At 46.0% G+C, this 144,179-nt stretch overlaps 3 protein-coding genes and 1 pseudogene across 3 annotated transcripts in view; 2 read left to right on the plus strand and 2 right to left on the minus strand.

Moving 5' to 3' along the window:
• Positions 1–3,052, plus strand: part of SF3A1 (splicing factor 3a subunit 1) — a 73,513-nt gene extending 70,461 nt beyond the window's left edge. Inside the window, exons 12-16 of the mRNA XM_085858634.1 lie at positions 160–358; positions 478–623; positions 740–841; positions 947–1,018; positions 1,665–3,052. Of these exons, the coding sequence (XP_085714760.1) occupies positions 160–358; positions 478–623; positions 740–841; positions 947–1,018; positions 1,665–1,766 (621 nt within the window). The 3' untranslated portion in view covers positions 1,767–3,052. The remainder of the gene's footprint in view (positions 1–159; positions 359–477; positions 624–739; positions 842–946; positions 1,019–1,664) is intronic.
• A 6,841-nt stretch (positions 3,053–9,893) lies between these two features.
• On the minus strand, positions 9,894–103,786 carry LOC147010882 (TBC1 domain family member 10A-like). Its single transcript, XM_085858640.1, has 9 exons — positions 103,324–103,786; positions 86,823–86,922; positions 61,957–62,064; positions 61,153–61,259; positions 46,219–46,333; positions 46,058–46,123; positions 25,593–25,782; positions 24,534–24,688; positions 9,894–12,552 (listed from the first exon to the last, which is right to left on the minus strand). The coding sequence occupies exons 1-9, from the start codon at positions 103,545–103,547 to the stop codon at positions 11,959–11,961; spliced, it is 1,659 nt and encodes a 552-aa protein (XP_085714766.1). The 5' UTR covers positions 103,548–103,786; the 3' UTR covers positions 9,894–11,958.
• Positions 32,234–34,288, minus strand: LOC147010883 (uncharacterized; annotated as a pseudogene).
• A 22,436-nt stretch (positions 103,787–126,222) lies between the features above and the next one.
• The window catches only part of LOC147010884 (ataxin-2-like), a 269,821-nt gene continuing 251,864 nt past the window's right edge, over positions 126,223–144,179 (plus strand). The window contains exon 1 of the mRNA XM_085858770.1: positions 126,223–126,242. The gene's annotated coding sequence lies outside the window, so the exon portion shown is untranslated. The remainder of the gene's footprint in view (positions 126,243–144,179) is intronic.

The following is a 144,179-nucleotide window of genomic DNA, read 5'->3' on the forward strand; positions in this document are numbered from 1 at the left end:
CACACACACACACACACACACGGAGGTGGATACTTTGAGATCTGCGAGGATGCCTTTCCACCTTCTGAAACCCACATATAGATATAACAACCAACAACTCTCCCTCTCTCTCTCGTTCATAATTTTGTTTTTTTAATGCTATGACCCTCAAACTCCCAGGCTACTTTGCCAGTGTCGCGTCCACCAATGATGCAGAGCGTTCCACTACTACCACGGCCATCTATGCCCCCAGTTATCCGCCTAGCACCTGGGCCGATTATCGCAACACCCTTGCCGCCACCTATGCTTTCTACGCCCTCTCGCATCTCTGTCATGCCCATGCCACCTCCTGGAATGTCTGTCCGCCCACCACCTATGGGTATGTGTGGGCACAGTGCCAGTTGTTCTCATACCACATGCTTTAATCCGTCACATCGTTGACTTGTCATAGTACGAGTTGAGTATTGTGATGTGCAATTTGTTTTGTACCTTTGGTAGTGTTTGTGGCTGGGCAGCCAGGACCTGGTATGCCTGCCATCCCTGGCACTCGACCACCACTTCCTTCAGAGGATGAACCTGCTGCAAAGAAACTCAAGTCTGAAGATAACCTGATACCAGAAGAGGAGTTCCTACGTCAGGCCAAGGTAAACACAAGGAGCCACTCCAGGTGGTCTCCCTCTTTGAGAGCCAGCTTTGAGCTAAAAAAAATATATATATATATTGATGTGTTTTGATTTTCCACCATCCCCTTGCCGTGTAGGGCCCAGTCACTTTCAAGGTACAGGTGCCAACCATGCAGGACAAGTCTGAATGGAAGTTGACTGGACAGACCCTGACGTTCACCCTGCCTCTCACCGATCAGGTCTGTGACCATAGACCTGTTTATGCAGGAATTTGTCAAGTTTTAATTTCTGCTCGTTCTAACTTTCCCACACTACCAATTTATTTTTCATTTTGACCTCTGCAGGTGTCTGTCATCAAGGCAAAAATCCACGAAGCAACTGGGATGCCAGCTGGAAAGCAGAAGCTACAATATGAGGTAAGGAAATGTTTTCCCATTTGCCACTGGCACGCCTTTGCTCACTGCCTCAGTGGCGGTGCATTCATGGTGCACCGCACCATGGTCATCAAAGGGGATGACCAATAAGCAATGCTGCTTGCACATGTTCTTGCACACTGTCTCGCGTCGTGAGAACTCGTTCGAGAACAAAACACACTGTTGTCTTCCTGAGATTCCTTTATCTAAAGTGGGCATACATTGGGCAACATGCACAGAGCAAGTCTATTGAGCTTATGTGTAGGATCTGAACACAAGTCTGCCTGCGTTCATTGGCATACCTTACGATGACCTCTCTACGCCATGAAACATCATACAGCCGAGCTACACCCCTTGTACCTTTACCCCAATAGCCAATGGTGTTTGCCCTTTGTCCAAAGGGTGGACATGTCATGTTGATATAAAATTGTTCCCTGGCACATATTTGATTGTGAATATTTGTCTACGAGGTGTGTAATAGACACCTTTTTTGGTCAGCAGCTTACTGGATGTTTGATCCTTTGTTAAAGTCCTTTTTGTTCTTTCTTTTGTTACTGGGTTTTTAAACCTGACCTGTTTGAGATATGTGTAATAATGTGAGCAAAACCAAGCTTGTCACTTCTTTTTGTTTCGGTTCATTTTCCCACAGGGCATTTTCATCAAGGATTCAAACTCTTTGGCATTCTACAACATGAACCAAGGTTCGTTGGTACATTTGGCTCTGAAGGAGCGAGGTGGACGCAAGAAGTGAGGCAGTCTGGGTGGTGCTCCGTATTTCAATTCAGTTGGCCCTGCTCTGCGGTTATTTCAGGCTTTGCCCTATGGCTCGATCGAAGCATATTTACCAGCACAATCATTCTTGTGAAAAAAAAAGAAACAAGGGCAGTGGTTTGATGAGTCTATTGTGAAATAAAGTAAGGTGCTCGTGTTTGGATAGGAATTTTTTTTTGTTTTCTGAAATTCGAGCTTTGATTGGGGGAGAGAGAGATGTATCCATATTAAAAATGTCTCCTAAAAGGTACAGTGTATGTTGTGGGTGAGGTAGTTCCACAGTTGACCTAAATAAAGTTTATTCTCCCTTCCTCTCTCACAAGGCATCAATAATGATGATCAACTTTTTTCTTAACCAGCCTCATCAGTTTCCAAACGGATGGGAGATGCTATTGTAATTGGTCTCAGTGCAAGTCTATTTTAATATAGATCGTTCATATGAACTGTACTCTATACACCCTGACAAGGTTCTCCATTTGATGCTGTCTTGTTTTCTGTTTTTAGCTTGTCTGGAATTTAAATTCCAGTTAAGGTATTATCATCGCGCACCGTCCGTCTCATATTTTGACTTCTCTGGCCAAATCTCTGGGCCCATCCGGCTCAAATTTGGCAGCAATGTTCCTCTCCTGACTGGTAACAGGGAGAATTGCAAAGCTCGTTTGACACGTGACTACGTCAAAATGGCCTACTTAGTAAATTCCTTCAAAAGTCTTCTTCTCAAACCCCCCCCCCCCCCCCAAAGTCAGAATGCCACCAAATTTGGGTTACAAAATTAGGCCAGGGCCCAGATAAGTTACATGTTGAGTAGTCCTTTTTATTTTTTTATTTATGCAATCACACTGCTAATTCCTTGTTATGTGCAGTTGTTGTTGGCATGGAAAATCATCCTAACATCACAGCTGATGCCTTTAGAGAAAAAATATTTCCCAATATATGCAGAAATTCCTACAAATTATCAACTATGGTTAACTCAGTTGTACTTGAGCCTATCTCTGGGAATCATTCTGGTGAACTTCTTGCATTCTGCCCAAACAACCATCATTCTGGTGCAAATGCGTTCCCACCGTTGGTTCTTTCCTCCTTCCCATTTTCTTGTTTATATTCCAAATGTACCATTATTACTTTAATTTGATTAATACCCACTGCAGTCATTGAAAATTTTTGTGCTGCATTTGTATTTTCTTTGTTAATTTTTTTTTAAGCTTCATGCAAGCTTCCCAAGTTTTCTTTTAAATAAAAATGGTGGAAATGTTCACCAAACCATAACTTTTAAATTTGTTTTTTTTTGTTCACAAAGTGGAGACTCCTGGAACAGCGAGAACACAGAACAGACTAGAATGAACAGTGGAAATGGAGGAGGGACATGGAAGATCAGGGGTAGGGAGACAGAGGGGGATGAACAAGGTCAAACAGCAGGAAGAGGAAAACATGGGATGAAACAGAAATGGAACAAAAACAAGGCAGAGGGGGTAAAAGCACTAACATGGAAAAGAAGGGGTAGGCTTGGTGCAGGTTGAGGGTAGAAAAGATCATGAGTATTGATGGGGATGACCTAAGATAGTGGGAAGCAACCATCTTGAAGCCCCGGAAAGAAGAATGGGATTGAACAGACTGAGAAAGTTGGTTCAGTAGGTGAGAGAAAAGAGTAACAAATAAGTGGAGGTGAACAGAGCAAGGAAAATGTAGAAGGTGCAAACCTGAAAGGATGCGGTAGAAGACAGAGGCCACCAAGCTGTCTGCGATGTGAGAGGAACAGGATTTACCAGTGTATCCAGAAATTGTCATGAATTAACAATGGTTAATTCAGCTGTACTTGAGCCCATCTCCAACAGGCCCAGAAACTCCGTTTAATTGTGGGAGATTCCAATGATTTTGAGGGCTTTGTTTTTCCATGGCATCAGGAAGTGCAAGGTCAAAGGGGAGAGTAGTACTCCCTTGAGCTGTGGATGAAGGCCTTGTGAGTAAATAATAGTTCATATTTGCCAAAGAAAGTCATTGCATGACAGAGGATGTCCAGTTGGTGGCATACTTTGGAAGCCAACTTGGATTATGGTTTGACCAATAAAGATTATGGCTGATGGTGAGTCTCATTAGTCAATCGTTTGAGTGACTTCTTCAAGAGGTCTGTTGAAGTAGATGGGAGGGTATGCCACAGAGTGCTCTTGGAGACAGAGTAAGTTTGAGGGTTGAAAGATATTGCAAGTATTGGATTAGCTGCCAATTTGATCAAATGTCTGTAGAGAGGGAAGAGGCTGCTGCCTGTTTATCTGAAGGATGAAAGATGCTATGGCAGAGGGTTGAGTCATCCATCAGCAAACAAATGAGCAGGATTTTCTGGGAAATTGGAAAGATAGTTGATGACTGAGGAACAGGAGTGAGCATAAAACAATTCCTTGGGGGCACTCAAACAGGGAAAGGAGGTGAGAGCATTCGTTGAGAGCTACGTGCTGACTGAGTGGAGGAACACTGTAAACTACGAGAAGATGTAGTCTTGGACACCGTCGGCAGATAATTTGGAGAGCAATGTGGGAGTCAGACTTTGTAAAATGTTTGAGATGTGTCCAGTGACGACCCTGGTCTCATGTCTGAGATTGAGGGCCTCCATGCGTTGAAGCAGCATGTCCAGGGTGAAGTGACGGGGTATGAATCCATTCCAAACTAATTATACAAACTGAGATTAGGTGGTTGGAGAAAAGGAAGAATTGCATGTCAATTGCAATGACAGATACATGACTGCTTACAGTTGGAAGAAAGCTAATGGGCCTGTATTTAAGAGAATGTTTTTGCAGCAGGTTTGTGTACTGCAGTGATATTTGCTGATTTCTTTAGGTAGTGGACAAAAAATAAATGGAAACGCCAACCAATGTCACTTTTAGTAGTGTGTTGGGCCACCACGTGCATCCAGGACAGCATGGATATTATGTGGCATGGAATAAATAAGGGTCTGGAACTGTTCTGCAAGATTGCGGTACCATTCTTCCACAAGGAAATTCTCCAATTCACATCGGTTGGATGCATGCGGAAACTGCTGTCTTAGGTGCCTCTCCAGACAGTCACACAAATACTCTGGGATTAATGTCTGGCGAGTGGGAGGGCCATGGAATATGGGTAACTTCGTTCATGTGCTCCTCAAACCACATGGTGTCAACATGTTTCCTGTGGACTAGCATTGTCATCCTGAAAGGCTCTCCTCCCAGCAGGAAAGAAATGCTGCATCATGGAATGCAGATGATCACTCAGGATGGTAACATGGCATGCTGCATCAACCCTGTCTTTCAATGGAATGAGTGGAGTCAGGTCATTCCAGGAAAAGTTCCCCACACCATTGTGGAACCACCAGAACCTTTTGCAGTTGGAACCAGGCACTGGGCTATAGAGCTCCCTGGGCTGTCACCACAGGTGCACACATCCATTCATCAAGAACATGGTCAGGGACGACTCAGACCATATGTACCTCCATGTACCTGAGCGGCCGGATTTTTCAGGGAGTCTAGGGTGGGGAGCCGAAAATCCAAGGGGGTCAGAGTTAAGGGTTGAGGAGTTATTCACTGCAGATTACTGTAATTAGAACTGTAACCACTTCAGTTACCGACAATCCTTACTGCAGTACATAAACCGCAATAATGTAAACTGTAGTGATTCTAAAATTAATTTAAACGCCTTTCGTAAATTTGGCCCAAACTGTTCAGCTTGGTGGAGATATGCGTTCTATTAAGTGCCGTTCTAGTTCAGGTATTTCTCTGAAATAAACTCATGGAGTGGGTCCCGGTATCTGTCCGTACATGCGTCTGTTAACATTTGACTAAAACATCTGACAAACCACCCGACTGACATGGACCAAATTTGATACGATGATGCATCAGGACAGTGAGGTCTCATAGGATTGTGCTCCCCATGCAAATCTGCCCAATTTAAGAGGGTAAAAGCTGAGTTTTGCCCCAAAGATTGGTATTTATCAAAAATCTTCTCAGAAACCAACAACCGGATCTAGACCAAACTTGCCATGTGGCATCGAGACCATTCCCTTACCTTAAGTTGTGCTCCCCATGGCCGTATCTTCCCTGGAAAGGGGACCATGATCTCCCTCCCATAATCCCTCATTTACTAAAATATATTGTAGTGTCGATGACTCGACTAACGTCGAGCTCGTTGCGGCAGGTGGTGAAAATCCTGCGATGTTCCGAACGGCTTAAACGCCTGTGGAAACTTTCCGAATTATGGCAGATCGGTGCGCGCGAGAACTGAGGAGACACACAAGATCCTTAGTTTTTTAAACCAGCAAGTTGATTCCCAAAACCACAAACAATAACTCAGTAACCCAGAGATGATTTACCGACGGCAAGATACGACGGTGGGTCGTGGTGGGGAAGAAATGGGGACACGGTATCGATAACAAATAATTTTGGACAGTGTGAATAAAAAACTATGGCACCACACACCAGATTCAATCACGAACGGGAAAGGGAAAGGGATAAAACTGGGGGACTCATCCCTGGTGGTAGCGGGGGTGAGCAGGGGATGGAAGGAATGATGAGCAAGATGATGATGAGACGAAGCACAACAGGCAGGTTGAAGAATAGGGTAAGGTAGATGATGGGGAAATGAAGCAGCAGGCAGACAGGGTGAAAACAGGCAGAGACAAGCAGGCAGGATGACCTCCTCACCTGAGACTCTTTCTCTCCATTCTGTTCAGACCTCTTGATCCTCTCTCTTGAACCGAAACCTGCCCAGTCCGGCTCCTCTCTCTTCTCTCGGGGCAACGAAAAACTCTACCCCCTTCCAGACGATCTGAGCTCTGCCCCTTGGGAGTCTCTAACTCTGACCATCTCTTACCAACTTTCCCGGCACCCCCGCGACAGGTTGACACAGAGGTTATATGCATCATTTCCTTAACCATAATCCCTATTACCACGCACCACCCCCTGTATGGTGCACATTCCGACAAGACAATACTTAGCTAACGTTTCCCCACTTATTACATTGATATTGGCTAACTACCCATATACGGACCTTGCTACTCTATACATTCCTATCTGCTCCATGGGAATATCTCAACCCCCCCCCCCCCCAGGGAACCACAGCTCCTGCAAGGTTCAATGCAGGGGCAACAGCTCCAGCCTTAACACTTACAGACACACTTAATTAACCTCAACAAAATAAATCAGGAGGGGCTGTGGGAAGCGAGCCACAGCTAACTTACCTATCCTCCTTCCCGTACTACCCCCTTAGTTGAATGGCTCCAAAAACACAACAAACAGGCCTACCTTATCCACAATTCAATTTATCAAACAAGCAATTCCCTCCAATTCACCATGTCCCCCAGAGGATGTCACCTGCTCCAGCTGTCAGCTGAGCCCAAATACCAAATTTAGAATTTACCTATCCAATTTCATGGGCTACCTGCTCTCCATGCCACATAGCAAGTCACATGGGACCGAGTGGAACATTCCCACATTCATACACAACAACCATTTAATTCCCTGCAAGGCCATGGCTTTATCTTTTACACTGCAGGGGTGGCCCTAAACTTATCGGGGAGGTCCTGCACAAACAAGGTGGTGGGGGCGCTTCAGGCTGTGATGCCCACAGTCCAGGTGCTGTCACCGACCTCTGACTTCTTTGCCCCCCCCCCCCTTCAACTTCTCAGCCCCCAGCACCCAAGCAGCTCCTTTGCTGCACATCCCACCAGTGAGGGTCTCCACAACACAGGCTCTCCTGGCCTCCAGCCCTCTAAGCCTCCCCCAGGTTCCCAAGGGTCTCCCACCCAATGGTAGCCTCCACCGACCCTCCTCCGACAGGCCCCCCAAACTCCAGACACCACCGGCTGCGAGGGGTGAGTTACCTTGGGAGGGGTCACAGTCATCGCTCCTCATGAGCCTCATCCGTACCTGCGAACACACACACACCTTCCCACCTACAAAACCTTAAACGTCACTCCCTCCACCACTGCCACACAATTCTCCACCACCTGCAATTCACTCAATGGTGCACCTAACCTGTTATGGCCTGTGTACACACGAATAATCACAAACTCAAACAAAACACAACTTTTTATTTACAATACACACATCACATTTTAACCCTTTCCATCCGATCCACATGTTTTGCCCGTCACCACACCAATTTCCCATCTCACCTGCATACCTCCAACAGCAAAGCATAGCAAGTCCTGACAATGGGGAAAGGTAAATTTAACCACAAATCCAATTACCACTGTGGAGTACGTTCAATACCAGCAGCGCCTGCTGCAGACATTCTTCGCATGAAACTCATTCCAATTAAACCCAGGACGACTCTTTCCAAACCGAGAGCCCAAAAATCATGGTGGACCATCTGTGCAAGGTGATGTGGGCATCTCAGGGCCTTTCCCAATCACTCCATAATGCTCCACAGATGCTGCAGTGGTGTCCGTGGGCTGGACTCAAATCTGATCCAGGTGGATTGACCCGCACCCATAGACCAGCACCGCATGGCAGGTCACCACGTGCTGGCCGTCTCAGAGCCTCGGGGAGAGGCTGGCAGGAGGCCGCATGCCCGGGCAGTCACTTCATCAGGCCCTTACTGGCCCTCAGTGGTGCCGCCACCAGAGCGTGACCCACAACACCTTGCCATAAACATAACAATATTTTCCTCATAAACTACATGACCGATCTGGACCACATTTGGTACGATACATCAAAACAGTGAGGTCTCATGAGGTTGTGCTCCCCACCTGGATCCACCCCCATAAGAATCTGAAAATGGGGGTTTTGCCTCAAATTCAGGTAATTTCTTTTAAAATCTCAGAAACCGACGGCCAGATGCAGACCAAACCCTTCACGAAACACAAGGACCATGCTGTCAAGTTAAGTTGTGCCCCCCATGAACAGGGGTGCCGAGAGGGGGGAGGTGGGGTTACTACTCTGGGGCCAAGACCAAATCGCAGCCAATAATTCTTTCTTCAATTTCTTGTATCACAAAATGATTCTTTGTGGCGATAAAACACGTAAGGGGTTGGGGGGGAGCGAAGGGAGGTTGGCTCCTTCCAAGCCACTCAGGGCGATTCCCTGGCATGTCATTGCCATGGGTAGTAACACCCTCCCTCATTGCCATGGGTAGTAACACCCTCCCTCGTAAAATAAACGACTGTGGGAACAATTTACATAATCATGGTAATGATGTCATGAAGTAAGCAAACACAGGAGTGTTGGCCCTACCCCATCCCGATGAAATGCGTTAAGAAATGAATCCGCCGCCGACAAGTGAATAACCACCCCATTCCCCTTAAACTCGCTACGTGTGTGACAAGAAAATACAGAAACCTCCATGTAGGTTGTTTTAAAAAAAATAAAATTTGAAGGGGGCCCGGATGAAGGGAGCCATCCTGGCTCTCGGCCATCATGCCCATGACGGTTCCACTTCAGGAAGGGGGGGGCATGGCTCCTCCCCCTTATCCCTCTTTTTCACTCTGTCGGGGAAATAATGGTCAGTCCCCCGCAGGGCTCGTTATTAAATATAATGCTTTCTTCATAACAGGCACACAAAAGACATAAAACACAAGGCAACGAGCACACGATACGAACAACAATTGACGACAAAAAAGACAAACCGGGGACGGTGTGCTGCACTTTGGAAGCAGGTCACTCAGAGAGACGAAAAGCTGCCACGACTGGTCACCAGAAACCGGAAAAAGAGCAACAAGTGCAGCAACAACCGGTAAACTTTCTTTTCAGAGGCTCGAATATTTCCTTTGCTACAAGGAGCCTGTAGCCTGCAAACAAGAATGAATCATTAGTATAGGTCTACACAAGCCCTTAACAACTTAACAGTTGTTCACAAGTAAAATAGATTAGCATTGTGCTGGTATCGTAGTGCCTGTCCCAAGAAAGTGCCCAAAATTGTCAATTTAGCAGCCATTTTGTTTCTGCGAATTAGATGGGTCAAAAACTCAAAATTCGGCTTTGGGAACAGGGCTAGTCGAATTCAGCATACCTTAATTATGTTAAAAAGTCATGTTCCCAACTTTTACTAAAAAATGCTTCTCGAGCCTTATACAGGGTCCTTTTCGAGAAATAATTTTAGCCTATAATGTTGAGATTTAGATTCCACAAAATGTAGATGCACGGGATGTCGGGGGCACGAGGCCAACGGGAGATTTATTCTGCAAGTCATTTTTCACAAATCGTTGAAAATGCGATTACAAGACCAAGTTGTGACTTTACAAGTTAAAATTATAGTGAATGCTAAACTTTTGTCCAGGTGTTACAAATGCATGTTATAATGCACACACGTGCACCCGAGGCAAAAGAGACGGTGACTTGAATCAGAGGTCTGCGCTATGCAAATGGTAAGCGGATTTCTTTTGCATAAAAATCTATACAGTACATGAATGTCAACCTTGCATTATTGTACAAATTCGATTTTTTTTTTTTTCAGTTACAACAGTTACTAATAAAAGCAACGATTGTAACTTACTTTTATGAAGAATCCAGACTCGAAAAATATTTCTCTAAAAAAACTTTGTTGAGCATTGTAGTATTCTCAGGATAGAAATACTACGATGACCAAGACATGTCACTAACTTCAAGAGAATTTTTTTTTCTTCCAAAACAGTTGAACGAGGCATTTGCAGCTTCTTGATAATCGAGCAATAGATGGAAAGAGACCCAACTAATGCGAAATTGTTGTTGCGAAGGCAGCATCCACCCGGTTTCATTCGGTGCAACCCGTTCAGGTTTATTCATCTCCTTTCCAGGTGTAGGAAAAGCAGACGTTTAGTCAGGACGTACGACAGGACAATTTTCAAGAGGAACCAGGTGTTCTGCAAAGCCACTAGCAATTGGCACAGCCAGATTATAAAAGGTCCCTTCCCAAAGTATAACATACTCCACGGTGCAATTCCCCGTCCGCAGAGCATCAAGATGATTGCAATCGCATCCCATTCCTTAGGGAAAAAAAAAAAATCCAGACGAGACAAACTCAAAAGCTACCTTGCCATCTCTCAAGGATCCAGACTAGAAAAATCACAAACCGACAAATTAATTTTGTTATCCCATTAGCTTAGAGACTGCACGGCATCCGTCGTCATATTGCAGGCACATATAAACTCAGCTACGAGATTCAGTCGTCGTCACGAGGAAAATTGGTCAAATAAGCAGAACACAGCGAGAACTTTTATTTAATCTCCACCAACACTCGAGTACCAGTTTTTGTGCTGGAAAGAAAACATTAACATACTTGCACTGCAGTATTATCGGAGGCATTTGCATATAGTTAAACTTTTACATTTGTACATAGCATGTGATACATTTTACTGTTGGTCCGTACACGGCAAACAGAAAAAATTCATTCTTAGTGCGTAGTTTTCAGGTAAATGTAGGCCTATGCAGTGTTTCCGGCGGATTGACGAGATGCTCAGTTCGGCAAGCCATTTTGTACCTCGACTCGCCTCTTGCGCCACCATTGTGTAACCAAGCTGTACGATTGTTTGAATACCTTGCTTGCCCTTGGCAACATTGTCACGAAGTTTGATCATCGTTCGTGCAAACTCGACGCGCCGTCAGACTGAACATTTTCAGACGATCTTCTTCAAAATACACAGGTGCCATATAACAGCGATGACCATGACTTTCAAAAAGCTTTGCCGTCACCTCAACCTGAACATTTTGTCTGTTATGCAGAAGAGGTGCACATGAAGAGAGGGCTTGTTGTTGGGGTTGTTTTTAAAACGATACAAAATGAAAAAGAACATTAATGCACCGATTAGAAAAGTATAAATTTTGCATCAATGTCTTGAGAACCAATGTAAAACAAAGGTTCTTTTTTTTTTTTTAAAGGACCATTTTCCTTTGCAACATTTGTCGGAACATTTTCTGGTGCACAATGAGTCTGGAGGGCATGTAGAGGAAGAGAAGATGCAAGGGTGGCTGGGCAGGTCGAGATAAATGTTTTAAAAGTGCCATGCAGTGCTTGGCTAGATTTGTAATGCCTGGTTTTAACTAGCGTTGGGTTAAGATAAATCGGTGAACAGGAAATAAACCAAAACTTAACTTGCTGTGTCATAGCAAAAAAAATTTAAAAACAAAACAAAAACGTAGTCACGGAGGCAGGCATCACTCGCAGCCTCGACCAGCGGAATGGTTGCGAACTCCGAGGAGAGAGAGATTTCAACATATCAGGTCCAGTTGATTGGGTCAGAGGTAAGTCTCTTGGAATGAAAGTTCGGAAAGCAAGCTGCTTGTGGAAAACCTCAATGGAGAAATTTTGTCAAGCGCACCAGATGACGTGTCCAAGTCGTCATCCGTCTCTCCGGCCGTGCCACCACCAGCGACTGGCACGTTTTCTTCGGAGGTCTTTCCATTTTCCTGAGGATTGCTGAGACCATTTTGGAACTCATCTGGTTTTGATCCAGCCTTACTCATTCTCGAACTCCAATGCCTCTGGCGTTTCTTTTCCGCCTTCTCTTCGTGCTTTTGCTGTTTTTCCAGCTCTTTCTCCGCTTTCTTTCGCCGTTTTTCCTCTTCCTTCATCTCTCGGCGAGAGCGGTTGCTCACGGGCGAAGCAACACCACCTTTGATTTCTTCATCTTCTCTGTCCGTTTGAACGATGCTGGGGGGTGTGGGAACGAGAGGCACCTGACATCCAGCATCTTCATAGATGTTGCGAAGGCCGTACAGACGCCTCCGCGTTGAAGTCGGATGCATTTCGCCCTTGGTTTCTCGCCACATGCGGATCTGCCTTTGGCGGTCTGACTCGATCTGGCCTTCTGTCACTTCAATCTCCAACACCTGCAGCACAACATGCCATTCAATGCGTTGTTTATTCTACGAAAACTACCTGAAAAACAAAACGAACATACATCCTTCATTTACTCCAGACACTCCTCGTATGAACCGTCCGATCAAAGCATTGCGACCAAGTGGGATAAATTCTGACCAAAGCTGACGTTTTGTCAGCAAGAGGCCCGGATTATGAACACGTGTAGCGCTTTGGAGGGAGGGAAAAAATCAAGTCAGCTAGCTTTTGGCCAAATTACCAATCGACTCCATGTTGAGCACTCTTCCTCAGGTGGACTTTAATCATGAAGGCAACCTCACGACACTGTGGGATCACAGGTTAAAATCCCATATGGCATACGCTGTTGATTTGTCCCTTGTCTACCAACAGCCTTGTAATTAGTATAAAAGTACAATGGCATCTAATGTCCTTGGCCTGCATGTGACAACCTTTTCTACACATATATGAATCAAGACCCAGTGACGCCTCTCACCTGTAATTGGAGGGAACTAGCAGCAATACCCGTGGCTTCGCCAACGGTACTTCAACAACAAAACGTATGCACAGCATCACATTTCAGTAACACGGATGACACGATACATCAGATGTATTTTTCAAGTTGCTAACTCCTTCAATCCTTATTCCCATTTGTCATAATTTCAGTAGAGCGATTGTAAACAAATAGAAAAAAGGTTTTGTCCATACCATCTCGGGATAAACAACATTGCGAGTTAGCGCTCTAGTACCATGTGGCATCACTCTCCCGAACAAAAATTCATTCTGGTTGGCAAAGATACGCAGACAGAGTGGAGAGTGGGTCTCCAAGCCGACTCATGGTGACGTACAGCTGTCCGTGTGTGAAAACACTGGTGGGAAGTAGTACTTCACACCGCCGCAGACTCTGGCCCCGTCTTTTGTTGATAGTCATCGCGGTGTCACATGGTGGAAGAAGAATTTTAGGAATGAGGAGGATAGGTAACGAGTGCTCACCACCGATCATCCACGCTTCGAGAAGACCATCAGTCACCTTGGTTAAGATGTAACAAATTCCATTGCAGTGGTCATTGTGAGGATTGAGATTTCACAACAGCATGATTGGAGCATTAACCTCCAGTGACGTCTCGTGCGGTGGCACACCTGAAAGATTGATGGAGTTAAACACAGGTGGACAAAGGGAAAATAGACTTCGATCGGCCAATGATTCGACACTTCTGACAATGAAAGGTTCACTGGGCAGATGAGGAATGATCTGACTGTTGAGAAGATCAACCACATTATTTGTAGTGCTTAAAACTGCACGCGAAGCCAACCACTCCAAATGAGTATGACCGGACGGTTCTTCAACTCCAGCATACACATGGTTGATGGCATTGTCTTCTGAATTCTCACAAACGTCAGGTGGTAATTTGATTACATCTCAGGTAAGCACCCCTCCCACCACAGCGTGAAGAAACCATTTGTGCTTCGTCAAAATTGTAAAGTGTTACGGAGAAACAGCGTCAAGAAAACATTAGCTCTTCTTCTTATTCTTCTTATTCTTCGTCTTCCTCTGCAGAAAGTGGTGAACAAAGCAAACGGAAATGAAGGATTTTTTTCTTCAAGTATTTCAAGAAAGTAAATCAATCACCTTTCCAAAAGGTGTCATTTTTAGATCACCTGGACTTTCATCCGGTGAGCTTATGCAATTGAGCAGTGTCCGGAGGCGAGTGAGTCTGAGTCAGCAAACCCTGAGTCATTATCGCTTGAACCAAACAAATTATTTTGATGAAAATTGGCCACAAGCTTCATATCGGATGGCGAAAGAAGGTGCATTAACCGCATTAAAATCTGCACTCATTTAAGGGGTCCGGGGGGGAGGGGGGATGACCTCCCAGAATAGTTATTTCCTCTCTTCTCCGAAACTACACACACAATATCGATGAAACTTGACCACAGCCTTTATCATGCATAATGTACCAAAGTTTGTTCACGGGATAAAAAAAACAACAAAAAAAAAAAATCAGAGTTTCAGGGGGTTTGACGAACTGTTACTCCTGATCTAGGGGAGCTTCAGGACCTACGGTCCATTTTTATTGCAAGACAGCAGGAACCGTTTACAATAAAGCATGATGGAAGCACTCACTCGGCTCCTTTTATATACAGAGGATAACCAATCGGCTCTTACCTATTCATTTACCCCAGGTGGCTGGGATTTCAATAGCTCAACTCCCATACTCTTAGAGCCAAATAAAGCTGCATAAAACAACAAAGAAAAGATACACAAGGGAATCCCTTTGCTGTTTCAAACCCGACCTGATATTCTCACGTATGCACTACTTGTGAATGTCTGCAGCTGTAGAATAATTTGGGTAGGGTTTGAGCCAAATGGTTTACCTCATGTATCCATTTTGGCTAAAAGAGTATGGGAGTGTGTGTGAAAAAAATAAATAAATATATATATATACATATACATATATATATATATACATATACATATATATATATATATACATATACATATATATATATACATATAAATATATATATATATATATATATATATATATATATATATATATATATATATACATATACACATATACATATATATATACATATATATATATATATATATATATATATATACACACACGATACCCGTGCACATGCACGGGATAGCAGTACAACATAGGTGGTAGCAGACGACAGAACGTACACGGGGAATGACAAAAATACGCATTGTGCAAAATGCAAGTGGTACGATGGAACGCCAAGACTTCCCAAACATTGCCGGCATGTCCGCTAAGTGCCACAGCAATTTCATAGGGATCGTGTGACGGCGAGCCGAGTTTTTAGTGTGCAAGCTTGGTATTATATTATATATATATACACATATACACATATATATAGTACCTCCTCCTGGAATGGTGATCGTGAGCCCTTATGCCACACCAGCACTTGCTGCAGGGGGACTGACCATCAAGGAGTGCCTACCACACATCCACCTTGTTTAAGTACCCATTACCAGTTAATATAACTAATAAGAACCAAGTTGCATCCAGGATCATAAATATCAACATAGTGTGCAAGTGAATGTATGTATACAAGTTGCTTCATGAATCTTAATCACTTGGAAAAATAAATAAATAAATAAATAAATAAACGTCAGTTCCTGACATACATGGAAACAGTGCACCATATACAAACTATCCTCATTTTACACAAAATTGTGGAGTAAATGGAAAAAAACAGTGGGGATAAAGAGTCAGGGGAAAGTGGGTGTGAGTAAAATGGAGAATGTACAGGGCATAAGGAAGGGTCAATAATTACATTTTAAAGCACTTGTACATTCATCACTTCTTATACTGTGACAAGTAGCTGGTGGTAACAAGATTTGCACATACATTCATCATATCACAAAGGATGAGCTCTTATCCAGCAGATTGACATAACAGAAAGAGCTCAGATGAACTTTTCACGCTTTGTGTAACTGTAGGCAACCATTCAAGATCCTTAATGATTGCAAAGCTTTGGGTTTGTTTTCCTCAAGTAGTCTGAAAGCAATACATATATATATATATATATATATATATATATATATATATATATATATATATATATATATATATATATATATATATATATATATATATATATATATATATCGAAATAAATCCTATCAATTGTGGGTGATACATCAAGTTGGGCTTTAAGGATGTAAATGTGTGAGGCCGTCCTGCTGCCAATACCGAACGTGGGATGCTTCTTGTAGTTTTGGTATTGTGCCATTTATTGTACACTGCTTATTACAACACATCAACTAGAAAAAGCAATGAGAGATTGCAGACCTTCATTAGGACTTGTATATGTGTATTTGTGAGGTGTTTGTGTGTAGACAATGCATTGGTGATACAGGTTTATGTTTGTATAAATGAAATGGGCATACGTCTATAAAGTGCAAACAATAGGAATGTGAGGTTTATGTTCATTGTGGACAAATAGACGTTTTTGCTTTTATTGTATAGATTAATGTTCCAATCATTTATATATATATATATATATATATATATATATATATATGTACTCATGTTCCTATTGTATGCACTTTATCAACATATGCACACTCGAATAGTACGTACCTCATCGAAGAAAAAAAAGTGTTCCAAATAGTACGTAATTTATAGATGTACTCGCATTATAGTACAGTAAACCCTCAAATATCACAGGGGTTATGTACTTGAGAAAATGATGCGATAGTTAAAACCATGATCTTGGAAACCGAGGGCCAATGGGAAGAGGGGGGTTCAGTTCCTGGACTTCGAGAAAAGAAAGATGAAGATCGACGGCAGCCAGAAATAAACACATTACGATTGAAATAAACATAAATATAAATAAAGCAAGTTAACATTGAAATAAACATGAAAATACGATGTAAATTAAACAAAAACACAAGAGTTTTACCTTTTTAGTTTATTCCAAAACAGCGAGGTGGGTGAGGGTAAACATATTAAGTACTCGTTCATACTGTACTCTGCCGAAAATAAGAAAAAGTGCAAGATTTAGCTCGAAGATGATGACAATGATGCTGTTGGAGGGGGGAAAGGGTGGAGGTTAGAAAGATGTGGATGTAAAACTTGCGATGGCTGTTGGATCGTCGTGAGCACAACAAAGACACCTGCTGCACTGCCACACACAGGGCCTTCAGAAAGTATTCACACCCCTCGACTTGTTATATTTTGTTGTGTTATAGCCTGAATTTAAAATGGATTAAATTTAAAAAAATTGTCGCCAATCTACACAAAATACCCCATAATGACAAAATGAAAACGGGGTTTTTAGAGGAGGAGGAGGAGATTGGGACCATACTCTGCAGAGCGTTGGTGTTGCCTAAGCAGTCTCCTTGGCTATTGGGCACAATCCTGGACGGGTCGCCACTCCGACACAGTATACCAGCATGCTGGCACTCATTTTGCCGACCTCGGAAGGATGACAGGCTGAGTTAACCCCACCTGGTATTAATTCAACAGATAAGCGGGATTTGAACTCAGGATCCTATTTTCCAAAGCCCACCACCCTAACCATTAATCCAACACCAGGCATGGTTTTTAAAAGTTTTTACAAATTAGTTTAAAATTAAAATCTGAAATGTCTTGCATCAATAAGTATTCAACCCCTTTGCTATGACAATCCAACTTGAGCTCAGGTGCATCCAATTTCCTTTGATCATCCTTGAGATGTCTCCACAACTTGATTGGAGTCCACATATGGGCAATTCAATTGATTGGACATGATTTAGAAAGAAATACACCTTTCTATATAAGGTCCCACAGTTGACAGTGCATGTCAGAGCAGAAACTCTGCAATGAAGTCCAAGGACCTGTCCGTAGAACTCCGACATAGAATTGTGAGGCGGCATAGATCTGGGGAAGGGTAGAAAACAATTTTTAGTGTTGAATGTGCTCAAGAGCACAGTGAGCTCCATCATTAAGAAATGGAAAGAATATGGAACTACCCAGAATCTTCATAGAGCTGGCCGTCCGACCAAACTGAGCAACTGGGTAAGAAGGAGGCGACCAATAATCCAATAACCACTCGGACAGAACTCCAGAAATCCTTGGCCGAGATGGGAGAACCTGCCAGAAGGACAACAATCTCTGCAGCACTTCACAAATCTAGGCTTTATGGGAGTGTGGCCACTCCTGTGAAAAAGGCATCTGACAGCACGCCTGGTGTTTACAAAACGGCATGTGAAAGACTAAGAGAATGGGACAAAAGATTCTGTGGTTTGTTTAAATAAAAATTGAACTCTTTGGCCTGAATACAATGCTACATCTGGCACAAACCGAGCACAGTTCGTCACCCATCTAACACCATCCCCACCGTGAAGCATGGTGGTAGCAGTTTCATGTTATGGAGATGCTTTTCAGTGGCAGGGACTGGAAGACTTGTAAGGATAGAGGGAACAATGAATGGAGTCAAATACAGGGAAATCATTGAGGAGAACCTGCTTCAGAGTGCAAAAGACCTTAGACTGTGGTCAAGATTTACATTTCAACAGGACAATGACCCCAAACATACAGCCAGAGCAACACTGGAATGGCTTCAGAACAAGAACGTGAATCTCCTTGAGTGACCCAGCCAAAGCCCAGACTTGAATCCCATTGAGAATCTGTGGAAAGACTTGAAGATTGCTGTTCACCGACTCTCCATTCAACTTGACAGAGCTTGGGCAAATCTGCACGGAAGAATGGGAGAGAATCCCCAAAACCAGACGTGCAAAGGTGATCCAGACATACCGAAGAAGAATCGAAGCTGTAATCACTGCCAAAGGTGATTCTACAAAGTATTGACTCTGGGGGTTGAATACTCACTGATGCAAGACACTTCAGCTTTAAACTTTTAATTGGTTTATAAAAATTTCTAAAAATATGTTTTCACTTTGTCGTTATGGGGTATTTTGTGTAGATTGGTGACAAAATAATCAAATTTAATCAATTATAAATTCAGACTGTAACACAACAAAATGTGACAAAAGTTGAGGGGTGTGAATACTTTCTGAAGGCACTGTAGAAGAAGGGTAAAATGATCCTTAGCCACCTTGATCCAGATCAGATCTCCCCTGCTTGGACAGGAAGGTATGAGCTGGCATCACCTTCCAAAATTGTCCCGCCTCTTCGGCATTAAAAACCTACTTCGGCATAAATTCCTTCACCTCGATTAGGTCCATAAGCCATGGTTGAACTGGAGCATTCGGCCCCGGGTGCTTTGTGGAAACGTTGGTAAATCCGCAATGATTTCTCCCATACACCATCCATCCATTGGGATCATACTCTGTGCAGAGCGTTGGTGCTGCCTAAGCAGTCTCCTGGGCTATTGGGAACAATCATGGATGGGTCACCACTCCAACACAGGATACCAACAAGCTGGTACTCATTTTGCGAAGCTCGGAAAGATGACAGGCTGAGTCAACCCCACCTGATATTAATTCAACAGCCAAGCAGGATTTGAACTCAGGACCATAGGATCCCAAGCCCACCACTCTAACCATCAAACCAACACCAGGCATGTGCAAAGGTGATCCAGACATACCCAGGAAGGCAGATGGGCCAGGCAGATTCCTGGCCCATACACCGGTCCACTCAAAAGCATTTTTTTTGTTTAGTCCTCGATCCAAACATCAAGCGTTGTTTTTTTTTTCCATCCTTTCAATGATCATGGGACTGGAATGAGCCTTTTGCGCTTTGCTGGTAGGAACCCTTGCACGGATACTTGACACATTTACACAGTTGAATCATTGATCCAGTAATGGCGGCCAACACATTGTGCACCTTCACTTCTTGCAGACGTCTCTCGCAACTCGATTTCTTCGCACTATGCGATTACCTTGATCTGCCTTTTGGCACGATTAATTTTGTCAATCGTTTTACATTTGGGTGCCATAATGAACTGTTGCGTGTCGACTCGATCTTGTACGACACAATCTCTGCATGTCATTTCCTGGTCAATGACGATTCATTATTAGGCCTATATTTATCTTCGTTCCCGTATGCTGGTCTGATTTTACTACAATTCAAAGTGCGCGAGAAAGAAGAAAAAGCTCGTAATGAGAGGCAGTTGTACACGTGGACGCAAACAATGACTCTTCTCAGCTCAAAACCCACGAATGGCCGAAATTAAATTCGGCAATAATGAAATTGGAACACAATTGGTGGAAACCTGTGATATTGGAGGGTTTAATGTAATGTAGTACGTCCTTAGAGGGACTTGGTTGAAAAAATATTATAACATGGAATACTGGCTACCACCAGGTGGTGCTTGTGGCTTATGTTAGCACATTATGTGTGGACAGACAGACAGACAGACAGACAGACAGACAGACAGAAAGACAGAGACAAACAAACAAACAAATGGACGCAGATGCAATACCATTTTCCATGGAAAGGATAATCAGTGGTGAAACTGGTACGATGGTTAAACGATTGTACAGCGATGGAATTCCTTGCATTTGTCGCACTTTTAAACGCATATATTTAAACAGTATAATGAAGAATGAGTTTTTTCTCATGGAGACTCATGTCGATCTGCATTAGTGGATAGGTGAAACATAGATGAAAATGTTGATCAAGGTATGCTAACCACCATGGGAAGCAAGAAGAAGCTGACGGATATCAACTCTCCGTTGGAGAAAAAGAAGAGGAAAAAAAAAAGGTGGCTTTACAACAAAGGGTTAACACCAAAAATGTCAACTTCTCCTTTCTTCCCACGGTTAGCATACCTCTGGTTTTGTCCAATAAAATGTGTTCTTGAATTAAAAAAAAAATTTAAACCACAATGACATGTTGGATGAAATCACACTACCAACTGCGTTTTGGTTTATTCTTTGAACTTGCATTATTATGTTTATCTTTAATCGGTGGAATGTGCATAAGCATTTGATGCATTTCATGTTGAAAGGTCAGGTCAGGTATGGGAGCATGCGCCGGAGCAGCGCGATGCTGCGTCCACTTTCCGCCGGTACTCCAGGGGTCTCCATCTGGCCATACCCCAGACAGATGTCTGGCCCATCCCCATCTCCTTGAGATGCTAATCAACCTGCTGTCACCACGAGGCACGTGGTCGGCCCATTGGCCACCTCCCCTCAAGAGACTCCTTCGCTGAGAGAATCTGGTGAGAAGAATCAGCGTCAGGAAAACGACCCACATGTCCCTACAGCCGTAGCTGATGCTCAAGAAATATGCATGTAACAAATCTCATTTGAGTCTCTCTCAGCAACCGCTCATTGGACACAAAGTCCAACGAAAGATAGCCAAGGATTCTCCAAATAGTCCTGGTCTCAAAGGAATTAAGTCTCCATCTCACATCCCTGGTCAGAGTCCAAGTCTCACATCCAAAGAGCAAGACTGGAAGCACCAAGGACATGAAGACTCAGACTTTCATCCTCTCACACAGGTACCGGCAGCACCACACCCCATGATCCAGTGAATCCGGGACTCCCCAGGCCCGATCCAGATATCTGTTGACCTCTGGCTCACAGCCAGCAGAGACATGAACATCACTGCTAAGGTGAGTGAATTTCTCCGTGACCTCAACATCCTCAACACAAGCAGGCACAGACAGGACAACAGCATCCAAGATGTCATTCAAAGCCTGGATCTTAGTTTTGACCCAGGAAACCCGTAATCCCAGCAGCTCCAACTCTTCATTCAGCACCTCGAGGGCACCCAAAAAGGATATCTAGAGTCTCCGCAAAGATGACTGCATCATCTGCGAAATCAATGTCAGAGACCTTGACATTCCCAAACGATGCACCACAGCTTGATCTCTCCGACATCCTCCCCAGAATCCAGTCCAAACAAGTGCTGAAAAGTGTGGGGGCCAGTACACACCCCTGACGAACTCCAGTAACAACTGGAAATAACTCCGAGATGGTACCACCACATCTCACAGCACTCTCAATACCAGAGTAGAGTTCAGACATCAGATCGATCAGTTTTGGTGGAACCCCACAAAGACCAAGAATCCTCCAGAGGACATCCCAATTCACTGAATCGAACGCTTTACAGAGATAAACATAGGCTGATAGCAGCCCCTGCCGAAACTCTCATCTGTGCTCGGTGAGGTTCTGAAGAGCAAGGATACGGTCAATCGTTTACCTCTTTTGTGTAAAGCCTGACTGCTGTGGATGCTGGTTCTCAAGCAGATGGTGGCGAACCCTATCAAGAATTATCCGAGCAAAGACCTTGCCCGGCATTGAGAGCAGCGTCACCCCTCGGTAGTTGTTGCAGTCTTGGTGATCACCCTTCCCTTTCCAGAGAGGGTCAGCAAGGCCCCTCTTCCAGTCAGTTGGGATGATGCCTGTGTTCCAGGCAAAGCACAGAACTGCATGCAACGACATGGGTGCAGCATTTCCACCAGCCTTGAGAAGTTCAGCATGGATGCCACAGATCCCAGGAGCCTTACCCCATTTCAACCGGTTCACTGGTTGTTTCCACAAACGAAGGTGGACCACAGTTGATTGGAGGGTCAGCAATAGGGATTGTAACACCCCTGACATACAACTCAACAGCTGGGGGATCAGCCCAGAACAGCCGTTCAAAGTCACTGGCCTAGCGGGCCTTCACTTCGGACTCCTCTGTCAAGAGCTCACCCACCCTCTGCTCCAAATGCAATACACCGAGGGATGGGCTTGGAGGAACGCAATGCGTGAATTCCCCTGCAATAAGGACGAGAATCACTTGACCACAGGTGATGCTCTACCCCCTCACAGATTCCTCACACATTGGCCTCCTTGTCCATCCTAAGTACACGTACAGCTTTCCGCCTCAGCTCCCTGAACAGCTCAGCTCTGCCATTCAGCCTTGCCCATGGTATCCAGTGTCCCTTGAGAGACAAAATTCTTCTTTGCCCTATGGTGAGTTACAAGACATCCACCGGCAACATCAAGGACAGTGGTCTTGAAGGCACTCAACAACTCCTCAGGATCCCCCAAAGCACCCAGACTCCCCAAATCTCCACTCAGCCTGTTCGCAAACTCCTCAGCTACCCTCTCATCCTTGAGCTTGCCAACATCCAGCCTATGCTGGGATGGTACCATTCTTCTGGATTTAGGCAGCAACTTCACAGTTGCTACAACAAGCCTGTGGTCAGTATTGAGGAACTGAGCACTCCAGCAGACCCTGCAGTTCTGGATCATCCTCCAGCAACCATCAATGAGCACTTGGTCAATCTTCATTGCCACACCCCCAGCGTTGGAATACCAAGTCCAGAGATGAGCCTGTGGGTGCTGAAACCATGAACCAGCCACTCAAAGTCCAGACTTCTTGCAAAGCCAAGGAACTGAGCGCTATTCTGGTTCACAGTTCCAGGCCCATGGGGACCAACGCATGTCTCATAACCATCCTCATCAGTTCCAGTCAATGCATTGAAATCCCCCAAGACTAGAAGAGTATCTCACCTGGGGCACTGATCAACCAAATACTCGAGCGTGGCATAGAATGCATCCTTCACAGTGAGATCACTCACTTCAGTTGGAGCAAATACAGACGAGGGAAATGACACCCAAGGAGTGACGAATCCTTCATCTCATAATACGCTCATTGACCGGTGTTACCTCAATTATCATTGGAGTCAGCTAATTGGATGCAGCTACAGCAACTCCTTGGGCTTGGTAACCATCAGAACGACCAGACCAGTAGTCGGTGTAACCACCCGCTGTGATCTCGCCACTATCCAGTCTCCGAACCTCAGAGTGCTGCAATACCGATGTCCAAACGCTTGAACTCAGATGATAACAAAGACAGGTGATCATCCTCTCTCAGGGATAGGACATTCCAGGCACCCACCCGAAGGGACCACCTCAGGTTAACCCAAGGAGACCGCCGTCTGGTGGACGACACCTCAGCATCTCTCCGACACACTCTTCCTCAATCTGACCCAGGAATGTTACCCCGTGGTTTCCCTCCCATCATCAAAGATTGTGGGTTCCGAAGGTTTTTCCCCAATCCCGTCATCTGGTGAGCTGCCCTGTGAAGGGAAGCTGCACAGGAGGTACTCCCACGGAGTGGGTTTTCAGATTTTAGAATGTTTTGTGGAATTAAGTATTTTACAGTGACCGGAGTGCAAATCCTGCCACCAACCTCCTAATAAAAAGTAACCCAACTGCAGGAGGACGTCCGCAGACACAGTTGGGCACTAGATATGGATGGCCGTTGGCTCACAAGGAGCTCCTCCGCCCTTTGACATGTTTTGTTCTTTATCCTGCTGGGTGTCCATATCATATACCCTCTTCACCAAGAAACTTGGTGGGGAGACAGTGTATTCACCAACAACCCCACCATGGAACAGTTTAGTATAGGTTTACATGGTACCTGCAGCAAGTCACAGATCTAAATCTGACCTGACCTGACATGTTGAAGGACAATGACAATATTCTGCAGTTTACCTTTCCCAACATAAATGCTCTAACCAATATGACTTATTGGATGATATGTACTCAAGGGAGAATAATCCACACCTGTTCCATCAGCCAGGCCTCTTGTATGCTCCGTGATGAGATGCTACGTAGAAGCTCGATGGTCTCGTAAAATCCTGGCGCACGCTTCCGCGCTTCAGATGAGCCGAGCATCAACCGCAGAAGCACAAGCGCCACACGGAACATGACCTTCACCCCTGCAGTCACATGTATTAAACACCAAGAGTTTCCTGTCATATTGATCGAGGATGCGTCGCAAAACATGGTGACATCGATGCTTCTGAAAACGCATCGGGCAGCTCCAGGCACACAAGACCAGGGCACACCACCAATGGGCGTCATATCGGGTGGTCACGTATGGCATTCAGGAACGTAGGGCCGAGTTACCGTCAAAATTAGGCCGGAAGATTCTGTTTGATTTCTCTGGCAAGCCAGGGAAATGCAGCGTTTGGTTTGTGCTGTTATTTCACCAATGTGGCTACTGGATAAAGGCTTCACATTTAAATCATTTTCCCCCACAATCAATCCAGGGAGAATTGCTTGATTTTTGTTGAAAAGGTCTTTTGTGCATAAAACTCTGTTTGCTCAAATAAATAAAAATTGGATACTTAAAGTTACATGAATAGGAGGAAATAAATTTGAGTCGGGTGGGGAAAACAGGCCGCATCGTATAAACATGGACTTTTGGGTATGAGCGAAGCAACAATTCAAATATTTAAACCACCCCGTCAAAGACCATTTTGTGCACAAATGCCAACACAATAAATATGAAGATCAAGGGAAACAGTTTTACACCAAAATGTATTTTGGCTAAATTACAAATCATGATTGGACATTTTACGTACACACAACATGCAGTGCCAAATGTATGGTTGTTGCTCAACTCCATTCTTTGCGCCATTTGTAATGTCCTTTTGAACCGAGCAGAATGTTCTTTGCTAATCGAACGGAATGAGCTTTTGGACTCGATTTGGAATTTATCAATCGACACCATTGGAGTTTGCTGGCCAGACCAGTGCACTCGAGGATGTTAGAGAGAGACTGTGGAGGCACTGTGGGTGACAGCACCATGGTACACGAGGATGCTTCGATCTCATTCACCTTCGCAAAAGAACACGTCCCACATACGCAGCACACAAGCCCAGGGCAGTGTGCGAGAGAACACGCACATGAACCACTCGGTCATGTACAACACCGGGTCCACCTTCTGTTTCTTGAGGTGCCGAGCGACCGCGGGCGACACCTTTTGGAGCAGCACCACCAGAGTCTCTCCATCAAGCTGCAACGCTTCCTGTGCCAAAATAATAAAATTATATCAGGCATGTCAAACATTCATCCACTTGAGTTTATTGGAATAATGAATGCAAACCAAACAGCCCCCCCCCCCCTTCAACACCCTCCTCCCCCAAGCCTGCTTAAACGCTTGCTACTTTACCTACAATTTGTTGCTAGCACCTGACATTCAAAGTCACATATAATTTTACAAGAGCTTATCCTTATCCATTGGTCATATTAATCCAAAATGTTGTTCGTCTTTCGGCTGCTCCCGTGAGGGGTCGCCACAGCGGATCATCCGTTATGATCCGCATTTGGATTTGGCACAGGTTTTACGCCGGATGCCCTTCCTGACGCAACCCTGGTCACCTCTTACGACACAGGGATAAGGATTGGCTTTCGCCATGATTCCGGGCTGCCCTACACCCTCTCATAGCGCGGCCCAGCGCAGAGCTCCCGTCCTCAAGCGATCCTCCAACCCAAGCCTCCGGGTAGCCGGATTACAGGTGCACGCCACTACGCCCGGTATATTAATCCAAAATAAGGAATGCAAAAACTGTGCATTTCTTTGAGGATTGCAGAAATTTATTCACACAGGAGTAAAAGAGAAATTAGGCTGGAGTGCCTTCGAGTGCAAAACACTCCGAGCATCCGGCCGAAAAGATGCGAGTGATTTACTTAGATATCATGGCAAGAGGAAAGGTTTTTATTTTTATTTTTGGTAAAACGTGCTGGACTAAAAATGCACGGCTCATTATGGTTTTGTTCTCTCCACTACCTCGTTTAAAAACGTAATGTTAACATTGTGTGGGATTTTAAATAAAAAATAAAAGTCAATAGACCAGGATAGGGTAGGAGTGTGGGATCAAAGAGAGCCAGGGCATAAATAATGAAAAAAAGGGGAGGGAGGGATGTAGGGGGGGGAGAGGAAGTGTTGGTGGTTCAAATAAGTTTGAAATAGGTGTTTCCAAAACACAAGATGTAATGGTGTTAATAAAAAAAGTGTTTCACACATTGTGTTAATAAAATTAATTACTGGTGCAGTTCTGAACACTATGGAAATGCAGAGGGAGTAACCAAACCCATAAGAAACAGTATCTATCTCTGACAACATGAACAAACTACAAATTCATACCCTGACTTCCTTTGCCAGAGTGGTGACTCATCCACAATTGTAACCATAGCCAAGAAACAGTTTTGGCAGAACCGACACTGGATACAGCATGGTACATGAAGATGATGATGAGGTGGTTCTGGGGGGTGGAGGTTTATTGCAAACGAGCAAATACAACTCGTCGCTTCGCTGACGGTGTGAATTGGAGGGGGGGTGGAGAAAGAGAAAGGGAGGGAGAGGGAGGAGGGGAGGCAGAGAGGACGGAGGGAGGAGAGGGGTGGGGAGAGGGAGAGGGAGAGAGGGAGGACAGAGAGAGACAGCGAGAGACAGGCAGATAGAGACAGCGAGAGAGCGAGAGAGGTGTGAGAGGCGTGTGCTGCATTTTATTTGAAGGGGGAGTGAGGAGGGGACAGACAGAGTGGGGGGGGGAGGAGGAAAAAAAAAGAGATTGGTGAGGGGTGGAGGTGGCGTTAGCAAAGAGAGTGATAAGTTATGCTTAATGACCGAAGACAAATTTTATAAAAAATGTCATGTCAGAACAGCTGTTCACACAACGACACAACAGAGTTTGTATTGTCAACCACTGGCGCATCTGGAAAAACATTGATATCCCAGTTCTAGAAAATTTGTGCGAAAATGAACCAAAAGCATGGACTGAAAACATGGAAGTACCATTCACGTATGACCGAATGATCCCATCGAGAGTGAACATCGGAAACAAAGCATTGCGACCAAATATCATACTTAGGTACAAAAAAAAGAGAGATTAGGCATTGTGAAGTGAGATGTTAATACCAGTGGTTTTGGACGAAACAATGCAGAAATCAAGAAAATGACCAAATACCAAGACCTCCAGCATGAAGTAAAAATATCATGGAAACTGAAGAATACCAAAGTTGTTCCAGTGATAGTTGGAGCTATGGGAACGATGACAAAGAACCTCACAGAGATATTAAAAACCATCCCTGGGAATATTACGACAAACTAACTAGTTAGAAGCTGTCTGGGGCTCAGTGACGATCCTGAAAAGAGCCCTCAGCACAAAACTTTGAGAACAGAAAACTTCACAACTTGTTCTCTGAATCAATCGTGACCCCTTACCGAAATAAAGGTGGATACTGGGAGGACTCCATTCCACACTCTGAAACTCACATGTGAAGATACCAATCAACAACACACACACACACACACACGTAATGCAGTTTATGTACATACACACACGTGTGTAAATGTACACACGCATCAAGTAAATAAAAATGAGAAACACAAAGATTTAACTTGAAACAGCATTCTTTGAAAGAGGATTTAAAGTGGGTAATTGGTGAAATTCAATTCAAAAATGTATCAAACCACAGAACACAAAATGTCCATCTATACTTTATACCTTCACAGCTCGAACAAACATGGCAAACACCTGGTTGGATGGACCTTAGTGTTTTTTAATATGCATCGATGTTGAAGTGAGAGGTGGATTACAAATGGAGATCACACAATGCGATCCTTGCAATTTTCAGTGGATAAGACACCTCCCGAGGTACTAACCGCACAGCACTGCGGGACCCAACAAAGGCGGAAACGTACGTCTCATCGATGTAAGATTGAAAAAACAACGAAGCAGCTTGGAGAGCATTCGCCAAGTGGTTTAAGCATTCAAGCAAGCACTCCAACAAAACGGTGGATATGAAACAGCTCCCTTGGCTCGCAATTGGCAATCACCGACCCGTCATATTAAACATACACCGCCTGGAGACGCCCAAAATGTCACATATGTCCGAATTGGACAAATTAACACTTTTCTCGGAGTCAGAACTGCTTGTAAATTTGATTCTGGAGCTTAAATTTTGTAATTCTTCTTAGTTTAAGAGATACTATAACAAAGCCAGATGTTTGTCCTCCACTTTCTTCCTAAATTTTTTTAATTTTTAATTTTTTTTTTTTTTTACAGTTTGCACTGCTCTTTCAGCTTCACTGTTAGCACGAGCAAATCAAAGGCTGGAAGTAGTTTGGTGAATGCAGGAATCAAAACAGAATGATTTGAACTCTTTGGACACTAACAAGGATGCATTGTCACTCCTAAGACCCTCAGGTGTACCATGTGTACGAAAAATGGATTTTAGAGCATCAATCGTTGCGTGGGTTCTCATAACCTTGAGCTCACATACCTCAACTAGAACGGGCACTCATAGAGCGCATACCTTTGCCACCACTACTTTTTTTGTTCTTGGTATGAGTGTGGGGAACAGGTTTCATATGAATGGTCTTATGACACAAACCACATTTCTATAATGTCATGACCCCCCCCAACTTTCGGGGGCTACGGACTAAACAACAATCAACTCACGTCGTTTTGGCGAGTCTTCACTCGCAAGCTCGGTGAATACAACGTTTCAACAAGAGAAGGTAATCTCGTTTGATGCTGGTTTCATGCAAATCGAATAAGAATTGACTGAGTTATGCCGAAAACCGCATATTTTTCAAGGGCGTGACCCCCCCCCGACATTTTACCCCAACCGGTGACATGTGTTATGACGTCATTGTGTCACAAGATTGGGCATTAAATTCTGAACATTTTGGTGCTGGGTTCATGTAAAGCGGACAAGAATTGACCGCGTTATGACAAAAACCGCATATTTTTCAAGGTCGTGACCCCCCTGACCTTTGACCCCTAACCGGTAACAAGAGTATGGGCGTCATTGTGTCATATTGCATATCACAAGATGAGGCGTTGAATTCTGAACATTTTGGCGTTAGTTGCATGCAAATTAAATAAAAATTGACCGTGTTATCGTAAAAAGACGATTTTGACCTTTTCGTGACCTTGACCTTTGACCCGAACGATCCCAAAATCTAATCGAATGCTTCCTGGCTAATAACCAATCATCCCACCAAATTTCATGCAATTCGGTTTAATACTTTTTGAGTTATACGAATCACAAGATTACAAATAAATAGATAAATAAATAAATAAATAAATAAATAAATAAATACACGCCGACCAAAACATAACCTTTCGCAGAATGCGAAGGTAATACATTTAGAATAATAATTATCGACAACCAAAATGTGTTGTTTTGACTCAAACTCGAATAGGTCCATGGTGACCTGGTTGAATGGTAAATCTGGAATCTGTGTCGGTATGAGTGATTCCGGAGGAAGCTTATTTTGGTATCTGCACATGTAGTGCAGTTTTTCACTGCTTCTTCGATATGTTGGTTCATTGTTGGTCAATAAAGCACTTCCTGAGCACGCTGTTTGCACTTTACAATGCCAAGGTGAGAGCTGTGTATGATGGAGATGAGGTGGCACTACTATATGCACACCTGTACAGATAATTCCATCAGAGACACCTAACTCACTCTTTGAATCCCAGTATGGTCTCAATGGAATGGGCACTTCGTTTCGATAGCTGGGCCATCCAGTGTGGATCACGTCCAACAGAAGTTTGACTCTTGTCGAGTCTGTTCTTGCAGCTGGACATACTTCTCCTTGGTGATGGAGATGCAGTCCAACATGGAAACCTCCTCCAGATAGACTTCTTGTCCCGGCAACTGGTGAGTCTGATAATCACGAGATTGTACATCTGGTAGCTGCATGTCTTTACCACTTCTATACACTACCACTACTCGAGATTGTACCACTGCAGATGTAACAGCATCCTCTGCAGATGCATGGGAGCAGACAGAAGAGGTTTTTTGAAAATCTCTTGAAGTGCCTTGTGATCTGTAAATACAGTCACTGTCTTGCCAAATATGTAGCAGTGGAATTTCATAGAGGCATGGAGGATTGCAAACATTTCTTTTTCAATCTGAGCATACCGTTGTTCCACCTCCGAGAGGGATTATGAAGTGTATGCAACTGGCTTCCCCTCCTGCATCAAGACACCATAGAGACCGCTTTGACTTGCATCCACATGGATCTCTAGTGGTGTCTTATCATCATCCTATCTCAGTCCAGGCTGCTGATAGCAGAGATCCAATAGTTTATGGAAAGCTTGGTCCTGTGCAGGTTGCCAATCAAAAATATTATGAGCTCTCAGTAAAGCTCGTTGTGGTGCATTGACTTCACTCGGTTGAGGAATAAATTTAGCCAGGTAAGCAACAAATCCAAGGAAATGCCACTCATCCTCTTTATCCGTGGAATAGGCATATTACAGAGGGCTTCAATTCTTGAGGGGTCAGGCTTGAGTCCGTCTGCAGTAAGTAGATGCCCGACATACCGAAGCGCCTTTTGGCGAACTTTGCATTTTTGTATGTTCATTATGAGGATGTAGGATGTAGCCCTCTCCACGACTTGCTTTAAAATACTGTCGTGATGATCTCAATCTCGTCCTGCAATCAAGATATCGTCCATGATCGCTGTGGCTCAAATAATGCCATCCAACATTTGATCCATGATACGCTGAAATATTTCTGGGGCACATTTCAATCCAAATGATAGCCTCAGCCAACGAAAATGACCCATCAGTGTATTGAAGGTCATCAGTTTTGATGACTCCTCATCCAGGAGAATCTGTAGAAACCCACTCTTTGCATCCAACACTGAGAAAAAGTTGGCTCTTGGTATGTTGGAGACCACCTCTTCAACCATCTTCATGGGATAATGTTCATGTTTAATGGCCTTGTTGAGATCTAGGATCCAAACATATTCTAAGCTTGCCATTGCGAACTACAGCTACCATCGAGTTGACCCATTCGGTTAGCTCCTCCACTGGAGTTATGAAGCCGTTATCTACTATCTTACTCAATTCCTCGATGATCCTCGGCATTAGCGCAGCGGGTTTCCGATGTGCAGCATGTACAACCCCATTGGCTGTTGGGTGTATTTTGATTCGGTAGACCCCTGGTAGGGTACCTCAAGTACCGACGATATTGGAAAAATCTCGTAGCTCTGGGGGAACCGATTCATCATCCGCTGACTGAACCCCCACCAGGGAACTAAGTCGAGAAATGAGGCCAAGGTTCTCAGTGGTCTCCCCCGATATCACGTTCTCCTGATCCAGATTGACGAGCTCGCATGAAGCCATTACGGACCTCCCCTGGAATTCCAGGAAAAGATCCGTGGAAGCAACTGGCAGAATGATGTGGTTGGAGTCAGTTATCAGGGTTCTTTTAGACTTGTGAAGTTCCGTGTTAACTGGTTGTCTTTGAAAATCCCTGAGTGTAAATATATTGCACCTTACCCTTGCATCAATACAGAAGGTAATGTTCGCAATGCCACTGACTCTGACAGTCTGGGACCATTTGTCATCTGCCAGAGCGCCGATGATGTCAACCTTGTATATTCGAAGAACCTCTGAATTGTCTTCAGGTAGTCGTTCCTAGTTTTCACCTGCATCGACAAGGAGTGTTTTGCCCAGTCGCTGTCACCTACGGCAGACCAACATCCAAGGGTTCAGGCATTTGCAATAGGAACAGGCTGAGCCTACTGCAGGACATTTCCCTTGGTTCCACAAATGCTGCTCATCCTTGCCACACCTAACGCATGCTTTAAATGCTTGCAGCTGCGATGACGAGGCACAAGGCTTGGGATGTGATTTGCTCTGAGCTGTGATAGCTGACACTCCAAGTTTGTAGTTATCTTCATTCTGCATGATGCGGATTTGCTTGCGAGACAACTCAAACTGTTGTCCAATTTCCAGAGCCTTTGCTAGTGACAGTCCTTCACCTTGATCCAGTAATCTTTCCTGCACCCTGAATTCAAAAATGCCATCAATGATTACATCTATTAGAATGTCCTCGGGTCAGCATCCTCGCAGTCCATGAGAATAACCCTCAGGTCCTTTATAAAGTTATCAAAGGTCTCCTCACTCTTTTGTTTTCGCTGCTTGAACTGGTGCCGGGCGATCCGCTTGTTTTTTCTCAGTCGCACATACGTTTCAAAATGATCGAGTACCTTGTAAGGATCATTTTTCTCAGTCTCCTCCCATGTGAACGTTTTATAAACCTCACAACAATGAGCACCAATCCACGTGCCCAGCCATCTGGCTTTTTGCTTTGGATTTAGCTCCGATAGCAGGCCCGCGAACGCGAATTGAACGTGGTCTCGAAACCGAGTGAATTCTCCAAATAAATCTGCTTCATCCCAATTGATAGTCGGGTATTCAAAGTTCGGAAACGCCATACCGTACTTATGGATGGTCGTTTGTTCAAAAGCAGCAGGTCCGGGTAACTTCTGACACCATGTAAGATACTGGCTCTTATTCCAAACCGAAGCAGCATTCCTGGTCTCGCGAGATCAACGTGATCCAGATCGAGCTGCAGGAACTGCTTGACATTACAGCTTTGATGAACGGCAACTTCCAAGTCAAGGTGAGGTTGAGCAGGTCAAAATCATGGCAGCTTCAGACCCCAGCGAGGTTACCCAGGAAACGACTTAAGACCTCAGACAGCAAGGTGGCCAAGGATATAATTAAATAAGGTCGTTAATTATCTTCAAAAGGGGTGTTTTAATTAACCCAAACACGTGTGCGTGCAAAGTTTCAGGCTGCTTGGTTTCATGGTTTTGGAGTTATTGAAGACACACACACACACACTTTTATTAGTATAGACTAGGTTTATTGCCAAATAATAGGCGGAAGGTGGGTGGATGAGATGCCACTGCTAAAACAGAACAAACCAGGTGGTTGACAGAAGCGAATAAGGATGAGGGGACACGCAAACTTGTGCACAATGAAATAAATACCTACACCCCATTATAGCGCTGACAATACCAGATTCACACGATGAAGGGGAATAGAACAGGCAAGGACTTTATGGGCATGAAGCTGGAGTGCAGATCAACGGTGCTGGCGGCTGAGGCAGGAGCAATCAAGGCAATCGCGCACGAAGGCGATGAGGCACACTGGGAACAGAGCTGCTGCGTCATCCTTGTTACACACGGCTCCAATCGCACTCTCCATGTCCAGCACGAACCAGACCCTCCTAAACTTTGGGACCGCCTTAAGCGACGACTCTCGTCATTGCTCCCCGCAATTGTGGGCGGTACCTTGTTTGGACGCCTCACAAAAAAAAAAACAAGAGTCTTTTACTCCTCTTCCAGGCATTACAGCACATCTTGCTGCCATGGCTTGCATAAATGTGCCAAACAGTTCGCAATTGTTTCGTGAAAGCACGTGGCACTTTGTGCCATTTGTGCCAACAAATCCTCCCCGAGCCTTGCCTTTTTGACAGGAGGTTTTAGACGACACAACCTTATCCTAAACTTTCTTATGATCTACAATCAGCGCCTCCTCGGTGCACGTATTACATGCAACTTACCTCAAGACATTTAGCTTTATGCAGGAGTACTACTACACTACGTAATCACACAGTCCATGTTACTCTTACCACAATCTATCAATATATCCCCCTTCCATGTAACAACATATTTGAGGGGTAACCACCTGCAAATACAGTCAAAGCAAACCATGTCCCCCTCCTCCCCCTTATCAACTTTTAACCAAAGAGCTGTTTTATAATTGCTGATGGGCCAACATCATTATTTTGTTGAAATTGGAAGGGTCTTTTAAGCCTTATTAGTTTGACAGAAGCAACCTAACCAGTTCAAGAAAGTGTGTCAGCGACACACAGCGGTAGAGTTCAGTCATTAGTGATTCCCTGGTTTGATCCCCATTTGTAACAGACCAACTTAAAAACTGCCGTTTTGATATATTGCCAGAAGGTGGCGCTGCATCTCGTAGATGCAAAGCCAACCATTCAATGTACATTTAATTTGTGGACACTAAATGTCCCACAATATATTTTCACAAAAAGGCAGGCCATTGTTTTTTTCTGATACACTGGCCAAAATTCTAAAGTGGATAAATTCTTCATTCACACTACCGACAGGAGCTATGACTGCTGGAATGAAGATGCAGCACAGGCATGATGAGCCAAAAGGCCAGCTCCGACACATAGGTTTCCTTGTCGATAAAAGTGAGATATGTATTCTAATCAGTCAGTCATCTACCATGTTCTATACAGAGCACTGGTTCTGTCGTAGCAGTTTCTTGCCTGGGATTAAAATCTTGGACGGGTAGTCACCCTGAAGCAGGACACTCGACTGATGGTGCAAAAAAAAAAATGTAATTTCTTTCGGGTGCAGACGATAACTCACCTACTCTTCACGAAGGACACGGTGGGACCTTTAACTTCTACCAACTAATGCCGGCAGACAGGACGTCCAGTATAATGTCCCTCCGAAGGACGGCACACAAGGATGACAGTTTATAGCCGGGTCGAGATTCTAACCCAGACGAGACAGCTCAAAAGGCGATTGTGCAACCCTTTATGCTGTCCTGCCAGGACCATTCTAATGAGGGATTACAAACAAAAAGTGCAAGAAAAAGGCAGGCCCAAAAAGGTTGTTAGGCCCACATGACAAACCAAAAAAGAAGCCTTTGCCAAAACAAATGAAACGAGATGGAACATTTAATGCCGAGCCTTGCCAGGGTATGTACATTAGAGTAGATCTGAGAAGCGGTGCAGACTTACTGATTTTCCTGACACTTTGGGAATGTGCGCAGTCAATAAATCACCGGAATGATTCCCACATCCACATATAAACCTCTAAAATAAGTGAATAATGGTTAGTATACCGTTTAGTAAAAGTTAACATGTCGACTCATTGTATATTCGTATATTTATATGCAACCACAGGATATTTGCCACGTGCAAACGAACCTCCTATAGAAGGAGTGGAGATGAGTACGGCTCTTGACAACAACATGCAGAAACAGACACACAACTTCAACACAACGCACATTCAAGGTCAAAGAAAAACGACAGTTAAATTACATGAACAAATGTTTATGACGACAACAAACAACTTTGTTAAACTGTGTTAAAGGTGGCTTGGGCTTGGAATATTAAAGTTGGTCTGTGTGCCTGGCACATGAACACACCTCTCCTGTCTCTTCAGCAACAGCAATTGTGCTGTTCTAATTACAGTGCTATTTGAGCAGCACAGTTGCTCTGACATCACAGGCAGGTCAGTGGTCTCTGTTTTTAACCACTTCTCTTCCTGTCATGCTTCTCTTAGTCATCGGACCCTTCCCAGATGTCCTGCCTCCCTCCCCGGTTAAATTCTTAAAATACAGGGTGACCGCACACCTTAAACGCTTTGGTTTTCACGCTTCTTCCGAGCAAACCCCTGGTCACATTGCTCTTTCATTAACGTTGGTCTCGTAAAACAAAAAAACACATACACAAACAAAGGTCAAATGGGTAAAGTAGAGGAAGAAAGATTAATCTTTCTGAAGGACGAGTTTTCATGTAATCAAGTTAATTTAACAGTGATAATGGTTACTTCATTGGTTAAACCTGGAGGTTCAGATGATAATATAACACAAGAGAGCAAAACCAGAGCAATTCAATTTCTCCGCAATGGCTTGAAAGATGATTTTCACAACTTTTGAAAAGGAAAGAAAAACTCTACAATTCCCTGTGCGTCATATTGACTTGATGATTTGTTAAAATGATTGTCCAGCGATTATGCCATTCATCATAATGGAATTCACTACAATATTCCCTTATATTAACAATGGAACTTTGTATTAAAGAGGAAGTCAGGAGGTAAGAGTAAGATGAGAAAACTGAGGGGAAAAAGCACATGCAGAGTACGAAACTTTCACAACTTTAAAGCTGGCATCCGAAGCCAGTCGCCATCTGGGCATCCTCCGTTGTGCAAAGTCCTTCCTTTGCACACCTGAGCTTCTGACCACTGTCGAAGCTTTCATCCACAGCCTGATGGAGTACTACTCTTCCCTCTGGGCTGGTGCTCCCGCCTCACACCTTTCTCAGCTTCACGCTGTGGAACCCAAGGCATTTAGGATCATTGGTATCTCCTGTGATGAGGCAGAGTCATTGGATCTCTCACTCTCTCACCACAGGCAGGTTGGTGGTCTTTCTGTCTTCCCTCAATCTCCTCTCCAGCCTAGCCCTCGTCCCTCCACTCTGCTTGTGATCTGTCTCCCCGCATATTTCCGCAGGGTGCTAAAAGTCTGGCAGCAACCCCCTTCTGGTGAAACTACCAAAATCAAGAATCACTGCTCACCTTCACTCTTTCATTCCTCTTTTTTCACACCTCTGGAACAAACTCCCACACTCTCTTCAATCACACCCTTCCCTCCAGGCCTTCAAACACAGCTGTTCACCACCATCACTAATCTCCCCCCCATCCAAAACCTTCATCTCTTCTACCCCCGTTAACCCACCTCCTTCAAATTCCCCATTTTCCTTCCTGAAAGCCCCTGTAATGTCTATCTTGTTTACCCTGTGTACCCCGCCCCATCCCAATCCCTTCCACACATCTCCTAATGTCTCTGTGTTCCCCACTGTTTGTGTTTCCCTCTCCCATTCCTCTTGTCTCTTGCTCCCTTTGCAATACATCCTGCATGTTGGATACAAATGTATTTATTTTTTTAAATTTATTTAAAGCATGTTACTGTGTGTTCCTAGTTCGGTTTTGTTTCAAAATTCGTGCTATTATGTGAGTTTTCGTCGACCTTGTCTTAAGGCCCTGTCACACCTTGACGATTTAGCCAGCGTATGCCTGACTTATGCAAAATTTGGCTAAAACACTGGCACACGTCGAATACGTTATGGGTAAGTTTGTATACATTAAGAGCACGCTGGCATACGTCTTTCTACGCTGGCATACGTCGTAGTATGCCGAGCTGTTAGACAAATTTTCCATGCTTGAAATTTTTAGACATATGCCAGCGTATGACTCACACGTTCCGCATAATGCTGGCCATAAGTTGTAGGCACGTTATGCGATCGTTGACACACGTTACTTGTAAGTTACGACACACGTTACTCAAGTCGAAACACGTCGAGGTAATGTTTAGCGTACCCGAAACTTATTTCTAACCTATGAGTAACGTGCTGCAGGCACGTTACGCGATCGTTGACACACGTTACTCATAAGTTGAAACACGTCAATGTAATGGTTAGCGTCAGTGTTCCAGACTCCGTTTTTTTTGTTTTTATCTTGACAAAACGAAGTTTTTGCAAGATATGTTAGTCAGCTTGTATGTTTTTTTTTGTTTTTTTTTGTCTGCAATCACGTATAAAAAATTCTGCAGAGCACAGTTATCATTGGAAATTTTTGTAACTTCGCATATCAGAGGCCTATAGAGGTCCCTTTCAGTGCACAAAATTTTGAAGGTCAAGGTCAAAGGTCAAGGTCACTGTCGCAAATCAGGGGAGTCGACGAAACCCTTATTTTTTTGAGTAATTTTGATCGGATCGTCTTCAAACTTCATGGGAATATAGTTCATGGTCTGGCGCTCAGCTGATTAATTTTTGGTGGCGATTGGCCTTGACCTTCATGGTTAGAGCCTCAGGTCAAACATATTTGACCCCAAGGTCAAATTTTCAAGTTTTAGGAACCATATCGTGTCGTACCTCAAATTGAACACCTCGATGAGTGCTTTCTAGATATGTCAAGCTTGAGACATTATAACGTCATTTGGTGACGTTATGAGGCAAAAGCATATTTTTCATGGTTACTCTGTAGAACGATTCTCATCAGAATCTCTCGTAGGCAGATATTCCTCAAGGAGTCGCTCCTGGTGGATAGCAGCTCTGTTCACATCAGTGTGACCTTAAAGAAGTCACACGTGGTCACCTTTTGGCAAGATACGGGTCACCCTGCGGGTGACATTGGTTTATTTTTTCTTCGGTATGACGGTGATGTTAACACTTCGATTTCTAGTGCGGTTATAACATAATATAATTAATAGGCTGCCGCTCAACGATTTAAATCAGAACCGCACTAGATATCGAAGTGTCAGCATCACAGTCATACCGAAGAAAAAAAAAAAACCAGGGAGTCTGGAACACTGACGCTAACCATTACCTTGACGTGTTTCGACTTATGAGTAACATACAAGTAACGTGTGTCAACGATCGCATAACGTGCCTACAACTTATGCCAGCGTATGTGGAATGTGTGTCATACGGAGAAATTTTCAACATGCTGAAAATTTCTCGACGTACGACGACGTATGCCAGCGTGGTATCAACGCATACAAAACTTACCCATAACATATTTGACGTGTGCCAGCTTGGTTCGGCAAACTTTTCATACGTCGGCATATGCTGGCTAAAACGTCAAGGTGTGACAGCGGCTTCACACTTCGATGTCTAGTGCGGTTATGATTTGAATCGTCGAGCCGCAGCCTATGAATAGCCTACACCACGTGATCGTTGGCGATACGCTGCCACGCGCTATGCATAAGTTAGACTATCGTTGGACATAGGTTGTGAATGCCGACAACAAGCTTAGCATTTGTTGGTACAAGTTATCTATATGTGATTAAAACGTTCTGTGTACATTACTAATACGTTATGCATACGTCCAACACGTTATTATATGCCCAAAACTTAAAAAACATCAATAGTTGAGCATACGCCAGCGTTTTACATACATCTTGAGACCTTGCCATACGCTGGCTAAAACATCAAGGTGGGACAGCAGCTTTACCGAGTGCTTGAGGCCTACCCATCGTTCCCCTCGGTGTACGATCGTGTTTATTTGTATTTTCTCCCCATTACCTTCAATTTCTATCTTCCCCACTTTCCCAACGTCTCCCATCCCTCCCAACTAAACACTATTTCTTGTCTTAAATCAAAAAAATAAAAACAAACTACCTTTCTCCATGCACACTCACGTCTCGATTCTTGTTGTTCTTTTTCCTCTTCATCCTCCTCTTCGTCCTCCTGCCGGCACACCATCTTTATTCTACTGAGCTGACCCTCTTTCGCCATTACCTTCACGATTTCTTCAGATCTACAATCTTCCATTCCCGAATCTTACCTGTTCTTCAAAAATACATCAAAAAATAATAATCTTCCTTGTATCCTTTCGATCTCTACACATCGTGTAACCACGTGTCTCTCTCTCTCTACTCTTCCTGGTACTTTTCATCGACCCAGCAGCTTCACACTGTGTTTACCGTCCAAATTCACCACATACTTCCACGATTTTACTTCAACCTTCCCTTTTCCAAATGTTACACAATCTTTATTTAAAATAAATAATTTCACTTTTGAGGATACACCTCCCAGAGCCAAGTGCTTCTCCCATAACCATGTGATCTGTTTCGACCCCCTGCGTTTATCGATCCAATTTCACCATTTTTTCTACAACACTTCCATGACCTAATCTAATGAAAACTCTCTCAAACAATAATAATAACAATAAAAACGATCTCTTATAATGCTTCATCTTCCTCTTTCACACGTGTGGTACTCTTTACTTATCATAATGCACTACTCTTCTGCTATTTAAACAGACTGCTCTCAATTCGACCTCTCCTTCATACCTTGCCTAAACAATCCAACTGTTACAGCATTTCTTCTCTCCATTCTCTGAAATCGCCTTTATTGCATCCATCAAGAAACGTGTTTAATCGCATCTCTGATCTAAAACTTTTTAAAAACCCAGTTTGCAATGAGTGTTCGCTTTCCATCAACCATTCTTTTTTTTACCAAATTTCAGTGCCAACTCACCCCTCTCACCCCTCACTCTCAAAGCAACCATCACACTCTTCTCCTTCCAAGCATCCCTATCACCTCTCTCAAAAACTCCCCCCTCACCTTTCTCCCACCATTCACCACCCTCACTCATCCTTCTCAAAGTTGCCCCCCTCTCATCCACAAAGCTGCCTCCTTCCACTCTCTCTCACCTCCATCTCTTCACTCAACCTCCTCAAATCCATAACTGCCTTCTTCCCCCTCTCTTGTCCCCCCTCTCCCCCAGCACCACAGAGCCTTTTCTCCTCCTCATCCGGCCCCCTCCCCGAGCTATTCTGCAGTCCCCCACACTCTTTCAACAACCCTCCTGGTCCCCCCCCCGTCCCTTGTCCTACCCTCCCCCTCCGCTCCCACCCCCTGCACCCAAAGCCTTCTCCCCTCCCTCTTCATTAACAGTGTGGACCTCAAATATCCAGGGCCTTCGGTCAAACCTTTCAGATCTTTGCATACAGGTTGCCACTGGCAAACCAGACATAATCCGCCTAACAGAAACTTTCCTCCCCCAAGACATGTCTGACTCTCAAGCATCTCTCCCTGGTTACTCCCTCCTCCGGTTTGACAGACCTGAGCATCGTCCTGGTGGAGGTGTTGCTCTCTTCATCAAAGACTCTATTCCTCACTCTCCATGCACTGCCCTCACTCCCCCACACCCCCAGGAATACCTCTGGCTACGGCTTCCCCTCCACTCCCACCTCATGTTTATATGTGTACTGTACCGTCAAACAGTGATGACTCCATTTACACCTCACTATCTGAAAACATGGACCAACTTCTATCTTCTCATCCAAACTCTCTCTTCCTCATATGTGGCGACTTCAATTGTCATCATACCAGTTGGCGAGGTGTGGGTTCCTCTCTCGCCTGTCATGGCACCTCAGCAAAAGCTTTCTGTGACTCAATCGGTCAACTTCCCGACCCGGATCTCAACCAATGGTACTCCATCTCTTCTGGATCTGATTTTGACAGATTTCCCTGAAAATATCTGCTGCTCTTCCTCCGCTCCAATCAGTTCTTCTGACCACGTCCTTGTCAAAGTGGACATCTCTCTGGCTATTATCAGAGAACCACCTCACCACCATTAAGTCTGGCATTTCACTAAAGCCAACTGGCAGGGTCTCCAAGCAGCCATCAAACTTGTAGACTGGACTCCTATCACTACTTTCTCCAACATCAACTCATCCTTGGAATTCTTTCAAACAAACTTGCTCTCCCTCATGCACAGATTTATCCCCTCTCGTCTTCAGTTGTCCTCCCCTTCCTCCCACCCTTGGTTCACTGAAGCTTGTGGCGAGGCAGTTGTCCTGAAACAACTTGCCTTTGTCTCATGGAAAGCAAAACCAACTGAGAGTAATCTCAGTTCCTTCCATAAAACTCAGAACAAGTGTGTATCTACCCTCAGGAGAGCCAGAAAACAACATCTTCTAAGCTCAAGTCTGAACTTTCAAACCTCTCACCCTCCTCAAAATCCTGGTGGCATCTAATCAAATCTGTTTCTGGTGTATGTTCCCCCTCCCTTACCTCAAATGGCCGCACTGCTGAATGCCTAAACTCGGTGTTTGCAGCTAAATCGTGTCCAAAACCCATCACTTTCTCTCCCCACCTTACCCAGTCACACCCAACTGTCCCTGGACTCTGTGTCCTTTTCTCCTGACAAGGTGGAGAGCTTGCTGTCAAACCTCGAGTCAGATTCTGCAACCGGTCCAGACGGCATCAGCCCACGTGTCCTCAAAGCCTGCTCTTCTGCTCTTTCTCACCCTCTCTCTGTTCTATTCACCCTCTCATTTGCTCAAGGTCATCTGCCATCTGCTAGGAAATCAGCAATCACTGCCTGCAGAAAAAGGTGCAAAAACAGATCCCTGCAACTACAGACCAATCAACCTTTTCCCAATCATCAGCAAGGTTATGGAATCCATCATCGCTTCAGACATTAAATCCTTCCTCTTCTCCAATGGCTTGATTTCCGATCATCAATTTGGTTTCAGACCAGGTCACTCTACCCTGGATATGCTGCTTCTGCTCTCCCAACAATGGATGGAGGTCTTCAATGCCAGACATCAAATCCGAGCCATTTCCCTGGACATATCACGTGCTTTTGACACGGTCTGGCACCCTGCCCTACTCACCAAACTCTCTTCCCATTGTATCCAAGGCCATCTCCACTCATGGCTCGCAGACTTCCTCTCCTGTCACAGTCAACGTGTGGCCCTAAATGGAGTTCTTTCATCCCCCCCTTCCTGTCCAGGCTGGAGTTCCTCAAGGTAGCATTCTGAGCCCTGTTCTTTTTCTGGTTTTCATCAATGATCTCTCCGACACTCTGGAAAATCCTCTATATCTCTTTGCTGGTGACTCCACCCTCCGCTGTACCACATTTCATCCCTCAGACCAGCAAGCAGCAGCTTCATCGCTCACTGCAGATCTGGGTAAAATCACAAACTGGTCCACCACGCGGAACATGTCTTTCAATTGGGACAAATCTCACACTCTCACTATGTCTCTCCGAAAGGACCGTTTAGAACCCCCACCCCCCCATCCCCATCCACTTTCTCAACAATTCTCTGGAAGAAGTCCTTTCTTTCAAGCTTCTTGGTCTCACTATCTGCCATGACCTTTCCTGGGAAAGCCACATTTCAAACCTCACCTCCAAAGTCAGTCGCTGCCTGGGAATCCTCATTCGTGCAAAGTCCTTCCTCGGCCCAGCTGAGTTCCTGACCACTTACAAAGCTTTTGTCCGCAGCCTGATGGAGTACTGCTCTCCCCTCTGGGCTGGTGCTCCTGCTTCCCACCTTTCTCGGCTTCACGCTGTGGAAACCAAGGCATTTCGGATCATTGGCATCTCCTGCAATGAGGCTGAGTCTTTGGGCCTCTCACTCAATCACCGCAGGCTGGTCAGTGGTCTTTCTGTCTTCTAACGTCTCCTCTCCAACCTCACCCCCCCCCTGCTCTCTCTGCGATTTGTCCGCACCACATTTCCGCAGGGCGCTCAAGGTCCGCCAACAACCCCCTTCCGGTAAAACTACCAAAATCATGAATCACTGCTCACCTTCACCCTTTCATTCCTCTTTTTTTCCCGCCTTTGGGATAAACTCCCTCACTCTATTCAATCCCATTCTTCCCTCCAGGCCTTCAAAGCAGCTGTTCACCACCACCTCTTATTGTCCCCCATCCAAATCCTTGATCTTTTCTACCCCCGATAATCCAACCAAGCCCACCTCCTTCAAATTCCCTGCTTTCTTCCTGAAAGTCCCTGTAATGTCCATCTTGTATTCCCCATGTTCCCCGCCCCATCCCTGTCCCTTCCACAGATCTCCTAATGTCTCTGTTCCCCACTGTTTTGTCCTTCCCACTCCCACCCCTCTTGTCTCATGCCCCCTTTGCTGTGCGTTGTGTGTTAGCTCTCACACGAGCCTCGACAAAGTATACAAAAAAAAACAATAAAGTTGATCAAACAAAGACTGGCAGTGTGGGGGGTTTACGGTACGTGGTACTCTGACCGTGGGTGGGTGTCTGCTTCGTCCGCCAAGAGTTTGTGTCTTAAACGAGAGCACATTTCAATTTCCCACTCTGTTCCAGTCGTTTGCAGCACTATACTGTCAAACGGGCCACAACGTACAGAATCTCACAAGCAAGTGCAGAATGCAACAAAGGATTCGGCAATTCACCTCGTCAGACGACTGCCCGTATTTCTGTGAAAGGAGTTTTCATCATTAAACAATTGTGTTAACAAAGATGGAAGCGATTCAGATGACGAGTGAAAACAACCTCCGTCCACCTTTGGTGGCGGAGGTAACTAGAAAGAAGAGCAATCAGAGATTACAGACCCTCGCCAGGACTTTTTCTGTGTGCTGATGTATATGTGTGGTGTGCAGACGATGCAGGTTTGTATTCACACAGCAGACAAACAGACCTTTTCGGTCTTATTGTACAAGAAACACCTGCTCCCTTCGGAAGCATTGGCGAAGGTCATCTTCTCTGGCGAGGGTAAAAAACACCATTTTATACAAGGCCCAAACCGATCAGGGATGAAAGCATCTCTATAAATCTCCGTTGCCGGAGCACGGCTGCATGCAGTTGGGTTACTTTGTGCCTGAAGTGGCCAGGAAGGAGGGTAGAGGAAAATGGCCATTGTTAATGGTAGTTTTATGCATCACATGCCATCCATTAGGACCAGACTCTGTGCAGAGCGATGGTGCTGCCTAAGCAGTCTCCTTGGCTATCGGGCACAATCCTGGACGGGTCACCACTCCGACACAGGATACCAGCAAGCTGGCACTCATTTTGCCGACCTCGGAAGGATGGCAGGTCAAGTTAACCCCACCTGGTATTAATTCAACAGCTGAGTGGGGTTTGAACTCAGGACCCTCGGATCCCAAGCCTGCCACCCTAACTATTGAGTCAACACCAGGCATCGCATTACATGCGTTGAAATCACCAATCCTTTCGATCTCACGAATCAGTCGCTTCGTGTCCATGTCATGTCCCTCGGATGAGTGTTAAACTGGGTGTCCAATCTGCTAGCACGAGTTGCTAGACGTAAAGTTAGGCCTGGCCAGGTGGTTCGTGAAAGACCTGTGCCAAAAACATTCCCCGGCAGACCCCACAATAAGTTGGGATTAATTGGGGCCACTGAAGTAGTAGTAGTAGTTGAAGAAGTGTCGCAAAAAACAAATCCGTTTTTCCTCCATGAAAGCATGGAAAGAGGAGAAAAGCTTGAGAGACAAATGCAACAGAAATTTTTTCCTCCATTCCGGTTAGTTTGTAGAGCACCATCACATGTATTCAAACTTGTCTTTCATGAACACAGCTTGAACTTTGTCGGTCAAACCTGACATCATTAGAATAACAACAAACTCAACCTGGACCGGACTAGGCCAGGTCCCCTTTTGCTCCAATGAACGGTCAATGCCCGAAACATCAGCGCCTCATTCCCGCGGCAATTGGCATACCCCAATCGACGTCCTGTTGATTTTGTCCATTGTTCTATGCAGATAGACGCTGGACTTCACGAGCAAGACAAGTTCTTCATTCTACATACCTATTCACAAACACTTGAACAATCGTATTCCGGTCCACTACAGGACAAAGACCTCCCTTAAAGTTTGTTTGGCATACTCTCCACACTTGCCCAAGTACAGCTTTGTGTGCTTGGGCAGCGATGGGAATCGAGCCTCCACCAGCCAGTGGAGAAAGAAACAAGTCCAACCAGTCATCTACATAGTACATAAGCAAAAAAGGCAGTTTTCAAACAACAAACACTACAAACAGACACTCGTACACCTCCCCAAACCCTCTTTGCACTTTTCTTTCATCTCACCCACATTTAATGCTACGACTACGATTCAATCTATTGCATAGTACAAGAGCACCTGATGCTTCGTGCTTACAAGAAGTGCCTTTAGATTAGGTAAAGCAGGCCACATCAGACAAGGCAAGTACACTTTACAAGTAAGTTGATAAACCAGTGCCGATCGTGAGGATATATCCTTACTGTTCATATAACTACACTACGAGCTCATCAAATGCACACATCATTTCAAATGTAGTACAATTGATTATTCAGCACATGGAGTCACAGTGCAAATAAGCAGGTCAGGGCTCATTGACAAAGCTGAACAGTAATGGGTTGGAAGGGAAAGGGAAAGCAAACAGACACTGCTCACCAGGTTGCCACTGTAATATCCAGGCAGGTACTTGTCACAGATCTGCACAAACGTCCAGAATGCTTGCTGGAACAGAGTCGTGATGAACAAATTAGATGTTATTCCTCACGAGCATTGGGTTGGGTTGGAGAATGGTTAGTGGGAATGCAGTGGGTACTTACCTCGGCAGGCATGTGCATCAGAAGCACAGCAGCAACAGGTGCCTGAGCCTGGCAATAACCCTCATCAGGTCGGTACTCTGTGTAAGCTTTGAGGACCCGAAATAAGTCTTGCTGTCTGTAGGTGGATTTTGGAAGTCAGATAACAAGTTACTGGCTCAGAAAATAAAAGATTAAAAAAAAAAAAAATCTCAGAGCACACAACTACAGGAGTTATCATTGGAATTTCTACACGTGTTTAGGGAGGTATACTATAGTTATGCCATAATTTGTTTTGGAAAACCTTCCACCTTTACAAGCAGTTAAAAAAAAAAAAAACCCGATGAAAATCACCTTCTCGACATGTCTGTACGATCATATCTCATTCATAGAACGTTTTATGTTTAAAACACAAAGCAGGAATTGGTTTTCTTTAGCAAAGTTCTCCAGTTTTTGACTCATATTGATCATACTTGTCATATCAGTAGCTCTCAGTGGGGAAGGGTGGATCCCAAGGGGTTCTGGGTTAGAGGACCTTGGTTGGGGTGGGGGAGGGACTGGTGGTTAAGTCATCATGACATAAGTTCAAACTTTTACCAAAAGTCAAGAGAGTGCAATTCAGCAGGAGAAACAAATGGTCTCTGAGTAGCAGAGATTAAACAACAATGCCAACTGCATAAAAGTCTTCCCATCTCTGACTTCATGTCGTATGTACCACTGGGCATGCCTCCCCGTCACTTCGCTGATGGGTTTAATCAAAAGACAGCGTGTTGTACTTCACAAACATATTGCATGTCTATCTATGAATTTCAATGATGTAAAATGAAGCAAACACGTGAAATATATATATATTTTTTTATATCTTTTATAACACATAGTTGTTGTTTCTGCCATAGTTGTGGCCAACTCCGATGTACTTATGCAGTAATACTTCTCGAAGCAATAGAAAAAAAATACAAATCATTTTGTGTGCTCCTTTCGTGTCCTTCCAAAGGGTTTTCTGAATAATTGATTAACTTGGAACAGAAACTGGTGTCTGTTTCATCATAAGCCTGCCTGTTTTAAAAACCAATCTTTCTGGGATTGAAGAAGCAGCAGCTTGAACAGTAGCTTAATGCTACCATGATGTGTGCATTCCACCAGCAGATAGAAGGGTATTGGGATATTGGCAGGACTTCAAAGTAGATCAATTACACTGGTCAACAATTTTTTTACTTTCTGAATGTTGTCTAGATTTCTACAAGTGAATTAGGGTATTCTGGCACTGCTGAATCAGGAAATGGCATCCGTTTCTCTCCATCAGGTCAGGTTTTTGTGCTAAGTTGATTTGAAAAAAAATCAGATCTTGTGACAAAATCAATTACATTTTTGTGGCATTATCAGCTGATTTTTGTCAACACATATCATCCTAAACATGTTTTTAAGAAAAAAAAATGTTTTGCCAACAACATTTATTGATTACATGATAGAAACATCGATTACTGTCATCTGAATGGTGGGCATTGATAAAGGTAAGTACAAGTAAATTGCATGTTGCGTCACCACTGTTCAAACTTCAGGGCTTGAACTTCCGTTTCTTCGAACTCCTGGAATGTTCAGCGGCAGGGAGGTCTCTCTTCAGATTCCAACAGTAGTCAGCCATCATGACTGCGTCCCAGCGACCCTGATACCTGGTCTCCATCTCCTTCATGTCCTGATGGAATCTCTCCCCCTGCTCGTCACTCATTGAACCCAGGTTCTCAGGAAACCGGTTCATATGTGAAAATAGGTAGTGCATCTTGATGCTCATGTTGCAGCCCAGGTTTCTGAAAGCAGTCAGCATGTTGTTGACAAGTTCTGCGTAGTTTCTGGCCTTATTGTTGCCAAGAAAGTTCTTCACTACCAAAACAAATGTCTTCCACGCTTCCAGTTCCACTTCGTTCATTGAGTTTTTGAACTCTGGATCTCTGATGAGCTGACGGATCTGAGAACCATCAAAGATGCCAGCTTTCAACTTCTCCATGGTCAATCCTGGAAAAGCCTGGCACAAGTAAGTGAAGCAGTCACCATCTTTGTCCAGAGCCTTGGTGAACTGCTTGATTAAGCCGAGCTTGATGTGCAGCGGTGGGAAGAGTATTCTGTCTCTGTCCACTAGAGGGTCGTTGATGACGTTCCTTTCTTTGCATGGCACCAATTCCTCCCGCACAGGCCAGTCCTTCTTCGTGTAATGCTGAGCACGGTCCCTACTATCCCACATGCACAGAAAACATGGGTACTTGGTGAAGCCAGACTGTTGTCCCAACAAAAAGTTCACCATCTTCAGGTCAACACAAATAAACCACTTATGCTGATCATAACCAATTTTCTCCAGCACGTACTTCACCGCTTCATACTTCTCCTTCAGTGTAGTTGAGTGAGCGATGGGTACAGAGGCAAACTGGTTTCCGTTGTGTAGCAGAACACATTTCAGTGATCGCTTGCTGCTGTCAATGAACAGTCTCCAATCTTTGGGTTCGTACTGTGGCACTCCAAGCTTGAGCAGAAGCGCATGTCATAAATTGGCGCATGTAGGTATTGTACATTCTTCAGAGTTCGTTATTTCAAGAAATACAACTTTTTTGTATCACATTATTACAAAATCTGCCCCATTAACTTTAGTTTTGATCCACGAACTTTATGCTTTGCCTCACCAATTTTATGGTTTTATGTTTGAGGTTTTGACTTCAAACTGATCCCTTTTCGACATAATCACCCAGAACTATCGTACCTGAATACTTCTTGTCATTAAAATAATTATTTCCAATCAAAACAATTATTTGACATGACATTTTACCCCCACCAACTTCTTCTAAAATGCTCCACACATGCGTACATGTGAACAAAAATGTAAAAAACGACATGTGGCCATATCTCAAAAACTTGACCTGATTGAACAAAACTAATGTGAGTTTTGGATTCAGCGCATCAGATTCGTCCTAAATCAGCTTAAAAAATGCAGACAACAAATTTGTTGTTGACCAGTGTTATGGATGGGTGATTGTGTGCATCTGTGCAGATAAATGTTACTGTTGGTACCTAGAATAATAAATGCTACTGTTGGAACCGCTGCATTACACAAGGAAACTAGATGAAGGACGAGGCCATTCGGCCCATCATGCCTGTGCCGCATCAACACCAGACCAATTTTATCCGTCACAATGATGCAATTTCATTGGGGGAATGTGGATAAGACAATGTGGCACGTTCAGAGATATCCCAAGGGTGCCAAAATAAAAAAAAGGGAAAATATATTTAGTCATTATTTGAATTAAAATATATATTTCAAAAGCAATTTTTTTCGTGGTTTTTGTTTTTTGTGGGGGTGGGGTTGGCAAAGGTGGTTCTTTGGTGAGAAACACATCAAGTACACACCGCTCATTGACGAGACCCCCCCAGACACGACACTCCATGGAAAAATCAATGTCAATGTGACCCTAATTAATCACTCAAAAGCAACCAATTTCATGACATGCCCTTTAACCTCAGCAAAAATAAAATATATAAATAATAGTGGGGAGGGAACGAAAAGAATAAAAAGTAATAGTGTGAGAGACCAAAAAATTAACATCCAATATGGTTCAAGTCCCCAAGTCACCACTACTGAAAGCCATAATCCCAATGAAACTATTGGAGAAAAAAAAAAAGTTTACTTTATGACAGTTTATAACAAACATCGCAGAGCCGTAGGGGTTTGGGATGGCCAAGCTCTAACATATGGGAAAAATCATGGAGCAAACTGGGAGATTAATGCGTGATAACAAGGTTTCAACACTTTTGATAATGATAGATTATATTACCATTTATAATGTTTAAAGTTAAAGGCGAATCAGGCTCTTACCTTTTGGTAGGTTTAAGGCTTCCATCGGCACCACCGTTCTCTGTCAACGACTCCTTTTTTTTTAAAGCTTTTTTTTATATCCGCCTTCATTCTCTGCTCCTTTTCTTCAATCACCTCTTTCTCTCAAAATACGACCAATTTTCTCTCAAAATACGACCAAGCCAGTTTTTCCATCTTGTCCTAATCATCTCAATCAAATGCCTCTCACACAACAATTCAAGAGCTTCTTCATTTATTGGCATTCTTTGAAGCAGAACCAACTAGCAAAAATGCTAGTTAGAACTATAGTATATGATAGTCGTACTCTCATATACTATCGTTTGTAACAGGTCCGACTCCAGTAGTCTGCAAATAACTACGACAGGAAAGGAATGCTATTTTTGCCTGGATTGATTGGGTGGAGGGAAGTGCAGTAAATGCAGCATTTCTAGACTTTCAAAAGGCATTTAATGAGGTATCACATAAGGAGGTTGTTAGCTAAGGTGAGGGCTTGTGGAGTGGCTTGTCAGATAACTAACTGAATTGGACACTGGTTTAGTGATAGGAAGCAAAGAATGGCTGTGAACGAGAGGATGTTGAGCTGGAGGTGGGGGGGGGGGGCATGTTAAGTAATGGGGACCTCAGGGATCGGTACTAGAACCGTTATTACTTATAATTTACATCAATGATTTTGAGAGTGGCGTTAAGAGTAGACGTTTCAGATATGCAAATGACACTAAGCTTGGAGGCAAGGTAGACACAGCAGAGAGAGGGGTGATTAGATTCAGGAAAGTTTTGATACTTTCCAAGAATGGAGAAATAATTGGCAAATGCAATTTAACATCAAGAAATGTAAAGTGCTGGGGGTAGGAGGGGGTAACGAGATATTGGGAGGAATGGGAGGTAGCCAAGGTATGTATGAACCGGTGATTGGACACATGTGTAGCGATTGTGATGACTGTGGGGGTTTCATCAAAAGGTGAATGTGTTATCTCTGCTCACCTCCCCCCCCTGCCAAACTAACATGCACGCACACATGCATCCTACTTGCAGCCCTTATAAATATAAGATTGAAATGTTTGATGAAGTTGATTGTGCTTACATTCAACAGCTAAATACATCGAGTAAATCAAGAATGAGTGATCAGAATGAGCGCCTTAAAAGGTTTATAGCTCTAGTAAATTGGTCAAAGCTCATAGCATAAAGCTTACATTCCATTGGGATGCTAAGCAATGGATGATAAGAGGAAGAGTTTATGATTCTAAGTCGAAGACAAATGTTAAGGAGTGAATGTGGAACTGAAAAACTGAAGTCGAAACAGTGATTGTCATGTTCTTGTGGCTGTTCCCACGTTGCCCATCGTTCACAGCCAATTTGAGTCATCATGTCAGGTTAGCATTCTTCCTCTTTGGTGCGTCGATTTATCTTATTATTTGTAACAATTGTGCAATAGGCTACAAGAGAGATAACAATTATGTGCCTGATCTGGGTTCAATTCCTGACCTGACGATAAAATACTGTTGCGATTCTCGGAACCGCATGCATCCAACTTAAAGTGGTCCCAAGACGGTTACTCCATTAATATACGTGAAGATAGTCCCTTCCCTTTTGTCTAGCAGGACAACAGGGGTGTGCGTTGCGAGGATCTCACAGCTAGGTTTGCTTACATCATTTCTTCTTCATTTAATTTCTCACTTCATTCCTACTCTTCTTTTCTTATTATTCCTGAGGTAAATCGGAGCCAGGTGCACCCTTCGCTGCGAGATGGGTCCTCAGCAAAGGCCAAGCAGGCCTTACGCTGGACACCCTCGAGAGAAAGCACATTCAACATGACGCCCTCGCTGCACGGAACATGTACCGAGGAGACGGAAGAAACAGCACCTTAGAAAGGGGCACTCAAACACCACATGAGCATCGACAGCACAGAGCTCCTGTCCTCAAGCTATCCCTCAATCGAGGCCGACAATAGTAAAACGACAACCACGCCACGTTGTGCATGATACAGGCGGCACGTACTTTTCAACCCATTTCTGGACTAGCTATATCGGCATTCTTTTTTTTCCCCTCCATTTCTCCATCTGACACATATCTATATCCTTTTCATTCTAAATCTCCATATAATCATTATATTCGAGCGTTCCCCTCAATATCTGACACATATCGGTGGCGGCCCAGTGCACACGATCGCAGAATCGGGCGAATGCGCGTGCTAACCATGTGGGCCATGGGAATGTGCTTGAAGCGCCCTGTACGGAATGTGCTCGAAGGCAGACCAGCGCTTACCTCGTGACACCTTATTGGGCACATCTTACTGTCTGTGCATGGGTTCGCCATAACATCATACATTCGGTCTTCGCTGGCGGCCGCAGATGTTCCCCACGGACGGCGAATGTCTTCTCGCTTCTACGGCCAGCGAAGCTGCGATCGGGCGGAGGCATGCTGTACAGTTCGGGCCACGTGGCGCACACGGAGAAGGCGCGTTGACTGGCGCTGGTCGGGGCACTCGAGCAGGCATGCAGGACCGACGCCACTCTCGGCCGATTGTCAGGGCATGGCCCGGGGGTTCGTGCAAGGCAATTCATGGCGCGGAGATTGGTGTGGGCGATTCGTGTCATGTCGTGAAGTCGGAGCGGGATATTTTTGAGGCATGGGGTCATCTTGCCGGAAATGGAATGTTGCGGTTTCCCAGCATCGTGGTTGGGCCGCGCAGGGGGTTGGGGCCAATCAAAGCACCCGATTCGGGTGACACCGCTTCGGGGTGGACCCCCACCCCACGCCACGGAGCCTATAAAGGTCTGAGCGGAGCCTTCGCTCTCTCTCTACCCTGCCTTGCCTCCCGCTCAAGTTTGACTTTGACTCCGCCTACTGTCGTCATCACTTTGACTCCGCCTCCTCTTCCCCGCCCACACGACACCGACTCCACCCACCCACCTGGTCCCACTTACCACTCCGTCCACTCGCTCTGACTCCACCCTCCCAACTCAAGCCCCTCCTTCACGCCCACGGACTCAACACGAGCTGCCCGAAGCAAGAGACGACGCGCCAGCTGTTGGGGGGGGGGGGGACCACACCACGTTGCATTCCCCCTGAACGTATTGTTGGCACGTTCGGGCAATCAATTATACAAAGGGACTGAGAGACCGTAGCCTCAACTCCTCTCCTGACTTGCTGCAATAATTCCTCTTCATCAGGTCTTCTGTGTGTGTGTGTGTGTGTGTGTGTGTGTGTGTGTGTGTGTGTGTGTGTGTGTGTGTGTGTGTGTGTGTGTGTGTGTGTGTGTGTGTGTGTGTGTGTGTGTGTGTGTGTGTGTCCTGGCACCTGTCTATATAAGTAAGCGTGTAGAAGATTACTATTATTGTTTTAATTATTATTATTTTCGGGTTAGATCTGCTCTGCATCTGCTTTCATAAGTTGCTTGTTTATTGCAGCACCACACCTTTCTTCCCTATCTTTGCTTGCACACCCCAATAAATCTATTGATTGTACCACATACCTTTCCTCGCCCCATTGTAAATAAATTATTATTAGAAATGCTCTCTGCTCGTTTTTGTCTTTTCCTTCATTCATCCAGCATGGTCCGAATCCTAGATTAGCCAGGTCTTTATTCCCAACGATCAATTCCTTTTAGCCGGTACGTCCTTGGCAGTGTCGCTCGGCTGCATCCGATCCGGTAAAGTGATCCGGTTTGGACAAGGTGTACCGAGGGCGTGTTCCCCGATAATTAAATCACGAGATTAATTCGGTAACCCGGTTAACCCATAGACGGGAGGACGCTAGGTCACGCGGTTGAGTTATTCGCGTCCACGGTCGGTTAAGTGACCCGCCGCGTCACGCAATTATCCATGTGTGATGGCCTACAATTCCGGGGAGTCTGGTGGGAGCAGAGATAGCTTTCCCCCTTAGTGGTCTTCTCACCCGACCCCCAGCCCGCAACAATACAATACAGTCATTTGGCATGCTTCCGACATGATGTAATGAAGATGGCATGCCTGTTTACGACTTCCGAACACAGTCTACCATCTGCAAAGAAGAATGTTTCTGCCTAACACTGTCGTAGCATCCACAAGTGACAATAAACCAACAAACTCTTCTCGAAACAGTTAGTGTCAAATTATTCTACTGCCAGAAAACTAAGAAACCCTTGGGAAGCGATCATGCTCAGGCAGGATATATACACGGGGTGTTTCAAAAGTAAGTGCAGCAAACAAAATACTTATTACGATTCATGTGTTTTGTTGATCTTACAATTAAAATGTATGCTTGTTTACTTGCAGGTATCATTGACTCACTCAAGTGAGAAACCCACCAGATGACGATAAATCATTCGATAATAAATAAGTTTCTCTGAATGACATCTTTTTGCACAAGATGTGTTAAACCTCGACTTCACTGTTTCTTTTGGAACACCTTGCATAATTGCCGAAAGCCGCAATTATTAAAACTCGGAATACCTGTTCCCTCTGGGAATCCAGGAAGTATGCAAAATTTGGTAGATATTTGTCCAGGCGATTTTTTTTTTCCCAATGATTTTCAGACGTAAGCTTCCACACATACATACATGGTGAAAGGCCTTATTGTATATGCAGGGTGATCAAAAAGTCCCTGAGCACCTGTGATAGTTTATTACCTTCACCAACGAAGGTGGACTGAGGTTGTGTTTTCACCCCTCTCTGTTTGTGAGCATGACATCTCAAAAGGTTGTGGATGGATTCAAATGAAACTTGGTGGACTGGTTGTGTGTGTGGCAAGAACGAATTGATTAGATTTTAGTGAAGATCTTGATCCAGACACTACAAGGTGATTTTTACAATTTTTTTTAATTAGAGAACCCTAAATAATTCTCATTCATGAAAAACTATATCAGTTTGGAACCCAATATTTTGCATAAATGTAGTCCTCATGTTACAGAAAGACTTGACATGATGCACACAACTGATTACATTAAATGAAGTGCTGAAAGTGTCCACCACCATGTTGCAGGCACAAATTCATTCTTCGCAGCATGTTCTCTGACAGAGAGTAGAGTATTTATTGGGCAATATTGCTGATTGCGTCACTGATTATTGCTTTCAGTTCACCAGGAGTGCATGGATTTGCAGCGTACACTATATCCTTGAAATATTCCCACAAAAATAAATCTGGCGACGTAAGATCTGGGGACCCCAACAACCCCACTTTCTCTGGTGTAACAACACTTGGCTGGCACATGTTCTTTTGAACTTTCATGCAGCCTGTTTCTCTGAACTGCTTCACCAGTTTCCATATTACTGATTTTGAAGGTTTCGTGCGATCACCGAAACGACTTTTAAATGCAATTTGACATTCCCTAAAGGATGCATTATTGATGGAATGTTCGACAAGAAACACGTTCTTCCGCAGTGAGCACCATGATGGGACTCAGTGAAAACCGTTAAACGTCACTGTCAGATCACGTGTTAGATGACGTGATACCTGATAATTCTCAAGATCATGTTACATCAGGCTACATTTACACAAAATATTCAGTTCTTAACTGATAGTTTTTAATGTATGGGAATTATTTAAGGTTCCTGAATTAAAATAAAATAAAAAAATCAATCAATCAATCAACAAGAAAAAGACGTTGTGCAGAGCACGACACTTGCAAAATACAACCCCCCTTTCAAAAAGTTGCCATGGATACATGAAATTGTCCCTTTCATTAAGATTAAAATTGATAATCTTAATAAAATCTCAGGTCAATCGGATGAAAATTGAATATTTTTCACATTGAAATTGATTAATTCAGAAGTTTGACCTTGAGTTGACCTTATGACCTCAAAAATAGTTGGTTTCCCAATCCAGTGATGCAACATGTAAATCTTGTTCATATTTCAAGTTAATCGGATGAAAAATGATGATTTTAGAAATTTGACCTCAAGATGACCTTTGACCTCAAAATCAAGTTTTCTAAGTTGAGACTACCTCTACGACTTGGTAAAGTTTCATGACGATCGGTTTAAACTTGTGACCTGTTGGCGATAGACAGACAGACAGAATAACAAAATCGACTGACCAATATACTTGAAAAATATTCGATTTTGCAAGTAATAAATAAAAAACAAGCCGGGAGGCGACGATGGTTCGCAGGCATTATTGAGGAAGCCCTACCGTAAAAACCTATCTCTTCCGTCAAAATTGACCAAATCTAATCGGATTTTTTATATGTTGTACTTATGGACATTATGCACAGCTTCTAGGAAATGAAATTGCGAGAAAAAAAAAATCGAGAAAAAAAGTTCAAGTGGGCGTGGCTCCACCCACAAGGGACGTGGGACGCCCCTCATACAAAAAGACACAAGTAGACCATGATATCTAGCTTGTGTCCAAGTTTCATCAAGATCACATCAAACGTCACGGAGCTATGCTCTGGAGAGAGTCATAAACAGACAGACAGACAGACACAGACACAACGAAAATAGTGGTCACTGCTGGTGCCGCAAACCAAAAAACACCCTGTACAATTTCAATTATTCTTCACCATTGAGATATAGGGCCAAAAACTATATATTAGCACCATATTTCAAAACGTTGGGGACGGATTATGACAAAATGTGGTGGATGAGTTGGGTTGGTGACAAAAACAAGCCGATTCGATTTTGGTTCAGATTCGGATGCAGATCTGGCCCATCAGTGGGATACAATACGTAAACTGTTCACCATGGTGGAGGTTTGCGCCCTACCGAGTACCGTTGTAGTTTAGTTTGCTCTGCTTACAGTGGATGTTGGAAATGGTCTCCATAAACTTGCAGATATGTATCTACTCTTCTTATTTTGTTCCTAAAAACACGGGCCAGTTCAAGTTGCGAGATATGGTGGATGACATCGATGATTGCTTCCCTGACCGAGTTCCTCGAGACTGTGCGGATTATTTTTGTGCACTTTACCTTTTAATGCTCCTCACAGATAACAATCGAGAGGTGAAAGATCAGGAGATCTTAGTGGCCAAATATTCTTTGAAATTATTCTGTTGTCAAACACATCATGCAGCAGATCCACAGACACTCGAGCTGTGAGGGTTAGGGTTCACCGGTTCGGTGCATAGGGACTTTTCGATCACCCTGCAAGTAGTATACAGATAGACCTCTTATTTCTGTATTTCAACGATTTTCCAACTGTAACACTTAGCACTGTACACCATCTGTAAATGATACATGTTTACAGCTTCCTTTCAATGTACAGCATCCATATATGACAAAAACCAACAGACACTTTTCAAATTGTACTGCCATAAAATCTAGAAACACCACAGCCCTACGTACTTCAGAGAAACACCTACAAGCGATTGTGCCGCTGCAAGATCACACATCCCTCTGTGAGCAAGAGCGATGCAACAAGTGTCCACTTTTATTTATGGATATTTATGGACAGTTTTGTGCCTTTTCCTCAAATCTTGGCTTTGAGTTACATCAGTATACAAAAGTTTCAGCTTTCTAGCCCACCTAAAAAGTACTAAACAGTTATATCAACATGTGAGTCACAGTCAGTCAGAGCTGTATATTTTACATGTTTAACATCTTGATGACATCTGTTCCCACCATGTTGTCCCCCCCCCTCCCCCACCAATGACCTCCTCATGAATTTTTGTGCAAACTGATAGATCAAATTAATGAGTTGTTGATGTGGCATAGTCTTGATGGGTGAAATGGCCTCCTCCTACATCAAAGTTCCTTATGTAACCCACCTAATATTTTTCAATTCTCCAAATCAACCCCCCACCCCATTTCCATCCATCACCACACATCCTTTGAAAGTTTTCAATTTCCTATCTCAAGATCCACGTCTGACCCACACAGCACACACTGCACTCCACATCAAGGATTTCACAAACTTCTTTGTCTGTTGAAACTCTCTCAGAAGCCACTTTCTTTCGTTCAAAGCTCGTCTATAGATTTTCTCTTTCTGACATTCGACATTCTCGGTCACAAAGCTGACCCCATACTATGCTGAAAAAAAAAAGTTTCAAAATGTCCAACTTTTTAAATACTTCATAGTGATGAAAAGAAGTGCAGTTCCATTGAACAAACAACCGTGCTGAAATATAACCCTGTTAAGAGCAATAGCCATTGTCATCTACCATGGAGATGTTTTGTAAATAAGCCACAATTTTAATGACCCTTTTGTATTCACTTTGTCCGAAACGTCATATTACCTACCTCGTGCTGTTAAAATTCCAAGCTGAGCCAACGCCTGCATTGTGCAAAGCTGGATTCTCGACAGAATGGGGTCACGAATTAAAACTCTAATTATGGTTAGAGGAAACAGAAAGCCTTGCATGTCCGTTTACCAAATGTCAGTCATCCGTTCCTTTATGTTAACCGGCTCAAGTTGATACCTCTGCACAATCCTGCCAGACAGTTTAAAATGTTGATCATGTTTATGAATAAATCTGAACTTTGGAAAAGGAATGAATCATCACAAGATACAACCCAAGGGACTGTAAGACTACACATAATGGGTGTAGATCAGCTTTCATAATAGAGAAGTCTAATGATAACAGTGAGAAGCTTTACCTGGTAGGATAGGCTGGAGGCATGCACACTCACCTCTGAGCTGTCTAGTCTGGGTTGAAATCTCGACCCAGCTAGAAATTGTCATCCTGCTGTTTCGCAAGCAGTGCGAGACATCAATGTGTGCTCTGTCTCTCATATGGACATTAAACGAGGTGCCCCTTCTTCCAGCATTAGTTGGTAGACGTTGAAGATCCCACGCCATCCTTCGCGAAGAGTAACCGGCGAGCTATCCCCGACACCATGAATGAATTACAAATCCCTACTCTAATCTACTAGGGACACTGCATCAGGGGCACAACCACATCCCCAATAAAATGAGGCTAGCCACAGCCACGTGCTGCATATGAAAGAAGAAGTGAGAAGCTTGATCCTGTGTTTATTTATGACCGATTGTGGATATAAATCGAGGTGTTTGGTTGATCACTACTATACATATATGTATTTGAGGTTGCTGGCCAAAAATATTTACACACAATAAAAGTTTTGTTTAATACATTGCAAACATTACAAACAATGCATAACAAAACATTCCATAACCCTGAGAACCATTTACTTTTTGATTGGCTTGAACAAACATGTAATAATGGTCCACACCAAATCCCATGCTGACATAATCGAGATATTTTGTATCAGCATCATTCCACGGGACTGAGATACAGGGTGGCTTGAAAGTAATAGTGCAAACGTTTATCTTGACCCAAGAGCAGGGGGATGCGGCAATATGGACACCAACGGTCACACACCTGTGGACCCGAATGCTGGCAGTATCTACAGAAACTTTAAAGCTGCTTCCTGTGAGGTTTATGCAGTTATTTAAAGCCATTTCATGTCCGCACGTGTGCCTATTGTATTAACTTGGTCGTTTTAGTCCTCAGGACATGCTGCACAAGTCTTTTAGAACTACTATTCTGATCATGGGGAAAGAGGCCAAATGTGGCATGTGCTATATTTATGAAAGTGCCACACTTAGAACACCCCTTCCTGATGATCCACTTTGCTCCAGGCTCCTCGCACGCCATTCATCCTTCAACACGAGCGGGAGAAACCAATGAAATGAGAGTTTCTTGATGCATTAACTTTCGTTGACTTTTTTTGTGAAACCTTCATCCCCCCCCCCTCTACTTTGATTCAAATATCTTCTTCCTGTTTTAACTGCTTGTGTCCTCTTGCCAGCTGCGGAGCTAGAAGTTTTGACAACATCTCAATTGGTGTCTCAGTAGAGTTTATCTTACACTTGCAGACGAGCTAAATACAAGTTATATATAAGATGCGTCACCACATCCTTCAGTATGGAAGGTCTTGCAAGTCAGATGCACATGATGACCTTGTTCGATCCTATGTTTTGCCTTGCCATACAAGATTTTAACTTTACAACTTACTTTCGCCTATAAGTGGGGTGTGGTGGGGGGGGGGGTTGAAACCGATGCGATTGGAAAGTATCAAACAGTCCTTGAGTGATGTGTTCAGCACTCCAGTTTTGTTTGCACAAACCTGGCCTCACCCATCATCAGAAAGTTCACCGCAACAAATACAGGTTTTTACTATATTTACTTTTTCGATGATGGCTGAGATAATGAAACTAGGGCATAACGGCCAAGCTTTACAGACAGAGTACAGGTCTGACAAGTGGCTTCATAGTATGGGATTTGGTTTCTGCCTGACCATTGCCACGTTGGCATGCAGTCAACCAAAGCCTTCAATCAAAAAAACGGGCACCGGGTCTTGGCAAGGCGAAAAATCGGCATCCAATGCAACGCTGCAATCACGTGGATGTTGGCTCTCGCCAGACAATGCCTATTAGCATTCTCAGATCAGCCAATTTAAGCTGCATTGCGTTACGGCTACAAGTCTTCTGATCTGCAAGGTGATGAGCAAGACCAAACGGTGTCATTTCCATGAGAGGTCATTCCCCTCCAGGGCTTCAAAGTAAGCAGTGTACCTCCACCTCATGTCATCGTCCATCCTGACCCCTGATCTTTATTACCTCATTTAAGCATTCCTAAGCCAACCCTTTTACTTTTTGGATTCAGTGTTTCCTTATTATCCTCTCTCCTCTTTTTCTCTTCATTTCACTTGCTGGTTGTGCCCAATTTCTGCCCCACTACCCCATTGTCAGTTCCTTGCTCTTCCATGAGCCTCACTCTGGTCGAGAAAAAAAATGGGGAGGAGGAAGAGGAAGGGGTGATGAATGTTTAGCAAGAATGAGAAGGAGAAAAAAAAAATCGAAATTTAATGTTAAAATTTAAGCCAGATTCAATGAAGGAATATTAATCTCATCTTAACATGAATGCATCGACATTTCCTGCAATGTCACTGCAGCATTCTACCCAAAGTAAGCAACTACATTTAACATAAGCTTATTGTTATTATCTTCATTTTCAACAACAGCCTCGGCGTTTGTGAGAATGTTTATCAAAAATCGTCAGTGTGCCTGATCATGAATCATTAATTTTGTGGCCACACTGTTTAAATAATTATGAATCTCGCAGCGCTGACGGCGAGTTGTTGGCACAGAATGCATAGCGGAATGGGGGTGAGGTTGTATGTGGACGTGTGCATGGGGCTGAGGGAGAGGAGTTAATGTGGACGTACCCGTGACCCCCACGAGCTTTGAACATCTCATGGAAGGGGAACTGTCGATGCAAATCCCTCTCAATAATTTCGATCCACTTGGGGTCTCCTTTGCGAGCATCTAATTCCTACAGAAGCAAAGTAAGGAATAGAGAAAATAAAAAAAAGAGAGAGATCCATACAATTCCTTTAACTCATGCTGTATGGTTCATTAGTCACAAGTAGTTATAGACAGCTGTAACATTGTCAATCACTGAATAAATTAGTGATTTCTGCAACTAAGCCGGCCCCATGATGCATCCGTTGCATTGTAGATGTTTCTTCTTATTCACCTTCTTGTGCCATGTCCCATTAATTTGGGTAGGCAGCTTATAGGGCTTGTAAGATTAGCCCAAGACAGGAATCTGGAATTCTTTCAGTGTACTGGCAATGACTCACTTTCTCTTTGTTGAAAGACACCGTGGATTCTTTCCTTCCACCAGCTATTGCGAGCAGATAAGACACCGGCTTAACGTCCCATCTGATGGACGGTGCACTTTGTCATGCAATGCCCTGCATGTGAAGATAGCTTATAGTTGGGTTGGGAATCTAATTCAGACGAGACAACTCAATTGTAAGTACACTACCCCTGTGCCATCACCGCAGACACTGCAGATACTTATTTACTGGAGCCAAGCCGAGAAGCTGTCTTTATAGACCCTGCGCCAACACAGTCTATGAGGAATGTGCACACTTGCATCAGCTCAAACAAACATGCTCCTTGCAAAGTAAGCCCTTTTCCAACTCGATATATATATATATATACATATACATACATAACCATACCTGAAACTTCCCAGAATTCTGGGCCAGCAAGAGTGCACCCCCAGAGAGGAACTGCCATGCACGGGAACGCAAGGACGGAGGGATACCCTTCTGACACCGAAGCTTGATCTACAGGGAAGATAGGGCAAACACAGACAAGACCTTACAATACATCCACAGCATGAAGAGTCGGCACTGATAAAAGCCAAGCGGAAATGAGAGCACGAGCTCAGACTGCAAGTCTATTGACTTTAGTGGGGTGAAACATTATGGAATGAATGCTGGGAAGACAGTCAGCTTTAGCCTTAGTGCAATTTGATGGTGGGTTCACCATCAAACAGACTGGGTTCACGGCGATTCGGCTTTCGAGGGGCAACAAAATTAGCACATAAAATGTATCCAGCCACAAAGAGATGAAGAAATTAAAAAGAAAACAATAGCATGTGGAGCTTGAAAAACAAACTGAAAATAAGTTAATTAGAAGCAGATGGAAAGCAGACACATCTCGGCATACCAGGCTCAAACCAAACCCCGAGCTGGATGGTTTCCCAGAGAGAGTGGCTGGCAGTGTGAGCTCAGAGGCCTCAGGATTGTACACTCCTCTGTACCATTATACATGAAGTGTAAGTACAACAAAGATCAAGATAGTCTAAGCTCATGTCATGGCTACACTGAAGAAGCAGTCTTTGTTCCTTGCATGGTGAGACAAACCTTTGAAAAAAAAAAATTTTTTCACAATGATAATCTTTAATAGGTCCTGTGTTGTCTTACAAAAGACCGCAGTTACATTTTTCAGTTGCACAAGCTGCTCGCAACAGCTCTATCGCCACTTGTGCAATCCAAATATCGGCATTTCCCTTCACCTGCTTTTGTGCTTGCAAACCTGGTTAAACATTACCGTTTTGGCTCCTCACTAAAGCAGCTGTAAGAATGTCCATATACGGACACTGTCCAACAAAGCAATGGCTTGTACGTCACATTATACCCTGAGATATAGGGCACGGTGAGTGAAGGGGGAAGAGGTGAGGATGATGCGTCTTGCTGCTCAGACTTCTGATATTTTGTGTGGATGGTGTTTTCATGACACAAGGTGCAACAAGAAGAAAAACAGAACAATGATTTACATAAGAACTGTGATCATAATCATTCATACGTTTATGTAAATAAGAAGATATTTCGAAAGACATCCCAATGAAGCCTGATACAAATGAGAGCGTTTACGCCTCCGCAGCCGAAGGCATTATGTTTTCAGGTTGTCCGTCCGTACGTGCCAGAATTTCGGCACTGCGATGACTTGTGAATCGCTGAAGGGAATTTTGACCAAGCTTAGTACAAGTATGTACTGTAATGAATGCAAAGATGAACGGATTTGATTTTGGGTTCAAAATGTCAAAGGTCGATGGTCATGTGACTTTCAAGTGAAAATATGTCACCACAATAACTTGTGAACCATAGTAGGGATTTCAACCAAAGTTGACACAAGTATGGATTACAACACAAAGATGAACTGAATCAATTTTTGGTTAAACAGATCAAAGGTCATGTGCTCTTTGAAAATAAGTTTGGAGATCATATATATCTCAAGTTAGAAGCATCTGATGTTTTCTTTCTTCTACCTCTATCTCAACCTTTAATTGAGATCAAACATAATATTGGGTTGACATCTAACACGTGCAGATACATTCCCATCAAATTCCATTTTGTAGGTGACTGTTTTTTATTTTTTTTTTGAGTGAGGACTTCATCTGCAGATCCTGGAACTGGAGCAACAAGATTCTGAAAGTTAAGAAAGATATCACATTTTAAAGTGCTGTTGTTTCTTCCCTTAGTTGATCGCACTGGCACGGATGATGTTACTTGCAAAACAGAAGCCTCTGAAACGAAAACATTTGGTAACTGCAAGATCAGCTGCACATATTCAATTTATTTATATCTAATATACAAATAAAAGCTCAAACCACTGACTGACTGATATTAAAGACGAGGACTTTCCGGGTGACGTAGAAAACTGAAATTTTTTGTGCCGATGGACATTGAAGCCAGTACACTGGAAAAAAATAATAATAAAATTAAATTAAATTAAATTAAAAATAAATCACAGAATTGGACAACATCCATAAATGAAAAATAATCAAATGTAGGTGAGCGACCAGACAATTGGGAAGCACGGTAATGTGTGCCGGTGGACAATGAAGCCGATACACCGAGGGAGGGGGGGGGGAAATCACAGAATCACCGTACGACAATCATAAGGTGAAACCGTATGAAAATATAAATAAATAACAATAAATAAATGAAAAAAAATCAAATGCAGTTGAGCGACCCGAGACAATGGGGAAACACGGTTCGTATGCTTACACAATGTGTCAGCACACCCCGCTAGTATATACATATATAAGACATGTTGATGTTATCAAGTGCAATTGACCAAAGGAGCTGATGCATTCCAAACTATTGGGATTGGAGGAACAGTTGCAATCCTACTACTTCAGGAACTTTATCAGCTGCTTTTGACACAACTTGCCATAATACACAACTTGACCATCTTCCATCATGTTGTATTATCCCTGGACCTGCTCTTGAATGGTTCAAATCTGATCTTTCAGACCATACATAGACTGTAGACATTACCAGTCATTCATTAGACCCATTTCATCTTTCTGTCAGTGTTGTTTCAGGGATCTGTTCTTCATCCACTCTTCAGCTTCATCCACTTGGCACAATCTTGTGAAATTCCAACATCAGCTTTCACCTGCTATGCTGATGATAGCCAGACCTACTTATCCAATGAACTTGGTGATGTACATTCTTCCACAACACTGAATTTCTGCCTTTCTGAAATTCAAACATTGATGTCGATTAACTTTATCAAATACAGTGCTGCTAAGAATGTTGAACTTGGCTCCCCATCTGTCCTTGAAAAGCTTTAATCCCGGTCAGATTGTGAAACTAATCAACCATCACATGATGTCTCCTTCCATAGTTTCATTGTTTCAGATCTACAGGTCATGGACAAAAAAAGAAAGAAAAAAAAAGGAAACACCAATGTAAAATCACTTAATAGGGCGTTGGGCCACCACGTGCGGCCAGTACGGCCTGTATGCACCGACCGTGGCATAGAGTCCACCAGCATCTGGAATTCTGCAGGAGGGATGCGGCACCATTCTTCCATGAGAGTCAATCAACTCACACCTTTTTGATGGAGGTGGAAAACACTGTCTCAGGCATCGTTCCAGAATGTCCCATAGACGCTCGATTGAGTTCAGATCTGGTGACTGAGAATGCCAAGACATATGAATAACATGTGTCACAGCTAATCAAACCAATGGGTGACCAAATGTGCTCTGTGGATAGGGGCAATGAGGAGGGTCTCCTCTTGCAGCCATGCCAACCATAATTATAGGAAAAAGGGTGTGCAGCATTTTTTTTTTTTACATGACCCTAACAGCATGCTGGCATGTTATTTGATTAACACATGGGTCACACCTGTGTGGAAGCTGTTGCTTGGAGTTCCTCATTTACCCAGGTACAGTATATCCATTTTTTTTGTCCACTCTCTGCAGCTGGCTCAGTGGACCTAACACTTTTCTATATTCCACACATTGATAAAATCTGTAAACACATTTTATTCCATTTGCCCAATATTTCCCAAATCTGCTCGTACATGAATCAGGAGGCCACCAAAACTTTGATTTGTGCTCTCAATGCAGTGCTTGGATTGTTGCAGTGCCGTTCGCAGGTTTGCCAGGGCTCTTCTATAGAGTCCTAACAACTCATTTAGAATATGACTGCCAGGTTAGTTATTCAAGCTCACAAGTTCGATCACACCACTCCAATCCTCAACAAAAAAACGCAAAAAAACCCCACCAACTATCCTATATTACGAGTGAGCCAATAGGTCAGGTCAGGCATGGGAGCATGTGCCGGAGCAGCATGTTGATGTATCCACTTTCCGTCGGTACCAAGGACCGGAAGACTCGGACTTTCTTCCTCTTGCACAGGTACCGACAGCGCCACACCCTATGATCCAGTGATTCCATGACTCCTCAGGCCTGACCCAGACGTCTATTGACATCCGGCTCATAACCTGCAGACATGAATATCACTGCCAAGGAAAGTGAATCTCTCCATGACCTCAACATGTTTGAGACCCCATTATTATCAATCTTTGAAATAGAAGATTATCTGCAGTATATGGACCACTTCTATTTTGACACTCGCCTTCTAGTTAAATGTTATGGCTTGGTCCTTCTTAAATGAATGTTGCAGCGCACTTTTCCCTTTCATTTTATGAATGATCGCTTCTCCAATCAAAACAAAGGCGGCATGCTTGAGGGTCTGGTTTCATTCTTGACTGGTTTATTAAACAGTTTCACTTTCCCTTAGATGTTATTGTTACTCTTAGTATTCCTTTCCGTATGTATGTTGCCAAGGTACAATTGTTTTATTGGTATCAAAGCAAAATGGGGCAAATTAGAAAATCTTCAAACATTCCCCTAATTGGTGATGCAAGGTCGGCAGGCATCTGCTGCCATTTATTGATCATCGATTAATAATACATAACACCATTCCTTTCGTGCCGTAAAGGCACATAGGGCTGCCGAGGCAGTTTTATTGGCAAGGAGTACAGTCCAGGACGAGTAGTCACTCCAATGCAGGTTACCCAGAATGGATATTACCCCAGCACAATGGTACTCATTTCGTCCACCTCGGAAGGATGGCAGGCTGAGTCAACCCCAACTGGTGTTAATTCAACGGCATAAAAAGGGGGGCTCAAACTCAGGCCCCTTAAGTCCTAAGCCAGCCACCTTAACCACGAAGCCAACAACAGACTTTGATCATTGATTAAGGGAGAATTAATTAATTGTAATTTCATGCAAAACAATTACCATTACATTGTCATTAACGATGATTATCTCCGCCACCGAAGGTGAAGGAGGCGACGTTTTCACCTCCTTTCTGTTGGTTTGTCTGTGTACAGGATATCTCAAAAAGTTGTGGATGGATTCTGAGGAAACTTGGTGGACAGGTTAGGTGTGTGACCACGACGAATTGATTTGACTTTAGTGAAGATCTGAATCCGGATCTGGATACGCGGATTATTTAATTTTAAAGTGATTCTTCACCATTGAGAGATCGGGCCAAAAACGATATAGTGCTGTATAGCATGATATTTCAAAAATGTATTGGGCCAGATATGTTCTCGTGGATCAGGCATTGCGTGGTGGAGGTACGCGCTCTACCGAGTGCACCCTCCAGTTAAGACATGCATTCAATTTTCACCCTTGATCAGGATCATTACTCGATCCCCCTCAAGTGGGGTCAGGGGCAGGGTAACCCCCAATACATATATAAGAAATGCACAAACACTTCTGAAATCCTGCTTATGTGTGAGAGACTGAGAGGGAGAGGGGGAGAAGATGTCATCAAAACATAGGTGAAGACACCAGAAACACAAGTTTCATCAAGCATGGTGAAGTTATATCCATGTTTTGTTTTGGTTGAAGCACACTTATGTACAGTATGATCCCAAACTTGGTAAACTTTGACCACAAGAAAAAGAAAGTTCCACTCAAAAGATTTCATGAGATTTTAGAGACTCGACCTAAACACTTACAAATGGGTTAATTTCTGTTGTAGCAATTAGTGATGGGTTTTGTGAATTTTTTGCTAAATTTGACTGGATTATACCACAAGACGTCAGTTTAACATTTTCTATTGATACAATTACCCTTGCCAAAGGAGAGGGAATTGCATTTGCATCCATTTGTTTGGTTGTCTGTTTGTCCGCACAGAACTTTCGCGTTTTTCTCCGCAACCGCATGTCTGATCGAGACGAAATTTTCACCATTGGTGAGACTACTCATGTAGATAGTTTTCATGATAATTATGACGTCATAGGTCACGTGGTGTGGCAGCCATGATGGAACAACGGAAAAACTTTGGACCTCTATCTCTGAAACCGCACCAAGGAAAAAAATTGAAACGGCACACAGCAAGTACTCCTCATGGGGAATACACACCTGTCAACTCTCACATTTTTGCTGTGAGACTCACGACTTTCTGTTGAAAGTCACATTCTCACGATAAATTCACACTTTTTTTTTTTTTTTAATCTCTCGGCAACAAAAAATATTTCCAACATTATTGCATTGCGACTGGTTTAACTGATGTTATAACCTTGAATACTGACTTAAATCCGATTGCTTCACGTCGTTCCACACATCCTATATGAGAGACTGAGTACGATTGGTCAATTATCGATGACCATCCTGATCCAATGAAATGTCTCGTTACTGGGGGGATCATTTTTCGTGTGAAATCGCCGCAAAATACTGTACTGGGAAATACTATCAATATGTTGAAATAATACATCTTAATTACAAGGATGTTGATTGTTCCAATTCCTGTTCGAACATTTGATCTGTTGATGAAAATATAATATCTGTCTTGTTCATGTTGTTGGTTCATTTTTTTTAGTCCATACAGTGGACTAAACAGTAACATGACATAAAAACCAGTAACAAAAATCTTCTGACTGAAAAAAAAATGGATGAATTTGGCATTACAATGTAGGAAATTGCATCTCAGACAGACCAGAAAACAAACATTTTCTGGGGGGCATGCACCCAGAGCACCCCCCCCCTAGATTTTTCGGGTGCTTCACGTTCTCAATTCTCGGTTGCTTCACGACCTCACTGGACAAATTTTACATTCTCACGCTTTTTCATAATTTGGGGTTGACAGGTCTGGGAATGAATGATATTTTTATGACATCATAGGTGCCTTCGGTATGACGTCGTAATTGCATATGTAGAACGCTACATCCGATCAGTCTGAAAATTATTTGAGTCATTTCGGGATAAAATGGTCCACAAATTTTTTGATGACGTCATCGATCACATGATTTGGCAGCCATATTGTTTAACAAAAAATAAAAAAAAACCTTCAAAGATCTTTCTGAAATGGCTAAAATAGATCAAGGTAAAACTTTACACATATGACTGCATGTCCATGAGAAGCAAAAGGTTCACACATGTGACATCATAGGTCACATGGTTTGGTAGCCATATTGGATTTACCCTAAAACCTATAAAAATACACCCCTCAAAAGAAGTTCTGGTAAGGGTTTTGCAATCTCTGATTGCTCTTTTTCTTGTTCTTACCTGAAAGACTGCAAAAATATGTTTTTGATGAATAAAACCTGATGCAGCACATTCCACCTGAAAGAACCCAACCCAACTTCACCAAGGATTATAAAAGTGAGTGTGCACATGACGATGTTTATTTTTCAGAAAATACAAACAATAACAAACCAATTCTGGAAACATTTAAAACTCTTCCAGATTTAGGTATTTGATGCCTGGTGTTGGATTAACAGTTAAGGTGGCTGGCTGAATATCTTAGGGCCTCGGGTTGGAACTCCTGCCATGCCGTTAAATAACTTGAGGTGGGTTGACTCAGCACGTCATCCTTCCGAGGTTGGCAAAATTAGTACCAGCTTACTGAAAACACGGGGCACTGCATTAGCGGCACAGCCATGCTTCCTGCAGTGATGCAACCAGCAGCCACAGGTTGCATACCAAATGATAATAATAACTAGCATAACCCGCACTCTGCGCGACATGTTGGGGTGGGTGTGTTTGACAAAGGAACTGATGCAGAGTATCAGTAGTAATTTTACTTTAATGCAGTAAGTGGAATACGATTTCACTGTTTCAGAACCATTCTATTTACTTTTTTTTGTACCATGCACCTCATATCGTCTTTGAGATAATGTAAGCCGAATATCACGTTACTTGAGCGCAGAACAAAGTCAAAGATAGCGCGACACGAAACCACAAACTCGGAAATAATATATAAGATAGATATTTGATTTCTAGAGACCATAGCCAATATTCGGTACACAGTTTACAAAAGTTTTCTTTTTTTTATTTATTACTTTTTTATACGGTACACAGTTTACAAAATATCACTTCATCCCATTACTAATTTAATCAGTTGGAACACAATCATTACAAAGAAGATACAAAGCTTCGAGAACTCAAAAAAAAAAAAAACAACAAAAGTCGACAAACAATCCGCTATCAGTCATGGCCATAAATTGAAACTTCAAAACAAGAATCCTTTCCAACTGGTCTCACCGAAGTCATGGCACAAATATGTTTTACAAAATCTGGCCAAGATGACAACTGCAATGCTCTTTTGAATACAGATGCTGCAAAGCTTCTGCACTCCCACTCCCAGATTGTAAACATAAAACTTTGCATCATTCATTAAACTTTAAATATTTCCCTTCCTTTCTCGCTCACCAACATGACAAATCGAAGCAAACAGATAAAGCAGAGATTACAGAAATTTTTTTTGCCTTCTGAATATGTGTAAAAATCACAATTACAAAAAGAGAAGCAAAAGACTCTTCTGCATTCGGCAACAGCTAGACAGTGCCAGGAAATGAAGTATGTCAAAAACACATGCATTTTGAGGGGAACCAAATGGTAAAAAGGGTAAAATATGGTGAGGAATTGAAGAGCAAATGGAAAAAATTTTAAATAAAATAAAATAAAACTAGAACTACGTTGTCGATGGCACACCATCGCATATTCCCGCATGCACTGCTTTGTCCCATTAACGCTAGGTGAAATTTTATCTTGCAAAATGGATTGACTATTCTTTTCTATTTGATGTGCTTTATGACCAAAGACTTACTACGTTTACGAAATCAGAAGTCATTGCAAGCATGTCAACATTTCATGAAACATTAATGTAACACTGTCCAGCAATATAGAACTGTGCATCAATTTAATCATCAACATAATCATTTAATTAAAAATAATTTAATCATAATCAATTAGATAAATACAGTAAAACCTGTGACTGTTTCTCACTCATGGGGGCCACATAAGTAAGTTCTTTATAAAAGAATTTACCATGTACAATGGTAAATACACTTTAAAAAATATCAGCCCCCATGACCCCACCCCCTCTGGCCCGGCCCCTAGGGGTCATATCAAAAATCCAACAGTGTTGTGCACTTCCCCATACATATATCTACTATGTCCCAAAGTTTCAAGTTCTTATCTCAAACGATGTAGGAGGAGCTATTTTGACCCCCGATCCCCCAAGCACCCTCTGATCATCATGTGTTTAAAAAAATATGTTGCTAAATGTATAACTCATGAATACGTTTGATTTAAAAAGCTATAAGACAATTTTTTCGACCCCCATGACCCCAACCCCTCTGGCCCGGCCCCTCGGGGTCATATCAAAAATCCAAAAGTGTTGTGCACTTCCCCATACATATATCGACTGTGTCCAAAAGTTTGAAGTTCCTATTTCAAACGGTGTAGGAGTTACAGGGTAAGACGGACGGACGGACGGCGGAGACAATCACAATATTCACGCTTTTCTTCGAAAGCGTGGGAATAATAAAATTAAATTAAAAAGTCAGCGGGTGCAAGTCCAATTGTTCAGCTCAACAGATAAGCCTCCGCCAGCATCTTCGAGACCATAAATAAATATACCTATAATCACAATGACAATTTCCTATTTGTCTCGACACTGGTGATACAATGGTTAGAGCATCTGCTCCAAGTTTAAGAGGTCAGTGGTTCAAACCCAGACGGTCATACCAAAGATTTTATAAATGGTACATGCTGCTTCCTTGCTTGACATTCAACATTTAAAAGGTGAGAGCACAGACAATCCCTATTGGTTGGCATCCACGGGGAGGAGGAAATGCCCCGCTGAGTGCGGTGAGAAAAGCGGAGCCATTGTCACGACGTTGCAGAGTATCCTGGGAAGTGATGGCACTTCCGCCAGCTCAGTGGCCGTTTTAAGTGTTCGTGTGCGTGTGTGCATGCCTGGTGTTGGCTTAATGGTTAGGGTGGTGGGCTTGGGATCCGAGGATCCCGAATTCACATCCCACTTGCTGTTGAATTAATACCAGGTGGGGTTGACTCTGCCTGTTATCCTTCCGAGGTCAGCAAAATGAGTGCCAGCTTGCTGGTATCCTGTGTCAGAGTGGTTACCCGTTCAGGATTGTGCCTACTAGCCAAGGAGACTGCTTTGGCAGCACCAACGCTCTGCACAGAATATGGTCCTGATGGATGGATGTATGGTGCATGTATATGTATATGTATATATATATATATATATTGTTGTGGTTACCAGATTCGCAAACCACCATTCAGGTCCCTTAGGTGAGGTATCTCGGTAAGTGCATGTGTAGTTAGGCCCAAACCCGTTGTCTAGTGGGAATACATGTCATTTATACGTGCTGCGACTCTTCAGGATAGCCGTTTTTCTTTTACTATCTTTATTTTGGACCAATCGCCACCATCACAACCACAACAACAACCACCAACCACAACGCCGCTTCACCACAACCGCCATGACCTTTACCGTCACAACTCGCCACCATCGCATCACCGTCATCTCGCGCCACTCATGGGCACCGATGCTGGACTCGTGTAGGGCGCACGTTGAACAGCGTGTACAAAATCACGGATTTTCTGCTTCAAAAACGGATCAAAAACGACACACGCCCACTTTTTGCCGTCCAATCGGTGAGCGAGGGGCGATTTGGCCCCGCCCCCAGAACGATCGATATATGCAAATTTGTGGATCAAAAAGCCTTCACGCCCACTTTTTCTCGGGCCAATGGGGAGCGAGGTGAAAGGTCGAAGGGAGGGGGTCAAAGGCGAAGTTACGGGGGGATAAAAAGGACGGTGTTCGTCAGTCAGAACAAGAGAGTCCAAAAGAAGAGTCAGCAGAACGAGGTCGGAGAGTCAAGAAGAGGAGAGTCGGAAGCAGAGGGTCAAGACTTCGCGGGCGGTGGAGCTGCTCGTCGTGTGCGTGGGAGTCGGAACGGAGGGGGACGGAGCGGTGGAAAGGCGGCGACACCAGACGAGGGGGGTGCTCGCGTCGTGCAGGAAGCTGCACCCGAGGGGAGGCCGACAGCGCGACCTGGCCGAGGTGGAGACGCTCGTCGCATTAATAAAGATCCTCTATACCCCGAGCATCAGCAACCCCCTCCTGTTTCCCCCCGCGCTGAGATAGTGCGACCAAGGAGGGCCCGTTCCCACCCCTGCCAGGCACTGTCCACGAGGCCCGCGGGTTGCGGGCCATCGCCGCTCCGCGTCTCATCACCAGACGGGTAGGCCCGACCCGGTCTCGGCCCCAGGCCTACCTCATTCTTGGGGTATTTCTTTTCCTTGGTTTTGGGTATGTGTTGTCGGCGCCGTCTGTGAAGTAGAATTGTATAAGTGTTGCCGTGTGCTCGGTAGTCGGTATTAGCTCTGCACTGTTTTTTCACTTTTATGTTTGCTTTTTGTGTAAATGGAATTGTGTTTTCTTTTTTGTGTGCATTTGGTGGAATTGTATTTGTGTGCTTTCCGTTCGTCGCGAATAAATGTGCTTTATTGTTGAACTGTTCTCCCGCTTCGCTTCGTCTTTTCCCCCATTGAATCCCCATCTTGCTTCACGTAAAGGGTTGGTAGTGGGCTGAATACGCCCGATAATTAATCGAACCGTCGAGGTCGACGATAACACCGCTCGGTTATTCTGATAGTACGGAACGGGTCGCTTAAGTGGCCCGTGTCCGAAATCGACCTGCGGCGAGGTGCGATCGCCCGGTCTACCCTCCGCGTGGGTACTTAGGTAGTTCGAATTTGGCGAGCAACCCTATCCCACGCGGGGGCTGATTGGCTCGATCGCGGTGAGACCGAAAGGTCCACCCGTGACTGGTTCCGGCGTTAGTCCGAGAGGGTCACGACTGGATTGTCCGTCCGGTGGGCGACGTGCCGCGATTCGAGTTACGTGGCCGTCGCACGCCCGGCGGCGCAGTACCGCAACACTGGTGTCAGGAGTGGGATACAAATTCATCGCCCTCCTCGCGGCACTGGTATTGGAGAGGCGGGACAACAGGCTCTCCTGTCTCCAGCGAAATTCACGGGAATCGGTCCAGGGTGAGAGAGCGACCCCGATTCCCTCCAAATTACGAGCGAGCAAATTAACCCTTCACGAGAAGCAAGATGGCGTCTCAAGGCGGCGGGAGCCGGGGGTATTAGAAATGTATATGTGTAGTAATGTAGAATCCATGGTCCAGGATGGAGTCCCGAGCAGGAAATGTTGATTGTGCAGGAACACGGACTCGCCCAACTGAACCCAGGGCCCGAGGTGGGTGCGGCAGCGGCCGCGGTGTATGACACCTCCCCCCCTCTCCACCAAAACCCTTCCCCAACCCTTGCCGAAACGACTCAGCTGAGTGCATCCAACATGGCCCAGCTATGCGCCATGCTGGCGGCAATGAACGAAAAGATGAATGCGAAAATGATCGAGAAGATGGATACAAATACAAATGAAATGAAAAACGAAATGAACAAGCAAATAAACGGAATGGAAGCAAACATGAAGGAAGAAATGAAAAAGTTCCGGGGTGAGACGCAGAACATGGGCCGATGCCTGCAGGCGGGCATGAAGGCCGTGACAAAGGAAATAATAGTTGAGACAAGGGAGGTAAAGGGTGAAGAGTTGGGAGAGACACGGGAGATAGAAAAAATAGAGGAAAGACTACACGATGAAGACGGGGTAAGTGACGCGCACGCACACACGGAGGTAGTGGAGGATAATGGGGGTGAGCTCGCGGAGCGTGCAGGGACCCGGTGCGAGCACCTGGATGGCCTCCTCCAGGAACGAGGGGAGGGAGTATGCCCCCTTGAGGTGAGTCACGACCAGGTGAGTTCGGTCGTGCTTTGCGAGGTTGAGGGGAGGAGTGCTGTGGACGGGTGCACGGAGAGCTTGGGGGGTGTAGAGGCCCCGGAGACCCTTGTGGGGACACGAATCCCCAGTGTGGTTGTCCCTGTGTGTGTGGTGCAAGGTGTGAGTGCGTCCCCGTGTGTGGAAGCGACCCCGTGTGTGAGTGGTGTGGTGGCGATGGTGCCGGAGTGCGTGCTTCCCAGCACGCGGTGTGTGGATGAGGCACGGAGTGTGAGTGAGGCACCGCGGGTTAGTGCCCCCGCGTGTGTGGGTGAGGCACGGTGTATGAGTGAGGAACCGCGGGTGAGTGCCCCCGTGTGTGTGGATGAGGCACGGAGTGTGAGTGAGGCACCGCGGGTGAGTGCCCTCGCGTGTGTGAGTGAAACGGCCAGTATGAGTGAGGCACCACGTGTGAGTAGTATGGTTTGTGTGAGTAGTGAGGCACGCGTGAGTGAACGGCCGTGTGCAAGGTCGCTGTGTGCAAGGGAGACCGTGTGTGTGAGAGAGCGGTATGAGAGGGAGATGTCGGTTGGCATGCGGGAGCACGCAGCCGCGTCTCCCGGGGTGAGTTTAATGGTGTGGACTGTGTGCGTCGTAACACGCAGGTGTGCGTGGGTTGAATGGAGACGGAGACGGCGACAGAGTAAAGAAAGCCGAGTAGCGGCTGTAGTTGTTTCGAGGACCGTGCTGGGTTCGCCCAGCAGTGAGCACGCGGTTCGTGCTGTGCAACGCACGAGACCACCACGTGCTCGCTTGCGAGAGTGAAGTCCCGGTCCGGAAACGCACGCGGTGGATTTGCCGATCCCGCGGACGGACAAAGTTTAGGCAGGTAAATGGATTTGGACCGGACGGGTTCTCCACGCGATCGTGTGTGTTAAGCTCCAACGGGCAAAGCACATGTGTTCGCGTGGGGACCCCCTCGAGACGTGTGGCTTGTGTTTTTTTTTATGCGCACGGTGACGTCATGGCTGCACGTGGGGTTGGAATCCGGCAGGAGGGGTATCTCTGCCGGATGGTCCCGTCCAAGGAGGGACGAGGAACACGTGCAGCTGCATGACGTCACGGGCAGTTGCAAGGTGCAAAGAGCGCGAGTTGCCGCGCAGGTGCTGCGCATGGAAAAAAAAAAAAAAAAAAAAGCAAGCCTCACTTTCGGGTGTACAGGATTCCTGGGCAAAGGGTGAAAGACCCCCTTAATCCTGGGCACAGGATGGAAACTAGTTAGGGGGAAGGGTTAGCTTAGTTAGACCGACTTCATGGGGCAGGGGTAAGTCCTCATGGAGTCCGTGGAATGGATTAGTTAGAGGGATTGTAGCCAGATTTAGGTTGGGAAATAAAATGGGATTATTTTGGAGACAGAGACAGACTTTGGATGTGTAGAGTTGACGTAGTTTAGCTACGTAGTGTTAAAAGGAACGTGCTACTAGTTTAAGGGACGACGTGGGAGCACGAGTTAGTTAGGGGAGGTAGTTAGAAGGATGGCAGAGTTCAGCGGTGAGTGTGTTGAAGAGTTGTGGGTTGTGAGGTGAGTACGTGTACATGTTGAGTGAGTGAGGCCAGCGGGTCTGTGTGTATGGAGTGAATGGGGAATGCATGGTGCGATGAGTGATTGGGGGAGGAGTGACTCCACCAAGGGACCCCGGGTCAGTATAAAGTGAGTTAGGGGTTAGTCAAATTGAAAAATGGAGGTCGTTTTGTTGTTGGTGGGAAAGTAGGCTCGAGACCCATTTGGAGGGGTGCAGGAGCCCTGTTGACGGGCTTGGGAGCGTGGCTGCGAAAGGTGAGTATCGCTGAGTGGGTACCCGGGCACCAGGCTAGTCGGCCGCGGTAGGCCAAGGGCCCATGGGGGGCCGGGATAGAGTAGTGGGCACGGGTGCGCCTGCTTGGTGCGGGGGCCCGGGCGCCATTAGCCGCGTGGGCAGTGTTGTGGGCACGGGGTGACCCTCGGAAAGGGGCCCGGGAGGCCGGCCTGCCACGTGTGCGTTTCAGGGGAGGTGCCATGGGGGCACTCCCGGTGTTAGGGAGCTGGTAGGCTCGGAAGCAGTGTAGTGCCCGGGGTGCCATAGCGGGAGATTCGGCAGAGGGTCGTGCCTGCCAAAGGGAGCCACGTGTCCCAGCCAGGAGACCGTGTGAGGGCACGGAGAGAAAGAATTGGGGGGCGAGGCCCGAAATTGTAAGGACACCAACACAGGCGACGGGAATCTGGGTTGTTAGAACCAATAGTTTAAGCGAGAGGCGCTTGTTGAAAGCCCCGGGGTAGTTTAACAGTTAAATGGTTAGGATAGATTAGGAGATGTACCCCTCCGCACCATCCATCCCCTCGCTGTCGTTGTGGGCCGCTGGACCCACTTTGGGTAAGATCGCCGAACTCTGGGGAGGCCATTCTGAGGCTTCGTTGGGCCTCGACACAGGACGTTAGCTCTCCCTTATTCCCCTCCGGGAAGGGAACGTAGGGGTTGGGAGTAGGCTAGGTGACAGGATAGGTTAGCCGAACAAGGACGATAAAGGGGGTTAGGGGACGATTTATAGTGGGGAAGTAAAAATAAAAACAACAAAAAAAAATAAGTTGGGGCTAAATTGGTTTTTCACAAATTAAGGGAGTGGGTATGTACAGTGACAGGCAAAGGCAATAGGTTGGGAGGGAGACAGGTAGGTAGGTCCGAGCCCGCCTTCCAAGTGGCCAGCACCACCGCACTCCCTCCACCAACCTCCACTGAACGGCAAAGGCTGGCCAACTTCATCGGCTGGCCGTGTTTTGCTTCAAGGCCTGTGCCGGCCAACTTCATCGGCAGCTGTTGTTTTGCTGCGAGGCCTGTGCCGGCTGGATCGTCTGCAGCTGCTGTGCTGCAAGGCCTGTGCCGGCCCACTTCATCTGCTGGCTGTTTTTTCTGCAAGGCCTGTGCCGGCCAGTTCATCTGCGGGCTGTGTTTGCCTGCTGCCTTTGCCATGCCATGCCCACTGCCCATGTTCACCAGCCCCGTTCAATTTTGCTTTGCCCCCCCCCCTGTTCATTTCCATGTGCGCCAGGATCAAGGCAACAGTTTGCAAGCTGCAAGAACTGCCCTGTTGGCAGCTACAACACGGGCCTGCAGTGGCGGCCCGTGCACCGTGTTTGTGTCCATGCATCCATTCGTTGTGCTCATTGCGTGTGCCACTTGAGCTGGCACGGAGACTGCGTTGTGCAGCCCATGCACCGTTGTGGTTCACTGCATTCAGTTCAAACCGTTCATGCATCCATTCGTTGTGCTCATTGAGTGTGCCACTTGAGCTGGCACGGAGACTGCGTTGTGCAGCCCAAGCACCGTTGTGGTTCACTGAGTTCAGTTCAAAAGGGAAGGCCTTGGACTGCGTGTGAGCAGCCAGCCACGTTCCCTGTCACCTGCATTGTTTGAGCCAGAGACTGCATGCGGGCAGCCTGGCTCCCTGCTAACTGCTTTCTTTTTGCAGAGTTCAGTGATCCTGGGCCATGGTTTAGTGTAAAATTTGTAAGTTAAGGTGAAGATGTACTGTACATATGAGTGCGCCCCCGGCATGTATGTCTTAGCGCCGGCAATTTTATTTAAGTCGTCCGTGTGAGTGAGTTTGTTTAGGTAGTTACGCAGCCCTCAGGTTATTTATTTTGGGGACACGAATACCATGAATGTCGCACTCAGGGATCCGTAGGTAAAATGTACTAGGGGAAAACTACACATGATGGCACACGAAAATTTGACGACTCGGGACGAGTCTGTAAAAAGGGAAGGGGGTAGTGTTGTGGTTACCAGATTCGCAAACCACCATTCAGGTCCCTTAGGTGAGGTATCTCGGTAAGTGCATGTGTAGTTAGGCCCAAACCCGTTGTCTAGTGGGAATACATGTCATTTATATGTGCTGCGACTCTTCAGGATAGCCGTTTTTCTTTTACTATCTTTATTTTGGACCAATCGCCACCATCACAACCACAACAACAACCACCAACCACAACGCCGCTTCACCACAACCGCCATGACCTTTACCGTCACAACTCGCCACCATCGCATCACCGTCATCTCGCGCCACTCATGGGCACCGATGCTGGACTCGTGTAGGGCGCACGTTGAACAGCGTGTACAAAATCACGGATTTTCTGCTTCAAAAACGGATCAAAAACGACACACGCCCACTTTTTGCCGTCCAATCGGTGAGCGAGGGGCGATTTGGCCCCGCCTCCAGAACGATCGATATATGCAAATTTGTGGATCAAAAAGCCTTCACGCCCACTTTTTCTCGGGCCAATGGGGAGCGAGGTGAAAGGTCGAAGGGAGGGGGTCAAAGGCGAAGTTACGGGGGGATAAAAAGGACGGTGTTCGTCAGTCAGAACAAGAGAGTCCAAAAGAAGAGTCAGCAGAACGAGGTCGGAGAGTCAAGAAGAGGAGAGTCGGAAGCAGAGGGTCAAGACTTCGCGGGCGGTGGAGCTGCTCGTCGTGTGCGTGGGAGTCGGAACGGAGGGGACGGAGCGGTGGAAAGGCGGCGACACCAGACGAGGGGGTGCTCGCGTCGTGCAGGAAGCTGCACCCGAGGGAGGCCGACAGCGCGACCTGGCCGAGGTGGAGACGCTCGTCGCACATAATAAAGATCCTCTATACCCCGAGCATCAGCAACCCCCTCCTGTTTCCCCCCGCGCTGAGATAGTGCGACCAAGGGGGCCCCGTTCCCACCCCTGCCAGGCACTGTCCACGAGGCCCGCGGGTTGCGGGGCCATCGCTCGCTCCGCGTCTCATCACCAGACGGGTAGGCCCGACCCGGTCTCGGCCCCAGGCCTACCTCATTCTTGGGGTATTTCTTTTCCTTGGTTTTGGGTATGTGTTGTCGGCGCCGTCTGTGAAGTAGAATTGTATAAGTGTTGCCGTGTGCTCGGTAGTCGGTATTAGCTCTGCACTGTGTTTTCACTTTTATGTTTGCTTTTTGTGTAAATGGAATTGTGTTTTCTTTTTTTGTGTGCATTTGGTGGAATTGTATTTGTGTGCTTTCCGTTCGGTCGCGAATAAATGTGCTTTATTGTTGAACTGTTCTCCCGCTTAAGCTTCGTCTTTTCCCCCATTGAATCCCCATCTTGCTTCACGTAAAGGGTTGGTAGTGGGCTGAATACGCCCGATAATTAATCGAACCGTCGAGGTCGACGATAACACCGCTCGGTTATTCTGATAGTACGGAGCGGGTCGCTTAAGTGGCCCGTGTCCGAAGTCGACCTGCGGCGAGGTGCGATCGCCCGGTCTACCCTCCGCGTGGGTACTTAGGTAGTTCGAATTTGGCGAGCAACCCTATCCCACGCGGGGGCTGATTGGCTCGATCGCGGTGAGACCGAAAGGTCCACCCGTGACTGGTTCCCGGCGTTAGTCCGAGAGGGTCACGACTGGATTGTCCGTCCGGTGGGCGACGTGCCGCGATTCGAGTTACGTGGCCGTCGCACGCCGGCGGGCGCGAATACCGCAACAATATATATATGTATATGTATATGTATATATGTATATATATATATATATATACATATATACATATACATACACATACAGTAGACTAGGCGTAAGTCATCACCATCGGGACCAAGAAAAAAGTGACGACTTAGAAATGTGACGACTTGCACGTATGCAAACATTCATGATGACTGTGGGTGAAGGATGAAGTCGCGCGTGGCCTGGACACGTATGTGTGAGAGCCGGCTATTTCAAAAGTAAAAATAATGCACAACTGTAAGACAACTGGTATACCATCGGTGATGGTATGATGACAAATCACATGACAGTTATCGTGGTGATGATAACCACTCAATGCCTATGTGTAAGTGAGTGCGGTAATGTACAAAACAAGCCAATATAAAACCATGATCGGACTTCAACACGAAGCTCGATCGATCCTTTACTCCTTCGCGAAGTAATCCGTTATGTTTGACTGCCTCAAACTCTTGGGAATCTGGTGCATGAGAAAGGACTCAAACCGGTCATTGTATTCCATGATGTTGTCTGGGCAATCCTCCACCGAAAGACAGTATCGGCGCATCACATCCAGGGCACTGAATGCCTCCCGAATAGTTGGAGGCGCGTTTGGAATCTATGTCTCCCCTGAGTCCTCATCGTCCACGTCACCGTATCGTCGGAGACGTTCTTCACAGAATCCACAATTTCTGCATCAGTCATTTGTTGGGTGCTGCGTAACTCAGCGTCCACGTTAATGTATTTTTGCAATGAGGGTATATAATGAGGGAACCAAAGATTTCAGCCAGTCTTTCCCAGATGTTGGGGAACTGGTTTCCATGGTCGTCATCGCTCTCCTCCATCAACTTCATGGGCGCTGCGATCCGCATTGATGAACCCGACCGAACGGAAGCAGTTCGCGATGGTAACATTGGAGACCTTTCCCCATGCGGTTTTGGCAGCTATCAGGGCATCCAGCAAATCCCATTTGAATGGGACTCCCTCATCTGCTGCATTCTAGCGACGCGTGGCAAGGATTTGGCGGTAGTGAAGTTTCAGATTTCTGATAACGCCAACATCCATTGGTTGAGTGTGACTGGTAGTATTAAGTGGGAGGAAAACAAGTTCTATGTTCTCCAGTTGACATGCAGGGTGAGCGGGGCAGTTGTCAACTACAAACGCAATTTTGCGTTTTTCAAGTGACATACGACGGTTCAATTTCACCAACCATTATTCGAACAGGGCAGAAGTCATCCATGCATTTTTATTCGCTGAGTAGGCCACAGGCAGGTGCTTCACACTTTTGAAGGCTCGGGGATTCTTACTTTTCCCGATGGTGTACAGAAGCAGCTCGTCGGTGCCATCCATGTTCGCTCCAACCAGCAACGTCACACGGATCTTCGCCTGCTTATCACCATGATGGGATTGACCAACGAACCCCAGAGACTTTTCTGGCAGCATCTGCCAGAAAAGCCCAGTCTCATCAGCATTGTACACGTCCCAAGGCTGATACCTTTCCAAGACGTCTTTCAATTTGCCATCCTTCCAGTCATGCACCACTGCCGAATCCACGCTGCCTGATTCGCCGTACTTCTTGACCTTGCCGATTCCCCACCTCACTTTGAATCTATCTATCCAGTGCATCGGCAAGGTCTCGGCATTATCATGCCCGAGGTCCGCAGCGAATTTACGTGCCTTCAGCAGCAACATTTCACCGTCCAACCGAATATTTGGCTGAGCCGACATTTGCCGAAACCAGATGATGAGCGAGTCATCGACATCTTCAAAGGACACACATTTCACGCGTTTCACACTTACCAGCGGCCTCGCGATCTTCTCCACTTGTCCAAATATCTTGCACTTATTCTTCAAGATATCGTTCAATGTCTGCCGTTTGATGTCCAACTTCTCAGCTATGGCTGTTTTCTTCATCAGTGGGTTTGCCTCGCAAAACTGGATAATGTCGTATTTTTCTTGGTAGGTTTTAGTTGTAAGCTTACGCTTAGTCGCCATTGTCCTGCCTGCAGTGCGATCAACGTGTGTACGCAGTTATAAATAGCCTATCACTGACGGTGTACACCAATGAGCGAGCATCATGATTCCATGAAATCGGGATTCTCACGAGGCAGCAGTTCCGTGTGACGAGTTAGGAGTGGTAATTTACTTGAGTTTCCATTACGTGGGAACGGACAACATCTGACGACTTAGATGAAGTGACGACTTAGAGATGACCCTTTATTCATAGGGACTTAACATGAGATAAATTCGGGACTTTTTGACGCTGCCGACTTAGGCGAAGTGACGAGTTACACGCTGCCGACTTACGCCTAGTCTACTGTATATACATATGTATGTGTGTCAGATCCATTATGAGCCTTAGACTTTATATATAAAATAAAATAATTTTTAAAAACCAACATGTGGATAGATAGATATATAGATAGACAGATAGATAGATAGATAAATAAATAAATAAATAAATAGCTGACAAACTAACACTGCAAAATGCCAAGAATGCAAGTAACCCCCTTCTGGTGAAACTCCCAAAATCCATTGTGCTGAATGAATTGGCTGGAGCATTAATGATTCACAGCTTGCACCGCGATAAATTTCCTGGCACATCTTCTGAAAACTTATTTCAAAAACCTTTCACCATATTTTGATGCAAAAATAAAAATAAAAACCACCTAGACCATTTGGGGTTCTCATCTGAACCGATGGTTCATGACCAGGTCAGGTTAGGTATGGGAGCATGCGCTGGAGCAGTACTTTCCTCCGGTACTCCAGGGGCCTCCGTCTGGCCATCCCCCAAGCAGATGCCTGCCCCATCCCCATCTTCTTGAGATGCCAATCAATCTGCTGCAACCACAAGGCATGTCGTCAGCCCATTGGCTTCCTCTACTCACAAGGCTCCCTTGCCGAGAGAATCTGGTGAGCAGGATCAGCGTCAGGAAAACGAGCCACATGTCCATACAGCTGCAGCTGACACTCATGGACAATGCAGGTAACAAATCTCATCTGAGTCTCTCTCAGCAACCGCTTGTTGTCGACAGTCTGACCAGCGAGAGACAAGGATGCTCCAAAGAGACCTGGTACCAAAGAAATTAAGTCGCCATCTCAGATCTCTGGTCAGAGTCCAAGTCTCACATCCGTCGAGCAAGAATGGAAGCACCAAAGACATGAAGACTCAGACTTTCATTCTTCTATACAGGTACCGGCAGTGCCACACCCCATGATCCAGTGAATCCATGACTCCGCAGGCCCGACTCGGACGTCTATTGGTCTCTGGCGCACAGCAAGCAGAGACATGAATATCACTGCCAAGGTAAGTGAATCTCTCAGTGCCTCAACATTCTCACCACAAACAGGTACAGACAGGACAGCAGCATCCAAGATTTCATTGAAAACCTGGATCTTAGTTTTGCCCCAGGAAACCCCTAACCCTAGCAGCTCCGACTCATCATTCAGCACCTCATGGGCCTCCAAAAGGATCTCTAGAATCTCCACAAAGATGACTGCATCATCTGCAAAATCAAGGTCAGAGATCTTGACATTCCCAAACGATGCACCACAGCTTGATCTCTCCGACATCCTCCCCAGAATCAAGTCCATACAAGAGCTGAAAAGTGTGGTGGACAGTACACACCCTTGACGAACTCCAGTAACTGTAAATAAGTTGGAGATGGTATCACCACATCTCACAGCACTCTCAGTAGCAGAGTATAGTTCAGACATCAGATTAATCAGTTTTGATGGCACCCCACGAAGACCAAGAATATCATGCTATATATCATTAAAAAGATGCTTGGTATGACAAAACTTCAATATAGACATAAACAGACACAATTTGAAGGACATTGCCATAAAACAGATGAAAAAGAAAACCACAAAGCTTTTAGTTGTGCTCTCATCAGGTGAAATTCGTACAAAGTGAATGAGGTCCAAGGAAGAAGTCCAATTGACACCGATCAACAAAGTCAATTCTGATTGGACGTTCTCGACTGACGAGTCATCACCTCCCAATGTCTACGTGGGAGGAGCCTGTTCAGTGATCAGCACTCCAATAGGAGGTTGTAGAGTCTGAGCTGGAGCCCTGAGCTGGTTTATGTCTATATATGATCACAAAAAAAAGGAAGATATTTTAAGCATGATATTTAAAAGTTGTGGACGTTTGTGATGCTCGGAACTAATGTCCTTGTAATTAACAAGAAAGGCACTCTGATGTCTCCGAATGTCTGTGTCCTGGATGTGATTTATGTACAAGCTCCACGATGAGCCTTAGATCATTGTATAATAAATAAACGATAAAATAAAAACAACAATAACAAAAAAAAAATGGGTGGGAAGAATTTGTGCTATTATTCATTGTACCCATGTGTTCTGTAATGCCTCTATTCTCAAACCTCTGCCCCATCTTCTATCACAAAATTATTTAGCGTCCTCTTTGCTTTTCACCTAATCAACCACTTGTTGCACTCTTCCTACTTGGCACAACGCCAGAACTCTCAACTTACAAAGAGTCTTCACCAACTCCACAAACCTAACCAACATGCCCTCAGGCTCGGATGAACTCTGCATTGCTGAAAAGGGTTTATATAAAAGCATTCACACATCGGTGACAGTCAGCTGACGTCAAAAAAATATATATACTAATAATAATAATAATAATAATAATAATCACCCACCACCAATGTTCTCCTGGGCATTCTTCCCCCCGCTCTAACCTGATTGTTCACCTATATCAAAGTTCTGCAAGCGAACTTCACAGATCTATCCTCACAGGCTGCTGCAGTAAACCCAGATATTGTATATCTCTCAGAAGCATTGCTCTAAAAGGACATCATGAACTCTCTTGAGCATCTCCCTGGTTATGGCCTCCTCTGCTGCGATAAGCCTGATAGTGATTCCTGCACTTGTGGCAGTGTTGCTATGCATGTTCGTTCCTCCCTTCCCCACAACGCATGCCACCCTACTGAAGTATATTTGGCATTGTGTTGCTCTTTGTCAGAATAAGGTTCTTTCTCCCCTGATTAGACGCCTCTTCAGCAACTAGTCCTAATTCCTGAAGGCACAAGTACTCCAATCCTCAGCAACTGTGCTTGAATTAACACCGATGGTGGGTCCCGTTTGTTTGTCTGTGAGCAGGATATCTCAAAAAGTTGTGGACGGATTAGGACGAAATTTGGTTGACAGGTTGGGTGTATGACGAGGACGAATTGATTACATTTTCGTGAAGATCCGGATTCTAAAATAAAAAAATTTTTTTCAATGATTCTTCACCATCGAGAGATGGGGCCAAAAATGATATATAGCATGTTTAAAAAAGTTGTGGACGAGTTGGTTAGGTGACAAGAACAAGCCGATTCGATTTTGGTACATGTCCGGATCCAAGCTGTTAGTTCCAGATTCTAGTTCAATCATGCCTCCTCTCCTCTTTCACAGGTCCTTTTTCGACGAGCAACTTCCTCCATTTTGGAGTAAATCAAAGAAAAAGGGAGGTGGGGGTGGGGGGGGGAAATAAAGTTAAAACAATTAGGAGAGATGTACGAGACTCGTACTACACTGTACACACTCAGAAGAGGAACTTTAGCAAATTTACACATTACAAACAGCGAACAAGGAAAAAGAGAGAGTATGATAAAAATAAAACTAGGAAGTCAAACTCAAACTCAAACAAGTACACAAAAAAGGTTTGTTTCAACCACAGCAGAGATTGGCAACGGTTCGTGCGCATTTACCATCAACGAGCAATAATGTCCCATTATGTATTTCCATTCTCCATACTTGCTTGCATCTCCCCATTTCTGTTGCCATTTTTGAAATTTCCTGACTTGGGGAAAACCCCCGAATAAAAAAAAAAAAAAAAAAAAAAAAGTACCTTCATGTAGCATCAAATACCAAAAATAAACACATCTGCCAGCCTCTCAAGGGGATGCTGTAATTGCATCCACCCCGATCAAGCCAAACGCCAAAGGGGCTTCAAGAAACAAATGATTAGAGAGGCATGCAAAGCGAACACAGCAAAGCAATTCATTTGACAGGTGATGAGCCAACCAGAACATCCAAAACTTCTCGACCAAAAAAACTAAATTAAAATTAAAACATCGGTCCAATCTCCCCCTTTATTTATGCTGCGCCCTACTGCGACATTCCGATCAATAAGCTGAACCACACATCAAATAGTCACCCGTTGACGTAAGCATTACACTGTTGCAAAAGTTGCCATTGAATGACTCATGTGATAACACAGGGATTGTCATAACAAAAGAGCAATTGCTTGGCAGTCTACACACTCAGTGTTCGTCATTTTCGATTGCTGGGGTCGACCAACCACACCATGCCAGGGTCGAACTCGCTCAGAGTTGGATAATAATGGCCAAAAAGTATATGGCCTGTAGCCTGCATATTTCCCCAATAGAGGAAGTCATAATGATGCAACCAAAACTTCAAAATGATCCTTTGTCTTTTAAATGACCTTGCTGGGGTTGGCGAAGCCTTCTCGCATCATTCCGATCGATGTACAGGAGTTTATGTTGCAGTTAAAATTGCAATTATTCTCTTACACAGACGTCACAAACAAAATGCACATAAATAATAAAACAAAATGTTCACAAAGCTCTTGGTTGTGGCCTAAATTATGATTTAAGAATATCACATTAGACATAATGAAAGCTATCCAGGGACGACCAAGAGAACTCTCACCTTCTGGTAGCGTTTGGGCATCCACTTGTCCCAATTGTGAAGCATGTCGAGCCACTTGAGCTCCCGTTGACGCATCACCCCGATCTTCCAGGCTTCTTCACTACAAATTTGTACACACAAACACGCAAAAACAAAACAAAATCTAAAATGGCTTCACATTATCAATACATCTGAAAACTGCAGCCAAACAAGATCGTGTAACTCCACAAAGCCAACTTTGGGAACACCAGATGCTTTAATATTAGAAAAGACGAGATGGCACTCGGTAGAGCACAAACCTCCATCAGGCTAAACAGTTTAAGTTTTGTAGCCCACGGAGAGGCCAGATCTGCATCTGGACCTTAAACAAAATCTAATCAGCTTATTCTTGTCACCTACCCAACGCGTTCACCAAGTTTCATCCAAATCCGTGAATAACTGTTCAAATATCATGTTGTATTGTTGCCGATTTGGAAGCTTACTGCACACAACAGCCAGGTCCTATAGATCAGCTATATCGGTAAGTATGTTTCGAGTTAGGGTCCGTCCTATGTTTAATGGGTGACTAATTGTACGTGCGCTGTGAGTTATTTTGATAGTTAGGATTTAAATTACCAACAACGACAACGACACGTGCCTTTGCTTCCTTCCACCATCATCCACCGGAACCATTGCACGCGTGCGTGTCAGCACGTACGTGGGCAGAGTCCAGTGTGCGAGACGGGGTTTCGTTGGTGTGCTGGCTTCGCCCCAAACATGGGCACAAGCGTTACGCTCCGGCTTCGCCCCAAATACGGGCACAAGCGTTACGCTCCGGCTTCGCCCCAAATACGGGCACAAGCGTTACGCTCCGGCTTCGCCCCAAATACGGGCACAAGCGTTACGCTCCGGCTTCGCCCCAAATACGGGCACAAGCGTTACGCTCCGGCTTCGCCCCAAATACGGGCACAAGCGTTACGCTCCGGCTTCGCCCCAAATACTGGCACAAGCGTTACGCTCCGGCCGCCCCAAATACGGGCACAAGCGTTACGCTCCGGCTTCGCCCCAAATACGGGCACAAGCGTTACGCTCCGGCTTCGCCCCAAATACGGGCACAAGCGTTACGCTCCGGCTTCGCCCCAAATACGGGCACAAGCGTTACGCTCCGGCTTCGCCCCAAATACGGGCACAAGCGCTACGCTCCGGCTTCGCCCCAAATACGGGCACAAGCGCTACGCTCCGGCTTCGCCCCAAATACGGGCACAAGCGCTACGCTCCGGCTTCGCCCCAAATACGGGCACAAGCGCTACGCTCCGGCTTCGCCCCAAATACGGGCACAAGCGCGACGCTCCGGCTTCGCCCCAAATACGGGCACAAGCGTTACGCTCCGGCTTCGCCCCAAATACGGGCACAAGCGTTACGCTCCGGCTTCGCCCCAAATACGGGCACAAGCGTTACGCTCCGGCTTCGCCCCAAATACGGGCACAAGCGCTACGCTCCGGCTTCGCCCCAAATACGGGCACAAGCGCTACGCTCCGGCTCGCCCCAAATACGGGCACAAGCGCGACGCTCCGGCTTCGCCCCAAATACGGGCACAAGCGCTACGCTCCGGCTTCGCCCCAAATACGGGCACAAGCGCTACGCTCCGGCTTCGCCCCAAATACGGGCACAAGCGTTACGCTCCGGCTTCGCCCCAAATACGGGCACAAGCGCGACGCTCCGGCTTCGCCCCAAATACGGGCACAAGCGCGACGCTCCGGCTTCGCCCCAAATACGGGCACAAGCGTTACGCTCCGGCTTCGCCCCAAATACGGGCACAAGCGCGACGCTCCGGCTTCGCCCCAAATACGGGCACAAGCGCGACGCTCCGGCTTCGCCCCAAATACGGGCACAAGCGCTACGCTCCGGCTTCGCCCCAAATACGGGCACAAGCGCTACGCTCCGGCTTCGCCCCAAATACGGGCACAAGCGTTACGCTCCGGCTTCGCCCCAAATACGGGCACAAGCGCGACGCTCCGGCTTCGCCCCAAATACGGGCACAAGCGCGACGCTCCGGCTTCGCCCCAAATACGGGCACAAGCGCGACGCTCCGGCTTCGCCCCAAATACGGGCACAAGCGTTACGCTCCGGCTTCGCCCCAAATACGGGCACAAGCGCGACGCTCCGGCTTCGCCCCAAATACGGGCACAAGCGCGACGCTCCGGCTTCGCCCCAAATACGGGCACAAGCGTTACGCTCCGGCTTCGCCCCAAATACGGGCACAAGCGCGACGCTCCGGCTTCGCCCCAAATACGGGCACAAGCGCGACGCTCCGGCTTCGCCCCAAATACGGGCACAAGCGTTACGCTCCGGCTTCGCCCCAAATACGGGCACAAGCGTTACGCTCCGGCTTCGCCCCAAATACGGGCACAAGCGTTACGCTCCGGCTTCGCCCCAAATACGGGCACAAGCGTTACGCTCCGGCTTCGCCCCAAATACGGGCACAAGCGTTACGCTCCGTCTTCGCCCCAAATGCGGGCACAAGCGTTACGCTCCGTCATCGCCCCAAATGCGGGCACAAGCGTTACGCTCCGTCTTCGCCCCAAATGCGGGCACAAGCGTTACGCTCCGGCTTCGCCCCAAATGCGGGCACAAGCGTTACGCTCCGGCTTCGCCCCAAATGCGGGCACAAGCGTTACGCTCCGGCTTCGCCCCAAATGCAGGCACAAGCGTTACGCTCTGGCTTCGCCCCAAATGCGGGCACAAGCGTTCTCTCCACCCAATGAGGGAGTGCGCACGTGGGATAAGAGAAGCGCGCGTGGGATAAGAGAAGCGCGCGTGGGTCAAAACTAGAGAGTTAAGAATTGCCTTTTGGTCTTCGGTCTTCGGTCATCTGGTGGTCTTCTGAAGCCAGTCGTCGCCTTCCTGGGGTCCCGCCAACACAGCATCTTCTCTTGTGGCCTGTGTGCTTGCGAGCCTATCCCGCGAGGATTGCCTGCCTGGGCTTGGAGCGGCATTGTGTGGCGGGTTCGAGTCCTGCCACACCGGATCGTCGAAGACCGCACGAGGCGGGAAGGTCCGAGAATAGACTCCGACCTCCAATAAAGACCTGATGGGTCCGTTTCTTTTTGGGTGTAAGTGTGTGTGTGTGTGTGTGTGTGTGTGTGTGTGTGTGTGTGTGTGTGTGTGTGTGTGTGTGTGTGTGTGTGTGTGTGTGTGTGTGTGTGTGTGTGTGTGTGTGTGTGTGTGTGTGTGTTTTTGGTGCCAGTCTATTAAGTAAAACTGCATAAGTGCTTGTACATAAATTGCTATTCCTTCAGTATTCGGTTAACTCTTCCTTCTTGCATGCTCCCCTGCCCCATTATAAATAAATATCGCTTTTGTTGAATGTTCCAGCTCGTTTCTGTGTTTCTTTCATTGGCTTGGCACGGTGTGTATTGAGAAATAGCGAGGCCGTAAATTGCTCATTTGGTCCAACGGGCCTTGGTAATCTCCACTCGGGTTACACACGGTTTGAGCTCGGCAACGACTCGTTCCGCTCGAGGTCCGTCGAGGGTGTGAATTCCCCGGTAGCTTTGTCCGCGTGGGTAATTAGGTATATTGAAGTTTGGCAATTGACCCTACCCCACGTGGTCGAATTATTGGTGATTCATGGTCCAGTAAGAACCCGTGCCTTTCGGACTTATCCGAAAGGCACGAACTCAATTCCGGTGTGTTCTGTGGAGCCGACTCCACTGCTCCCTCTAGCGGTCGTGCTCGCCACCGATACCCTGCCCCTTAACAACTTATCATTTTGACCCTATCTCTCAATGGAGAAGAATCTTTTTTTTAAATTAAAATTCTTGCATCCAGATCCAGATCTTCACCAAAATGGAATCAATTCTCCTCGACGCACACCCAACCTGTCCACAAAGTTTTGTCCGAATTTGTAGATAACTTTTTGAGATATCGTGCTCACACAGACAACCAGACAGGGGCGAATACATAACCTCTGTCCACTTTCAGTGGCGGAAGACACTAGTTTTATCTGCTTTATGAAAAACAACCAAATCAACATCTCAAATAAATCAAACAAATATGCCACAACCCTTCACAAACCATTGGTGATGCCGAAGCAGTTCCTGGGCAAGTGTTATGTCCTGGGTGGTTTGATGTTATCTTCCCAGGAGACAATTAGGGCAAGAATTTGGAATTTGGCTCGAGTGCCGGCAATAATTCGCCTATTCTTCACGAAAGACACAGTGGGATGTTTAACCTCCATCAATGACCAGTGTTGGTAGATGGGTCCTCCGGCTCAGTGTCCTTCTCATGGAAGGCACACACCTTGATGCATCGCTCTGCACGCAAAATATGAGGGTGACAGCTTGCAGCCGGGTTGAGGTTTGAACCCAGGATACACAGACCAAAGGCAAATGTACATACATCCAAGCTACCTCAAGCCTTCTGGTTTATTCAGAGATTACACAAACTAAAGAAAGCCTTGAGGAATAAATGACTGATGCTCAATGCAGGTAACATCATGCTCATCCAAAGCCATATTGTAAGAAAATCTCGAGAATAGGCTGGACGACTGTGCAACATCCACCATACAGTTCAGGTCTGGGCCCAAACAGACCCCGAAGGACAACCCAAATGAGCAACGTTTTTCAGATGATGTTCTCCTCATACATGCTGTAAAATCATGGTTCAAATATCTGGACAAGCAGTTTTTCCGTGACCGATTTTAGGCACGGGTTAATTGGTGGGAGAGACATGTTACTCTTGAGAAAAGTTGTATGAAAATGTTACCCATTCATGAATAATTAAGGAACACGTGGACAAAGGAATACATTGCGTTACTGTATCATTAGAAATAAAGTTGTTATGGCCCAACAAGCAATCCTTATTGTGCAACCATTGGATATATATAAAACAGTATATATATATCCAATGGTTGCATATGAGTATGCAGAAGGATATTGGGAGAATGGACAGTCATACTTTTACAATAATTACAATGTACATATAGGATCCGAATATCATCATTGAGCAGTGTGTTCAAATGGGAACATCAAGATGAACCAGCCCAATCAAATCTAGAACATCAAACAGAAAATTGGAAATTTTGGCAATTTTCCCAATAATTCCTGTGGAACAACCAACTCTTGTCCATATTTAATCACAAAATACATAGATTACATTAGATTATGGAACCCTAACAGTTGTGGACAAGACATGGACCTTCCCAAAATTACTGGGAAAGCCACAAAGTTTGTTTCTGCATAAAATGATGCTTTTTCCCCACATAAAGATGTAAAGTGAGAATTTTGATACTGATCAGATCTCAGAACTCAGTTTTTAAAATTCCACTTTTGTTTTACATCTATGGCTACAAAATATCCCCATGATATCGTGATGGCCTTTGAACCATCCGATTGTGGGCTCTGTCTTGGATTCGAATTAACCAGGTTTAAAAATCGGTCTCCAGGGATGTTACATCACAGCAGATCGTTCCGAGGGTGTGTAAGGTTGGCTACTTGACTGCAAATCATGTGGACATAATTGTCCTTTTGTCAGCATGGCCTATGGTTCTGCAAAATTCCACCCAGAGTCCAGCGACTGCCACATCGAACATTGCCAAGTTAATTGTTAGTCAATGCAGAGACGGTTAACAGAGACGAGTTGCTTGCCGAATGAACATATTATGAAATTGTTAAATTGTATACATTTTTAAAACACGCAGCAAGCTACCTCTTAGTTCCCATGAGCACCACCGCAAGACATGAACTGGAGAAACTAGGGAGCAGGGGGGGTGGGGAGGAGGAGAGGTGGTGCAGGCAACACAGGGTTGTCTCTCAACATAAACTAGATAGACCTGTTCTAATGCTGCTCAGCACACAGTTAGCCATGGCAACACTGCCTGAGGCAAAAGCAGGGTGTGCCATTACTCTCTGAGGACTTGAAATTTAAAAACAAGCCGAACATGTGTGTTGTGGAGCAGTCTTTCCACATTCTATGTAACACAAACTTTCCTGCACAATCATCACTGTGGGGGGCGGGGGGGGTGGGTGTAAAGGGAAGCTGAAGTTTTGGGCATTTGCTCTCCGTTAGAGCGAGAGTTGAAGGATCCTCATTTGCTCCGACAAAGGGTTAATGCCCGAAACGTCAGCTTTTCCTTGCTCCCCACGGAGGTTCACATACCTCAATCAATGTTCTGTTGATTCAAAAGTCAATAAATTGTTTTATCAGTTCACTGACGCAGATCGATGCAAGCCTTCACTATCAAAACTATTTCTTCATTGAAACAGGGCATTTCAAAAAGGCTGGAATCATAGAAAATATTTCAAAAAATTTTTTATTTTTATTTTGGATGAGATGATGCCTTTAAGGTGTTTAGGATGTCTTGTACAGATATAATGCCCCCTACTTAATCCAGCTCTAATGCCACTCAAGTTTTTCCTTTGGGGACAGCAGAAATCAGTGGTTTATACCATGAGACCACTTACTATTGAAGATCTAAATAATGAAATCAGAAATGAACATTTACAAAATTGGTGTCAATGTTAAGAAACATTCACATAAACCTACATACACTTCAATAATTGATATGTGTAAGCATTGTACAGGTGTGAGCCACGTAAGTGGCTCACAATTTGACCAATTATTATAATAAAATTGTAAAAGAAACAACCCAACAACTCCAGAATTTGGAAACACCCTATACAATGAAATATCAATGAGTTTCAGAGACGATTATCGACAGGTCCTCGTTCCCCTGTAATTTAAAACAATTGAGCTTTGCAAGGGTTTTGCTCAAGTGGTGTTGAAAATCCTGACCAAACAGATATTTATTGCAGGTTTGTGATCTATACAAAGTTTTCAAGCATAACAACAATTTTCGTGAAGATATCTGGAATAATTTTGAAGATAAAGTTGCGACAAAAATGCTTCGAGAGTACGATTAGCTTTAGAACGATCTTCACCTCTCGAGCCACAATGACTAAAACATGAACTTTGGTGCTTAAACTCTGAGGTCATCCATTAAGGGTTCCCAGATAACATCTAACCCTAACAACCCTAACCCTAACAGATAACATCAGCTTTAAATTTAAAAAAAAATACTTAGAGATAGTCAGATTTGGATTGTAACTTTGTCACCACAATTGTCATATTTGTTGAATGATATGAGCATTTCCCCTATTTTAGAGGGTTGCTCGATTGATGGCATGTCTCAATTATGCAAGCATCATCAGTCTTCAAATAAACATTTTTAATGTCATTGTTACCTCCATAACATTGTTACCATTGTAACATTGTTAATGTTACCATTTTAATGTCATTATCATCTGTGATGGATGGAGGTTATGTTTTTGTCCCTGTCTATTTGCGTGCAGGATATCTCAAAAAAGTTATGAACAGATTCTGACAGGTTGGGTGTATGACAAGGAAAAACTAATATGATTTTAGTTAAGATCCGGATCAGAGAATTTTTTAAGCCATTCTTTCACCATCGAGTGATGGGGCGAAAAACAATATACAACAGGATATCTCAAATAGTTACGGATGGATTTGGATGAAACTTGTTGGACAGGTTGGGTATTTGACAAAGATCACCTGATTCAATTTTGGTGAAGATCCGAATCGGGATACAAGAGTTTTTAAATGATTCTTAACCTTTCGAGAGATGGGGGCCAAAAACGATATACTGTACAGCATATTTAAAAAAGGTTGTGGACGAGTTATGACAAAACTTGGTGGATGAGTTGGTTCGGTGACAAGAACAAGCCGATTAAATTTTAGTTCAGGTCCAAATCCAGATCCAGCCTATCAGTGGATACAAAATGTAAACTAATAAGCCTGGCGGAGGTATGTGCTCTATCAAGTGCCCTTCTTGTTCACACATTCTTCATCCTGTCTCTTGGTCTTTTTCCATTTGCATAAAAACTTGCTTTCGCCTTCTTGGGGTCATCCTCTGTCCTTCTGGCAACATGACCAAACCATCTAAGCAATCTTTCTAATTTTATGTCCACACTGCAAATTTTTTGTAGCATCTCCAAGATCTACACTCTTCCACTTATCTTCTAATGAGATACCGCACATCCATTTTATCATCACTGTTCTTTCCATTCTTCCTTCATCCTGTTATACTCATTCCCCAAGTTGGACTACCATACAATAGGAATGGCCTTACACAGGAAACTAACCTTCTAAAACCAATATAAAAAAACAAGCTCAAGTGAGTCAAGGAAGAGTTCCCACACCGCCATCAGGTTGTCAATCAAAATCAAACAACCTCATATCAGATCAACAATTTGGATTCAGACCAGGTCACTCCACCTTGGACATTCTGCTTCTACTCACCCCAAAATGGATGGAGGCCCTCTATGTCAGACAAGAGATCAGGGCTTGCCCTCTGGACATATCTGGTGCTTTTGATGCAGTTTGGCATCCTGCCTTACTCTCCAAACACTGCCTATGGCATCCAAGACAAACTCCACACATGGCTTATTGACTACCTCTAATTTCATAGCCAATGTGTGACTCTCAACAGAATCCTTTCTTCTCTCCCTGTTCAGGCTCAAGTACTCCAATGCAGTGTTCTGGGCCCAGTCCTATTGCTGATCTTCATCAATGATCTCTCTGACTCTGGAAAACCCTCTTTACCTATTTCCGGATGACTCCACCTTCTGCCGTGACATATCTCAGCTTTCGGACAGGCAGCCTGCAGTGTCTTCCCTTGCTTCAGACATTGAAAAAAAAAATCACAAGATGGTCAAACACTTGGAATATGTCTTTCAATCCTGACAAATGACACTCTCACGATCTCTCCCAAAAAGGGCAGTCTTCCAAACAATCTGCTTCAGGAAGTTCAGTTCAAACTCCTGGGTCTCACTATCAGCCATGATCTTTCTTGGGCAAACCACATTTCAAAGTTGGCCTCCAAAGCCAGCAGCCGACTGAGCATCCTCCATCTTACAAAATCCATCCTTGACACACCTGAACTCCTATCCACCTACAAGGCTTTCATCCACAGCCAATGCCATGGAAACTAAGGCCTTCACGATTATTTGAATCTCCCGCTATTAAGCTGAGTCTATTGGTATATAATATGCCATCATAGACAGGTCAGTGGTCTCTCTGCCTTATACCACCACCTTTCTGTTCTTGCACCCTCTGCTCTTTCCATGCTTTGTCTCCCCCCCTCTCCACCCCCGCTAGTTTCAGGGCACACACAGTCCACAATCAACCTCCTTCTGGTAAAACTAACGAAATCCAGGATCACTGCTCACCTGCACTCATTTGCTCCTCTTTTTTCCCCACCTGTGGAACCAACTTCCACATTCTCCCTTCCAGGTCTTCAAGACAGCTGTTCACCATCATCTCAGATCATCCCCATCCAAAACCATGACCTCTTCTAAACTCATTAACCCCACCCAAATCCTTCCTCCTTCTAAATTTCCAGTTTTCCCTCTTGAGTCTTTCCTTCTGTATACACCTTGTCCACCCCAGACATCCTTTCCTACCCCTCGTTCCTCTCTACACCCATTGTTTGTCTCAATCTGCCTCCATCTTGGCCAACAACTCGGCTGTTGGTGTTTTCACTCCCCCTCCCCCATCCTCTCAATTATTCCTTGTGTCCTGATCCATTCAGTGTACCAATTCTAGATCTTCCACAAGCCTCAACTCTGGACACAAAAAAGGGGGGGGGGGAGGAAGGGAAATCCTCAGCAAAACCATTTGGTCTGTTCGCTATGCTTTTAACCCAAGCCACACATCCAATTACATTAATCTGTTTGTGACCAAACTCCAATGGTCTTCATTTGCAAGATCTTTGACAACTGTTCAAAATCCAAATTTACATGTTGTGATTGTTAAAAAAATAAATTAATAAAAGTCGAGGGTCTGGATTTGCTTATTCAAAAAAGACGAACAAATGGACACATTTTGGACTTGGGGAAGCATAGTTCAACAGGATGGGGCATTTACCTTTGGATTGTCGAGCTCCTAGGTTCGATTCCTGTCTCAACTACAAACTCTCAAATTGGTGCTTCTCAGGCAGGGTGGTGCATCAATGATTGCACCGTCCCTTAGATGGATGTTAAGCCGGATGTCCCGTCTGCTGGCAATAGCCGGTGGACGTGAAAGAACTCACTGTGTAACTCACAAAAGAGTAGGCGAGTTATTGCCAGCACGCTGAATTGATTCCAAATTCCTGCCACCCTCGGTCGAATGCCAGGCCTGACCAAGAATGGGCCCAAGGCACTAACTATATGAACTCCAGCCTTGAGATTTCCACCGAGAGCAACACGATAATGGCACGAGTGGAGGAAATCAGAAAGTCGGGTATGATGATGGCCTTGTATGTCAACTAGAGAGCTTGGAAAACAGGCAGTTACCAGACTGTGTCAAATGCCCAGATACATCTAGGGTGATGGTCCTGACCTCTTGTTTCAGATTTGAAGCCTCACATCATTGATGAGAGAAGAGATTTGGCCCAAATACTTTCCCTGGGCAACCCCGCAAGTGGGTGGGTACTGTAAAATTGGAACCATTCAAGAAGTAGTACATCGTAATAGAGATGAGTAAGTGAAGAACTTCACATATGGCTGACCTAACCAAATGAGTGTGCTCTCTCAAGGTGAGGTCAAACGTGAGAACAAATGACGCGAGGTGAGTGGATTCCCCATATAGAACACACACCCAAACACAAATAGCATAAGACAATTATTACAGTATTGGGAAATTGCTCTTGATGCACGTCACACCCATACAGAGCAAGTCAAAAATAACAAAACCTCAAACTCTATGGCCATCAATTCTCCATTTCCATAGCAAAATGTCTTAAATACATCACAAAGCACCATCAATCTGGACCAAATACAACAAAGTTTAGGCAATTACACAGACATGATGGACCAAATGGCCATTCCCTGAACAGTCATTTCGACAACAGCACAAATAATTTAACTAAAGTGTTTCACACAATGGACACCATTCTTCATCCAAGGATAGAATATAAATAAATAAATAAATCTCAGAGGAATACTCTTTTGTACGCATCCATCAAGGAAATGACATCTCGTGTGTTAACGACTACAACTTTGGAGGTGAAGCCATCGAGAGGTTGACGATGGAGGAAACGACAGCACCGTTTATGCAAAATAAATAACAGCAAAATGTTAACTAACTAGCTGGTTAATATTACTACCCACATACTGGAGGTCCATGGAAAAGAAAAAAAGAAAAAAGAAGAATATCACAACTGTAATTTGGAATCCAAAGCAAACACAAACTCTAGTTTTCCGTCGTCTTATTTTTGCTCTCAACTGTTTGGGTAAAACAGAAGATGAGCCAATTTTATATCAAGAGCACTCAAACCAATATTGTTAACATATGTTTGGGAGGGTGGGATGGGGGTGGTGTCGGAGGGGGGAACAGGACTGGGGACCTACATTAAAGGTGGAGCTTTTTGGGGAAGATTTCCTCATTGACAACGCACAACAAATGATCACCCAGTTGTGGCAAACAAAAGACAATGAGCTTTTGTTTTCACTCGAGGGGTGTTCAAAAAGTTGGCGGAATGAAATACTCACAAGTGTTCAAAAATTATTTAATCCACCGACATTACTCCAATTCACAAGAAAGGAGAGATCCTCTCAATTATACACCAGGAAGGTTCCTCACAATTACAAGCAGTCATGGAATCCATCATCGCTGTCAATGTCAAATCTTTCCTCTTATCAAACAGCCTGATCGCTGACCATCAGTTTGGATTCTATCGCAGTCATTCAACTATGGACCGGCTTCTGCTCTTCGCTCAGCAATGGTTTGATGCCCCAAAACTCTAATAAGAGGTCAGGACTACCACCCTGGAGGTATATGGGGAACGTGACGTTTAGGTATCTTATCTGTTCTGCTTGACAAGCTCTCTACCTGTGATGTACGAGGCCATCATCACACCTGGCTTTTTAACTTCCTCCACTCATGCAGTTAACACGTTGTCATCAATGGAACTCTCAACACTCATGCGCATCAAGGTCATGTCTTAGGCCATCTTGTTCCTAATCTACAAAAACGCTTTATCTTGTGCTCCAGAAAATCCTCTCTTCCTTTTTGTAGATGCCTCCACATTGTTATACAGTACCACCATCCCACTGATAGGCAGGCAGCTGCTACATCACTCTGCTGATCTGTTAATTGATTGCATGCTAATCTGACAAATGGAACACGTCTTTCAGTCCTGGAAAATCTCACACTTTCGCTCCAAAAGGACCATCAAATGAACCAAACTATCAATTTCCATGGTCACTGGTCAGCTACTGGAAGATTCAGCCTCTTGACCTTAAATATCTTCACAATCAGCCATAACATTCCCTGGAATGACCATATAAGCAAAGCTTTCCTCCAAAGCCAACTGCAGACTGAGCATCCTCTATCAGTTTAAGTTATTCCTTGGAAGACAGAAATACAACCTACAAGGTCTTTATCTGTAACATAATGGAGTACTACTCTCCTCTATAGGCTGGTACTCCATATCTCACACACACACACACACACACACACACACACACACACACACACACACACACACACACACACACACACACACACACACACACACACACACACACACACACACACACACACACACACACACACCGAGATTCTATGGAAGCTTTCAACATTATTGGAATCTCATGCAATGAGGCTATAGCAGAAGGCCTGTTTATTTATTTATTTCCTCTCTTCCCTCCAAAATGCACACATCCTTCCAGTAACCCCCCCCCCCCCTTTCCGAGCAAAAGGGGCCGTAAGGTGCACACAAAAATAGGCGATTATTTTGGGGGTGGGGAGGGGGTGATTTCCCTGAGTATCATATGGGGGAGGAGGGTGACCGAGCCACAGTCACGTGATGACATCTTCATCTTAATTTTCATTGGCTCAGCCATCCTGGACATCACTTCAGCATTACGGGACGTGTCAATTGAAAACAACCTTGCTTTCGCTCAAATTCACACAAAATGGCAGAGGTGCTGTTTGAAACATCGAATTGAGGCTACAAGAGAGCATTTCCAACAATAAGCTGGACATTAAACTAGAGGTTTGTAAAATTTGGAGGGAGCTGAAGGGGAACAATAAATCACTGACCAAGCTGTCAGATGCCACAACTTAAAAAAAAATGGTGGCATTGCTCTCATTCACAGTTACATGTTTTTGGGTGGGGTGGGGAGGGGGGGGGTCAGGCGAAACGTCACCGAGCATCACAGAGGGGAAGGGAGGGAGGTGTCAAAAAAAGAGACTACGTATTTTGTGTATTGCTCCAAACTCATAAAAATCCAGATTTTCCATACAACACCCTTTTTGTTCCTTTCCCAAATTATCCCGTTTGTTGAACCAGAAACAGTTACAGTTCAATCACACTCCTCCCTGATGGGCTTCCAAAGCAGGCCGTGCACCGCCAGCTCAAGTCATCCCCCATTTCTACCCACAATCTTTTCTACTTCCATTAACCCAACCAACCAAACCCTCTTACTTGCAGGTTTCTGCATCCCATCCCCAACCCTCTCTTTTCAGGTTTGTTCTCCCCCTTCGTTATTGTATCCCTCTGTGTTGCCCCACTTTCTGTACGTTTGTTTTTTACTCCGTCTCCTCGCTCTTCCAGAAGCCGCAATTTTGTAAAAAAATAAGTTTATTCAAAAACATTCAATGTGGAACTATTTCTCATCAATAATCCCCTTCTGATGAAACTCCCAAAATCCAGGATCATTGATCATCCCCTCACACGCGCTCCTTTTTTTTTTCTCCCCCACCTATGAAACCACCTTCCACATTCTCTTAAATCTCATTCTTCCCTCCAGGTATTCCAACACAGCTGCTCACCACCATCCCAGATCCAAAGCAATGATCTTTTCCACTCTTGTTAACTAACCCTCCCAACGTCAAAACTCTTTCCAAGTTTCCAGTTTTTCCTTCCTGAGGATTTGCACCTGTATCCATCTTGTTCCCTGACCCATGTCCTCCCCTAGCCCTAATGTCTCCACATCTCCCATAATCTGTTCCTCATCCCTGAGAACAAACCTGTTGGTGTGCTCCTCCTCCATTTCTGCTTTTCATTTTGTCCTGTTACATCCTGATCTCTTCGATGTTCTAACTCCTCCATGAGCCTCGACTTTGTATATGCAATAAATACACAAACAAATAAATAAATAAACGGACGTTTCTTGAACTCAAACAGGAAACGTCGAGGAACTTTCTGAGCGCCTCACGTCGTTATTATATCCAACGATGTACAACTCACAACCCAAAAACAACAACAGCAACGGCAAGTAAAAGGACAAAAATCGTAAAAAGGACGAAATTTGTTTTGGGGCTTTAATAATGAGGGGAAACTTATGATGGATCAGCGATAAACGGGAATATCGCAGACACACAGAGAGTGAGGCACGCAGACACAGAGAGAGTGAGGCACGCAGACACAGAGAGAGTGAGGGACGCAGACACAGAGAGAGTGAGGGACGCAGACACAGAGAGAGTGAGGGACGCAGACACAGAGAGAGTGAGGGACGCAGACACAGAGAGAGTGAGGGACGCAGACACAGAGAGAGTGAGGCACGCAGACACAGAGAGAGTGAGGCACGCAGACACAGAGAGAGTGAGGCACGCAGACACAGAGAGAGTGAGGAACGCAGACACAGAGAGAGTGAGGAACGCAGACACAGAGAGAGTGAGGCACGCAGACACAGAGAGAGTGAGGAACGCAGACACAGAGAGAGTGAGGAACGCAGACACAGAGAGAGTGAGGAACGCAGACACAGAGAGAGTGAGGCACGCAGACACAGAGAGAGTGAGGGACGCAGACACAGAGAGAGTGAGGCACGCAGACACAGAGAGAGTGAGGAACGCAGACACAGAGAGAGTGAGGAACGCAGACACAGAGAGAGTGAGGCACGCAGACACAGAGAGAGTGAGGCACGCAGACACAGAGAGAGAGTGAGGCACGCAGACACAGAGAGAGAGTGAGGCACGCAGACACAGAGAGAGTGAGGCACGCAGACACAGAGAGAGTGAGGCACGCAGACACAGAGAGAGTGAGACACGCAGACACAGAGAGAGTGAGGAACGCAGACACAGAGAGAGTGAGGCACGCAGACACAGAGAGAGTAAGGCACACAGACACAGAGAGAGTAAGGCACGCAGACACAGAGAGAGTGAGGAACGCAGACACAGAGAGAGTAAGGCACGCAGACACAGAGAGAGTGAGACACGCAGACACAGAGAGAGTGAGGAACGCAGACACAGAGAGAGTGAGGCACGCAGACACAGAGAGAGTGAGGCACGCAGACACAGAGAGAGTAAGGCACGCAGACACAGAGAGAGTAAGGCACGCAGACACAGAGAGAGTGAGGCACGCAGACACAGAGAGAGTGAGGGACGCAGACACAGAGAGAGTGAGGCACGCAGACACAGAGAGAGTGAGGCACGCAGACACAGAGAGAGTGAGGCACGCAGACACAGAGAGAGTGAGACACGCAGACACAGAGAGAGTGAGACACGCAGACACAGAGAGAGTGAGACACGCAGAGAGAGTGAGACACGCAGAGAGAGTGAGACACGCAGACACAGAGAGAGTGAGACACGCAGACACAGAGTTAGTGAGACACGCAGACACAGAGAGAGTGAGACACGCAGACACAGAGAGAGTGAGACACGCAGACACAGAGAGAGTGAGGGACGCAGACACAGAGAGAGTGAGGCACGCAGACACAGAGAGAGTGAGGAACGCAGACACAGAGAGAGTGAGGAACGCAGACACAGAGAGAGTGAGGCACGCAGACACAGAGAGAGTGAGGCACGCAGACAGAGAGAGTGAGGCACGCAGACACAGAGAGAGTGAGGCACGCAGACACAGAGAGAGTAAGGCACGCAGACACAGAGAGAGTGAGGCACGCAGACACAGAGAGAGTGAGACACGCAGACACAGAGAGAGTGAGGCACGCAGACACAGAGAGAGTGAGGCACGCAGACACAGAGAGAGTAAGGCACGCAGACACAGAGAGAGTAAGGCATGCAGACACAGAGAGAGTGAGGCACGCAGACACAGAGAGAGTGAGGCACGCAGACACAGAGAGAGTGAGGCACGCAGACACAGAGAGAGTGAGGCACGCAGACACAGAGAGAGTGAGGCACGCAGACACAGAGAGAGTGAGGCACGCAGACACAGAGAGAGTGAGACACGCAGACACAGAGAGAGTGAGACACGCAGACACAGAGAGAGTGAGACACGCAGAGAGAGTGAGACACGCAGACACAGAGAGAGTGAGACACGCAGACACAGAGAGAGTGAGACACGCAGACACAGAGTTAGTGAGACACGCAGACACAGAGAGAGTGAGACACGCAGACACAGAGTTAGTGAGACACGCAGACACAGAGAGAGTGAGACACGCAGACACAGAGAGAGTGAGACACGCAGACACAGAGAGAGTGAGACACGCAGACACAGAGAGAGTGAGACACGCAGACACAGAGAGAGTGAGACACACAGACGCCGAGACACACAGACACACAGACACATCTTCCTTACGTAGGCTCTGTGTACTGATTTCCGCCAAGGAAGCCAAAGCGATCGACCCGGCTCGCCACGGCTTCCGAATCCGAATCCTGTGAACTGCCGCCGTCTCCATACCCGCTCAGGTCCACAGAGCACACCGTCCCACTCAGGCTGTCCGCCGGTAATTTGTCGGGCGTCTTCTCTCCGCTCTCCGTCGTCCCACCCGGGCTGTCTGGAGCTGCCTCATCGTTCGACATGTCTGTGCCCCGCTGCCGCTCCACGACGTTTTATCGACACCACACACTTGTTTTTAACCACTTTTTCCACACCACTCGATTGTACCCATCTCTCGTTGACTCATTCGAACCTCTCTGTGTCTTGAGACCTTCCCGAACCAGATCAGATCAGTACTCCAAACTCCATAACCTGAGAACCACCTCTTAAGCAACAGCTACTTTTGTCTGTGCCACGCTTCCGGTCCCGCCGTGCCTCCCCAGACCCCCATTAATACCTTCACCTCCCATTTCCACGACCACGCCCATCTTATCTGCCACGCCGACTTTTCTCTCCCCTCCTTTTCTCTCCCCTCCTCTTCTCTCGCCTCCCCAACGTAAAAGAGAGAGAAAAAAAAGTTCATTTCATTGAATTTACGCGTTTACATCCCTTTGTACATTTATACATCCGTTAAGTAATAGATAAGTTTGTAGTGTGTTGATCGTCCTTTTAAAAACACATCGGATTTCATTTTAAAGGACCTTCATAGTTTTTGAATCCCCTGTCACCTTCACGTCAGGTCAGGTTCGATCTGTGACCTGCTACAGGTACCATGTAAACCTGTACTAACCTGTTCCATGGTCGGGTTGTCGGCGACTAAACCGTCTCCCCCACCAGGTTTCTGGTGAGGAGGGTGTTTGGATATGGACACCCAGCAGGATTAAAAACAACACCTGTCAAAGGGCGGAGGAGCTCCTTGTGAGCCAACGGCCATCCATATCTGGTGCCCAACTGTGTCTGCGGACGTCCTCCTGCAGTTGGGTCACTTCTTATTAGGAGGTTGGTGGCAGGATTTGCACTCCGGCCACCGTAAAACCCTTCATTCCGCAAAACGCAAAAACGCAAAAAAATCTGAAAACCCACTCCGTGGGAGTACCTCCTGTGCAGCTTCCCTTCGCAGGGCAGCTCACCGGATGACGGGATTGGGGCAAAGCCTTCGGGACCCCCAATCTTTGATAGGAGGGAAACCACGGGGTAACATCCCTGGGTCAGATTGCGGGAGAGTGTGTCGGAGTGGTGCTGAGGTGTCGTCCACCAGACGGCGGTCTCCTTGGGTTAACCTGAGGCGGTCCCTTCGGGTGGGTGCCTGGAATGTCCTATCCCTAAGAGAGGATGATCACCTGTCTCTGTTATCATCTGAGCTCAAGCGTTTGGACATCGGGATTGCAGCTCTCTCTGAGGTTCGGAGACCGGATTGCGGCGAGATAATGGTGGGTGGTTACACCTACTATTGGTCTGGTCGCTCTGATGGTTACCATACCCAAGGAGTTGCTGTAGCTGTGTCCAATAAGCTGACCCCAATGATAATTGAGGTAACACCGGTCAACGAGCGTATTATGAGATTAAGGATTCGTCACTCCTTAGGTGTCATTTCCCTGGTCTCTGTTTATGCTCCGACTGAGGCGAGTGATCTCACCGTGAAGGATGCATTCTACGCCATGCTCGAGTCTGTGGTTGATCAGTGCCCCAGACGAGATACACTTCTAGTCTTGGGGGATTTCAATGCATCGACTGGAACTGATAGGGACGGTTATGAGGTGTGTGTTGGTCCCCATGGGTCAGGAACTATGAACCAGAATAGCACTAAGTTCCTTGACTTTGCAAGAAGTCATGGACTTAGGGTGGCTGGTTCATGGTTTCAGCGCCCACAAGCTCATCGCTGGACTTGGTATTCCAACGCTGGCGGTGTGGCAAAGGAGATTGACCATGTCCTCATTGACGGTCGTTGGAGGATGATCCAGAACTGCAGGGTCTACCGGAGTGCTCAGTTCCTCAATACTGACCACAGGCTTGTTGTAGCAACTCTAAAGCTGCACCTTAAATCCTGGAGAATGGTACCATCCCAGCTGAGACTGGATGTTGCCAAGCTCAGGGATGAGAGAGTAGCTGAGGAGTTTGCGAACAGGCTGAGTGGACACTTGGGGTGTCTGGGTGCTTTGGGGGGTCCTGAAGAGTTGTGGAGCGCCTTCAAGACCACCGTCCTTGATGTTGCCGGTGGATGCCTTGGAGCTCACCGCAGGGCAAAGAAGAATTTTGTCTCTCAAGGGACACTGGATACCATTGACCAGAGTCGCAGGGCCAGGCTGAATGGCAGAGCTGAGCTGTTCAGGGAGCTGAGGCGTAAAACTGTACGTGCACTGAGGGTGGACAAGGAGGCCTATGTGCGAGGAATCTGTGAGGGGGTAGAGCATCACCTGTGGACAGGTGATTCTCGTCCCGCTTACAGGGGAATTCGCGCATTACGTTCATCCAAGCCCATCCCTCGGAGCACTGCAGTTCGAGCAGAGAGTGGTAGGCTCTTGACAGAGGAGTCTGAAGTGAAGGCCCGCTGGGCCGGTTACTTTGAGCGGTTGTACCAGGCTGATCCCCCAACTGTCGAGTTGGACGTCAAGGGTGTTACAATCCCTGTTGCTGACCCTCGAATCAACTGTGGTCCACCTACGCTTGTGGAAACACGGGCTGCGGTGAACCACTTGAAACGGGGCAAAGCTCCAGGGATCTGTGGCATCCATGCCGAACTTCTCAAGGCTGGTGGAAATGCTGCACTCGTGTCGTTGCATGCAGTTTTGTGCTCTGCCTGGAACACAGGCATCATCCCAACTGACTGGAAGAGGGGCCTTGTTGTCCCTCTCTGGAAAGGGAAGGGTGATCGCCAAGACTGCAACAACTACCGAGGGGTGACGCTGCTCTCAGTGCCGGGCAAGGTCTTTGCTCGGATAATTCTCGATAGGGTTCGCCACCATCTACTTGAGCACCAGCGTCCAGAGCAGTCAGGCTTTACACCAAAGAGGTCAACGATTGACCGTATCCTTGCACTTCGTGTCCTCACCGAACGCAGACGAGAGTTTCAGCAGGGGCTGCTTGCAGCCTATGTTGATCTCTGTAAAGCGTTCGATTCAGTGAATCGGGATGTCCTCTGGAGGATTCTTGGTCTTCGTGGGGTGCCACCAAAACTGATCGATCTGATGTCTGAACTCTACTCTGGTACTGAGAGTGCTGTGAAGTGTGGTGGTACCATCTCTGACTTATTTCCAGTTGTTACTGGAGTTCGTCAGGGATGTGTACTTGCCCCCACACTTTTCAGCACTTGTATGGACTGGATTCTAGGGAGGATGTCGGAGAGATCAAGTTGCGGTGCGTCATTTGGGAATGTCAAGATCTCGGACCTTGACTTTGCAGATGATGCAGTCATCTTTGCGGAGACTTTAGACATCCTCTTGGGGGCCCTCGAGGTGCTGAATGAGGAGTCGGAGCCGTTGGGATTACGGGTTTCTTGGGTCAAAACTAAGATCCAGGCTTTCGGTGACATCTTGGATGCTGCTGTCCTGTCTGTGTCTGTTTGTGGTAAGGATGTTGAGGTCGTGGAGAGATTCACTTACCTTGGCAGTGATATTCATGTCTCTGCTGGCTGCGAGTCAGAGGTCAATAGACGTCTGGGTCGGGCCTGGGGAGTCATGGATTCACTGGATCATGGGGTGTGGCGCTGCCGGTACCTGTGCGGGAGGACGAAAGTCCGAGTCTTCAGGTCCTTGGTACTTCCAGTCTTGCTCTATGGGTGCGAGACTTGGACTCTGACCAAGGATCTGAGACGGAGACTTAATTCCTTTGGTACCAGGTCTCTTCGGAGAATCCTTGGCTATCGCTGGTCGGATTTTGTGTCCAACGAGCGGTTGCTGAGAGAGACTCGGATGAGATTTGTTACCTGCATAGTCCGTGAGCGTCAGTTGCGGCTGTATGGACATGTGGCTCGTTTTCCTGACTCTGATCCTGCTCACCAGATTCTCTCAGCGAGGGAGTCTCATGAGTGGAGGAGGCCAGTGGGTCGACCACGTGCCTCATGGTTGCAACAGGTTGACCATCATCTCAAGGAGATGGGGATGGGCCTGGCATCTGCCTGGGGGATGGCCAGACGGAGGCCCCTGGAGTACCGGCGGAAAGTGGACGCAGCGACGTGCTGTTCTGGCACATGCTCCCATACCTGACCTGACCTGACCTGTCACCTTGTTCCTTCCATGAGCCTCGATCTTGTTTTCTCGTTCCTTCCATGAGCCTCGATCTTATTTCGAATAATTAAATTTTTTTTGAACAACGCAGAACGGTTAGTTTGATCACCAATTGCATGTTCTTGAAAAGATGCTCAAATGTTTTTTTTTTCACAAAGAGCAAAGCACAACAATAATAAACTTGCAGCGAGGAACTGATGTTATAAGTTCAAAATGTACAAAGTTTGAAACTCTGCAAGGAAACAAGATAATTAATTCAGTTAATGTGTTTAATATATTTGAAACAAAAATGGAAAATTAATTGGTAAGCGACATCTTGTAATTGTCAGAATGTTTTAATTTTTTATTTTTTTTTAGGCCGAGTTTGGGAGTAAGATTACTCCTCATTGCTTCAATACCATTTGAAACTGGAATGATACTCGGTAGCGAGTCAGTCTGCACAGTTTAAGTTTTGCATGCCACTGATTGGCTGGATCTGGATTCGGATCTGAACCAAAATCTAATCGGCTTGTTCTTGTCACCTAACCAAATCATCCAACAAGTTTTGTCATAATCCATCCTCAACTCTATGAAATATCGTGTGATATATATATATATATATATATATATATATATATATATATATATATATATATATATATATATATATATATATATATATATAAACAAGCTGGTAGGAGGCCATGGGTCACCGAGCATCTGATGATCTTTGACCTCTGATCTGAGTTAATCAAGTACTAACTACTTACGAAATTGCAATCGAATCGGTTAAACCGTGTATGAGCAAGGGGGCTTTGAATGGTCATTTTGCCCGAACAATGCACTCATTGACCTTTGACCTCTGACCTAGCCGAGATAGGTCAATATGTCCTGAAACAAAGTTGTAGTACTCATTGAGTACTATGTAACTATGAACTTTCATTCGTATCGGTTAATCCGTGTAGGAGCAAGGGTGCCTTGAATAGTAATTTTGCCCCAAAAATGCACTTATTGACCTCTGAACCCTGACCTACTCGAGATAGGTCATTATGCAAATGAGCAAAGTTGTAGTACTCATTATGGTCAATAAGCATGTAAAGATTCATTTGATTCCGTTCAACCGTCTTGGAGCTAGTGTACTTTGAATTTTCAGCGGGAATGCTTAATGGCCCTCAGACACCCAAGTTGAGATGGTTACCATTTGGAAACTATAAGATATAGAAAAAATGGATGCCATATAGTGGATAGAGAATCACCTTAAGATTATGCATACCAAATCTCATCGAGTTCCATCTTCTGATAACTACTCGGTATAAATTTGAATGAAAAGTACCGAAAATGCGGTTTGATATCGGAAATCCCCAAAGTTCGAGAGGGTGCTGTCGGTGAACAAATATCTAAATCGAAAATCCGGCTCGATTGTTTGTGCACAATGTATTCCAGATGATTCGTGTGAATTTTCATGACCATCTGACCATAACCCTAGGAGGAGTAGCATTTGGCACGAAGGCACCTCCAGCTCTCGCATATTAGCGATTTTTGCCCTTTGACCCCTGACCAAAGCAATATCGGTCAATATGTCCTGAGGCAAAATTGTAGTACTCATTGCGTGCTATGAACCTGCAAAGTTACATTAGGATCGATGCATTCACCTGGTCGCTAGGGGGCCTTCAATTTTCGCCAATTTTCGGGCATACCCCATTTGTAGGGGGTGCTGCGGGTAAACTATTCCATATATCACAAAAAACGGAATATATTTGGTAGAGCCTACGTGGGATAATGGCTTTCGGAATTGATTTCGCGTGAACGGTACCAATTTTGAAGGTTTTTCGGCTGTTGCTAGGGAACCAAAGCGTCCCTAGCAACCATCACAATTTCTAAAGCACTAGGTCATAAGATGTACCTACCACCCGAGTTTGGTCAAAATCGGCCCACGTTTACTACCAATTATGCTGATGACAAACGAAAAAATATCCAAACAAACAGACAGAATTACTGACAATAAGGGTCACCTATTTCGGCGAGCCAATATATATATATATATATATATATATATATATATATATATATATATATATATATATATATATATATATATATATATATATATATTGTTGTGGTTGACCAAATTCGCAAACCACCATTCAGGTCCCTTAGGTGAGGTATCTCGGTAAGTATATGTGTAGTTGGGCCCAAACCCGTTGTCTAGTGGGAATACATGTCATTTATGCGTGCTGCGACTCTTCAGGATAGCCGTTTTTCTTTTACTATCTTTATTTTGGACCAACCGCCATTGTTACCACTGCCAACCGCGTCTCAACAGTCGTCACAACATCAACCACCCACCACAACGCCGCTTCACCACAGCAGCCACGACCTTTCCCGTCACACCTCGCAACCGTCGCATCGCCACCGTTCTTGCGCCGCTTGTGGGTACCGGTATTGGACTCGTGCAGGGCGCGCGCCGAACAGCGTGTACAAAACCACGGATTTTCCGCTCCAAAAACGGATCAAAAACGACACACGCCCACTTTTGTGCCGTCCAATCGGTGAGCGAGGGGCGATTTGGCCCCGCCTCCAGGGCGTTGGAAGGCGGTGGCTATATGCAAATTCATGGATCAAAACGCATTCACGCCCACTTTTTCTCGGGCCAATGGGGAGCGAGGTGAAAGGTCGAAGGCAGGGGGTCAAAGATGAGAGAGCGAAGCCACGGGGCTTATATAAGCGGCCGCGTTCGTCAGTCAAATTAATTAAGAGTTGGTCGTCGTCGTGTGCGTTGGAGTCGGAGCGAAGAGGACGGAGCTGTGGAGAGGCGGCGAAGGCAGACGAGGGGGTGCTCGCGTCGTGCCGGGAGCTGCACACCAGGGAGGCCGACGGCGCGACCTGGTCGAGGTGGAGACGCTCGTCGCGGGACTCGAGACAGAGTAAAAATCCTCCTTTCCCCGAGCATCAGCAACCCCCTCCTGTTTCCCCCCCGCGCTGAGATAGTGCGACCAAGGGGGCCCCCTTCCCACCCCCTACCAGACACTGTCCGCGAGGCCCGCGGAGTTGAGGCGCTATCGCCGCTCCGCGTCTCATCACCAGACGGGTAGGCCCGACCCGGTCTCGGCCTCAGGCCCGCCTCATCCTTGAGGGTGTTCTTTTTCTTGGTTTTGGGTATGTGTTGTCGGCGCCGTCTGTGAAGTAGAATTGTATAAGTGTTGCCGTGTGCTCGGTAGTCGGATAGCTCTGCATTGTGTCTTCGCTTTTACATTTGCTTTTTGTGTAAAATTGCATTGTGTTTCTCTTCTTTTCTATGTGCTTTTGGTGGAATTGTATATGTGTGCTTTCCGTTCATCGCGAATAAATGTGCTTTGTGTTGAACTGTTTCCCGCTTCGCTTCGTCATTTCTTTCATTGAATCCTCATCTTGCTTCACGTAAAGGGTTGGTAGTGGGCTGAATACGCCTGATAATTAATCGAACCGTCGAGGTCGACGAATAACACCGCTCGGTTATCCCGATAGTACGGAACGGGTCGCTTAAGTGGCCCGTGTCCGAAGTCGACCTGCGGCGAGGTGCGATCGCCCGGTCTACCCTCCGTGTGGGTACTTAGGTAGGTCGAATTTGACGAGCAACCCTATCCCACGCGGGGGCCGATTGGCTCGATCGCGGTGAGACCGAAAGGTCCACCCGTGACTGGTTCCCGGCGTTAGTCCGAGAGGGTCACGACTGGATTGTCCGTCCGGTGGGCGACGTGCCGCGATTCGAGTTACGTGGCCGTCAGCACGCCGGCGGGCGCGAATCCGTAACACTGGTGTCAGGTCGTGCGATACAAATCCATCGCCCTCCTCGCGGCACTGGTATCGGAGAACAGGAAAACGGGCTCTCCTGTCTCCAGCTAAATTCACGGGAATCGGTCCAGGGGTGAGAGAAGCGACCCCCGATTCCCTCCAAATTACGAGCGATTCAAATTAACCCTTTAAGAGAAGCAAGATGGCGTCTCAAGGCGAGCGGGTGCCGGGTGGATTAGGTATGTGTAATAGTAATGTAGAATCCATGGCTCAGGACGAGATCACCGTGCAAGAGAAACCCGTACCAGAAGGTTGGGAAAGGCATCGATGCCGTTCATCTGGTCGGTTTTTTTATTATAACTCCACCACTAAATGTAGTCAGTGGGAGTGGCCAGGGCAGGTGACAATGCGGCAGGTTATGGAACTCGCGCAGAGCATAATTGACGAAATGAAAGAAAGGAACAACGAAATGAAGAGAAATACGCAACAAATGGAAAATAAAAAAATGGATGGAAACGCACTCGAAGCGAAAAACCAAATGAAAGAAATGCGGGGTGAGATGCAGAGCATGGGCATTGGCCTGCAGGCAGGCATTATGGCGAGGAGCGAAACGCGGACCACGGGCGAGAAAATGGCGCTGCCACGTGCTGGGACGAACGAGCTGGGGGGGAGTGCAACGGCTGTCAGGCCCGCGGTCGGGGCGGGCGAGAAAATAATTCGGGAGACGTGTAAGACGAGACACGAGGTAAAGAAGGTATTAGAAAAATTAAAAGAAAGCCAGGAGGAGACAGAGGAGGGATTGAAGGTCGAAACGGTGGAGTGTGAGAAAAGACTTCAAGACATGACGAAGAGAGTTGATAAGCTGGGACTGGAGGGAAAAACGGAGACAGAGGAACTGGGAAGACGGGTAGAAAACCACAAGCGCAAGCCGGAAGAACAGTTAGAAGCCAAAGCAAAGTCTGAGTGTGCGGAGATGAGAAAGGAGTTGGAAAATAAAGTTTCTGAGTTACAGAAACACCAAAACAAAGAGAGGGAACTACAAAACGAACTGAGAGTGTTAAAAGAGGAAAGGAAGAGAACGGAAAATGAAACTTTAAGAAACCACACTGTACAGATCGAACAGCTGGAAGCGAAGGCCAGACTAAAGAATGAGGAACAAGAAAGAGTAATGAAGGAAGAACGAATGAGACAGGAGAAAGAAATCAGTCAGTTGAAAGAAATGGCGAGATTGCAGAAGGAGGAACAAGAAAGACAGTGGAGTAGAAAACTGAAAGAGTATGAATTTGAAACTGAACGACAAAAGGAAAAAAATAGGCTTGAATACGAGGAGAAAGTAAAGGAGCAAGGAATGAAGCAGGAAGGAGAAATCAGGAGATTGAAGGATACAAGGAGATTGGAGAGGGAAGAAATGAAAGAGCTACGGGGTGAGACGCAGAACATGGGCCGATGCCTGCAGGCGGGCATGAAGGCCGTGACCAGGGAGCTGGGAATGGCGACTCCACGAGTGGGAGCAAACGAGCTGGAAGGGGGTGCAACGGCTGTCGGGCCCGCGGTGGAGGCGGGTAAGGAAAAAGTAATTCGGGAGACAAGAGACGAGGTGAAAGTAATTGCGAGGGAGAGAAAAGAACAATTAATACGGAAAGCAAGGATGAGGTACGCGGAGATTGTGAAAGAGCAAGGAGTGAAAAACAGGGAAGGACGGGAGCGACTTAAAGAGAAAGCAAGGTTGACCTACATAAAGATAAGGGAAAGACGCCAGAAAGAAGCGGAGACTAATAGACAGGAGGGGACAACAGAAACTTATAAATGTATAGAGACACGGGAGACAGAAAAAATAGAGGAGAGACTGCATGAATTGGACAAGGTTAGAGACGAACACACACACACACACACAGAGGTAGTGGAGGACGATGAGGTTGAGCTGGCGGACCGTGCAGGGACCCGGTGCGAGCAGCGGGATGGCCTCCTCCAGGAACGAGGGGAGGGATTATTCCCCCTTGAGGCGGATCACGACCAGGTGAGTTCGGTCGTGCTTTGCGAGGTTGAGGGGACGGGTGCTGTGGACAGGTGCACGGAGAGCTTGGGGGGTATAGAGGCCCCGCAGACCCTTGTGGGGACACGAATCCCCAGTGTGGTTGTCCCTGTGTGTGTGGTGCAAGGTGTGAGTGCGTCCCCGTGTGTGGAAGCGACCCCGTGTGTGATTGGTGTGGTGGCGATTGTGCCGGAGTGCGTGCTTCCCAGCACGCCGTGTGTGGATGAGGCATCGTGTGTGGAAGAGGCCGTGGGTGTGAGTGAAACGGCCAGTGTGGATGAGGCACCGCGGGTGAGTGCCCCCGCGTGTGTGAGTGAGGCACGGTGTGTGGATGAGGCACCGCGGGTGAGTGCCCCCGCGTGTGGGGGTGAGGCACCGTGTGTGAGTGAGGCACCGCGGGTGAGTGCCCCCGCGCGAGTGAATGGAGCACCACGTGTGAGTGGTATGGTTTGTGCAAGGGAGACCGTGTGTGTGAGAGAGCGGTATGTGAGGGAGATGTCGGTTGGCATGCGGGAGCACGCAGCCGCGTCTCCCGGTGTGAATGTAATGGAATGGAGTGTGAGCGTCGTAACACGCAAGTGTGCGTGTGTGGAATGGAGACGACGACGACATGTGAGTAAAGAAAGCCGAGCAGCGGCTGTAGTTGTTTCGGGGACCGTGCCGGGTTCACCCAGCAGTGAGCACGCGGTCCGTGCTGTGCAACGCACGAGACCGCCACGTGCTCGCTTGCGAGAGTGAAGTCCCGGTCCGGAAACGCACGCGGTGGATTTGCCGATCCCGCGGACGGACAAAGTTTAGGCAGGACTACGGATTTGGACCGGACGGGTTCTCCACGCGATCGTGTGTGTTAAGCTCCAACGGGCAAAGCACATGTGTTCGCGTGGGGAACCCCTCGAGACGTGGGGCTTGTGTTTTTTTTTTATGCGCACGGTGACGCCATGGCTGCACGTGGGGTTGGAATCCGGCAGGAGGGGTATCTCTGCCGGATGGTGCCGTCCAAGGAGGGACGAGGAACACGTGCAGCTGCATGACGTCACGGGCAGTTGCAGGTGTAAAGTGCGCGAGTTGCCGCGCTGGTGCTGCGCATGAAAAAAAAAAAAAAAAAAAGGAAAAACAAACCTCACTTTCGGGTGCACAGGATTCCTGGGCAAGGGGTGGAAGACCCCCTTACCCCGGGGCACAGGATGGAAACTAGTTAGGGGGAAGGGTTAGCTTAGTTAGACCGACTCCATGGGGCAGGGGTAAGTCCTCATGGAGTCCGTGGAATGGATTAGTTAGAGGGATTGTAGCCAGATTTAGGTTGGGAAATAAAATGATTGATTTGGAGACAGAGACAGACTTTGGATGTGTAGAGTTGACGTAGTTTAGCTACGTAGTGTTAAAAGGAACGTGCTACTAGTTTAAGGGACGACGTGGGAGCACGAGTTAGTTAGGGGAGGTAGTTAGAAGGATGGCAGAGTTCAGCGGTGAGTGTGTTGAAGAGTTGTGGGTTGTGAGGTGAGTACGTGTACATGTTGAGTGAGTGAGGCCAGCGGGTCTGTGTGTATGGAGCGAATGGGGAATGCATGGTGCGATGAGTGATTGGGGGGAGGAGTGACTCCCGCCCAAGGGACCCCGGGGTCAGTGTAGAGTGAGTTAGGGGGTTAGTCAAATTAACAAAAATGGAGGTCGTTTTGCTGTTGGTGGGAATGTAGGCTCGAAACCCATTTGGAGGGGTGCAGGAGCCCTGTTGACGGGCTTGGGAGCGTGGCTGCGAAAGGTGAGTTTCGCTGAGTGGGTACCCCGGGCACCAGGCTAGTCGGCCGTGGTAGGCCAAGGGCCCATGGGGGGCCGGGATAGAGTAGTGGGCACGGGTGCGCCTGCTTGGTGCGGGGGCCCGGGGCGCCATTAGCTGCGTGGGCAGTGTTGTGGGCAAGGGTGACCCTCGGAAAGGGGCCTGGGAAGCCAGCCTGCCACGTGTGCGTTTCAGGGGAGGTGCCATGGGGGGCACTCCCCGGTGTTAGGGAGCTGGTAGGCTCGGAGGCAGTGTAGTGCCCAGGGGTGCCATAGCGGGAGATTCGGCAGAGGGTCGTGCCGGCCAGAGGGAGCCACGTGTCCCAGCCATGAGACCGTGTGAGGGCACGGAGAGAAAATTGGGGGGCGAGGCCCGAAATTGTGAGGACACCAACACAGGCGACGGGAATCTGGGTTGTTAGAACCAATAGTTTAAGCGAGAGGCGCTTGTTGAAAGCCCCGGGGTAGTTTAACAGTTAAATGGTTAGGGTAGATTAGGAGATGTACCCCTCCACACCATCCATCCCCTCGCTGTCGTTGTGGGCCGCTGGACCCACTTTGGTTATAGATCGCCAAACTCTGGGGAGGCCAATCTGAGGCTTCGTTGGGCCTCAGCACAGGACGTTAGCTCTCCCTTATTCCCCTCCGGGAAGGGAACGTAGGGGTTGGGAGTAGGCTAGGTGACAGGATAGGTTAGCCGAACAAAGACAGTAAAGGGGGTTAGGGGACGATTTATAGTGGGGAAGTAAAAATAAAAACAAAAAAATAAGTTGGGGCTAAATTGGGGTTTGACAAATTAAGGGAGTGGGTATGTACAGTGACAGGCAAAGGCGATAGGTGGGAGGGAGACAGGTAGGTAGGTCCGAGCCCGCCTTCCAAGTGGCCAGCACCACCGCACTCCCTCCACCAACCTCCACTGAACGGCAAAGGCTGGCCAGCTTCATCTGCTGGCTGTGTTTCTGCAAGGCAGAGGCCGGCCCACTTCATCGGCAGCTGTTGTGTTGCTGCAAGGCCTGTGCCGGCCGGATCATCTGCAGCTGTGGTACTTCAAGGCCTGAGCCGGCCAGTTCATCTGCCGGCTGTGTTTGCCTGCAGCGGCCTTCTTCTGCGGGCTGTGTTTGCCTGCTGCCTTTGCCATGCCATGCCCACTGCCCATGTTCACCAGCCCCGTTCAATTTTTGCTTTGCCCCCCCCCCCCTGTTCATTGCCATGTGCGCCAGGATCAAGGCAACAGTTTGCAAGCTGCAAGAACTGCCCTGTTGGCAGCTACAACACGGGCCTGCAGTGGCGGCCCGTGCACCGTGTTTGTGTCCATCCATCCATTCGTTGTGTTCATTGCGTGTGCCACTTGAGCTGGCACGGAGACTACGTTTGTGCAGCCCATGCACCGTTGTGGTTCACTGCGTTCAGTTCAAAAGGGAAGGCCTTGGACTGCGTGTGAGCAGCCAGCCACGTTCCCTGTCACCTGCATTGTTTTGAGCCAGAGACTGCATGCGAGCAGCCTGGCTCCCTGCTAACTGCTTTTCTTTTGCAGAGTTCATTGATCCTGGGCCATGGTTTGGTGTAAAATTTGTAAGTTAAGGTTAAGATGTACTGTAAATATGAGTGCGCCCCCGGCATGTCTGTCCTTGCGCCGGCAATTTTATTTTAGTCGTCCGTGTGAGTGAGTTTGTTTAGGTAGTTACGCAGCCCTCAGGTTATTTATTTTGGGGACACGAATACCATGAATGTCGCACTCAGGGATCCATAGGTAAAATGTACTCGGGGAAAACTACACATGATGGCACACGAAAATTTGACGACTCGGGACGAGTCTGTAAAAAGGGGAAGGGGTAGTGTTGTGGTTGACCAAATTCGCAAACCACCATTCAGGTCCCTTAGGTGAGGTATCTCGGTAAGTATATGTGTAGTTAGGCCCAAACCCGTTGTCTAGTGGGAATACATGTCATTTATGCGTGCTGCGACTCTTCAGGATAGCCGTTTTTCTTTTACTATCTTTATTTTGGACCAACCGCCATTGTTACCACCGCCAACCGCGTCTCAACAGTCGTCACAACATCAACCACCCACCACTACGCCGCTTCACCACAACAGCCACGACCTTTCCCGTCACACCTCGCAACCGTCGCATCGCCACCGTTCTTGCGCCGCTTGTGGGTACCGGTATTGGACTCGTGCAGGGCGCGCGCCGAACAGCGTGTACAAAACCACGGATTTTCTGCTCCAAAAACGGATCAAAAACGACACACGCCCACTTTTGTGCCGTCCAATCGGTGAGCGAGGGGCGATTTGGCCCCGCCTCCAGGGCGTTGGAAGGCGGTCGCGATATGCAAATTCATGGATCAAAATGCATTCACGCCCACTTTTTCTCGGGCCAATGGGGAGCGAGGTGAAAGGTCGAAGGCAGGGGGTCAAAGATGAGAGAGCGAAGCCACGGGGCTTGTATAAGCGGCCGCGTTCGTCAGTCAAATTAATTAAGAGTTGGTCGTCGTCGTCGTCGTGTGCGTTGGAGTCGGAGCGAAGAGGACGGAGCTGTGGAGAGGCGGCGAAGGCAGACGAGGGGGTGCTCGCGTCGTGCCGGGAGCTGCACACCAGGGAGGCCGACGGCGCGACCTGGTCGAGGTGGAGACGCTCGTCGCGGGACTCGAGACAGAGTAAAAATCCTCCTTTCCCCGAGCATCAGCAACCCCCTCCTGTTTCCCCCCGCGCTGAGATAGTGCGACCAAGGGGGCCCCCTTCCCACCCCCTACCAGACACTGTCCGCGAGGCCCGCGGAGTTGAGGCGCCATCGCCGCTCCGCGTCTCATCACCAGACGGGTAGGCCCGGCCCGGTCTCGGCCTCAGGCCCGCCTCATCCTTGAGGGTGTTCTTTTTCTTGGTTTTGGGTATGTGTTGTCGGCGCCGTCTGTGAAGTAGAATTGTATAAGTGTTGCCGTGTGCTCGGTAGTCGGTATTAGCTCTGCATTGTGTCTTCGCTTTTACATTTGCTTTTTGTGTAAAATTGCATTGTGTTTCTCTTCTTTTCTATGTGCTTTTGGTGGAATTGTATATGTGTGCTTTCCGTTCATCGCGAATAAATGTGCTTTGTGTTGAACTGTTTCCCGCTTCGCTTCTTCATTTCTTTTATTGAATCCTCATCTTGCTTCACGTAAAGGGTTGGTAGTGGGCTGAATACGCCCGATAATTAATCGAACCGTCGAGGTCGACGAATACCACCGCTCGGTTATCCCGATAGTATGGAACGGGTCGCTTAAGTGGCCCGTGTCCGAAGTCGACCTGCGGCGAGGTGCGATCGCCCGGTCTACCCTTCGTGTGGGTACTTCGGTAGGTCGAATTTGGCGAGCAACCCTATCCCACGCGGGGGCCGATTGGCTCGATCGCGGTGAGACCGAAAGGTCCACCCGTGACTGGTTCCCGGCGTTAGTCCGAGAGGGTCACGACTGGATTGTCCGTCCGGTGGGCGACGTGCCGCGATTCGAGTTACGTGGCCGTCAGCACGCCGGCGGGCGCGAATCCGTAACAATATATATATATATATATATATATATATATATATATATATATATATATATATATATATATATATATATATATATATATATATATTGTTGCGAGCCAGGTATCGGTTGCGAGCATGACCGCTCGGTGGGGTGGCAGGGTCGACTCTACCGAACACCCGGAATCGAGATCGTACCTTTCGGAAAACTCCGACAGGTACGGATCCCTTAAGGCGCTGTCACACCTTGACGATCTAGCCAGCAATGGCAACGTATAAAAATGTATGTAAAACGTTGGCGTACGCTGAAATTTTGATGATTTTTTTTAAAGTTTTGGGCGTGTGCATAACATATTAGTAACGGGCACAGAACATTTCATTGTCTTATAGATAACTTATACCAACGAATGCTTAGCCTGTTGTCGGCGTTCACAACCTATGCCCAACGATAATTTAACTTAGGCATAGCGCGCTGCACGTATCGCCGACGAACTCGTGGCGTAGCCTATTAAAAAGCTGCCACTCGCCGATTTAAATCATAACCGCCTGAAAATTGAAAGTGTCAACCACGCAGTCACACCTTGACGATTTAGCCAGCGTATGCCGACCTATGAAAAATTTGCCGAACCAAGCTGGCACACGTCGAATACGTTATGGGTAAGTTGTGTATACGTAAGAGCACGCTGAAAAACGATGAAGTATGCTGTCATATTTCGTGGTACGTCTCGTACGTCGTGAAATTTCAAGCATGCTGAAAATTTTACGACATACTCGCCGTATGGCTCACATGTTCCGCTACGCTGGGAATAAGTTGTAGGCACGATCTGCGATCGTTGACACACGTCGACACAAGTTCCTTGTAAGTTACTCATAAGTTGAAACACGTCGAGGTAATGTTTAGCATACCCGAAACTTATTTTCTCCGTCAAGGCACTTTTTTTTTCTCCTTGGCTCCGTGAAGGCATGTGACAAAATATCTGAAGTTGTTGTTGTTGTTGTTTTTTTTTTTGTTTTTTTAGTCCATCACGAATTTTAAAATATAGTCGGACATTTGCTTTTAAGTTTCGACGTCGACGTGACAATATCCTCAAACAGAAAATATTCACAGAGGAGGAACTAAGAATAAGACATGAGCAAACTGAAGAGGCAATCGGACGTGACGTAACGGCACGTGACGAAATATCGGAAGTTATTGTTTTTTTTAAACGCTGCCAATACGCCATTATACGGTAGCTGTAAATTAGAAACACGTTCAGTAAGTTCTGTGGTCGTCCGGAAGACGTCAATCAAATACGTCTACATACGTCAATATGCGTTGGGGGTACGTTACACATAGGTTCAAAGCACATTACTCATCGGTTAGAAATAAGTTTTGGGTACGCTAAGCATTACCTCGACGTGCTTCGACTTATGAGTAACTTTCAAGTAACGTGCCTCGACGTGTATCAACGATCGCATAACGTTCCTCGACGTGTGTCAACAATCGTGTAACGTGCCTACAACACATTACTCATAGGTTATAAATAAGTTTCGTGTACGCGAATCATTACCTCGACGTGTTTCGACTTATGAGTAACTTACAAGTAACGTGTGTCAACGATTGCATAACATGCCTACAACTTATGCCCAGCGTAGCGGAATGTGTAAGTCATATGCTAGCATACGTCGTAAAATTTCAAGCATGCTAAAATTTGAGGAAAACCGCAAAGTCCAACGATGAAAGCCAGTGTACTACGACGTATGGCAGTGTTTTTCAGCGTGCTCTTAACATATACAAAACTTACCATAACGTATTCGACGTGTGCCAGCGTTTTAGACAAATTTTTCAGAAGTCGGCAAACGCTGGCTAAATCGTCAAGGTGTGACAGGGCCTTTACCGGACCGTGAATTGTCAATAATTACACCACGTGGTACAGGGTTATTTGCCAATCTTCAAAATACCTAGAGATCCACGTGGCGAGTTACCGAGTATTCACACCCTCAACGGCCCTCATACGAGTCGAGCCGTTAGCGTGCCCGACCCGTGCGCAACCCGAGTGGACGGTTGCCGAAATTCCGTCGGTCCAACTGTACATTTACAGCGGCAACAGTCTTTATAATTCACCAACACGTGCCATGCTAAGCCAATGGAAGAAACACAGCAACGAACTGATACATTTAACAAATGTATTTATTTATAATGGGGGGAAGGGGGGAGCACGCAAGAAGCAGAGTTATCTGATTATAAGAAATGCAGTATGTAAAAGGCAAAAAGCACTTAAACAATTCCGACTTACAGACGGGCCCACAAATACACACACACACACACACACACACACACACACACACACACACACACGAACACACGAACCGGTGGCCACAGCCTTTATTGAGGCCTCCAGCTCAGAGGGAAAGGCGAGCTGAAGACCCGAGCCTGCACTCGGACCTGTCCGCCTCGTGCTGGTACGTTGAGCTGGCGGGGTGGTGGGACTCGGACCTGTAGCAGCCCAGGCGTCCACACGACCGGGCTCCCGGTGAACGGAGGCCGGCAGGGCGAAGTCTGGCAAGACGAAAAACTGGCTTTCCAAAAGAAGAACCACCACCGGAGACCTTTCGCGTGTGAGGCGAACGTGATAACCACTATTGGTCAGGCGAACATGATCACCACTCGTGTCAGGCGAACGTGATTACCACTCTTGTCACAAGTTCCTCTCTTCCCTGGAAAAACGGAGCCGGACCTTTATCCTTGCCCATCCTTCAGCCGAACGTCGGTGTCGTGGTCTATGTCTTCCCTCATTGGCTGCTTTTTGGCGCGCAGAATGCGCCCGTCGCCCTGTCAATGGCGAAAACGGGTGCCAAGGCCGTTGATTGGACCGGGGGGCATGACGGGCGTCTCGACTCCCCGCCCCCCGAAGAGGCTTCGCTTCTCTTGGAGCCCGCTCTGTGCCCTTTGACCGACTTACGGCCACCTCGTCCACGCCCCCCCCCCCGGATTGGGAGCTCGAGAGACATCAGGGTCAGGTCTTCATAAACTCCGCCCACGTACGTGCTTACACGCACGTAGGCCATGGCATCGGTGTGAGGAAGCGAGGTGAAGGCGTGTTGTTGTAGTTGATGTTGGTGGTGTAAAAATAAAAGAAAACCCTGACTATCAAAGTAACTCACAGCGCATGTACATTTATTCACAAATTAAACGAGGCATGGGGACCCTAACTAAACAACACATATTTACCGATATAACTGTTCTATAGGACCTGTATGTTGAGTGCTCATCGCTTCCATATTCGTAACAATATATATATAGTTTTGGTCCATCTCTCAATGGCGAAGAATCAATTCAAAAATTAAAATATGCCATCTTCGCCAAAATCGAATCAATTCGTCCTTGTCATACACCCAACCTGTCCACCAAGTGTCATCCGAATCCGTCCACAACTTTTTGAGATATCCTGCTCACAGGCAGACAAACAGAGAGACAGACAAACAGAGGTGAAAACATAACAAACTGTGCGAAGTACAAAGGTCACATAAAGTGACAAATGCTTTGTGACTCAGGCATGAGGGACCAAAATAGACCATTAAGTTTTTGTTAAAAGAGAAACACCTGCTTACAAACAGCACACATCACAATGTAAAATAATTAGGTGTAAAGGTCACGTGTTTTCTGAGCAACCTGATATTCTTCAACAGTTGCTATTCAAATTTGATGGCACATCATACAGAGAATGATACTGAAGCTGAGGATCCTGGAGATGCATCCGTTGTTTGTGAAACTAATGCTTTTGATGGGGCATGTGTGAGAGTCCGTCCAAGTCGATCTGCCAGCATTTCCAATGATCGTCTAGAAGAGTCTTAATTAAAGGCCTTCATTGTTGAATCCTCGACTACATGTTGTGGAAGACTGCTCCAATCAGTGATTTATATTTACCTCCGCCATCGAAGGTGAAGGAGGTTATGTTTTCACCCCTTTCTGTCTGTCTGTCTGTTTGTCTGTTTGTCTGTGTACAGGATATCTTAAAAAGTTGTGCACGGATTCGAATGAAATTTTATGGACAGGTTCGGTGTGTGACAAGGACAAACTGATTAGATTTTGGTGAAGATCCGACGACTAGGATTTTTAAAAGTAATTCTTCACCATTGAGAAATAGGGCCAAGAAGGATATATTGTTACGGATTTGCAAACCTTGTGCACACAAACAGCCAGAGTCCCCGTAGTTCAGTTATTTTGATAAGTATGTGTATAGTTGGAATCCATCCCGCATGTTTAATGGGAATTTTGTGTGTGCTGTGTTATTTTTTTAGTTAGGTTTTTATACAACAACAACATCTACGACTACAACAACAACAACAACAACAACAACAACAACGGCACCGTCCCTCACTCAACCCGGTCGCCATTGCCCACATGTTTTTGGCTGAAGGCGTGGGCGGAGCCTCTATCGCCTAAGTTCCAACTCCGCCCCAGAAAGGTGGGAGTTTCCCCACCTACCATGGGTCTGTCCAATGAGGGACGGCCAGCGAATCGTACGAGGCGACCGTCCAATCAGGAGGCGAGTGGGAGGAAGAAGAAATCGCTCGGACCTTAAGAGAGTGGTGGAAAAGACGAGAGGACAGCAGACAGTGGTGGTCGTGATTTGAGCGGTCTGCGGTCCTTTGCGGTGGCTCACCATGGTGGTGGTGACCGTACAGTGGTGGTCGTAGTTCGAGCGGTCTGCAGTCGTGGTGGCTTGGTCTCGATCGTGGGCCGTGGACTTCGGGTCGTGAGTTCGAGTCCCACTGTGGTGGTTTGGAGTCTGTGTGACCGCACGAGGCGGGAAGGTATCCCGGCCCGGCTCCACCGAAAAAAGACCCACAGAGTCCAGTTTCGTGTGTGTGTGTGTGTGTGTGTGTGTGTGTGTGTGTGTGTGTGTGTGTGTGTGTGTGTGTGTGTGTGTGTGTGTGTGTGTGTGTGTGTGTGTGTGTGTGTGTGTGTGTGTGTGTGTGTGTGTGTGTCTGTGGGCCCGTCTGTAAGTAAAATTGTTAAGTGCCTTGTTCATTGTACATTACATTTCTTTATTCGTGATAACTCTGTGCTGTCTCCCTCCCTGATTATTGCCTATTGTAAAATAAACCCGTGTTAAATGTTCCAGTTTGTTGTTCATGTTTTCTTTCATTGACCCAGCATGGTGCGGGTTTGAGAAATAGTAAGGCCGTTGGTGCCGTAATTGTTCATTTGGACCGACCGATCTTGGTAATCCCCGCTCAGTTTACAACCGGATCGGCTCGGTAAACGGTCCGTTCCGCCCAAGGTCCGTCGAGGGTGTGGTTTTCCCCGGTAGTTGGACGATGTGGGTACTTAGGTATATTGAAGTTAGGCAATTAACCCTACCCCCACGCCGTCAAAATATCGGCGACCACGGTCCGCTAAAGGACCCGTGAACTCTCGGACTTATCTGAGTCACGACCTAAATTCCGGGTGTTCGGTGGGAGACGACTCTACTGCTCCACCTAGTGGTCGTTTATCGCCGCCGAACCCCGGCCCACAACAAATTGGTGTCAGGAGTGGGATTCGGCCCCTCCGCCTCCGTAGAGAAATTCATGGGATTCGGATCAGAGGTGTACGGAGCAAAACCCTCCATTCCTTCCAAATTATGAGCGTCAAAATTGTTCTCAAATACGCACCATGGCTGGCCAAAATGAGCTGGAGCAGGTTGGTTTAGACTTTAGAGGAACCGATGGCCCAGGACGAAACCCCCATGCAAGAACTTTCCCCACAGGCAAGCCCAGGAGGGGTATGGGAGTGGCAGGGGCGGCGTATGACAATCCCCCCCCTCCGTCAAAGTCCCCCCCCCCTGATTTCTGCTGGTTCCGCACACCATCATGGCGGGTCGGCTCTGCCGAGTACATTTGACTGGAGCCGGTTAGTGGAAATACTAAGTGACATGAAGAAGAAAATGAATGCGAATGCGCAAAGGAATACGCAGGATTTGCAAAACAAAATCACAAGGGGGCAAGTGTAGTGAATACGGGGGTTGGTCCAGAGTTGGCACGTTCCTCTCCGCCAGAAACTGTCGGATGCTCAGGGCACTGTGAGCAGGGGCGTTGTCATGATGGAGCACTCAAGTGTTGTTCTCCCACAGATCCCTCCTCTTGTCCCGGACTGATCTCATGAGGCACTGGAGGATCTCCTTGTACATGTATTGATTCACTGTTTGACCCCGTGGTAGAAACTCGAAGTGGACGATGCCCTTGATGTCAAAAAATGCGATGAGCATCACCTTGACCTTCGACTTCAACATCCTTGCTTTCTTTGGTCTTGGTGATGCCGGACTTTTCCACTGACGACTCTGCCGTTTGGTCTCAGGATTGTATTCGAATATCCACGATTCATCGCCAGTCATGACTCTCCCAAGCAGGTCTGGATCATCTTTGAGGCGCTCGATAATATCTTGACAGTGACTCTTTGCTGTTTCTGATCCTCAGACAACAGCTTGGGGACCATCTTTGCGCACACCTTGCGCATTTCGAGATTTTCAGTGATGATGCTCCAAACAGTGTCCTTGTTGATGGAAAGTTCCTCAGAAATCATCCGCACCGTGAGTCGATGATCTGCGCGCACCATATGCTTCACACGCTCGATGTTGTCCGCAGTTCTGCTCGTTGAAGGTCTTCAGGACCGAGAATAGTCTTCAACCTCCTCCCGTCCCTCTTAGAACCTCTTGTGCCATTCAAATGCACGTGTACGTGACATCGTTTCTTCCCCGTAGACTTGCTGCAGCATTGCGAAGGATTCGGAAGGTGTTTTGCCAAGTTTGGCAAGAAACTTCAGATTGGCACTCTGCTCACGACTCATAGCGCGATGACTCAGACGAGACAACGTGTAAAGCACGACCTGTAAAAAAAAATCACACAATGAGCGCAGTCGACCATCACCAATCATATATATATATATATATATATATATATATATATATATATATATATATATATATATATATATATATATATATATATATATATATATATATATATATATATATATTGCTGTGACGCAACCCGTTCATTCAAGTTGTGTAAGTGGAGCCACACAGCAGGCTCAGTCCCGTTACTTTTTAGACGGACCTCGTATATTGGTGATTAGGATACACAACAATAACAAAGAAAAAGATTATGGTTTAATAGCAAAAAAAGCATGCTCGAAATAAGATTCATTCTTTGCTATAAAAGTAACCATTAACCATTCAGGTCCACACAGCAACTCCAGTTCTTCTTTCACAGCACGACGCTCACCAAACTGTCTATTTCTCCCACACAATCCTTTCTTCCTGTCCTCTCTGCCTTGCCTTGGCTTTCAAACCTGACTCGTCATCGTCATGTGGCATCACGACTCCCTGTTTGGATGATGCCAGATGCCCACGTGTTGCTTTTCAGGAACATAGCGAATCTGCCGCTGCGAAACCGGGACTCGCCAAGGTTAGTGATCACGTGGTTCGCTTTCACGAGGACGTCTGACTGGACAGGGTTTGTGATCACGTGGTTCGCTTTCACGAGGACGTCCCACATGGAGAGGGTTCGTGATCACGTGGTTCGCTTTCACGAGGACATCTGACTGGACAGGGTTTGTGATCACGTGGTTCGCTTTCACGAGGACGTCTGACTGGAGATGGTTTGTGATCACATGCATCCCATGTCTCGCACCAGCTGGTATCTTGTTAGTATTTTATTTTTAATTAGTCTAACACTGAAAAACAAGGGATTTCCCTTGGCATGAGATTTCTGCTGATATCCTAAATTTAATGTCATTATTCACGGCGGTGTTTGTTGCGCTACTCCTCCTACAGTTGGGTGTTTTTAGCGGCGCGTCTCGAATGCTGGTTCTTCTTCTTCCCCTTCTTCCTCTTTTTCCTCTTTTTCCTCTTCTTCTTCTTCTTCTTCTTCTTCTTCTTCTTCCAAAACCTTTATGACTCGGCTCTTGGACACATTTGTCCTTGTTATCTTTGGCGGAGAAGAGGAAGGGATGCAAATTCTCCATGTCAATGTGTATTGTGCAGCGCTGCCTTCAGGTGGGGGAGTGTATTACAAGGCCTCACCCTTTCCAGTGCAGTATTCCTGTCCCCACGTTTTCCAGTGCAGTGAGGTGTTTTGAAATTTAAGCGGTATGTCTTTGCTTCATGGAGGTAACCAGGGCGATTTTTTTTTTTTTTTTTTGCGAATACAGAGCTGTCAGTTGCTTATACACCGCCCAAATAAAGGTATGCGTCAGAAAAACGTGTTGCATGCTTGGAACAAGATCACCCGTAAGGCAGGTATTCTGCGAGTGATGCGTAATTTCAATTCTGGACAAACTTATTAAACTGGTTGTGAATTTCGCCCCCTCCACCCCACACAACCCAGGACCCAAGGGAAAATGCCCCCCTCTGCTGCACCCCTCACAGTGAGTACGCCATTGGCTTGGGGGCCCATTTCCATAACTGATAACCGTCACAATATATACATATATGTACATACATACTGTATATATATATATATATATATATATATATATATATATATATATATATATATATATATATATATACATACATACACTACCGGTCAAAAGTTTGAGAACACCCCCATTTTTCCAGTTTTTTCTGAAATTTTTTCAATGTACTCTGAAATGAAAGCATAGAATAAACTAGAGGGGGAGCACTCGGTAGAGTGCAAAACCTCCGCCACCAATACTGCTGGGTCACTTAAGTGAACCTGATATCCTATTCATTGTAGGTCAAAACGGAGCAGACTCTACTGAACCACGATTGAATAAACGAAACTAGATCAACGCGCATGTAGAAATGCGCAAAAAAAAAATCGAAATTTTTTTTGAAAACAAAGTTGCAAAATTTGTTTTTTTTCTGTCTAACATATTTTTTTGTGGGGGGGGGGGTTGGAAATCACTAAAAACATGTAGAAATGCAAAAAAAAAAATTCAAATATTTTTCAAATAAAATCGAATTTATTTTGAAAAAAAGTTGCAAATTTTTTTTTTTTTTATTGGAAATCACTTAAAACATGTAGAAATGCAAAAACAAAAATTCAAATATATTTTTTAAAATGGCCGCCATAGCGGCCATATTGGACTTTGGACCAAGTCCAAAATCTAATGGCATGATCCTTGGACCATACCTAATCCCCCCACCAAGTTTCGTCGAAATCCGTCCAGGAGTTTTTCCGTAATACTGTTCACAAACAAACAAACAAACACACAGGGGTGAAAACAGTAACCTCCGTCCATCTTCGATGGCGGAGGTTAATAAACAATTGCAGATAAAAAAAATAAATCATGGAATCGTTTTGTTGAACAAAATTTAATCTAAATTTTTGACTCATTAAAGTAGCCACCTTTTTCAGATATCACAGCCGAACATACTCGTGGCATTCTTTCTCCAATGGAAATCAAACATTGTTCGGAAGGTTCTTCCCAACACTGTTGCAGAAGTTCCCACATAAGTGTTGCACTTGTAGGTTGCTTTGCTTTCACCCTTCTGTCCAGTTCATCTCAAACCAGCTCGATGGGGGTTTAAGTTTGGAGACTGTGCTGGCCATTCCATGATTTGAAGCCTACCATCTTGTTCTTTTCTTCTAAGGTAGTTCTGACATCGCCTGTAGGTATGTTTTGGGTCATTATCTTGCTGTAGGATGAACCCCTGACCAACTAGGCGTAGACCAGAGGGTATTGCATGGCGCTGCAAAATGCTGTGATAGCCCTTTTGGTTCAGGGTACCAGTCACTCTGTGTAAGTCGCCGACTGGATCCAGCAAAAGAGCCCCAGATCATCATGCTTCCTCCTCCATGTTTGACAGTTGGTGTCACACACTGAGGAACCATCCTTTTGCCTACTTGACGGCATACAAAAACCCTGCGTGATGAACCAAAGATTTCAAATTTTGATTCATCAGTCTATAAGACCTTCTTCCAGTTTTCAGTAGTCCACTGGCAGTGCTTCATTGCCCAGGCAAGCTGCTTTTTTCTTATTTTACCATCTTACCAATGGCTTTCTTCCTGCCACTCAATCTGTCAAACCTGCAGCTCGAAGTCTTCTCTTCACAGTTGAAACTGAGACTTCCTTACCTCGACCAGTGTTTCGCTGTGCTTGAAGCTGCTGTCCGATGAACTGCCTATCACGCAAGTTGTTGACTCTCAGAAACTTGTCTTCTGATTGTGTTGTGGCTTTGGGTCTGCCAGACCTCTTCCTGTCAGAATTTCCTCCAGTTTCCAAGTGCCTTTTGATTGTGTAGGAAACTGTACTCACTGACACCTTGGCTCGCTTTGCAATTTCTCCAAAGGAAAGACCTACACTTTTAAGGGTTATAATGGCCTGTCTGTCTTCCTTTGTTAGTTGTCTTTTTCTCGCCATTATGATGGCAATATACTACTTCCTGCAGTGCAATATTGTCCAAATAATGCTTCAGAGGGTGCAGCAACACAGTCTGTTCCAACACTGCTTTTATACAGACAGAAGGTTTGCAACTAATCAACAAAAGTTGGCACACCTTTAGGAATTGGTTGCATCATCTTTCAAGGCTTAATTTACTTCCATTGCTGCAGAACAGCTGCAGTTGGTAATCCATCAGTTGTTCCCTGAAAATGGCCTTTTTTAACAACTGAAATTTACATTATTTTTCAGTTTTTGGAACCTAAACTGTTTTTTTTTTTTTACTTCTGGCAGTTTACCGCTTAGCTTTGTTCCATTTCAGGTTATTCACTGGACTTGAACTGCTTAAATGTCAGTAAAAACTGGAAAAATAGGGGTGTTCTAAAACTTCTGACCGGTAGTGTACATACATACTGTTGCGGGCCGGGTATCGGGGGAGAAGACGACTGGGGGGGGGGTGCGGGGGGGGGAAGCTATCTCGGCTTCCACCAGACTCCCCGGAATTGTAGGCCGTCGCATAGCGATAATTCCGTGATGCGGCGGGTCACTTAACCGACCGTGGACGCCAATAACTCAACCGTGTGACCTAGGGTCCTCCCGTCTATGGGTTAATCGGGTTACCTAATTAATCACATGATTTAATTACTGGGGAACATGCCCTCGGTATGCCTTGTCCGAATCGGATCACTCTACTGGACCAGATCACTTTACTGGATCGGATGCAGCTGAGTGACAATGCCAATGACGTACTGGCTAAAAGGAACGGGTTGTTGGGAATAAGGTCCCGCTAAACTAGGATTCGGACCATGCTGGATCAATGGAAGAAAAGACAAAAACGAGCAGGGAACATTCCTAATAATGATTTATTACAATGGGCAAGGAAAGGTATGTGGCACGATCATGATTTATTGGGGTGTGTTGTGCAGAGATAAGGGAGAGAGAGGTGTGGAGCAGCAAATAAACAGGCAACTTACAAAAGGGGACACAGAGCAGACTCAACGCGAAAGTAATAATAATAATAATAATAATAATAATAATAATCACAATAATGATCCTCTGCAGTCTTACCTAAGCAGACAGGCCCCAGGACACACACACACACACACACACACACACACACACACACACACACACACACACACACACACACACACACACACACACACACACACACACACACACACACACACACACACACACACACACACACACACACACAGAAAACCCGATGAAGAGGGAGTGTTGGAACAAGAAGGGAGAGGAGTTGAGGCTGTGATCTCGGTATCTTTGTTTTTTTTGGTTGCACGACGCGACACCAATACGTTTAGGGGGGGGGTGCTCCGTGGTGCGGTACCCGACAGCTGGCGCATCATCTCTGGCTTCAGCAGCGCGTGTAGAGACCGTGTTCGTGAAGGAAGGGCTTGAGTGGAGAAGGGGTGGAGTCCAGGCAGCAGGAGGCGGGTCGTGCAGAGAGACGAGGGCGAGGTGAGAGAGGCAGAGTCCGATTGGCCCCGACCCCTCACGTGGCCCGCCAAATTTGACCGGAAACTGCCTCACTTCGTTTCCGGCAAGGTCATCCCAGACAGCGAACATATTTCGCTCCGACCCCACGACATGACACGAATCGCCCACACCGAAATTGGCACGCGAATCGTCCCGCAAAAACCCCCGGGCCATGCCCTGGCGACCGACCGAGGGTCCCGCATGCCCGCTCGGGCGTCCGACCAGCGCTGATCAACGCGCCCGCTCCGCGCTTGCCAACGCGGCCTACACTGCACAACACTCCCCGGCTCGATCGCAGCTTTGCTGGCCGTAGAGACGAGAAGACGTCCACAATCCGTGGGGAATCCGCTGCTGCCAGTGAGGGCTGAAGGTACATTGTTTTAGACAAATCCATGCATGTTTCGTGAGCGGCGTACATGTCTGCCTTTGTGCACATTCTATACAGTGCACGGGGTTCGGCCATTATGCACGTGGCCAGCGCCCACCTCCGCACGACTCTGTGCGCGGGGCGAATACCAATATGTGTCAAATATTTGGTTGAAAAGGAATGCGCCGCTTCTTACTTCACACACTCGTATCCCACCCAACGTGGCATGGAGTCGCCTTTATCGGCCTCCGTACGCGTTTCGTGCAGTGTGGGCGTCATGCTGGCTGTGTTTCCTGTGTTGTGAAAAACACCATTCGTGCAGCCTCTTCAGAGATATTCATTCGTACGCCGTTTTTATGCAACCGGCAATCTTCCCCAGATCATCGGAAGCTCGAGTCGATAATCTCGCACTGCCAAGTGCACTGTATGTCTCGCGGCACACATTGGGTTTCGGGCTCGCTTGGGAACGAGGGCTCTGCGCCGTTAATTTCCTCGCAGCGGCGCCGCACGCGCTGGCCTCCATCAGGACCCACCTCACAGCGAAGGTGTATGTAGCTCAGATTTACCTCAGGAATAATCAGAAAAGTAGAAATGAAATGAAAAAATAATGATGTAAACAAACCTAGCTATGAGATCATCGCAACGCACTCCCTTGTTGACCCGCTAGACAAAAGGAAAGGGACTATCTACATGTATAAATAATGGAATGACTGTCTTGGGCCCACTATCTGTTGGATGCATGCGGTTCCAAGAACCGAAACAATACATACATACGCAAACAGGCTCGGACACCAATCGACATCAAGTCATCACCCCCAGGAACCAGTGATGCCAAGAATCAGGTACGCCAAGAGCCAGGTACCGAGCAGAACCAGCAGGAACGGCCCAACCGCCACCAACCGCCAGGAGCTATCCGAAGGTGTTACTAATGGTCAGGAGCTGTAACTAACAGCCAGGAGCTGTCAGGAGCCATAACCAATGGTAAGGAGCTGTAACCAATGGGCAGTAGCTGTAAGGAACCGTCAGGAGCTGTCACCAACTGTCAGGAAGGCGGTCCTCCCGTCCTTTTTAAAGGCGACCAGTGTGGGTGGAGCCTCAAGCAGACTTCAGCCAAATCCAGCTTGCGTATTGGCGCATTGCTGCACGTGACCTCCAACCATCAACCCCGTGATCATTCCTTCCCACCATCAAACAAGATGCAACTACCATTTAACACTGGCCGATGTCGATGATTTGAAGATGTCGATGACGCGCTCATCATCTGGTTTCGGCAAATGTCGGCTCAGCCAAATATTCGGTTTCGGCCGATTCGGCGAAATATTCGGTTTCGGCCGATACTGTCTTTCGGTGGAGGATTGCCCAGACAACATCATGGAATACAATGAGCGGTTTGAGTCCTTTCTCATGCACCAGATGCCCAAGAGTTTGAGGCAGTCAAACATAACGGATTACTTCGCGAAGGAGTAAAGGATTGATCGAGCTTAGTGTTGAAGTCCGATCATGGTTTTATATTGGCTTGTTTTGTACATTACCGCACTCACTTACACATAGGCATTGAGTTTTTGTTTTCACCCCTTTCTGTCTGTCCTTTCACAAAACAGATTGATCCGATCATCACCATGATGACTGTGTGTCATGTAATTTGTCACCATACCATCACCGATGGTATATGAGTTGTCTTACAGTTGTTCATTATCTTTACTTTTGATAAACTGATTCATGAATTCCATCTTTGCTTGATCACTTTCCAACTCACCAATGAACCCCCACCTATGCCCCGAGGATTGTGTTTTCCTTTTGGTACAATAGCCGGCTCTCCCACATACGTGTCCAGGCCACGCGCGACTTCATCCTTCACCGCACAGTCATCATGAATGTTCGCATACGCGAAAGTCATCACATTTCTAAGTCGTCACTTTTTTCTCGGTCCCGATGGTGACGACTTACGCCTAGTCTACTGCACTATATTGCACTATAAAATATAAAAAAACGTATTATGGGTACTGACCTATGATGATGATGATGATGATAGCTGTGCAGTACTGATGACGATGAAGATGACGATGATGAGATGAATGTAGGACTGCACAGCCAAGAAGAGCATTAAATCTCTTCTACTGGAGGCGCCTCTTCATCTTTGAAAACCCGCGATGTAGTGAAGCCACGAAAAGTGAACCGCGATATAGCGAGGGAGCACTGTATATATATATATATATATATATATATATATATATATATATATATATATATATATATATATATATATATATATATATATATATATATATATATATATATATATATATATATATATTAATATTTCCGCACGCCCCTTTCTTTGTTCCACCATCAGATTTTTGTAACTGCATGAAATGAAACAAGATTTGGCACATATACTAATGATATTATTGTCTTCCTTAATCGGCCCCTCAAAATTCGTTTTGATGCATTTTCACAAACTCCAACGGATTCCATTCAAATTCGGTACGATTATGGCTTTTGGTCCAGCTTAGGTCATTGGCTATAAATTTTTCCATAACACTTCCGATATTCGAAAAAAATCGATAAATCGATATCCCTTATGGGATTTTCCATTCAAATCCACTCAAGTTTAAGGCCTACAGGGGACGCAAATATCTACTTTGCCCTGGGCGCTGTTTACCTCCGCTATGCCAAGCTGTTAGGGTTTGGGTTAGTGTTAGGGATTGGGTTAGTGTTTGGTTAGCTACCCTAACCCTAACAGCTAACCCCTAACCGCTAACAGCTATTCAGGAAATTTGCAAGAAAGCCCGGGCAACACCGGGCTTTATTGCCAGCCTGAGCAACGCCGGGCATTACTACTAGTTTATATATATATATATATATATATATATATATATATATATATATATATATATATATATATATATATATATATATATATATGTATATACAGATGTTTGGTACAACAGAACTTTAATATGGATACAAAGAAACACGACATAATAGTGACCGAAGCTTTTTGTGCTGTAATCTTCAGGGTTAAAATCGCAGCAAGTGAAGAAGGAAGTGAAGGTGTGTGCTTTATACGCAGGTCTCAATAAGGTAGACGCTGATGGCTTCAACCGTAATGACGTCACGGTTAATCCGAACACCCATTGGTCGGCTCATCATCTTCACCTCGAGTGCCCATTGGCTGGAGCAGAGTTCGTTGATGATTGACGTTTGCAACCACATCTGGAGAGAGGGGGGATGGGTTTCCCCTAAGGTCCATTCACCATTTGTTACCGTACTTCCCTTGATCTTTCCATGCTGAAAGACACAGAGATCGTACAAATTCCTTTTGACGACATAATATTGGATCGGTGGTAAGGATGAAGGTTGCTTCCAACATACATAAATGAAACGAGCTCTGATCTTGGCTCAATATCCTGAACATATCTGCATTGTACTGGTCTGCACAGATAGGGTTGGCAACCAGGTTCTGTGCAATGGCAGATGAAGCAGGTACAGTGGTCGGTGGTTGCTGGATATTTCTCCATGCTCACACTGGTTGTGTTCTAACCCTCACAATCTTTCTTCGAATCACCAAGGAGACGTGTTGTTTGATCCGATCAGCCAATCTTAGTGTTGTGCGGCCCACGTACCGAGCTTCACATCAGCACTTAAACTCATAAATAACATTGCTGGTTTGTGAGGTGGGTAGCACATCCTCATTGACTGACGTCAGCAAACGGCGAGAGGTAAAGATTACTCGGGGTTGCACAACCAGAAACGTGTTGGACACAATATGTTTGATTTGTACTTCAAACCTTCGTGATGATTGCCCTTTCCAGGGCATCCTGATATAGACTGGACATTTGTCCGGACCAATCTTCCGATATTTTGTCGTGTTTCGAAACTTGTGCACGTATCTCTTAACTATATGCTCAGGATAACCATTCTCACTGAGTATATTCATGATTTTGTCAATTTCAGCAGGAAGATTACAAGGTGAACAAATCCTCTGTGCTCTGTTAACCAGGATATTGATCAAGGCAATTTTGTTTCTCGTGGAGCTGTAGGAGTCCCAGCGAGTATACTGCCCTGTGAAAGTCGGCTTCCTGTAGACGGATGTTGTGAAACCAAGGTTTGATCTATCAACCAACAGGTCCAAAAACGGTAACGTGTTTGACGATTCCAGCTCCATGGTAAACTTCAGCGCTGGATGGAGAGTGTTGAGCGATGCCTGGAAATTGTCACATGCCATCCGAGACTCAAACAAAGCAAAAATGTCATCAACATACCGATAGTATACGATGGGGGAATCGACCCCTTGCCGACCAGTCAGTTTCAGCATGGAAAGATCAAGGGAAGTACAGTAACAAATGGTGAATGGACCTTAGGGGAAACCCATCCCCCCTCTCACCAGGATATGGTTGCAAACGTCAATCATCGACGAACTCTGCTCCAGCCAATGGGAGCGCGAGGTGAAGATGATGAGCCGACCAATGGGCATTCAGATTAACCGTGACGTCGTTATGGTTGAAGCAATCAGCATCTACTTTATTGAGACCTGCGTATAAAGCACACACCTTCACTTCCTTCTTCACTTGCTGCGATTTTTACCCTGAAGAGTGCAGCACGAAAAGCTTTGGTCACTATTATGTTGTGTTTCTTTGTATCCATGTTAAAGTTCTGTAGTACCAAACATCTGTTTGTTTATCTTAAACGACGCTACTCCCAATGTCAAGTTGAGCAGCTTTATGGCATGGTTCGGCTTAATGGTAAGTGTCTTTCAGGTAAATTATCCGAGAGGTGTTTCTGGGCTTGTCTGTGGCACAACGTGATCCCAGGCTTTATACCAAAGCGCATTATCAGTTCTAAAATGAAGCACAGCACGACAGTGGAGCGGATGTTTATTCTGGATGAGATCAGTGCTTGAATCGCACACAGTCCGCGCTACGTCGCGTCCGACGCAATGCCTGGAACGAAGCACGTGGTTTCATGTCGCTGTGTGACACAATCCGGTTATGTTGATATATTGCAGCGATTGACCAACGTGCAAAGATGGCGGCGCAGAAGAAATGTGATCGTACAATCGACTGGTTGAAGGTGAAACGATTCGATTCCCTGATCAAAGGCTCATCCCAGCACGTACTCAATAAATCGGATTATAAGCTGTCTGACACGGAAAGGTTCGCGTTGGCGCACGGTTTTAACTTTGGCATTCCCAACCAGAATATCAAGAGGGAAGACATTTTTGCCGAGTTTGAACTCCTGTATGCTCAACTATCAACGCATCAGGCTGTGTCAAACAAAGCAGACCAAGCGCTGAGGGTTAGACTATCAGACCTCGCGCATGCGTACTCTGGAATCCCAAATGACATCGCGGATTTTCACATGCAACGGGATGTTCTCTTGGCAATACAAGGATTGAGGAGGAATGCTGCCATTCACATCTGCAAACCGGATAAAGCCACCGGAGTGGTAATCATGAATAAGATTGATTACATTGACAAGATGATGGACATCCTGAAAGACGAAACCAAATTTAAATGTCTGGGCGGTGTAACGGAACATGATCGCACGCCTCAGGTGGAAGGTCAGATCGTCAAACGACTCTTGCAGCTTCTCAAATGTGGGGAACTATCAAAGGAGGTGTACTACAGAATTAAACCTGTTAGAGCCCAATGTCCAAGAATGTACGGCCTGCCGAAGATTCACAAGGATAATATCCCTCGAAGACCGATATGGTCCGTGGTGTGATCAGCACATGAACTTGCCAAGTGGTTGGGAGAGGTACTGCAACCAGTATTGGATTCACTTTATCATTTCGTCGTGAAGGATTCCTTCACATTTGCAGAATCAATTAGAGCTGAAACACCGACAAGTGAGGACAACATAATGGCATCCTTTGATATTGTTGCGGTTCTCGGAACCACATGCATACAACAGAAAGTTGTCCCGAGTCAGTTATGCCATTAATATACGTGCAGATAGACCCCTTCCTTTTTGTGTAGTGGGAGGACAAGGGAGTGCGTTGCGATGGTCTATTAGTTAGGATTATTAAATCATTTTTCCCTTTTATTTTATTCCCACCATTTCTTTTCTGAGTAAATCTGCCTCGTTTGCCCCTCGTCTCGCTTACCACAGCATGAGAACCCACGGTACCCTCCCCAACGATCGCTTCTGAGGCAAAATCGCAACGTGCACTATGGAGTAGACTGGTGCTTTGAGCTTCCACCGTCTACCCGAGGCCAGACATGTGCGGCGTGTAACGTACACTTTTGCACCTAGGTGGGCAGGCTATACCGGCGTCTGGCCGAAACCCGGCCCAGGATGGCAGACCACGTGAGGGGTCGGGGCCAGTCGGAGCGCCGACTCAGGCGATGATGTCTGATTTGGCATGGCCCTCCCCCGACCTCCGGGCTCTATAAAACGCGGAGAAATCCTCCGTGTAGTAGTTGTGTGTGTTCGGTGCGGAGTGTTCCTGCTACTTGACTCTGCCCACATCTCGCCTCGACGGCCCACCTTCTGTTCCTCGTCTCCGCACACACAACCTCGCTTCCTGCTTCTCGACCAAGCCTCCTGCCTGGTCCCGCCTACTGCTCCACCCTCACCCTCTGGACTCCTCCCTTCTCCACTCAAGCTCCTCCTGTTCAGAACACGATCTCCACACGTGTGGTTGTGGCCAGAACAATGCGGCTATTGTCGGGTACCACACCACAGAGCATCCCTCCCCTGAAACACCCAGGTACGGAAAACTATAACCTCAACCCCCTCCCTCCCTGGCTGCAAAAGTCCTTTTTATCATTGGGGTTTCTTCTTTTTCTGTGTGTGTGTCTGTTAAGTAAGCCTGTAGAAGATCTTTTATTGTTGTTACTGTGAATAATCTTGTGTCAAGTCTGCACTGTTCCACAAATTCCACAAGCCACATGCTTTTCCTCACTTGCTGTAAATAAATAATTGTTGGAGAAATGTTCCCAGCTCGCCCTTGTCTTTTCCCTCATTGGTCTAGCATGGTTCAAATCCAGGTTTAGCCGGGTCTTTATTCCCAACGGTCCGTTCCTTCTAGCCGGTACGTCCTTGGCAGTGTCGCTCGGCTGCATCTGATCCGGAAAGGTGATCCGATCCGGTTCGGACAAGGCGTACCAAGGGCGTGGTTCCCAGGTGGGTAAACCGCGTGGTTAATTAGGTAACCCGATTCCATAGACGGGAGGACCCTAGGTCACGAGGTTGAGTTATTGGTGTCCACGGTCGGTCAAGCGACCCGCCGCCTCACGGAATTATCCGTGAGCGACGGCCTACAATTCCGGGGAGTCTGGTGGGAATCGACGTAGCTTCCCCCACCTAGTGGTCTTTTTACCCGACCCCGCCGGCCCGCAACAATATTAAAAGCTTGTTCACGAATGTACCATTGACGGAGACGATTGAGATATGCGCACATTTGCTGTATCACACTGATCTGGAACAACCGATGATCTCGGAACACGTCTTTTTGAATGAATGAACACAGTAACAAGGGAGGTGGAATTGGGTTTTATCAACATGATGTATGTTCAAACGGACGGTGTGGCCATGGATTCTCCATTAGGCCCAGCTCTTGCAAATATCTTTGTAGGCTATCATGAAATGCAGAAACTGACTGGTCGGCAAGGGGTCGATTCCCCCATCGTATATTATCGGTATGTTGATGACATTTTTGCTTTGTTTGAGTCTCGGATGGCATGTGAGAATTTCCAGGCATGGCTCAACACTCTCCATCCAGCGCTGAAGTTTACCACGGAGCAGGAATTGTCAAACACGTTACCGTTTTTGGACGTGTTGGTTGATAGATCCAACCTTGGTTTCACAACATCCGTCTACCAGAAGCCGACTTTCACAGGGCAGTATACTCGCTGGGACTCCTACAGCTCCACGAGAAAGAAAATTGCCTTTATCAATATCCTGGTTAACAGAGCACAGAGGATTTGTTCACCTTGTAATCTTCCTGCTGAAATTGACAAAATTATGAATATGCTCGGTGAGAATGGTTATCCTGAGCATATAGTTAAGAGATACACACACAAGTTTCTAAACACGACAAAAGATCGGAAGATTGGTCCGGACAAATGTCCAGTCTATATCAGGATGCCCTGGAAAGGGCAATCATCACGAAGGTTTGAAGTACAAATCAAAGATATTGTGTCCAACACGTTTCTGGCTGTGTAACCCCGAGTAATCTTTACCTCTCGCCGTTTGCTGACGTCAGTCAACAAGGATCTGCTACCCACCTCACAAACCAGCAATGTTATTTATTAGTTTAAGTGCCAATGTAAAGCTCGGTACGTGGGCCGCACAACACTAAGATCGGCTGATCGGATCAAACAACACATCCCCTTGGCAATTCGAAGAAAGATTGTGAGGGTTAGAACACAACCAGTGTGAGCATGGAGAAATATCCAGCAACTACCGGCCACTGTACCTGCTTCATCTGCCATTGCACAGCACCTGGTTGCCAACCCTATCTGTGCAGACCAGTACAATGCAGATATGTTCAGGATGTTGAGCCGAGGTCAGAGCTCGTTTCATTTATATATGTTGGAAGCAACCTTCATCTTTACGACCGATCCAATATTATGTCGTCAAAAGGAATTTGTACGACTACTGTGTCTCTTTCAGCATGGAAAGATCAAGGGAATTACAGTAACAAATGGTGAATGGACCTTAGGGGAAACCCATCCCCCCTCTCTCCAGGATGTGGTTGCAAACGCCAATCATCGACGAACTTTGCTCCAGCCAATGGGAGCTCGAGTTGAAGATGATGAGCCTACCAATGGGCGTTCAAATTAACCGTGACGTCCTTACGGTTGAACAAATCAGCGTCTCCCTCATTGAGACCTGCGTATAAAGCACACGCCTTCACTTCCTTCTTCACTTGCTGCGAATTTTACCCTGAAGAGTGCAGCACGAAACGCTTCGATCACTATTATGTCGTGTTTGTTTGTATCTATATATATATATATATATATATATATATATATATATATATATATATATATATATATATATATATATATATATATATATATATATATATATATATATACTAGCATATACCCGTGCTCCGCATGGAGTTGAATGGGTGGCAAAAGGTGGATGAGGCATAATAGTTGATGTTATGGGAAGCTGGGGAGGGTGTCATTCGGGATGTAATGCACTATGGTTTCCTGTCCTTAGTTTTCTAAAGGACCTCCCTGTAGATGACATTTTGGGTGAGTGTCTTGTTGCTGAATAGTCCTTGTGAGGAATTATTGTCCACTTTGATAGATATATAGGAGTAACCTCTTGCACGTGAAAATGCAACATATAGTTGGCCATGGGAGAACACATGGAATGGGAGGTATATTCCGAGTTTGTCAAATGTTTGGCCCTGGGATTTGTTTATGGTCATCGAGTAATGCGAGTCTGACTGAAAATTGCATCCTCTGCAGTGTGACTGGAAGGTTGGCGTCTGATGGGGAAAATTTAACATGATAAAGGCCTAGCCCTTGACTGAACAGGAGCAGTGGAGGGTGACCGATATAATCAGAATGCAAATTTCAATGAACGGCACTTTTTGGCGCACATCCGATGATCGAACACCGCTTGGACGCTTTAATTTGAAGATCACCCACGCAAGACACAACACAGGTAACGATGGCGGTTGATATTGACAATGAATGTAATGAACGGCAGTTGTTTGGGTGCATCCGACAATCAAACACCTTTTTTAATTTGAACAGTTAGCACACACGCATTCAAGGTACAGAATCTATTGTCGGACACCGCACTTTCGAAGAACAAAGAAAAGAAGAGAATCCGGGCAATGAAGGGATGACCTCATACCCGTTCCCTGGTTCCCCCTACCTTCACATTATAGCCTTTGATGTTATCTGGACGTAGGCCAATTGCAACATATTTTCGGGTGTTTTTAATATGTACGTTGGATTTCAGACACAAATTGACAGTCTGAGAGGGCGTATTCAGTCCGGGAAGTACGTTGGATTTCAGACACAAATTGAGTCGAAGAGGGCGTGTTCAGTACAGTAAGGCGCCAATTGGGGTACATCATGTTGGCAGAGCTCTGGCGCTCATCGTTCCCTTCCTTCCACGCTGATTTTTAAAACATGACAACCATTGCTGATGTTCTGAGCTATACTATTTATTATCAGTTGTGTTTATGTTCAGTGTTTGATGCAATGAGTACTCCTTTACTCGAGTTCATATTTTTTGGATAGACGGCAGCACTTACCGGACAGCAGTTCAGCGATGGCGACCGAACGGGAATAAATGCGGCCGTCGATGGGTTGAAAATCTTGTTGAAGCCACGTTGTTATCCAATTCCAGCTTAGAAACCTAGTGCATTGTCTTCGTCACATTAAGAAACCCCAGTATATGGGAAATGAGCACATTCCTGCCAGCGGTTTTGGAGGAGAAACGTCAAAATACGTGCAGACGTTAACAGAAATAATATATTTTTTAAAATAAATCTTTACTTTAAATACAATGTTTCTTGTTCCATTTTTTGTGTCAAATTTACCTTCTGAGGAAGTCAGCATGTGCAGAAGAGGGTTTTACATTGCAGACGCTGATTTTGAGGAGTGGCATTACGCCTCTCGGTGGTGACGGTCTGTCGACGACAGATGTAATGACGTCAGCGAATGACCGATGATGTCATGACGGAATTACGCCTGTCAGCGGTGACGTCACACGTCGCCATGCAAACGAATGTAAAAATTAGAAAATCGCCAAAAAATTCCCAAACGTCTACGTCTGGCGCGATATCACATAGACCACAGAGCCCATGCTGTTCATTAAACCACAGAGCATCCGCATGCCGAAGGTGGTGACAATCCGTCCGGCAGTTTTGGAGGAGATACGTCAAATTACACGCAGCCTAACACTATATATATATATATATATATATATATATATATGTATATATATATATATATATATATATATATATATATATATATATATATATATATATATATATATATATATATATATATATATATAAATAAATATATATATCTATATATATATATATATATATATATATATATATATATATATATAGTGTTACGGGTAAGCCTGGTGTTGGCGCAGTGGTTAGGGCAGCGGTTTGGGATCCAAGAGGTCCTGAGTTCAAGTCCCGTTGAGCCACTGAATTAATACACCAGGGGGTTGACTCAGCCTGTCATCCTTCTGAGGTCGGCGAAATGAGTGCCAGTATACTGGGCCGGTGTATACCCCGGTTAAAATAGGTGTACCATATCCCTCTGTCGTAAGAGGCGACCAGGGTTGTGTCAGGAAGGGCATCCGGCGTAAAACATGTGCCAAATCACTATGCGGATCATACGGATGATCCGCTGTGGCGACCCCTAACGGGAGCAGCCGAAAGAAGAAGAAGAAGAAGAAGAAGATAGTGTTATGGCTGTGGAAATTCGCAAATCACCATTCAGGTCCCGTAGGTGAGATAACTCTAAGTACATGTGTAGTTAGCCCCAAACCCGTTGTTTAGAGGGAATTTATGTGATTCATTCGGGCTGCGACGCTTTGAGATAGCCGTTTTTCTGTTCTATCTTTATTTTGAACCGCCATAACCATCAAACCACCACTGCAAAACCCTCCACCACCCTCACCTCTCTCCTTCTACGGCCATTCCCGCACCACCTGTGAACACTGAGCGAGGGGCTGTCTTGGGCTTGTTCAAGCGAAACGCACCGAGCCGCGAGTGCAAATAGCGGCCTTTCCGAGGGAAAATTCGGATCAAGAATGCTACACGCCCACTTCTGATCCGTCCAATCATCAAGCGCGGAGCGGCTTGGCCCCGCCTCCAGGCACGTCTGTATGAAATCGAAATATGCAAATTCTAGGATCAGGGGAGGTTCACGCCCACTTTTCCTCTGTCCAATGGGCGAGCGTGGCTCCGCCCCCGAGCTCATCCTGATCCGGAAATTTGCATATGGGTTCTCCTGCCGGCCTATAAAATGCCGAGCGCAAGGCGAATCGTGGCAGAGAGTTTTGGCAGAGTCAGTTTTGGCGGCAGAGAGTTTTGGGGCAGAGAGGTTTGGCAGAGGCAAAGTCAGTTTGGAAGAGTCATCGGGCGGAGTGTGGCAGCGGCAGAGTGTGGCAGAGAGTGGAGTCGGGAGGCGAAGGCATCGAGTTGGGTTCTGCAGTCGGCAGAGGAGAGTTGTGGGAAGAGGCCAAGGAGTTCGGGTCTGAGGCGAGAAGGACGGCGGTCGGCGACGAGGTCGCGGCGGGAGATCGCTCGTCGCGGGACCCAAGCCAGCCAGCCATTCTCCCTCCCCCAGAGCATCAACAATTCCCCCTTTTCCCCCGCGCTGAGATAGTGCAACAAAAGGGGGCCCCGTTCCCACCCCACTCCAAACGTCGTGCCAACGAAACCCGCGAAGGAGCACGGAGTCGGGGCACAGCCACGCGCCACGTCTGCCAACGCGCCACGAGGACGCGGGTGGGACCCACCCGGTCTTGCGGACCTGACCGCTCCTTCAGGTCCCGCGCACATAGTGGCCTACAGGCCCGCCTGCCCTCTTGTCCATGAGGGTGGCTTCTTTCCTTTGCTTTTGAGTAAATGTGTGTGGCGCCATGTCTTGTAAAGTAGAACTGTGTAAGTGTTGCCGTGTGTACGCGTATTCGGTTGTAACTCTGCGTCGTTGTTTCTTTTCTTTTCTTTTCCTGATATAGGTGCATTCTGACTGTTTGGCTGTATATGTGTGCTTTCCGTGTGTTGCGTAATAAATGTGCATTGTGTGAACTGTTTTCCCGTTTCGCTTCGTCTTTTCTTTATTGACCCTCCATCCTGCTTCACGTAAAGGGTTCCTAGTGGGCTTAATACGCCCGATAATTAATCGGAACCGTCGAGGCCAACGATAACACCGCTCGGTTATCACTGTAGCACAGAACGGACTGCTTAAGCGGTTCGTATCCGGAGTCGGCCTGTGGCGTGGTGCGATCGCCCGGTCGACCATTCGCGCAGGTACTTAGGTAGATCGAATTTGGCAAGCGACCCTATCCCGCGCGGGTGGGCAATTGGCACGATCATGGTAAGGTTAAACCCCCACCCGTGACTAGCTCCCGGCGTTGGTCCGAGAGGGTCACGACTGAATTGTCCGTTCCGGTGGGCGAGGCGGCCGCCATTCGAGTAGAGCAGCCGATCGCACGCCGGCGGGCGCGAATTCGCAACTATATATATATATATATATATATATATATATATATATATATATATATATATATATATATATATATATATATATATATATATATATATATATATATATATATATATATATATGGGCGTCGATCAC

The sequence above is a fragment of the Eptatretus burgeri genome, chromosome 16 (assembly GCF_056783735.1).
Source record: "Eptatretus burgeri isolate ZD-2024b chromosome 16, Ebu_testis_v1, whole genome shotgun sequence".
Lineage (NCBI taxonomy): Eukaryota > Metazoa > Chordata > Myxini > Myxiniformes > Myxinidae > Eptatretus > Eptatretus burgeri.

Coding starts and splice junctions, on each gene's coding strand:
- LOC147010882 (XM_085858640.1), bottom strand. CDS start 103,547: ATGTCGAACGATGAGGCAGCTCCAGACAGCCCGGGTGGGACGACGGAG. Junction 86,923..103,323: donor AATCAGTACACAGAGCCTAC/GTAAGGAAGATG, acceptor ACAAATTTGTAG/TGAAGAAGCCTGGAAGATCG. Junction 62,065..86,822: donor TGCCCAAACGCTACCAGAAG/GTGAGAGTTCTC, acceptor TCTTCCCTGTAG/ATCAAGCTTCGGTGTCAGAA.